Here is a 144,179-nt window from a genome sequence, read left to right as displayed (position 1 = left end):
GATCATTTTTGGTTCATGAAATAATGTCATTTATTCCCTGTCCAGAATTGAAATTCTGCTAAACTTGCACTAACAAGTTTCTGCTTTTGGCCAACTAACCTCACCACCTCTCTTGCATCTAAAGAGACTTCCATCTGGAAGTTTTGGCTACCCCAAGAGCTACCTAGGTGCCTTTGGCATTTTGTCAAACACCCTGAGTGCATGACCAGTTTCGGCATGATTTCATATTTACATTGTGAGCTTGAGCTCCTGACCTAACCAGCATGTCCTAAGGTTTTGCCCTAGCCCATAACCTATTTCTGCTAACTCTCGTTTAGTTTGGGACTCTCTAGGCTGCCATGGCATATCGTCGAGCACACCCCGGGCGTGCTCTGGGCGCGCCCAGAGCGTGCGTTTGGCACCCGCATGCACCCGAGTCGCCGCGTCCCACCCCGCACTCAAAACCCGGCCCCAGCCCGCTCGTCGTGTCCCCCTGCACCGCCACACCACCCCGACCAACCTGGCGCCCCACAGCGCCACCACCAGGATGGCCGTGGCGGCTAGCTGCCGGCCGCTAGCAGGCCCGACCGTGGTCGGTGCCGCCCAAGCCACCCCAGCTCGCCACCTGCCCCTGTGAGCAGTGCGTGCTCATCCACAGCTTCGTCCCCTAGCGCTCGTCGCCGCCACGTCGCCCTAGCTACAGCATGGCGGTCCGCCGTCGTTCTTATCTCCGGCCGCCTCGGAACCGACCTCCATCGCCTATTTAAGGAAGCCCCGAGCGTCTCCGAGCCCTCAGGTAGCCTCACGCCGTCTCACTAGCGCCCCCATCGCCACCAATTGGAGGGGAGCAGGTCTTCTTCAACCTCTCCGGTCAGTTCGGCCACCGCCGCCTCCCGGCTCCGTTCGGCGCAACCAGAGCTTCCCCCTCTCCAATCTCTTCACCAGAAGCCTTCTCTGCCTCCCCTGAACACTTCCCCCTACTCCATTTCGATCGAGAACCACCGCCGCCCCGAAACCACTTTTCCCCGAAGCTTTCCTCCGCCGAGGAGCTCGCCGCCGACAGCTCACGCCGTCCCCGCCGACCCAGCGACTACCAGTAGGATCGCCCTCGATCCGCGGATCCATCCCCGCCCTCCAGAGGCCGCGAGGAGCCGCCGCTCGCCGGCGTTGGTCGCCGGAGTTCCGCCTCCGCTCGGGACAGAGGGAGAAGGAGGAGGGCGGACTAGTCAAACCTGACTAGTGGGCCCTCTGGACCCACTGTCAGCGACCCTGCGCCTATCCACGTCGGTTAAGTGGAGGCGTAATCCCCCAGTACGCTTCCTCTGCACCGAAAGCGTATTCCCTTCCGAAACGTTTTCTTTTCTGTTTTATTTTAAAAACAGATTTGACCAAATCTTTGACTGGCTATAACTTTTTAAATATAACTCCAAATGAGTTGATTCTTTTTCCTACCTTCTCAAATTTGGTCTAGTTTATTTTAAGATTTATTTGAAAAATTTCAGAACAACTTTTGGTACTGTTTTTGAATTGTGTGTTAATTCAATTATATTTGCTAAATAGGATTTTTGAAGAGAAGGAGAAATGTTTCAAGTTTTGGAGTGCACCCTGCCTTTCCACACATTGAAGGCAAGCATTCTGAATCCCGGCATAATATTTTGGTGTGATCGTTGATGCATTTATAACACCACCGCATTTCGAAGGACTTGTTATTTCATGTGATATGATCATATGCATGGGTGCATGTTATTGATTTCCATGCTGTTGGAAATGAACACACTTGTGATGATAATCACCCTCATGTGCCTTGCATGCATACCGGCAGGAACCCGGGAAAACCTCTGCCTTGGGTAGGCATGAGTTTGTCGCCGGTCTCCGTCGGGACGGTTATGTCTGGTATGGCATGGTAAGGTGATATGAGCAGGTGACTCTGTTGGATGAAATATATTCGTTATACTAATCATGCAGGGAATACTTAAACCTCCTGAGTCGACCGTAGATCGAGTCTTGTTCCAGTAACCCCCATACTTGTTTCGTACTACCACTCGTCTCTACAGCAAGTAGAGTACGGTTCAGTAAGTTGTCAACCTCTTTCTAGCACACACCGTACAGAGAGGCCATGGTGGAAGATACCGGTTGTAGCTGGTAGGCAGGCCACCTGGTCCGGGGGCATGGGTGTTTCCGGTTGGGACCGAGAGGGGAGGCCACCCCTTAGAGCGCGCGATATAAATTTGATCCCATGCTACGCGAGGTTGTAGCCTCCCCACTTAGAGTTTGCTTAACAGGTGTCGTGGGTGATTCCAGACACGTGTGAGATAAGCTGGTGTGTGCAAGTTAGGTGTGTTTTCAACAAAAAGACCGTAGACGGAATTAGTCCCGATGGACTAAAGAAATCCGTTACTCGTGGGTAAAGAGTACACCCTCTGCAGAGAATTAAACCTATTCGAATAGCCGTGTCCATGGTTAAGGATTACAGTCTGGGATGGGTCAGGTGTCGGTCTTAGTGTCGGTCTTCGGAGGTGAAACGGTTAACCAGTAATGGAATTACTACTCGTGACTTGTGATAACTATGATTATTATTATTGTTGACTAACCCGTGATATTATTGTTATTATCGAGTATCTCTGGGATGGTTCTACCTCCGGGATATTCACTATGATTGTTTATTTTAAAGCCCTTTATGTGGTGTCGCTCAGACGCCCGACTGTGGCATTTCTTTTAAAGCCCTTTATGTGGTGTCGCTCAGACGCCCGACTGTGGCATTTCTTTTAAAGCCTTTATGTGGTGTCGCTCAGACGCCCGACTGTGGCATTTCTTTTAAAGCCCTTTATGTGGTGTCGCTCAGACGCCCGACTGTGGCATTTCTTTTAAAGCCCTTTATGTGGTGTCGCTCAGACGCCCGACTGTGGCATTTCTTTTAAAGCCCTTTATGTGGTGTCGCTCAGACGCCCGACTGTGGCATTTCTTTTAAAGCCCTTTATGTGGTGTCGCTCAGACGCCCGACTGTGGCATTTCTTTTAAAGCCCTTTATGTGGTGTCGCTCAGACGCCCGACTGTGGCATTTCTTTTAAAGCCCTTTATGTGGTGTCGCTAAGACGCCCGACTGTGGCTTGCTTGTTATTTATTTCATAAATTTTAATACTACTATGTTATTGCAATTTTATAAATAACTTGCTTGCACGCATCAGAGTTTCATTTATCTTTGTGACTGACGTCATGAGCATAAATATTTTCAGCACATCATTGTTATATTACACCTATGTTCATAATGTTTGCGAGTACATTCAAAGTACTCACTGGCTTGTCCCTGGCTATTGTCTTGGCCAGATTTTCTTGCACGGAGAGAAGCGACGCAATGCCAGCCCCGGAACCCACTCAATGGAGATAGCAGCCTCGCGAAGATAGGAATTAACCTGGTCAGCTGTTCCCGTGGGAAATGGAGTCCCAAAGGCACTGATGTTTCGCAACCCGCTTCCGCCATCAACCACTAGAAACCATTTGTTGTACTGATAGGCCAGAATGGTCTTGTACTACATATTTTGTATTTTGCTTGGAATTTCTGTATCAAGTTGGAGCCTCATCAGCTAACAGTAATCCTGGGGCTGATGAGCACGACGGTCTTTTCTGGAAATTTATTACCCGGAAAACCGGTCGTGGCAAAACCCTACATCCTGCTTGATTTATTCTTGATGATATGAGTATTACAAGAGTTGATCTACCACGAGATCGGAGAGGCTAAACCCTAGAAGCTAGCCTATGGTATGATTGTATGTTGTCCTACGGACTAAAACCCTCCGGTTTATATAGACACCGGAGGGGGCTAGGGTTACACAAGGTCGGTTACAAAGGAGGAGATACACATACCCGTATTGCCTAGCTTGCCTTCCACGCCAAGTAGAGTCCCAACCGGACACGGGACGAAGTCTTCAATCATGTATCTTCATAGTCCAACAGTCTGGCCAAAGGATATAGTCCGGCTATCCGGAGACCCCCTAATCCAGGACTCCCTCAACAAGCATAGATAATTTATTATTCTCTACATAAGCAAAATTCTTCTTAATCAGAATAGTGGGAGTATCATAAGAGACTCAAATACTATAAACTGTTTCCACATTAAAAGAGTAATGTTCAAAAAAGGGTAATCATAATCATGACAAGTTTTATAAATATAATCATCACTACTTTTTATATCATATGTATCATCACAATAATTATCACAAGTAGCAACTTTGTTCTCATCATAATCGATTGAAACCTCTTCCAAGATAGTGAAATCGTTACTAAATAAAGTCATGACCTCTCCAAATCCACTTTCATAATTATCACAATAAGATTCAACATCCTCCAAAATAGCGGGATCATTACTTCCTAAAGTTGACACTCTTCCAAACCCACTTTCATCAATATAATCATCATAAGTAGGAGGCATGCTATCATCATAATAAATTTGCATATCAGAACTTGGGAGACTACAAATATCATCTTCATTAAACATAGCTTCCCCAAGCTTGGGACTAACATTAATTGCAGCAAATATATTCTCAAAAACATCATCTTCATCAAACATAGCATCCCCAAGCTTGGGCCTTTTCATATCATAAGCATAATCACATTCATCATTAATAGTATGGATAGCACTGATAGTATAGGAATTATCATCATCACAATGAGTAATAGGTGCAACATAATTTGGGTTAAACCAACTCATGTGTGGGACTAACATTAATTGCAGCAAATATAGGTGCAACATACCCTTTTTACCTTTGCTTCTCCATCTTTTCTTTTTCTTCTTCACATCATGTGTGGGTTTAACCCTCTTTTCGGAGCTCCTTATTAATGAGATTGGTTGAATAGGAGGCTCCTCCTCGTTACCTGATTCATCATAAGAAATAATAGGAGGATATTGGGAAGTCTCTTCCCTTTCATTAGTATTCTCTTCATCCTCTATTTGTTTTCTTTTCTTTATGTAGTTGGCAATATAAGGATTTTCAATGCAATTCATCGCGCAATACATATAAATTTCCTCTAGATCAAAATGAAGAACTCTATCAAGGGAAAATTCTGGAATAACCTTAGTTATACGTTTCATTTCTTCATAACCCAAGAGCAAACTAAGTTCGTTATGATGTGCAAGGGAAATCAAGTCATCACAATTTTTGGACACGATACGATCATGAAACAATTTGCATTGGGTACTGAAATGACCATGTTCATTGCAAAGTTCACAAGTACGGCTAAGAAAATTTAAATTTTCAGCACAAACATCTAGCCTTTCTTGCAACCATTTAGTTTCTAAATGCTTATGCCTCTTGCAATATCTATCTTCCCTATTTGATGTGTACTTGCAAACCCAATGCACTCCACAAAAATGGACATGTTTATAGGAGACATTTTCATCATAACTAGTGCAATCATCATTAGTACTATGGATACTCAAGGAGTTCATACTAACAACATTGCAATAATCATGCTCATCATTCAAAGATTTAGTGCCAAACATTTTAATGCATTCTTCTTCTAACACTTTGGCACAATTTTCCTTCCCATCATACTCATGAAAGATATTAAAAAGATGAAGCGTATGAGGTAAACTCAATTCCATTTTTTTAGTTTTCTTTTATAAACTAAACTAGTGCTAAAACAAGAAACAAAAAGATTCGATTACAAGATCTAAGGATATACCTTCAAGCGCTAACCTCCCCGGCAACGGCGCCAGAAAAGAGCTTGATGTCTACTACACAACCTTCTTCTTGTAGATATTGTTGGGCCTCCAAGTGCAGAGGTTTGTAGGACAGTAGCAAATTTCCCTCAAGTGGATGACCTAAGGTTTATCAATCCGTAGGAGGCGTAGGATGAAGATGTCTCTCTCAAGCAACCCTGCAACCAAATAACAAAGAGTCTCTTGTGTCCCCAACACACCCAATACAATGGTAAATTGTATAGGTGCACTAGTTCGGAAGAGATAGTGATACAAGTGGTATATGGATGGTAGATAAAGGTTTTTGTAATATGAAAATATAAAAACAGCAAGGTAACTAATGATAAAAGTGAGCACAAACGGTATTGCAATGCGTTGAAACAAGGCCTAGGGTTCATACTTTCACTAGTGCAAGTTCTCTCAACAATAATAACATAATTGGATCACATAACTATCCCTCAACATGCAAGAAAGAGTCACTCCGAAGTCACTAATAGCGGAGAACAAACGAAGAGATTATGGTAGGGTACGAAACCACCTCAAAGTTATTCTTTCTGATCGATCTATTCAAGAGTCCGTAGTAAAATAACATTAAACTATTCTTTCCGTTCAATCTATCATAGAGTTCGTAATAGAATAACACCTTAAGACACAAATCAACCAAAACCCTAGTGTCACCTAGATACTCCAATATCACCTCAAGTATCTGTGGGTATGATTATACGATATGCATCACACAATCTCAGATTCATCTATTCAAACCAACACAAAGTACTTAAAAGAGTGCCCCAAAGATTCTACCGGAGAGTCAAGACGAAAACGTGTGCCAACCCCTATGCATAGGTTCATGGGTGGAACCTGCAAGTTGATCACCAAAACATACATCAAGTGGATCAATAGAATACCCCATTGTCACCACGGTTATCCCACACAAGACATACATCAAGTGTTCTCAAATCCTTAAAGACTCAATCCGATAAGATATCTTCAAAGGGAAAACTCAATCCATTACAAGAGAGTGGAGGGGGAGAAACATCATAAGATCCAACTATAATAGCAAAGCTCGCGATACATCAAGATCGTACCACCTCAAGAACACGAGAGAGAGAGAGAGAGAGAGAGAGATCAAACACATAGCTACTGGTACATACCCTCAGCCCCGAGGGAGAACTACTCCCTCCTCATCATGGAGAGCACCGGGATGATGAAGATGGCCACCGGAGAGGGATTCCCCCTCCGGCAGGGTGCCGGAACGGGTCTAGATTGGCTTTCGGTGGCTACGGAGGCTTCTGGCGGCGGAACTCCCGATCTATTATGCTCCACGAAGTTTTTAGGGTATATGGATATATATAGGGTATATGGATATATATATATATATATATATATATCCATATACCCTAAAAACTTCGTGGAGCACAATATATATAGGAGGAAGAAGTACGTCAAGGGAGCCACGAGGGGCCCACGAGGGTGGAGGGAGCGCCCCCCTGCCGCGTGCCTTCCTCATTGCTTCTCTTACGTACACCCCAAGTCTTCTGGATTGCTTATGTTCCAAAAATAAGTTCCGTGAAGTTTCAGGTCAATTGGACTCCGTTTGATTTTCCTTTTCTGCGATACTCTAAAACAAGGAAAAAACAAAAACTGGCACTGGGCTCTAGGTTAATAGGTTAGTCCCAAAAATAATATAAAATAGCACATAAATGCATATAAAAAATCCAAGGTTGATAAGATACTAGCATGGAACAATCAAAAATTATAGATACGTTGGAGACGTATCAAACATCACTCTCTTTTTTCCTATGAACTTCATGCAGAACTTCATGCAGCACAATAACCCCATCTAGTATATACCTTCCTCTAATAAAAGTTGATTGCACATGAGCTATAATCTTATCAGCTATAGTAATTGCTCTATTATTTAAAACTTTTGTAAAAATCTTGAAAATTACATTCAACAAACATATTGGTCTATATTGTTGTAAAGTTTGAGCGTCAGCACATTTTGGAATTAATGCAAGGACACCATAATTAAATCTAGCTAAATCTAACTTTCCTTCATAAAAATCACCAAAAAGCTCCAAAATGTCCACTCCAATTATATGCCAGTACTTCTGATAAAATTCTGTAGGAAATCCGTCAGGTCTAGGTGCTTTGTTAGGTTTCATATCAAAAACAACAATCTTAATCTCTTCTAAAGTAAATCCAATTTTTTTTTCTATCGGCATCACTCAAGTCCATAGGTAAATTAATATCAAGGGAAATATTATTCATACCTACAGCAGGGCCAAGTAATTTTTTGTAAAAGGAAGTAGCAAAAGGCAATAAATCTTTGTCCCCCTGGATCACATCATTAGCAGCAGTCTTAATAGAGGTAATTCTGTTTTTTCCTTTTTTCTACTACTAGCTTTAGATATAAAATAAGAAGTTAAAGCGTCACCCTCTAATAGTTCCTTCTCTTTAGATCTCTGCAACCACATCAACTCCTCCTCTTTATTAATCTTTGAATGTTCCTCCTCTAACTTTTTCCTTAACATATACTTTTATTTAGTCAAACCAATTAATTCACTCTCTCTATCTTTCTCATCTATAGCTCTAATCAGGAAAACCTTTTGCTTTTTGTAAAACCAAACATAGTTGAGATTCCACCCTTTGAGCATTTTTCTAACTATCCTAGCTCTATTTTGCCACTGATAACTTTTACCATAATAAGCATCACACAAAACATTATATACTAGAGTATCTAAATCTTCTCTTAGGAACCAGCAGAGTTCAAATTTAAAAGGTCTCACTACCTTAGGTAAGTTCATCCCCAAAACAAGCAAAAGAGGGGCATGGTCAGAGAGGACTCTAGGAAGAGCTTGAAGAAAGATCAGAGGAAACAAACTCTCACAAGACAGAGACATTAAAATTCTATCTAATTTCTCAAAAACGGGATTTTCTTGATTATTTGACCAAGTAAAAGCTCTACCATTTAGTTCTACTTCTTTCATCTCCCATTCTCAATAATTGCATTAAACAGAGTAGACCACTTATTTAAAGGTTTATTCCTATTAGACTCCCCCTTTTCCTTATGATATTGAAATCTCCCCCAACAATAATAGGAAAAGCGTTAGAATTACATATATGAACTAATTCAACTAGGAAGTACTCTTTATCCTTATTATGCGAAGCTCCATAAACATTTACTATATTTAACTTATCTCCATTTTTCCTATCTTGGACAAGGAATCTAATATGATGACATCCTTTTTCAGAATCTAAGATATCATAAAAATCAGTATTAATACCACTCAAAAGACCACCTGATTGTCCAACAGCAGGAACAAAGCACTAGGAGAAAGGGCAATTACCACTAACATTCTCAAGCCAAGCCAAGTTATAAGTAGTTTTTTTAGTTTCTTGGATACAAATGAATCTAAGTTGGAACTCTACCAAAGCATTTTTAATAAAGGTAATTTTCTCAGGGTCACCCAGTCCCGTGGCATTCTAGAACAAACCAGCCATCAGAAAAGTTCCGTGCCTTTTTTATTTCTATCTTCACTTCTGCTTCTAAACTTTCCAACTACTACCCCCTTATGAAATTCTCTACTATCTTTCTTCCTCTGTAAAACAGTGCCTAATCCGGCAATGTTTCTAATCATACTATCCAATTCCTCATTGTCTTGTTCTTTACCTTCATCATCAGTAAGCAAATCCTCTATTTCTTTGATACTAAAACCTTCTGCAATATTATTATTAATAATAATACTTTCCTTGTGTTTGTTAACACTAGCATTATAAACAGAAAGTCTAGAAGCCTCTAAGTCTTTCAAATGTTGGACATTATTTACTATCTCTACATCATCTCCTCCTAATTTAAAACCCAGACCAACAGCTATCTGCACTAACTTTCCATGGGCAGTATCCAAAACAGTAGGTAGACTAGAACTAGAACTTTCAGTTTCTATAGAAGAAAATTGAGTTTTCATACCTGGGGTAGTCTCCAGGTTTCTGACTTTCACCCTTCCTACAGCTTTATCCATTGTATGCATATTGCCAATATCTCTTTGAGTCCTCCTTCTTTCCTCATCTACCACCCCATCTCTGCTTTTGTTCACATCTTTAAGTTTTTCCCCTAGGACTTGCCTATTTACCTGTCTTGCATCAGCCACAATGCCCACTTTACTGGCGACTTTTTCAGGTTGGGAATCCAGAACTTCCTCCGAATAGTTGCCATACTCCTTCAACACTCTATCATGTATGACTTGTGTACTCTCCACCATGTCTTCTCCATAATCTATCTGCTCTTGAACGTAATCATCATTCCTGAAATCCATTCTCTCAGCATATGTGGTGAATTCTTGGTTAATCTCCTCCAAGCCTTTTGACTGTGCTACAATTTCCTCTTCCTCTTGTGCTTTTTTCCTCTCCAACATTTCCTCTCTGATTTTCTCTTCCCTTGCTAGTTCAGTCTTATGCATCTCCAATCTATCATGCATTATCTCATCTTCATTCCCGCCAGACCCCTGCACGACTTCATGTGTATCGTTCCTATACTTTTTTGCTCCCTTGCTGTACTGTCTATCGATCTGGTTCTCATCGTCTTCTTCTGCAATAAGCACACCATCTCTTAGAGCCCCCCCCCCCACGTTCTACAATCTCCTCCACCTCAAAAAAGATGTAATATATGTATGGTTCCATAGTTAGTTCCACCACCTCAGGTATTTTCCTTAGATCTTTCACCCCAACTTTCGCCCAGACAATATCAATATCTCTGTAAGCTTGCATATCCACATCCTAAATAGTTCCCAGGAATGAGGCAATTTCCTCAAAACCGTCTTTGTGTAGCAAAGTATCAGGGATACCAAAAATCCTCACCCAAACTGAAGATAGCTTGAATCTAGCAGCCGAGGCAGAATTCCATTTGCTTACTTTCATAGTCACTTTTGTACCTTTCGGGCCAAACTTAGGGTATTCTATCATCTCTTGCAATCTAGCAGCTGAAGGAAATTTGGCAAGATAAGCATTGTCACCGTACTCTTTGATTTTCCACTCCCCTCCCCAAGGAAACTGAGCTCCAAAAGCAACAACAAGCGCACTGCAGTTTATGTTCCCTTTCAGAATATGCACCAATCCTACATTCTGAGCACTTTTATCAAACTTTTTCTTCTTCCCTTTTTGGGAAAATCATCATTTGCAAACCATCCGCTCCACAACCAGCCATCTTTAGAACAGGGTGTGGTATATTCAGCATTACACATCTTTCAGACAGATGATTGAGTCCACAATTGATGCAGGTTAATTGTGCTTTACAGTCTCTAACCAGATGATCGGTCCCTCCACATCTAAAGCATTCATGTCCCTTTGATTCAGCTTGTTCAGTAGGTTTGGCATCACTTTTTCCTGCCCGAGTACTCCCATCCGAGCCAACACTGCTAGTTTTCTGATCTGCTTCTTGCTGAGCCAACTTCCCAGCATTCCTATCTCCCTTAAACGATCCCATATTCTGCAGCATCACTTCTCTCTATCCATTCCCTTTCTTCCTATTTTCTTCCTGCTCTGCTCTAGGGCCACTCCACTGCTGCGAGTTGGTCATGAACATACCTTGGGGAGGCGATGCCCACGGGAACTGATATGGCACAAACTACGGGTACGTGTTGAAGCCTGAAGATCCACCAGGGAAGCCTGACGGAGGCGCACCGTTCCCCAGTGGTGGTGCGAATCCTGGTGGCAGGAATCCCCCCGATGGCGGCGCATGTGGGATGTAGTTGGCCGGCGGGCCAAATTGGCTGCCCCGCTCCTCGCCCCATGCCCCGCCACGCCCCCTCCAGTTGGATCGCCCTCCATTGAAGCCACTCTGGCGCTCACGCTAGTCCCCTCTCCCCCCGCTCGCCATTTGTTGTGCTTCAGTGGTTGCCGCCGCCCTCTCCCGACTTGTTGCATCTTTCGGGATGCTTCCCACTAGTAGAAAAAAGGTCAAATGTGTGACACATTAGTCCCGGTTTGTAACAGAACCAGCACTAATGTGTCCATTAGTGCCGGTTCCAACGGCTAGGCGGGAGGAGCTCCTTAGTACCGGTTCGTGGCGAACCTTTAGCACCAGTTCGTGCCATGAACCAGTACTAAAGAAAGTGGTGGCAGGATGTTGTCAGAGCAGGGCCCCTCCAGCACCTTTAGTACCGGTTCGTGGCACGAACCGGTACTAAAGGTCGTCCTATATAAACCCTTCGTCCACCCGCACTCTGTTCTTCCCCCTTTCCCCTCTCCCTCTCCTCTATTCTTCCCTTCTTCCTCTCAAGTTCATCACAAATTTTGCCCAAAATTTGTCAAGATTTGCAGGCCACCATCCATTCAAATGATCACAAAGGTTAGCAACTTTGTCCTTTCATCTCTCATTGCTAGATTAGCTCTTGTATTGGTTTATATAGTGATTAATTGTGGGTTTTAGTAATTTGGGAGGAATTATATGTGGTAGTATTTGATTTATATGCAAATTGAGGTCAAAATAACACTTAGTTTGCATATGTAGGTGTGGTTTACTTAGTGCCTTCTAAATCTCCGTCGTAACCACCGTCGATCGCCAGCACCGTCCCGTCACCTACAGCACCTTGTGGTGAGCCTCTTGTTCATGAAATTTTATATAAAAAATTGATGTTTGTGTGATTTGGATATATAGTTACTCGTATAATTATCTTACCCGTACGTTGTTTGTTATACATAGTGCCATGGTTTTGATATCCGTCCCCGTCAGCCCTCGTCCTTGTTATGATTCGGATGTGGTATATTCTCTTTTAAAACTATTTGTTGCATTTCGTGTTTATGACAAATTATGCCCATCAAGCTGACATAGATATTTGTATGTAGGAGGTAGTTGAACCGGAAATTCCAACCGACCCTATTGTCGAGAGGTTAAATTTAGTTGAAAGAGAAAACGAGGATTTGAAAGAAAAATTGAAAAGAATTGAGGGGGAGAAGATGGAATTGGAGTTGCATGTTGCCGATGTCGTCGATGATCACAAGATTAAGATGGAGAAAATGCGCTTGAAGATTAGAAAGATTAGAAAATATGCCATTCATAGTGAGGCTTGCTATCATTATGCTGTTGGATCAATTGTTACCATAGTTGCGATCTTGATCGCATTTGTTGTTGTATTTAAATTCTTTAGCTAGAGAGTTATTTGTTTGTTGAATTTAAGTGTTGTATGAACTTTATGTATTGTATTAATTTGGTTTTTTCGGTGTTGTGTATGGAAGATGAGCCGGCAATGGATGTACGATGACCGATGCTCTCCCGAGTTCATTAATGGCATGCATACTTTTCTGCTTGCGGCTGAGGCAAACAAGCGGGCGGATGGTTTTATGCCTTGTCCATGTCTTGGTTGTAAGAATGGTCACAATTACTCTACGTCAAGAACCATTCACGTCCACCTGTTTGAGTCCGGTTTCATGCCCCACTATAATGTTTGGACCAAGCACGGAGAAAGAGGGGTTATGATGGAAGACAATGAAGAAGAAGAGGACGACGACAGCTATCCTGGCCATGGGTTCCCCGAATACGATGATACAACAATGGGGGAAGAAGCTGAGCTGGTAATGCAGGAAGAAGTTGAGCCAGCAATGCGGGAAGAAGCTGAAGAAGAGGCATCAGATGAGCCCGTTGATGATCTAGGTCGGGCCATTGCCGATGCAAAGAGAAACTTTGCAAGTGATTTCGAGAAGAAGAATTTGCAGCACGTGTTAGAGGATCACAAAAAATTGTTGTACCCGAATTGCGTAGGTGACAACAAAAGGTTGGGCACCACACTGGAATTGCTGCAATGGAAGGCAGAGAATGGTGTATCTGACAAGGGATTTGGAAAGTTGCTGGTAATGATAAAGAATATGCTTCCAAAGGACAACGAATTGCCCGAGAGTACGTACGAAGCAAAGAAGGTTGTCTGCCCTCTAGGGTTAGAGGTGCAGAAGATACATGCATGCCCTAATGATTGCATCCTCTACCACGGTGAGTACGAGGATTTGAATGCTTGCCCAGTATGCGGTGCATTGCGCTATAAGATCAGCCGCGATGACCCTGGTGATGTCGAGGGCGAGCGCCCCAGGAAGAAGATTCCTACCAAGGTGATGTGGTATGCTCCTATAATACCACAGTTGAAACGTTTGTTCCAAAACAAAGAGCATGCCAAGGTGATGCGATGGCACAGAGAAGACCGTAAGAAAGACAGAAAGTTGAGAGTACCCGCTGACGGGTCGCAGTGGAGAAAAGTCGAAATAAAGTATGGGAAGGAGTTTGCAGATGACGCAAGGAACGTATGGTTTGGTCTAAGCGCAGATGGCATTAATCCTTTTGGGGAGCAGAGCAGCAACCATAGCACCTGGCCTGTGACTCTATGTTTGTATAACCTTCCTCCTTGGTTGTGCATGAAGCGGAAGTTCATTATGATGCCAGTTGAGGGAGTCCTGGATTAGGGGGTCTCCGGACAGCCGGACTATATCCATTGGCCGGACTGTTAGACTATGAAGATACAAGATTGAAGACTTAGTCTCGTGTTCGAATGGGACTCTACTTGGCGTGGAAGGCAAGCTAGGCAATACGGATATGTATATCTCCTCCTTTGTAACCGACCTTGTGTAACCCTAACTTCTCCGGTGTCTATATAAACCGGAGGGTTTTAGTCCGTAGGACAACATACAATCATACCATAGGTTAGCTTCTAGGGTTTAGCCTCTCTGATCTCGTGGTAGATCTACTCTTGTACTACCCATATCATCAATATTAATCAAGCAGGACGTAGGGTTTTACGTCCATCAAGAGGGCCCGAACCTGGGTAAAACATTGTGTCCCCTGCCTTCTGTTACCATCTGCCTTAGACGCACAGTTCGGGACCCCCTACCCGAGATTCGCCAGTTTTGACACCGACATTGGTGCTTTCATTGAGAGTTCCTTTGTGTCATCGCTGTTAGGCTTGATGGCTCCCACTATCATCGATGGCGATGCAGTCCAGGGTGAGACTTTTCTCCCCGGACAGATCTTCGTGTTCGGCGGATTTTCCCTACGGGCCAATTCACTTGGCCATCTGGAGCAGATTGAAAGTTATGCCCCTGGCCACCAGGTCAAGTTTGGAAGCTTAAACTACACGGCCGACATCCGTGGAGACTTGATCTTCGACGGATTCGAGCCTCTGCCTTGCGCGTCACACGGTCACGATGAGCACGACTTACCTCTACCATCGGACAGTGTTCAGGAGATCGCACAGGCAGCCGCTCCGACCCTCAATTCGGAGCCAGTTGCACCGTCCATGGACGGGTGGATGGACCCCGCCACAGAGGCGTTACCCTCAGCGGCGATCGAGCCGTGTTGTTAAACTACCGAATTCTTCTCCAGCCACGAACTCCGAGCCGCCTGCGCCCATTCCTATCGAATCTGATTGGGCGCCGATCATGGAGTTTACCTCCGCGGATATCTTTCAGCACTCGCCCCTTGGCGATATACTGAACTCATTAAGGTCTCTCTCCTTGTCAGGAGGATCCTGGCCAAACTAAGTCCGACAGGACTGGGATACGGACGACGAAGAAATTCGCGGCCCACCCACCACCCACTTGGTAGCCACTATCGACGACTTAACCGACATGCTCGACTTTGACTCCGAAGATATCAACGGTATGGACGACGACGCGGGAGGCGAAGAGGAACCACTGCCCACAGGGCACTGGACGCCCACTTCACCACATGATGTATACATGGTAGACACACCAAAGGAAAACGACGACGAGGAACGGAAGGACGCAGCGAAGGGTTGTTCCCTTGAGAAGCAGTCAAAACGGCAGCGTAAGCGCAGCCCCAAATCCCGCCTTGACAGAAACAACGATCATACAGACCCAGCGTTAGAGCAGGGTAACCATTGCCGGACCACGGCAACACGGAGAATCAAGCCGAACAACCCGGCTCTGTCAAAGATCATAGTCCAGAGGACATTACACCAGACAGACACCCAGAACAACAGAATGCCCATCAAAGGCTCGTTGCCACCGCGAGGAGTCTAAAAAAGCAGAAGCAAAGGCTCAAGGCCGTGCAAGATACACTCCAAATAAAATGGAGTAAAGTACTCAACACAGCAGCGAAGTACGGCGGTAATCGCCCCACCAAGAGCTACCCGAAGCGGAAGTTGCTACCTGAATTCGATGAGGAGGCCTTTGATCCCCCACAACCAAAAATTAAAACATTCATCTGGCTAGATAGACGACCTCATGGCCAACATAGAGCGGCAAACACCACACATAAGCCAATACGCGATCCACGCGAGGGCTCGCATCAAAAGGATGGCGAACCCAGATCCATCTATGGACCACGTAAGCACGCCCCAGCATACAACGCAACACAACAAACATCCGAAGAACGTGGTACACTCGGATACAGGGGTGCCGCACATCCCCTATGTTTCATGATGAGGTGCTGGATCATGAATTTCTAAAGGGATTCAAACCCGTAAATATAGAGGCATACGACGGAACTACAGACCCTGGTTTCTGGATTGAGGATTATATCCTCCATATCCATATGGCTCGAGGAGATGACCTCCACGCCATTAAGTATTTACCCCTCAAACTCAAAGGGCCAGCTCGGCACTGGCTTAAAAGCCTCCCCGAAAGCTCCATTGGAAGCTGGGAAGAGCTCGAAGACGCCTTTTGGGGAAATTTCCAAGGGACTTATGTCCGACCTCTGGACGCGGATGATTTGAGTCATATAACTCAACAACCCAGAGAGTCAGCACGAAAGCTTTGGAACAGGTTTCTTACTAAAAAGAACCAAATAGTCGACTGTCCGGACGCCGAAGCCTTGGCAGCTTTTAAGCATAGCGTCCATGATGAATGGCTGGCCAGACACCTCGGCCAAGAGAAGCCGAGAACAATGGCAGCATTAACAAGCCTCATGACCCGCTTTTGCGCGGGTGAGGATAGTTGGCTGGCCAGATGCGGCACCAGCGATCCAAGTACATCCGAAGTTAGAGATGGAAACGGGAATTCACGGCGCAACAGCAATAACAAACGCCGGAATAAAGAAGACAGCACGAAGAGCACGGCAGTAAATGCCAGATTCAAAAGCTCTCGGCCAAATCAGCAAAAGCCACCCTCTAAGGGCGCCAGAGATGAACTATCCAGCCTAAAAAAAATTCTGGACCAAATATGTCAGATCCATAGCACCCCTGGTAAACCCGCTAATCATACCCACAGAGAATGTTGGGTCTTCAAGCAGTCCGGCAAGCTCAACGCTGTACACAAGGGGGAGGATACAGCAAGCGAATATGAGGATGAGCCTCTCAAGCAAGACACTGGGGAACAAAAGAAATTTCCACCAGAAGTCAAAACAGTAAATGTGTTACACGTGATCAAGGGGAGAAACAAAGCAGCACTCCCAGAGAAATATGCCCAAGGGCCTATCACCATGGAGCCCTGCCACTGGTCGTCTCAACCGATCACTTTCGACCATCGGGATTACTCAGCAAGTATCCAGCGTGCAGGTTGGGCTGCCTTGGTATCCCAATAATTGACGGATACCACTTCACACAAGTCCTGATGGATGGTCGTAGCAGCCTAAACCTGATATACTAGGATACACTCCGCGAAATGGGGATAGACCCAATGAAAATTGGCCATAGCAACACTACCTTTAAAGGAGTAATGCCAGGCCCAGGGGCTCACTGTACGGGCTCCCTGCTACTAAAGGTTACATTCGGCTTCCGCGATAACTTCCGTAGCGAACATTTAACCTTCCACATTGCTCCGTTCCAAAGTGGCTACCAAGCACTACATGGACGTGAAGCTTTCGCTCATTTTAACGCAATACTGCATTACGCTTCCCTCACGCTCAAGATGCCCGGTCCATGTGGCATCATTACAGTGAATGGAAACATTGAGCGATCTTTGCGCACCGAAGAGAATGCGACTGCCTTGGCAGCCGCATACTAAAAATGGCCTCACCAACAAAAGCATTTGATAGGTCGTCAAGACCATGGACACGGTTAGACAAGTCCGGCGCAGCTATATGTAATTCATACCGGATCGACGGCCACACCCCTATTACAAATACAAGGGGCTCAACGCGCGCAGACAAGTGGCAATTTTTACTCATCTTTAATTACACATGGTTTCTTTAAAAACTACCTTTTTGCACGACAAATTTTCACCTAAGTTCATCTCTTTTCCAGATGATCATCGTGCTACACCCGTCCAGGATATGGCACGATGGAGACACAGGCGCAGACGTGCACCAGGGACCCGCTCCAAGGATTCTTTTTAGATTAAGACCCTGCGTAAACCTTTTTTACTGTCTCTTGTTGATACACATCCCTCGAATCCTCAGTACAACTAAGAAGGATGCTGACGTCTTGGCATGTGACCACGTCAGAATAATGCACGTACCTGGACACAAGGGGCTTCCTACAAAGGGCACTATTCAGGCCCGGTTTATACCACAAAAGACTGAATACCTTAGGGAGTGTTCGGCGTCGCGAGTTTGGCCTTATATGCATCAGCTCCGAGTCATGTCTTTTGTCAAATGTTGGGTTTGCCCGGCTCTTGTGTTTTGGTGCCTTACGTTTCACTTTATAAGCTAAGGCAGCACCAGGAGAACTACTACGATTGTGCCGTGGTTCATCCGGATGAACACCTCAGTAGAGAAAGCCAAAAACTGACTGTCATCATATAGTGTGAGACTGGTCAACCACTCGATGACCTATCGGAATGTTAGAATTCCTCCACTTTAACGAAGGGCCATTTCCCGGCCAGGCATATACGCACCCCGAGTTCGGGAGAGTGCGGAGCCACCAGGGGCTATATAGTAGCCCCACCATCAAACTCCTATGGCTAAGTGAAAGTGTCAAAGCATCATAGTCTGGTTGCCTTGTTCGCTGCGCTATCACCTCCTTATCAGGACCAAGACGTTGGGTTAAGTGTGAACACGTGTCTTTTGCGAGCACCTCCGCATTATATGCGTGGGGGTTGAAGCCGACGACTGCAATCTTTCAGGTTATATACACATATACATAAACGGTCGCACAGGAGGCATCATATTACTTTTCGGCAAAAGTATAAACACATCATTACTACATTTCATAAAAACATTGTGTTTACAATGGGAATACATGTCACTCAAACATAATATTCTTCGAGCACTGGGCCTCTATTAAACGAACGCCCTCAAGATCTTCTTCAAAATAGTGCTTGGCAGCCACTCGGCCTATGGCCGAACCCTACGCCGCAACAGTGGTAGCATCCATCTCCGCCCAGTATGCTTTGACATGGGCAAAAGCCATCCACGAGCCTTCTATGCACGCCGACCTCTTCATCGCATTGATGCGTGGCACCGCACCAAGGAACTGCTGCACTAAGCTGAAATAGCTGTTCGGCTTCGGCTTCTCCGGCCACAGATCATCTACGACGGACCTCATGGCAAGTCCGTACAATCTATTAAGTTCAGCCCATTCGGCTAGCTGATCAGTCAAGGGAAGCGGATGCTCTAGAATGTTAAATTACGACCAGAACAGCTTGTCCACTTCATGATCAATCTGATCCTGGAAGTATTCGACCGCATCGACAGCGCTCGCTGTCAAGTCCATATACGCGTCTGCCGAACTCCACAGCCGATCCAGAGGGGCATACCGCAGATCTCCGAACTTCCTCTGCAGCAGAAAGGGCTTCCCAGCCGCAATATCCCCGGCTTCACGCAGCTCCTCCTTCTCCCTCATAGCAGAGCGGGTGTCTTTGGTCGCCATTGTGGCCTTTTCAAGGTCCGCTGCCTTCACTCGGTTCTCTTCTTCAAGGAAGTGGCAACGGTCGGCGGTGTCTTTTAATTTCACGGCCATGTTGGCCATCTTCTCTTTGCTTTCGCAATGCGCAGCCTTCTTGGCTCTTAACTCTTCGGCCGCCTTCAAAGCAGCCGCATTACTAACTCTTGCTTGTTCCTTGGCTCGGGCAAGTTCCGCCCGAAGGGTCTCCACGGCGGTAGCTCCGTCTGCAGTCATAACATATTAAAGATACTGGCATCATGCTGCTCTTATTATGTGACATTCACCAGAAAACATTCCTTACCCTATGACTCATCAAGCCGCTTGTTAACAAGCTCAATGTCGGCGTCTGCCGCATTCAGTTGCCACTTTAGTTAGGCAAACTCATTAGTCCGGCTAGCCACTGGAGCTTCCACCACCTGCACATAAAGGCGGTCTGGTTGTTTCCTAGGACTATGATCCTCTGTTCGCCTCCGTTCTTGACGACAACCAGAGTCTCAGGGGCTACTATCTACACAGGGCACACCTAACATGTGCGGTACTATCAAAACGTATATCATCTCACGTACCTCAAAGCCCGTCAGTAGACTCGTAAAGGCTTCATGTAATCCGCTTTTGGCGGATGAAATTATTTCCATCACTGTACCCATCAATGTACGGTGTTCTTCTAAGATGGCCGCTCACTCCAACAGCTCCCTTGGTACGTCCGACCGCATACCAGATGCTGTCGGACTCTTTTGTTTGGTCTCTTCGAGAGCCGGATGCTGGGGACTTCGGGTGACTATGGGATTATCTTCTGGCCTCACCGGATCCGGAGAGGCCCTCCATGATGACACTTCGAGGTCGCCCGCTTCTTGAGCGGGGGAGTCTGGGGGAGGCGTTTCGCTCTCCATCATCTCCGGAAGAAGATCGCCCGAAGACGAGCTCTGCTGAAAAGGGCTAAGATCCGAACTGCAAGATATATGCTTCGGTTATTTTTCTCAGAGGAAAGGTAATATATCTTCACTGTTAAAGTATTTTGATTACTTACGACTCGTTGGAGGGCATATCCCCGCGTGGACTTTGTGCGGCAAGAGCACCCCCCGAGACAGGACCCTCTATTGGAGACTTCTTCTCCCATTTGGAAGCCTCGGTTTCCGGACCCTCAGAGGTAGTCCTCTTCCTCCCCCGTGGCGGGAGAAGGTCGGAGTCTTCTCCTTGTATATCCCTTCATGGGCTCCAGGCAAGGTGCGAGCTCGAGCATCTTTTCCAATACCGGATTTTCCAAACCCTCGGGGAGGGGGGCCGGACACCGAATCATCTTCGCCTTTGTTAGCCAATCCTGGTCAAAGGATGATCTCTCAGAAATGACGCCATGATAAATAAAAGACGGTGTGTTCGGCTAGAGGATTACTTACTTGTTCAGCGGCGCGGTTGCTACTCAGACCCGAATCCTCGGTGGTGTCCGGACACTCTGTTTGAGGTCTGAATAATGACTTGTACATTTCCTCGTGCGTCAGGCCAAGGAAACTTTGAATAGCACGCGGTCCTTCTGGGTTGAACTCCCACAAGCGAATGGGCCGGCATTTGCAAGGCTGGACTCGATGAACCAGCATGACTTGCATTACCATAACCAAATTAAAATCTCCCTCGAAGAGATCTTGAATGCGGCTTTGCAGTGTAGGCACGTCCTTGGCCGGACCCCAGCTCAGCCATCTGCTAATCCATGACATTAGTTGTGGTGGGGGGCCCGAGCGGAAAGCGGGGGGAGCCACCCACTTGGCACTTCTGGGAGTTGTGATGTAAAACCACTCCCGTTGCCATAATCCGGACATCTCTGGAAAGGAACCCTTTGGCCACGGAGCTCCTGCAATCTTGCTTATTAAAGCGCCTCCGCACGTTGCATACTGTCCCTCGATTGTCTTCGGCTTCATATCGAAGGTCTTGAGCCACAAAACGAAGTGAGGGGTAATGCGGAGAAAAGCCTCACACACGACAATAAATGTCGAGATGTGAAGAAAGGAGTCCGGGGCTAGATCATGGAAGTCTAGTCCGTAATAGAACATCAAACCCCTTACAAAGGGATCTAGAGCGAGGCCTAGACCTCGGAGGAAGTGGGAGATGAACACAATGTCCTCGTTGGGTTCAGGAGTAGGGACGACCTGCCCTCGGGCAGGCAGCCGATGCGAAACCTCGGCGGTCAGGTATCTGGCCTCCCACAACTTCTTGATATCCTCTTCCGTAACGGAGGAGGGTATCCATCGGCCTTGAAGGCTGGGTCTGGATATGATTGAAGATCCGGAGCACCTAACCTGAGCTTTGGGTGTTAGAACTCGAGGCGGGGGAAGGATTCGATTGAGCACGGGAGGGAAAAAAGTGAAAGCCTTGGCCCTTTATAAAGAGGGTGAATATCAAGCGTCCTCTCTGTGGCCGTTTGGGACTTGCCTATAATCTAGGAGTCCTAGACGCGGTTGGGTTACCCACACCCGTATTGATGAGAATCCCGTGATAAGGGGACACGATCTCTGCTTTGACAAGACGTGTCAGAAAACTAACTCGCGTTATGTGCGGGGCTAGTTAAAAGAAACGGTTCGAATAATCACCGGGCCGTGACATAATGTCGTGTTGCCAAAACAAGTCAGTAAATTGGATTTGTGGAAATATTATTCTCTCTATAGTGGTATGTGGAACTTATTTTGCAGGGTCAGACACTATCCTTATATTCAAATTCTTCCGTGTTGTATTCGGAGGAGGAACCCGCCTTGCAATGCCGAAGACAACACTGCGCGCCGGACTCATCGTCATTGAAAGCCTGGTTCAGGGGCTACTGAGGGAGTCCTGGATTAGGGGGTCTCCGGACAACCAGACTATATCCATTGGCCGGACTGTTCGACTATGAAGATACAAGATTGAAGACTTCGTCTCGTGTCCGGATGGGACTCTACTTGGCGTGGAAGGCAAGCTAGGCAATACGGATATGTATATCTCCTCCTTTGTAACCGACCTTGTGTAACCCTAACGTCTCCGGTGTCTATATAAACCGGAGGGTTTTAGTCCGTAGGACAACATACAATCATACCATAGGCTAGCTTCTAGGGTTTAGCCTCTCTGATCTCGTGGTAGATCTACTCTTGTACTACCCATATCATCAATATTGATCAAGCAGGACGTAGGGTTTTACCTCCATTAAGAGGGCCCGAACCTGGGTAAAACATTGTGTCCCCTACCTCCTGTTACCATCCGCCTTAGACGCACAGTTCGGGACCCCCTACCCGAGATCCGCCAGTTTTGACACCGACACCAGTGCTCATCCAAGGCCCTAAGCAACCCGGCAATGACATTGATGTGTACCTAAGGCCATTAGTTGAAGAACTCTTACAACTGTGGAATGGAACATGTGTACGTGCGTGGGATGAGCACGTGGGGGAAGAATTTGACCTAAAGGCATTGCTGTTCGTGACCATCAATGATTGGCCTGCTCTCAGTAACCTTTCAGGACACACAAACAAGGGATACCGAGCATGCACGCAATGTTTGGACGATACCGACAGTATATATTTGGCTAATTGTAAGAATAATGTGTACCTGGGACATCGTCGATTTCTTCCGAGCAGGCATCCCGTAAGAAAGAAAGGCAAGCATTTCAAAGGTGAGGCGGATCACCGGACGAAGCCTCGCCACCGTACTGGTGCTGATGTACATGATATGGTCAAGGATTTGAAGGTGGTCTTTGGAAAGGGTCCTGGTGGACAACCTGTTCCGAATGACACTGACGGACACGCACCCATGTGGAAGAAGAAATATATATTTTGGGACCTGCCCTATTGGAAAGACCTAGAGGTCCGCCCCGCAATCGACGTGATGCACGTGACGAAGAATCTTTGTGTGACACTGCTTGGCTTCTTGGGCGTGTAGGGGAAGACAAAAGATACACCTGAGGCACGGGAGGACCAGCAATGTATGCATGGAAATGAAGGAAATATGCCCTAGAGGCAATAATAAAGTTATTATTTATTTCCTTATATCATGATAAAAGTTTATTATTCATGCTAGAATTGTATTAACCGGAAACATAATACATGTGTGAATACATAGACAAACAGAGTGTCACTAGTATGCCTCTACTTGACTAGCTCGTTAATCAAAGATGGTTATGTTTCCTAACCATGGACAAAGAGTTGTTATTTGATTAACGGGATCACATCATTAGTTGAATGATCTGATTGACATGACCCATTCCATTAGCTTAGCACCCGATCGTTTAGTATGTTGCTATTGCTTTCTTCATGACTTATACATGTTCCTATGACTATGAGATTATGCAACTCCCGTTTGCCAGAGGAACACTTTGTGTGCTACCAAACGTCACAACGTAACTGGGTGATTATAAAGGAGCTCTACAGGTGTCTCCAAAGGTACATGTTGGGTTGGCGTATTTCGAGATTAGGATTTGTCACTCCGATTGTCGGAGAGGTATCTCTGGGCCCTCTCGGTAATGCACATCACTTAAGCCTTGCAAGCATTGCAACTAATGAGTTAGTTGCGGGATGATGTATTACAGAACGAGTAAAGAGACTTGCCGGTAACGAGATTGAACTAGGTATAGGATACCGACGATCGAATCTCGGGCAAGTAACATACCGATGACAAAGGGAACAACGTATGTTGTTATGCGGTCTGACCGATAAAAGATCTTCGTAGAATATGTAGGAGCCAATATGAGCATCCAGGTTCCGCTATTGGTTATTGACCGGAGACATGTCTCGGTCATGTCTACATTGTTCTCGAACCCGTAGGGTCCGCACGCTTAAGGTTACGATGATAGTTATATTATGAGTTTATGCATTTTGATGTACCGAAGGTTGTTCGGAGTCCCGGATGTGATCACGGACATGACGAGGAGTCTCGAAATGGTCGAGACATAAAGATTGATATATTGGAAGCCTATGTTTGGATATCGGAAGTGTTCCGGGTGAAATCGGGATTTTACCAGAGTACCGGGAGGTTACCGGAACCCCCGGGAGGTATATGGGCCTTAGTGGGCCTTAGTGGAAGAGAGGAGAGGTGGCCAGAGATGGGCCGCGCGCCCCTCCCCCCTTGGTCCGAATTGGACAGGGAGAGGGGGCCGGCCCCCTTCCTCCTCTCTCTCCTCTTCCCCCCCCCCCCCCCCTCCATGAATCCTATTCCAACTAGGAAAGGGGGGAGTCCTACTCCCAGAAGGAGTAGGACTCCTCCTGGCGCGCCACACCTTGGCCGGCCGGCCCCCCTCCCTTGAACCTTTATATATGGAGGCAGGGGCACCCCTAGAGACACAAGTTGATCCACGTGATCATATTCTTAGCCGTGTGCGGTGCCCCCTTCCACCATAGTCCTCGATAATATTGTAGCGGTGCTTAGGCGAAGCCCTGCGACGGTAGTACATCAAGATCGTCACCACGCCGTCGTGCTGACGGAACTCTTCCCCGACACTTTGCTAGATCGGAGTCCGGGGATCGTCATCGAGCTGAACGTGTGCTAGAACTCGGAGGTGCCGTAGTTTCGGTGCTTGATCGGTCGGGCCGTGGAGACGTACGACTACATCAACCAAACGCTTCCGTTGTCGATCTACAAGGGTATGTAGATCATACTCTCCCCTCTCGTTGCTATGCATCACCATGATCTTGCGTGAGCGTAGGAAATTTTTTGAAATTACTACGAAACCCAACAGTGGCATCCGAGCCTAGGTTTTATATGTTGATGTTATATGCACGAGTAGAACACAAGTGAGTTGTGGGCGATATAAGTCATACTGCTTACCAGCATGTCATACTTTGGTTCGGCGGTATTGTTGGACGAAGCGGCCCGGACCAACATTACGCGTACACTTACGCGAGACCGGTTCTCCCGACGTGCTTTGCACATAGGTGGCTTGCGGGTGACAGTTTCTCCAACTTTAGTTGAACCGAGTGTGGCTACGCCCGGTCCTTGCGAAGGTTAAAACAGCACCAACTTGACAAACTATCGTTGTGGTTTTGATGCGTAGGTAAGATTGGTTCTTGCTTAAGCCCGTAGCAGCCACGTAAAACATGCAACAACAAAGTAGAGGACGTCTAACTTGTTTTTGCAGGGCATGTTGTGATGTGATATGGTCAAGACATGATGCTAAATTTTATTGTATGAGATGATCATGTTTTGTAACCGAGTTATCGGCAACTGGCAGGAGCCATATGGTTGTCGCTTTATTGTATGCAATGCAATCGCGTTGTAATGCTTTACTTTATCACTAAGCGGTAGCGATAGTCGTGGAAGCATAAGATTGGCGAGACGACAACGATGCCATGATGGAGATCAAGGTGTCGCGCCGGTGACGATGGTGATCATGACGGTGCTTCGGAGATGGAGATCACAAGCACAAGATGATGATGGCCATATCATATCACTTATATTGATTGCATGTGATGTTTATCTTTTATGCATCTTATCTTGCTTTGATTGACGGTAGCATTATAAGATGATCTCTCACTAAATTATAAGGAAGTGTTCTCCCTGAGTATGCACCGTTGTGAAAGTTCTTCGTGCTGAGACACCACGTGATGATCGAGTGTGATAGGCTCTACTTTCAAATACAATGGGTGCAAAACAGTTGCACACGCGGAATACTCAGGTTATACTTGACGAGCCAAGCATATACAGATATGGCCTCGGAACACGGAGACCGAAAGGTCGAGCGTGAATCATATAGTAGATATGATCAACATAGTGATGTTCACCAATGAAACTACTCCATCACACGTGATGATTGGACATGGTTTAGTTGATTTGGATCACGTAATCACTTAGATGATTAGAGGGATGTCTATCTAAGTGGGAGTTCTTTAAGTAATATGATTAACTGAACCTAAATTTATCATGAACTTAGTACCTGATAGTATCTTGCTTGTTTATGTATGATTGTAGATAAATGGCCCGTGCTGTTGTTCCGTTGAATTTTAATGCGTTCCTTGAGAAAGCAAAGTTGAAAGATGATGGTAGCAATTACACGGACTGGGTCCGTAACTTGAGGATTATCCTCATTGCTGCACAGAAGAATTACGTCCTGGAAGCACCGCTGGGTGCCAGGCCTGCTGCTGGAGCAACACCAGATGTTGTGAACGTCTGGCAGAGCAAAGCTGATGACTACTCGATAGTTCAGTGTGCCATGCTTTACGGCTTAGAACCGGGACTTCAACGACGTTTTGAACGTCATGGAGCATATGAGATGTTCCAGGAGTTGAAGTTAATATTTCAAGCAAATGCCCGGATTGAGAGATATGAAGTCTCCAATAAGTTCTATAGCTGCAAAATGGAGGAGAACAGTTCTGTCAGTGAGCATATACTCAAAATGTCTGGGTATAATAATCACTTGATTCAAATGGGAGTTAATCTTCCAGATGATTGCGTCATTGACAGAATTCTCCAATCACTGCCACCAAGCTACAAGAGCTTCGTGATGAACTATAATATGCAAGGGATGAATAAGACTATTCCCGAGCTCTTCGCAATGCTGAAAGCTGCGGAGGTAGAAATCAAAAAGGAGCATCAAGTGTTGATGGTCAACAAGACCACTAGTTTCAAGAAAAAGGGCAAAGGGAAGAAGAAGGGGAACTTCAAGAAGAACAGCAAGCAAGTTGCTGCTCAAGAGAAGAAACCCAAGTCTGGACCTAAGCCTGAAACTGAGTGCTTCTACTGCAAGCAGACTGGTCACTGGAAGCGGAACTGCCCCAAGTATTTGGCGGATAAGAAGGATGGCAAGGTGAACAAAGGTATATGTGATATACATGTTATTGATGTGTACCTTACTAATGCTCGCAGTAGCACCTGGGTATTTGATACTGGTTCTGTTGCTAATATTTGCAACTCGAAACAGGGACTACGGATTAAGCGAAGATTGGCTAAGGACGAGGTGACGATGCGCGTGGGAAACGGTTCCAAAGTCGATGTGATCGCGGCCGGCACGCTACCTCTACATCTACCTTCGGGATTAATATTAGACCTAAATAATTGTTATTTGGTGCCAGCGTTAAGCATGAACATTATATCTGGATCTTGTTTGATGCGAGACGGTTATTCATTTAAATCAGAGAATAATGGTTGTTCTATTTATATGAATAATATCTTTTATGGTCATGCACCCCTGAAGAGTGGTCTATTCTTATTGAATCTCGATAGTATTAACACACATATTCATAATGTCGAAACCAAAAGATGCAGAGTTGATAATGATAGTGCAACTTATTTGTGGCACTGCCGTTTAGGTCATATTGGTGTAAAGCGCATGAAGAAACTCCATACTGATGGACTTTTGGAACCACTTGATTATGAATCACTTGGTACTTGCGAACCGTGCCTCATGGGCAAGATGACTAAAACGTCATTCTCCGGTACTATGGAGAGAGCAACAGATTTGTTGGAAATCATACATACAGATGTATGTGGTCCGATGAATATTGAGGCTCGTGGCGGATATCGTTATTTTCTCACCTTCACAGATGATTTAAGCAGATATGGGTATATCTACTTAATGAAACATAAGTCTGAAACATTTGAAAAGTTCAAAGAATTTCAGAGTGAAGTTGAAAATCATCGTAACAAGAAAATAAAGTTTCTATGATCTAATCATGGAGGAGAATATTTGAGTTATGAGTTTGGTGTACATTTGAAACAATGCGGAATAGTTTCCAACTCACGCCACCCGGAACACCACAGCGTAATGGTGTGTCCGAACGTCGTAATCGTACTTTACTAGATATGGTGCGATCTATGATGTCTCTTACTGATTTACCGCTATCGTTTTGGGGTTATGCTTTGGAGACGGCCGCATTCACGTTAAATAGGGCACCATCAAAGACGCCTTATGAACTATGGTTTGGCAAGAAACCAAAGTTGTCGTTTCTGAAAATTTGGGGCTGCGATGCTTATGTGAAAAAGCTTCAACCTGATAAGCTCGAACCCAAATCGGAGAAATGTGTCTTCATAGGATATCCAAAGGAGACTATTGGATACACCTTCTATCACAGATCCGAAGGCAAGACTTTTGTTGCTAAGTTCGGAAACTTTCTGGAGAAGGAGTTTCTCTCGAAAGAAGTGAGTGGGAGGAAAGTAGAACTTGACGAGGTAACTGTACCTGCTCCCTTATTGGAAAGTAGTGCATCACAGAAAACTGTTTCTGTGACACCTACACCAATTAGTGAGGAAGCTAATGATAATGATCATGAAACTTCAGAACAAGATACTACTGAACCTCGTAGATCAACCAGAGTGAGATCCGCACCAGAGTGGTACGGTAATCCTGTTCTGGAAGTCATGCTACTAGATCATGATGAACCTACGAACTATGAAGAAGCGATGGTGAGCCCAGATTCCGCAAAATGGCTTGAAGCCATGAAATCTGAGATGGGATCCATGTATGAGAACAAAGTATGGACTTTGGTTGACTTGCCCAATGATCGGCAAGCAATTGAGAATAAATGGATCTTCAAGAAGAAGACTGACGCCGACGGTAATATTACTGTCTACAAAGCTCGACTTGTCGCAAAAGGGTTTCGGCAAGTTCAAGGGATTGACTACGATGAGACCTTCTCACCTGTAGCGATGCTTAAGTCTGTCCGAATCATGTTAGCAATTGCCGCATTTTATGATTATAAAATTTGGCAGATGGATGTCAAAACTGCATTCCTGAATGGATTTCTGGAAGAAGAGTTGTATATGATGCAACCGGAAGGTTTTGTCGATCCAAAGGGAGCTAACAAAGTGTGCAAGCTCCAGCGATCCATTTATGGACTGGTGCAAGCCTCTCGGAGTTGGAATAAACGCTTTGATAGTGTGATCAAAGCATTTGGTTTTATACAGACTTTTGGAGAAGCCTGTATTTACAAGAAAGTGAGTGGGAGCTCTGTAGCATTTCTGATATTATATGTGGATGACATATTACTAATTGGAAATGATATAGAATTTCTGGATAGCATAAAGGGATACTTGAATAAGAGTTTTTCAATGAAAGACCTCGGTGAAGCTGCTTACATATTAGGCATAAAGATCTATAGAGATAGATCAAGACGTTTAATTGGACTTTCACAAAGCACATACCTTGACAAGATTTTGAAGAAGTTCAAAATGGATCAAGCAAAGAAAGGGTTCTTGCCTGTGTTACAAGGTGTGAAGTTGAGTCGGACTCAATGCCCGACCACTGCAGAAGATAGAGAGAAGATGAAAGATGTTCCCTATGCTTCAGCCATAGGCTCTATCATGTATGCAATGCTGTGTACCAGACCTGATGTGTGCCTTGCTATAAGTCTAGCAGGGAGGTACCAAAGTAATCCAGGAGTGGATCACTGGACAGCGGTCAAGAACATCCTGAAGTACCTGAAAAGGACTAAGGATATGTTTCTCGTATATGGAGGTGACAAAGAGCTCATCGTAAACGGTTACGTTGATGCAAGCTTTGACACTGATCCGGACGATTCTAAATCGCAAACCGGATACGTGTTTACATTAAACGGTGGAGCTGTCAGTTGGTGCAGTTCTAAACAGAGCGTCGTGGCGGGATCTACGTGTGAAGCGGAATACATAGCTGCTTCGGAAGCAGCGAATGAAGGAGTCTGGATGAAGGAGTTCATATCCGATCTAGGTGTCATACCTAGTGCATCGGGTCCAATGAAAATCTTTTGTGACAATACTGGTGCAATTGCCTTGGCGAAGGAATCCAGATTTCACAAGAGAACCAAGCACATCAAGAGACGCTTCAATTCCATCCGGGATCTAGTCCAGGTGGGAGACATAGAGATTTGCAAGATACATACGGATCTGAATGTTGCAGACCCGTTGACTAAGCCTCTTCCACGAGCAAAACATGATCAGCACCAAGGCTCCATGGGTGTTAGAATCATTACTGTGTAATCTAGATTATTGACTCTAGTGCAAGTGGGAGACTGAAGGAAATATGCCCTAGAGGCAATAATAAAGTTATTATTTATTTCCTTATATCATGATAAAAGTTTATTATTCATGCTAGAATTGTATTAACCGGAAACATAATACATGTGTGAATACATAGACAAACAGAGTGTCACTAGTATGCCTCTACTTGACTAGCTCGTTAATCAAAGATGGTTATGTTTCCTAACCATGGACAAAGAGTTGTTATTTGATTAACGGGATCACATCATTAGTTGAATGATCTGATTGACATGACCCATTCCATTAGCTTAGCACCCGATCGTTTAGTATGTTGCTATTGCTTTCTTCATGACTTATACATGTTCCTATGACTATGAGATTATGCAACTCCCGTTTGCCAGAGGAACACTTTGTGTGCTACCAAACGTCACAACGTAACTGGGTGATTATAAAGGAGCTCTACAGGTGTCTCCAAAGGTACATGTTGGGTTGGCGTATTTCGAGATTAGGATTTGTCACTCTGATTGTCGGAGAGGTATCTCTGGGCCCTCTCGGTAATGCACATCACTTAAGCCTTGCAAGCATTGCAACTAATGAGTTAGTTGCGGGATGATGTATTACAGAACGAGTAAAGAGACTTGCCGGTAACGAGATTGAACTAGGTATAGGATACCGACGATCGAATCTCGGGCAAGTAACATACCGATGACAAAGGGAACAACGTATGTTGTTATGCGGTCTGACCGATAAAAGATCTTCGTAGAATATGTAGGAGCCAATATGAGCATCCGGGTTCCTCTATTGGTTATTGACCGGAGACATGTCTCGGTCATGTCTACATTGTTCTCGAACCCGTAGGGTCCGCATGCTTAAGGTTACGATGACAGTTATATTATGAGTTTATGCATTTTGATGTACCGAAGGTTGTTCGGAGTCCCGGATGTGATCACGGACATGACAAGGAGTCTTGAAATGGTCGAGACATAAATATTGATACATTGGAAGCCTATGTTTGGATATCGGAAGTGTTCCGGGTGAAATCGGGATTTTACCGGAGTACCGGGAGGTTACCGGAACCCCCGGGAGGTATATGGGCCTTAGTGGGCCTTAGTGGAAGAGAGGAGAGGTGGCCAGAGATGGGCCGCGCGCCCCTCCCCCCTTGGTCCGAATTGGACAAGGAGAGGGGGCCGGCCCCCCTTCCTCCTCTCTCTCCTCTTCCCCCCCCCCCCTCCACGAATCCTATTCCAACTAGAAAGGGGGGAGTCCTACTCCCAGAAGGAGTAGGACTCCTCCTGGCGCGCCACACCTTGGCCGGTCAGCCCCCCTCCCTTGAACCTTTATATACGGAGGCAGGGGCACCCCTAGAGACACAAGTTGATCCACGTGATCATATTCTTAGCCGTGTGCGGTGCCCCCTTCCACCATAGTCCTCGATAATATTGTAGCGGTGCTTAGGCGAAGCCCTGCGACGGTAGTACATCAAGATCGTCACCATGTCGTCGTGCTGACGGAACTCTTCCCCGACACTTTGCTGGATCGGAGTCCGGGGATCGTATCGAGCTGAATGTGTGCTAGAACTCGAAGGTGTCGTAGTTTCGGTGCTTGATCTGTCGGGCCGTGGAGACGTACGACTACATCAACCAAACGCTTCCGTTATCGATCTACAAGGGTACGTAGATCATACTCTCCCCTCTCGTTGCTATGCATCACCATGATCTTGCGTGAGCGTTGGAAATTTTTTGAAAATACTACGAAACCCAACAGGAAAAGATGGCATACATCAGGGTCATGCAAGCTACGCTCTTATCAAAGAAGAGAAGGAAATCTTCTTTGAATGCCTGCTCAGTATTAAGGTACCATCTGGCTTCTCGTCGAATATAAAGGGAATAATAAACATGGCAGAGAAAAAGTTCCAGAACCTAAAGTCTCATGACTGCCACGTGATTATGACACAACTGCTTCCAGTTGCATTGAGGGGGCTTCTACCGGAAAACGTTCGATTAGCCATTGTGAAGCTATGTGCATTCCTCAATGCAATCTCTCAGAAGGTAATCGATCCAGAAATCATACCAAGGTTAGAGAATGATTTGGTGCAATGTCTTGTCAGTTTCGAGTTGGTGTTCCCACCATCCTTCTTCAACATCATGACACACGTCCTAGTTCACCTATGCGAAGAGATTAACGTTTTGGGTCCTGTATTTCTACACAATATGTTCCCCTTTGAGAGGTTCATGGGAGTCTTAAAGAAATATGTTCATAACCGTGCTAGGCCAGAAGGAAGCATCTCCAAGGGCCATGAAAATGAGGAGGTCATTGAGTTTTGTATTGACTTTATTCCTGACCTTAAGCCGAATGGTGTTCCTGAATCGCGGCATAAGGGCAGACTAGATGGAAAAGGCACGCTAGGAGGGGAACAAATAATATGTATGGACGGACATTCTCTCACTGAAGCACACTACACAATTCTACAGAATTCCGCCTTGGTGGCTCCGTATATGGATGAACACAAGAATTTGCTACGCTCCAAACACCCGGAGTGGTCTGATGACTGGATTACACGTGAACAAACCAGGAGTTTCGCCAGCTGGTTGCAGACACGTACCATGCATGACGCCTCCATTGAAGATGACATGTACTTGCTGTCCCAGTTACCATCTTCGAATATAATGACTTTCAAAGGGTACGAGATAAATGGTAATACATTTTACATGATCGCCCAAGATAAGAAGAGCACCAAACAAAACGGTGGTGTCCGCTTTGATGCAGAAACCAAGACGGGAAAGGAAACATATTATGGTTATATACAGGACATATGGGAACTTGACTGTCGACGTGGTTTGAAGGTCCCTTTGTTTTGGTGCAAATGGGTCAATATGACACGAGGCGGGGTAACGGAAGACCCGCAGTACGGAATGACAACAGTGGATCTCAACAATCTTGCGTATGCAGACGAACCATTCGTCCTAGCCAATGATGTGGCACATGTTTTCTATGTGAAGGACATGTCCACCAAGCCGAGAAAAAGAAAAGATAAGGAAGCGAATGCATCGTGCGATGAGCCAAAGCGGCACATAGTTCTTTCTGTGAAGAGAAACATCGTGGGAGTGGATGACAAGACAGACATGTCAGGAGATTATGAAAAGTTTGATGAAATTGCTCCATTCATAGTGAATATTGACCCGAGCATCCCGTTAAATGATGAAGATTTTCCATGGTTACGGCGCAAAGGGACACACGCGAAGAAAAAGTTTCACACCCAAAGATCTGGGATGTGATCGGCTTCACTATCATCACTTTCTTCTGTGTTTCACACCCAGGAGGGAATCTTTGTAATAGTTAGGGTAGTTATGTGTTTTGGCATTTGAAACGCGAAGAAATTTTGTGTGCAAACAAATTCTTTCATGCCTTTACTGATTTTTTCAGCTAAAAAGGCATTTCATTTTTTAAATAACCCAAGCATTACAAAATTGAATATAATGATAAAACACACTAATATTAAACATAATAAAAAAGAATCACTGAAAATGTATTTTTAAAGTTAAGTTATTCACAAACTAGTGATTCACACAATTTTCAAATAATTCAAAATTTAAACTATTCAAATTTAAAAACTACCGGCACTAACTGAAAGTTTCTAAAAACTATCAAAAATATTCACAAAGAAACTCTAAATATAGCAAAAAACTAAAAATAAATAAAACAAAATAAATAAAGCAGAAAAGAAAAAACTAAATGAAAAAGCCCACCTACCGGGCCACAGCGGCCTGCATACGACTAGAAACCCAACCTGTTGTTGGGCCACGATGCAGGCCCACAAGTCCAATAGGCCCCACAGGGCAGAGTAGCAGAGGTAGGCCCAGAAGGCCTGCTTTAGAGAGGAGCTCGAGACAGCAGCGGCGGTGGGGCTTATAAGCAGGTGCGAGCGCCCTTCGGCTAGCGAGGTGGGACTAAACTTCTGCACCCCTCGCCTGGCAGCGCACCCCCTTTAGTACCGGGTCGTGGCATCAACCGGTACTAAAGGGGAGGGGGGGTCTTTAGTACCGGTTGGAGCCACCACCCGGTACTAAATGCCTGCCCTTCCCGCCGCTTGGCCTGGCCAAAACAGGCCTTTAGTACTGGTTGGTGGCTCCAACCGGTACTAAAGGTGCCTTCTATATATACATCACTTCGAAAAATTTCATTCTCCCTCTGCTTCTTCCTCTGTTTCCCCATTGAAGCACCGCCCGCCCCGATCGATCGACGCCGTCGCCGCCCCCGTCCCCGTCGCCGCCCCCGTCCCACGCCGCCCCCATCGCGTGCCGTTTTCGTCGCCGCCCCCATCCCCGTCGCCGCCCTCATCCCCGTCGCCGCCCCCGTCCCCGTCGCCACCCTCGTCTCCGTCGCCGCCCCGGGCCTGTCCCCGTCGCGCCGTCCTTGCGTCGCCGCCCCCGTCACACCCCGGCCCGTCGCCGCCCCCGGCCGTCACCTCGCCATCGTCGTCACCCCCGCTGTGAGCTCTCCCCCTCTAACCCCTCTCCCTCGCCCCCGGCGGCCACCATGGGCGCCGCCCTCCCCGAGCCCATACACACACACACACATTTCCTTAAGTTAATTAGTATATACGTATTTTGTATGTTTAATTAGTTTAGATTTTTTAGATTATTATTTTTTCACTAGTATATATGTATGAATGCATGTTAGATGGATATAATTGGTGTTTAATTAGTATGGAATTTTTTATATAATGTTGTTTTTCTGTTTTTTAATGGATGTATAGAAGTTGTTTTTTCTGTTTTTAGTGTTAGATGTTTAATTAGTATGAAATAGCATATAGATTTTTGACATATGCAATGGTAGCATAATTAGTGTTACATTTGCATATAGTATTTGTTGTCGACGATGCCCGGCCCGCATCCTCGCCGTCGACCCGTTCGCGACGACGTCCTGCTTCAGAGGACCCATGTCCAGGACTGGGCTCCACTGGGCTGGCACTGGGAGGTGCTACCTTCAGGGGCGCGACGCTTGGTGAGGAACCTGGCCCCGGGTCCCGTCGTCGACCCTCATCTCCTTTGGTGGCGTTCGCTTGGGCCACTTTTGGTGCGGAGGGAGCCGGCCCCGCCGGAGGTGGTACGTCGCCATGTCAGGGAGGAGGACGAGCACGTCCATCGCTACATGGCTGCTATGGATGTCAGGTTCTCCAATACCTGGCAGGTTCTTTGGGGAGATCACCCGAGCTATGATCCAGTGATGGTTCGTTCACTTTGGTTGTCCACCGCCCGCGCCTCAGGAACCGCGAGTGGCCTAGATTACTCTTTAGTATTCAATCTTTATTAGCTGCTAGATAGCTAGCTAGCTAGTGATGTATTCGATATATAATATTCGAGATGATTTATTCGAGATTATATATATTATTCGAGACGATGTATTCGATATTATATCTATTATTCGAGAAGATGTATTCGAGATTATATTCGATTATGCTTATTATGTACTATGATTGATTCAGTTTTTCCTTATTAATTGATTGCATCCATGCATTGTAATTTGAATACTAAATTGTTTTATATTTCTTTTGGATTAGTTAAATAAAAGCTATGGCGGACAATACCGGCAGAGAGGGAGAAGAGACCCTGTTCGATATCATACGCCATCCTCGCGGGCCAGATGATGATCAGAATGAAGAAGATTATGACGGCTCCAAATTTCTAAACAACACCGGGGAGGGTGATATGATATTCGATCGCGACGACCGAATTGATGAAGTCATGAACTATGATTATGATGTTGATGAAGAAAATGTTGATCTTGAAACAACAAAGACTGGCGAGGTATATATATTTATATAAGCAGGCATCTGGTGATCATCACATGTTTTAAATGACTTGAAGATATATTAACGAATCGATCTTTCTTCTTTCAGCCACCCGGACCGAGCAAATCTTCAGGCAACAGGAAACGAGGCCCGAACAAAAAAGTTGAAGGAGGGTGTAAAGTACAATATCGAGGCCATCAAACCTAATGGCGAACCATTAGCGCCTAAGAAGATTGCGAACAAGTTCATTCGTCAGTGCGGAGTTCTTGTGAAGGACCAACTCCCGATCTCCCTTCAAGCATGGAGAGAGCCAGCAAAGCCACGTCCAGATCTTACTTTTGTCGACGACAGACAAAAACTTCTGCTTTGGGAAACGCTCATGGAACATTTCACCCTGCCAGATCATTTCACAGATGCAGATGTGGAGAAAGTCAAGGACGCTGCTCTTAGGAAGATGGCGGTTGCATTCAACAACCACAAGAATCGTGTATGGGACAAGTGCGTCAAGGGAGGAAAGAAGACTCCAGTATTCAAGGGAACACTAGAGAAGAAAAGTGCTCATTGGGACGATTTCGTGAAATTCAAAGAATCAGAATTATCTAAGGAATGGTCGAGAATAAACAAGGCCAATGCCGCAAAAAAGGATAAGTTCCATAAGCTGGGGCCAGGTGGCTACGCGGTGGCAATGCCTAAGTGGGATAAGTCTGAGAAAGAGATGGAGGATGCAGGTGTCACTCCAGAAACATTGAGCTGGCCCCCCAGGTGCAAGACTTGGTTCTATGCACATGGGGGGGAGTTGGACCCGAAGACAGGCAAAGTTTCGAAGAAGGCATGTTTGGACGGAGCAGAAGATAAGCTACTTCTTGCAATAGAAGAGGCTCGACCGGGGGTGTTCGAGCCCAACAGAGAGAACGACGAGCTTATGCGTGCCCTGGGAAATCCTGAACACCCGGGAAGAACACGAGGCAAGGGCGCTATTCCGTGGTATGAGGGGTTTTCGGACTGGAACACCAACTACAGAACCCGTGCGAGAAAGAAGATTGCAGAGGAGAAGAATAGGAAGATGGAGGAAGAGCAAAGGAAGATGGACTATGAACGCCTTCAAGGCCTAGAATCAGCGCATGCGGACTTGGCAGTCAAATTCCAGTGGCAGCAGGAGCAGATCGACTCACTTAGCCAGCAAAGGGGGTCTCAGCAGCTGCAGCAGCTAGCGGATGATCCAGCATTGGATAGCACCGTCCCATCCATGCTGAGAAGCAGCATGGGTTCCGCCCCGGGTGACGCAATGCTGGATAGATACCCAGTGGATGACATCATGGAGAACACTAACTGCGAGCTACGCTTCAAAATGAAGAACATATCCATGAAGGTGGTGGACGCCGTTGCTTTTACAAATCCCCCCGAGGCAACCTTCCATTGCAACTCGATTCCAGCGGGCTATGCTTGTGTCTTGGTTGATGAGGTGGTGGACCAATATTCGGGGCTAGAGCTTGACATTCCTGGAGGTGAAGAGGAGCACACACTGGGAGAGGCCAACCATCGTATCATCCTATGGAGAAAGGATTGCATCATCTTTCGAAGGCCACCGACACCGCGTCATCCGACTCCTCATCGAAGTCCACCACCGAGTCAGCAGACTCCCGCTCCTCCAAGTCCACCGACGCGTCAGGCCACTCCTCCTCCAAGTCCGGCACAGCTTCAGGCCACTCCTCCTCCTCCAAGTCCGGCAAAGCGTCAGGCCACTCCTCCTCCAAGTCCGGCAAAACTTCAGGCCACTCCTCCTCCTCCAACTCAGCCACGTCAGCCGTCTTCGCCGCCTCAGCAATCACGGAAGAGAGCCGCCTCAGCTATGGTGCGTAGCGGTACAAGTCAAGGTAGTACTAGAGGTACAGGCGGAGGCAAGCGATTTCAATATGGTCCAAGCAGCGTTGCGCCTCTTCCGCAGAGGCCTTACGACAAGTCCGAGGAGGAAAACGCAGCCATATCGAAGGCTGAGGTGGAAGCCCATTTTGCACCGAAACCGCAACTACCGCCAAGGGAGAAAGTGCCTGAGGAAAAGATTGACCACTTCATTCGTATGGCTAGACCACCAGCTCCCAAGCCTGTTGACACAGACTATGAGCGCCACCTCAGGAAGTTAAATCGAGCACGTCTACAGAAAGAGGCGAGCTCGAGCTCGAGCAAATCAGCTGGCAAAAGGAGCGGTAAAACCGTTCTCCAGCTGGGAGAACAGGCAGCGCAATCAACCCCCCCCCCCCCCCGCTTGTTGTGCCAACAACACATGAGAGTACGCGCGCCCAATATTATGGTGGGCAAACCATTAACGTTCTCGGGCTGGGCGATGTGGTAATAACCGAGGAGCATATTGAGCAGGCTGAAAGGCTCATGATCACTGTTGGAAAACTCCTCAACATCGAGCCCATGTCTCAGCTTAGAGAGGAGGAAATAAAACGGAAATATGTCCGGGGCCAACCTTTGGTCGAGCCAGACGAGGTCAAGAAGCTCCCAACGAGAATGTATGAATTGCATCAATGGTACATGGACATTACCAAGATTTCCAATCGAGAGTCCCTCATGGGAATGTCAAGAAGGATCATTACTACCATGAGAAAGCTGTGCCCGTTGAGTATTCAGAACTATTTCAGTTATATAATCAAGACGCACTCGACAAATCTATCATCAGTTGCTATTGTCTGTAACTGATTTCTTTCTGTAATTTAAGTCTCAAGCTAGCTGTAGTGATCATTTTGATCAACCATTACCTATAATTATCCTCACTATATTCTTTTCTATGGTATTATGCAGGATGAAGGTTCATGAAATGAAAAAAGGTGGACACTATGGCATTGGGTTCATTGACCCAAATACCATTAATGAATACACAGGGAAATTAGATCCATATTATGAAAAAATTGTAGAGGAAAGCATGCTAGAGTTCTTCAAGCGCCTCAATACCAATGAAGATATACTACTTCCTTACAACTTCGAGTGAGTCACACTGTCTTGTACTACAAATTCTGTTTTTTCCTACTAGCTAGCTACATGTTTTTGCTTACATATGCCCGCTTAATTAAGACATGCAAATGTGTGTGCATGCAGATTTCACTGGATCTTGTTAATCATTAAAGTTGAGGAAGGAACAGTTGAAATACTGGACTCACTACTTAAAAAAGCAAGTGACTACACCATCTTGTTTGGGATAGTCAACAAGTAATTTCAATCATTATTAACTATATCTCGGCCTATTTAGTTCGTCATTTCCTGATATGAACTATTTAATAACCCCTTTATTCATTTTCTTTGTCGGCGGGCAGGGCTTGGGCAAAGTTCATCAGAGTCACTCTAGGCCAATGGAAACGAAAGCTGAAATGTTATTGACCTAAGGTAAGTAATTAAGTAGTACTAGCTAGCTAGCTGCCATCTCTTTAATTATCATGCTTGATTAATTATTATCTGATCAAATTCTATTCTCGTAAAGGCCCTGAAGCAGGCGCCGGGGAATAATCTATGTGCATACTACGTTTGCGAGAACATTCTCATGATGGCATCCGAAAGGAGCAGATCTCAAAGACAGGAGTGGGTACGTTTGTTAAAATACTATTCACAATTTTTACGCCATTATCGATATCTATTCACACAACTAATACACATGCATATTGATCTCCTTTTTAACAGTTCAAAGAGGTGCGGGAGCAGCTCCTAGCAGAGGAGCGCATAGAAGCAATTCAAGAGGAAATAGCGGGATTTTTGCTCGACCAGGTCATAGATCCCAAAGGAGAATACTATTACCCGCTACCGTCCCCATGAACCACTTCCAATTGTCATCGTGCTCCGAAGGCACCAATTAGGCTAATGCCACTGGCTCCGAAGGCACCAATTAGGAGAAATTGTATATAGCTAGCTAATTGTATATATATACATGTGTGTATATATGTGTGAATTAAGTAATGGTGGTTATTGTATATATATATAGGACGTCCATTTGGGACACCTAGGTGCCTGGGCACCTTCCCTAAAAAACGTTGGATTACAATGAGATGTGTGCAGGTGAAACAATGCTATAATTTATTGGTGACCTTTTTACTAGGAAAGAATAATTGCTGATTATTACCTAATATGGACACACTTTTTATTAGGAAATAATTATTGCTAGACATTTAATGCTCACATTAGAGATGATAGAGAAAATCATTTAATAATATTCAATGTTTTGAATGCCATGCACGTCCCATGGTGTGTGCACTTTTTTGGATACAGTAGAAAGTCATTTCTTGCGAGAACAGTGTACTACTAGGTATATCATAATTGTGGATATAAAGGTATGTTTCCAATTGGTATGGTTTCATGGAAAATACTCATGTATATTTTGAGCGTGTCCTTATTTAAAGTATATCATTTTTGGGTATGTCTCCAATATCGTTTACGGGTATGTGTTTAAGGCATATACTTGTATTAAAAAATAGTATAATTATTTTGGGCATGTACCAATTCAAAGTATATCATTTATGGGTATCTCTCCAAAGCATATATGTGTATTCAAAAAGAGTGTGTGAGTATGATATCTTAGGTGTATGTACGTAAAAAATATCGAGTGTGGATATCTGCATGCATCGTACATACCAAAAAACTAAAAATAATATTAGGTTGATGTTTCGTATTATTTGGTCACCTTAATTTGTAAAAGGAAATTAGTCTTGGAAAATGTGACATGTTCAGATACCTTGAAAAGTAAATCATTAGAAACTACGTAAGAACGTACATAGGGTATGCCAATGGAGTGTTATATAGGCACCTAGGGTCATGTAATTCACCGGTATCTGATACCTTGAATAAATCACTAGGTATGTATATGTAGTCAAAATTTTCTAGGGTATATATGTAGACACGATTTTTCTATAGAGGGAGTTAACAGAAGGTATAAGTGTTCAAAATGTTTTTGAACGAATCTAAAATAGCATGCAAAACTATAGAGGGAACAACAAGTAAATTTTTTTGTATATGCATTTTTTTCGGGGACTTGAGTATGCACTTACAAATATATATTGGTTACTGTCAAATTTGGCATATCTTTAAAAAAATAACCTTCTTTCGCGGGGACTTGAGTATGTCACGTTCATGGCTATATGTTTTTAACAAAAAATGGGTATGCGATTTTTGGAATGTGATATTCCTTAATTTTGTAGTTTCCAATGCCTTGGATATGACATACCCACTGTATTTAAATATATTTGTGCGTATTCAATACCTTGGAAATAGAAAAAATGATGATTGATTTTAACCTTCATACAAAAATCATACAATAATATGCCATACACATAACAATGCTCATGTATTTAATTTTATGTTGGCAGTTTACGGAGATTCAAAGTAGCCTATAAAAGAATGCGCACATGGATGATGTAACATGCATCTTCTTTAGGAAATGAATCAATTGACAATGAGCAAATGTCATGTGACGTTTATGGCAAGCAATAAATTGTCGTGGATGATCTCATGCATGCATAAAAACTTTGGAAAGTGATCTAACTAATGTGGATGGAAAAAAAATCCTACCATTCTTGAGCAAGGTGCCTGGCACCTAGGTGTGTGTGTGTGTGTGTATATATATATATATAGGACGACAGTTTGGGACACCTAGGTGCCTAAGCTCCTTGCCTGTCAACCTTCGGATTGCTTTAGGATGTGTGCCGATGTGCTAGGTATAGACAGTAACGGGTATAACCGTTTGCAAGACTTAATTGGAAAGTTATTGTGGATGTACTAATTAATTTCCTATAACTGTGTGAATCAGCGACCACTTGCTCCCATTTGGATGGAGGCATTAATTAGAATGCATGCACCAAAACATTTCCTAGAAAACGAGAATCTACCTAATTATAGCTATGCATGTGTGTGTGAAAAACTTATACTAATTAATGCATAAAAGGAAATTATTAAAAATTGCCTAATTTTTGCTGTACACACTACACAAGTATTGATAACGTGCCGTTTTAAAAAGATACATGTATGCGTAGTGGTGTCTACGTAACTAGAATTATTTCTCTTTGTATGATACCTAGCTGTGTTTAGAGTATATACCCACAAATTCTTTGAGGATAAGAGATATATTTTTGGGTATGTGACCACAGTATTATAGTATGATTCGTCGAGTATCACACCTCTGCTACATCTCTATCGGGTATCTTATATAGATGCTCATAGAACGTAAAATATTATTTCTCAAGGTAGTTGGTTTACGTACATGTATCCACTTATATTTATGGGTACATACCAATATATTTTTTACATCAAGGTACATACATACAAATAAATACTTTGAGTATGCACTGTTTTTTCACGAAAACTGAAATATTACAAATATATCGGACTACGTGTGTAGGTATCTAAAATTTAGAATAAATCATAGGGTATATTCCATTCGAGGTATGTACATACAGAGAAACACCATGAGTTGCACCGTATTTTGCGAAAACTTGAGTATGGACTTATAAATATATTGAAAACGTTTGAAGGTATCTAAAACCTAGAATAATCATAGGGTATATAGCTACCCAAGTACAAGTGCACGAGTATTTAGACTATTTTAACATGATTATAGTAGAATTATTTAAGAAAAGAGATCTTTTATGAGGGAATCAATACCATCCAGTTTTTGAAAACCAGTCAACAATCAATACCGTGAAGCTTATCAATGCATGAAAATAGAAAATGGAAAGAAAATTATATGGAAGGTACTCCTGATTATTTATATTTATTAGCAAAAAATGCATTAGCGGTTCGAGTTCGACCTAGGTGCCTGGGCACCTAGGTGCCCTAGATAATTATATATATATATATATATATATATATATATATATATATATATATATATATATATATATATATATGATCGGTTCTACTAGAAATTTTATTTATATATATGCATAACGTGTACAATATGTAGTATCGTAAAATACCAGCAAACGAAAAAAAATTAAATGGAAAACAAAAAATTAAATGAAAAAGAGATCGTAAACCCAACCCCCCCCCCAACTTTTTAATACCGTTTGGTGTCACCAACCGGTACTAAAGAATTTTTTACCCCCGGAGCTGGCTTGTGCCACGTGGTTGTCCTTCAGCACTGGTTCGTGCTGAACCAGTACTAAAGGGGGGACCTTTAGTACCCACACTTTAGTGCCGATTACTAAACCGAGACTAAAGGGCCTTACGAACCGGTGCTATTATTCGGTTCTGCACTAGTGTCCCCTAACCCTAGGCAGCCACAGCCCTTGAAGTATCGACTGTAGCGAGCCCAGTGGCTTGGGCTTGGCTTCCCTCGAGGCCCAGTGGGGAGAAATAGCACTAGGCCCAGTAGTTTTCGAAAAAAAACTCGTCCCTCGCTTCACCTGTGACGTCATCAATGGCGGAATCCCGCTGCAGAAACCCCTGCAAAATAAAGCCCGCAAGTGTTGGCGGATTAGGAATTGATGGTTCTCTGTAGCGCGCCCCTGATCTGAATGGTTGTGGACGCGGCCGTGGTGACGAGGTCACCGCCCCTGGCGCCCATCGCTTGACCCGATGGCGCCATCGCACCTCCGTGATGGGAACCGGCCGCACAAAAGGCAGTCTCACCCTCACCGAAGCGCCGCGCCTCTTCTCCAGAATCTCTACCGAACCCTTCCTCAATCCCCCCTCTTCCTCATCCGATTCCTCACTCTGTCCCTCCCAAAACCTCCCCGCCACCGGAAATCTCCTCCGCGGTCTCCGCGTAGCCGATCCCTCATCGGCGTCGATCGGCAGCGGATCTCGCGCAGGGACCTCGGTGGCCGAGGAGATGAGGGCCTCTCCGCCGGTGGCGCTCGACCGCCGCGCCCGCTCCGCCGTCGCCGGGAGACGAGCTCATCCTCTCGTTCATGGATGCGCTCCTAGACGAGCTCCTGAGAGAATAGCTGGGAGCGAGTTCGTGTGTGTAGAATGGCAGAAGCATCTTATCTCTGGCCGGCATAACTTTCTTATGTAATCTCTCAATTCGAGTAAAGCATTCCTCCGGGATTAGCTAATCGCTTGTCATGCTGAGTTTCCCTGTGTGCTCGTTCCCTGAATCCCATAGTCAGGCCTGTCACAGAGGCGTGCTTCTAGCGACAGGCGAAGGCGTGCTACTGTTTTTTCTGTTTCTTTTTTATTGACAACTGGGCAGGATGTCCACACATCCCACCATGGGACCTCCTCACGCGTGGACGCCTACGTATACATGATGAGGCGAGTGGATCAAGGCCTTGTTTCGTTTTTGACAATGTCTTCAACCGATCGATCGCTGCTTGGTGCCACGTCCATCTGGGTTCTGAAGCTGTGTGTGTGAAGCATCCCACACTATTCGATTCACAGCAGAACAAGGGGTGACATTTTTTTTTCTTGCTCTAGTGCGTTCAGAAGGCAGGGTGTCCTTTCCCGCAAAAAAAAAAAAAACAAAACAGGGTGACTTCTTCACCCTCCTGAAGTTACAATTACAACTCTGCTGAACCAGAGACCGGCCAACACCACCACTATAGAGAGTAGAGAGAACCTGGAGTCTACCCTTGCCAAAACGTCGTCCTTTCGTCTTCTTCCTAGGAGTCATGCGCCGCTCCATAGATTTCCCTTCCACTGGAACCCTGTTAACACCTTACTTCCTTCCGATTACACTCTCAGGTAGTAGCAATTTCAGGTACAGGGCGAGAATCACAGGAGACAGAGCCCAGGGACAAAGGTAGGAGAAGAATAGAGAAAGGGGATCGGGGTGTGGCCGCCGCCAATCAAGTGATCCTCAAATTGAGATCTAAAAAAAACAATGCACATCATAACAAGCGTCTCCCTTTCTGCATTTAGGCTTGCCTATGCTTGGTGATATGGCTGATGGCTCACGCTTCTCGCAACTCAGAGCAGTTGAGATCATGGAGGCATGTATGTTAGACAGACATGTACACATCGCTGTTTGTTTGGCTCATGACAATGGTAATAGAAAAGCTGTACATGAAAAAGACGATTCAAAATTTGGTGCAATTTTTACAAGACTGCCCTGAACAATATTTTACATAATAATCATGCTTTCCTCAAAATAATCACCTAAGAAAAGAGCATATTTATGTATGTATGTTCCTATTCCAGTCCATTTTACATGACACAGATAACTGTGTTTGTTGGTTTCAGAAACATCTTCCTGATAAGCACCAAATTTGATGGCATCCGAAAGCAACAAAGGGGCCAACGGGACAAAAAATAATTCAAAATAACTTCAATTTCTTTTATCAAGCAATGGGAAATAGCTGTCCCATTAACGAGGATGCATGCACAAAAGGGGGGGGGGGACCATATCACAATTTAAATATTCCACATAACACAACAACCTGTAAATTATGGGAGCCGCTACGCGTCGGCCGGCGAAAACATCCGTCGCATGAAGCTCCGTTGGATCAGCGTCCCGATAGCCGTCGGATCTAACCACCGTGCGCGCATGACCACCTCCTTACGTCCTGCAACAACACCTCGGTTTCGGAAACAGATTACCCGGTCTGCGGGGCGAACTAGTCCTTCGGCGCAAAATCCACCGTCTCGTGAGCCATCCGATGAACCTTGTATTTCTGCAACAAGACTCTTGTTGCAAAATCTCCACTTATATAATTTTCTGTAACGAGACACTTGTTGCAAAAACTTCTCTCTAATTTCTTGCGACAAGACCCATGTTGGAAAACCCTTTCTTCCCTAATTTCTGCAACATGATCCTTGTTACAAAAATTGCAACAACATCTACCGCCGCGGCTAATTTTCTGCAACAAGACTCATGTTTAAAAAATTGCAACATCTCTTAGTGCGTTCCGCACTGCACAATCGTCATTCGTCATTGTTCCGCAACAACGCGGTTGTTGCAGAAACTTGTCAAAGGACAGCGGCGAGATTGATGTTGCAAGAGGCACAACTACCGTCTCGTCCTCGGCGCTCCGGCCACCGGTGCCCGTGTGAGCCGCGAGGCCATCCCAGGACTGGGTGTCGCTGCTGCTAGAAGCTGACTTGGGAAGAGAGAGAGGGAGCTTGATTTTGGGAAGGAATATGTGTGAGGAGGAGAACGACGCTGGAAAAGATAAGGTTGGTTATTTTAATTGATCCAACGGCGCATCAAGCGGCGGATGCAGCGCCTTGATCAGTCGGTTGATGCTAATCTTTTCGCTTAATATTAGGTAAAGATAAAGATAAAGATAATGGCAACTCTGGGACTTTCCGGTCTCTTCCCATGTTTGAAAGAAAAAAAGTATTTTTTTTGAGGGGTTTGAACGAAAAAAAGTAGTGCGATTGGAGGTGCGTCCGGATCTCTTGGGCCGTCCCGGGCTGAGCGTGAGTCGAGAGTATAATAGGTACCCTCACCCGGGCGGGCGTTCGGATAAAACCTAGACGGCGGCTCCCCTCAACCACCTCAACAAAAAGAGAAAATCTAGGCGGCGGCGGCGAGTTTCCCTGCCTGTTTAGCCTCAGACCCCATCTCAACCCGAGAACGACGGCCGGTTGCAAGGAGACGGAGATGGAATTCGGGGAGATAGAGAGGGCATCCGGCAAGGAGAAGGGGAAGGGATCCGGCAAGGAGAAGGTGAGGGAGATGATTCTGGTCGGGGAACTCCGGAAGATAGAGAGAGTATACGAGAAGGAGATGAAGTTGAAGATGGAATCCGGAAAGGAGATGGATTGGGTTCGGAAATTTCGGAAGCTGGATGGGGACTTCGGGGAAGAGATAGTGAATTCGGGAGATATGAATTTGGTTCGGAGATTTCGGACGATGGAGAGGAAATATAGGGAGGAGATGGAGATCCGGTCGAAGAAGGATATGGGGCGGACCACGTACGTTGTCCGCAATAAGAGGGAGGACACGTTCCGCAGCAGTACCAAAACTGAGATCAAAAGGAGGGAGGCCACGTTCCATAGCATAGATAATGAAAGCCTTGCCGACGCTCTTTGTCGCCATATTATTATCCAGAGGAGGGAGATCACCGCCCTGGAGAGACAGGTCGAATCACGAGGGTTGGAGACGATCGCCGGAAAGAAGGCTTATCTAGAGAGGCAAAGGAAAAAAGGAGGGATTTACGCTCCACAGCAGTTGCCACCCGAGATGATAGAGATGTCCAAGTTGTCTGTCCAGAACATTGACTCAGATGCAATCAACTTGCTCGGGGTAAGTTTGCCCTATCTTGTTCTCAGCCAGAAGGAAGCACTTCATTTTCTTTTGCATGAGTGTCACGAATATGCATATCGGATACAATCTTTTGCATCTATACTGAGGAAATCCAGTATCCCCATCAGGTTGGACAAGCTCAAGAAGCTCCGTATTTTATCCGAAACATTTGTGGCTATCTCGGATTATATAAAGCGTTCATGTGAACCCTTACAGAAAGAGATTGTAGATGATCCAATTGTTGCTAAGCGAGTGAATTTGGATGATCTTAGTTCTTACCATGCCGCCTGGAAATCTATATGGGGCAGTCAGATAGCAGGATGTGGTTCGTTTGATGACATAAGTAAGTTTCTTTCTTCTAGCTAGCTGTGCTTCCCTTAGGTAGCTCAATTGACTACACATATCTCAATCAGTGCAATCAGAACATTCCCAGCTTTTCCTTGTATAATCAAATATTTTACTTGACTTAGTTTAGTAATTCATTTGACTTAATTTGGTTCTGCAGCCACGTTGAGCCCTATGCAATTTACGCACTCCACGCCTGGTATCTTTCCACACGCTGCTGTTGCCGGTCCAGCCCTGCAGATCTTCTCCATCAAAATTGTGAATGTGCATGCCAACTTGCGCTGGCCGCTCCGTGTGTACGGGGTGGTTGCTGCACGAGACATCGTGGACCGCAACCGCAACCTTCTCTTCTCCCGGTCAAGGGCAAACTGCCAAGAAGTCACCGAAGCGGTATGCATTAATAACACTAAGGCCCTGTTTGGATACAAAGTATTTTTTGAGTTTTTCTGAGAATACCATGGTTTCTGAAAAAACTATAGTTTTAAATACTTTGAGATCTTGGGATCCAAGGAAAACCATAGTTAAACAAACAGGAGTATTCCCGAAACTGTGGTAATTTGAAGTATTAATAAATCTACCTCTGTCCTCTTCTTTTTAAACAGAGAATTGAGAAGGCTTGCTGTTTGTTCATACGTGGCATATATCTGTAGTGAGACTTTTCGATCAACTGATCAGTAGTGAGTTACAGCATGTGGTGCAGCCATCGCCTGGTTGTTTTTCCATGATGAATCTGTTTCTTCGTGCCTTCTACTTCTTGTTTACACAAACCTGTCAGTCTAGCAACCTCTATCTATAATACACATCAAAGTTTACATAACTCATCATCCCAGATTGATACGTCTAGCAGCTAGCCTTGACATGTAAATTTGAATCTGCTAGTATCTTCATCCTCCTTTGCTTTCTCGTCATGCATGTTATCTTGTTGATTAGTCTGTTTTGATTAAGTAGAGTAATGATAATGATAATGATGATAACAATGCTTGCAGGATCCTTTTTTGCTCTTGACTGGCCCTTCTCGTGCAATTGTGGCTGCGGACACGGTTAAATTTGAAGTTGAGCTTAGAATTATGTATGCTGGAGCAGATACCAAAGATACAGTATTGTTCTCTTCTACCTATAATTACTATTCCATGCAGCAGTATGCCAACCCCAGGATCAGCAGCTGCTGTGGTATGTTAGAGTTAAGTGTTGGGCGCCTTACTAGAGCGGTCCAGGCCACTATCGTGGGTGTCCGTGTTGTTGAAGGGGAGTGGCCTTTTCAATATGGATGCCGGGTTTCTTGCTACTTATCTCCTGATGAAGATCTTGTTCCGACTACACCTACGGAAGTCGTGTTAGTTAACTGTAAGGTTGAGGAAATGGAGAAACAGTCTGATGGTTACGTAAATCTGTCAAGAAATGTTGTTTCAGTGCAACTAGAGCAAACGCTGAAAGTGGTCATTCAAGCCTACTCAGAATCTGGCCTTGAATATCTACATAATGTTGAGGTTGACTTCCCTGTGAAGCAATGCCAAACAACCAAGTGTTTATGTACAGTTGGTAACTCGACGGTTCAGATCGTTGTTGCTTGGTCCCTTCTTGCCATGGATAAGCTGGATCTTGTGCTGGAGGGGTATGTTACCCCAGTGTAGAGGGCTATTAACTTATATAGTGTAAGTGTTTGTGCATCCATCAGTTATCTAAGATGCCCAACTGTTTCTTCTGTTATCCAACTATTACCCTGTGTCTAGACTATAATTTATGGGCGTAGCGTCCACCGGGAGATAATATAAAAAGATCCGCTGTCTTCCTGACCATTGGATGGAGCTGTGTATGCCGTCCGATCTACCTACGTGACAAGTCATCTTTGCAACAAGTGCGTTGTTGCGGTATTTTCTGCAGCTGAGGTCTTGTTACAGATTTTTTTTTTGCAAGAGAGGTCTTGTTTCAGTATTTTTTCACAACAAAGGTCTTGTTGTAGAATCATCTTTATGAGTTTTTCTGCAACAAAGGTCTTGTTGTAGGAAATTTTCACAATAAAGGTCTTGTTGAAGAATCATTTTTACGAGTTTTTCTGCGAACAAAGGGCTCGTTGTATAAATTTTTTCGCAACAAAGGTCTTGTTGCAGAAAAGCTCATTTTTACGATTTTTTCTACAAGGGTCTCGTTGTAGAACATTTTTGCGACAAAGGTCTTGTTACAGAACCATTTTTATGTGTTTTTTATGCTGCAATAGGGCCCTTTTGCAAAAGAGCTTTGTTGAAGAAACAAATATCTTCTACCTTCTCCTTCCGTCATGGCTAGAGCTTGGATTGTGGATAATCTGGGAAGCAAATTGACACCACCGTTCACCACCGCTGGAGCTTGGCCCGTGGATGATTTGAGAAACAGATCAACACCACCGTTCGCTATGATTGAAGCTTGGGCCGTGGATGATTTGGGAAGCAAATTGACATCCCCATCCGCCATGGTTGGAGCTTGGGTCGTGGATTATTTTAGAAGCGGGTTGAAGGGAGGAAGTGCTAGAGTATCGTGGGGAGAGAGACGAGATCGAGGGGATAAAAGGCAAGAAAACGAGTGAGTAGGTGCTAGATTCGTCGAGGGGGTCGAACGATTGATTTCTGATTCTGCAACATCGTTACCTCGCACATGTGGTCGTACCTGCTTGTGTCGCCGCCGGCCACTGCCGATGCCTGCGCCCTCCCAGATCCCAACGTCGTCGCCCTCCCAGCCACGGAGTCGTCCTAGCCACACGAGTCAACTGAGCTGCAGGGGCGTTATCCAGTTGCATGAGTGTGTTCTGAAACAATAGGTAAGTTTCAGAAAACTACTGCGTGTGACACGGAGGCGGGGGACGCTCTCATCCGTCTGATCAATAGACGATCCGACAGATGTGGAGCCGACGGACGCGCAAGCGTTATCGGTCGGTTGAAGGTAAGCCTTTTCCAATATTAAAGGGAGGATTGTTTCTCTACTTTTTTTTGTTTACGCTGTGACCCAGATAATTTTCGTAAATCACAGTACCACAAAGCCGCAATGGGCCGACCCATTAGCGTACGAACAGCCCGCAAGAAAAAAATCCAAGAAAAAATAGTGCTGCGCAAGGAATTGAAGCCAGCCGCTCACGCTAGAGTGATCAGACTGCTAGCCACTAGAACAAACCAGCCTTGCTGTTTAATATGCAGCGCAAAATTTTAAAATAAGCTCACGATCGCGTCAGATACTAAGAGAAACAGTTACTTTTTTGAAAAAGTGAATATATTTTAGAACGCAATTTTTTTGTAAAGTTGTTAATAAAAAATTTAAACACGGACATATTTTAAGAACAATATTTCTCTTTTTATTTTTTTGAAACCTGAGTATTTTTTAAAACAGAAATAATTTATTAAAACTAGGAGGTACTGTTGTGATTATTTTTCGAATTTGCAAACATTTTCAAAACATAAATATTTTTTGAACTTTAAATTTGAAAAGGTAAACATTTTTTTGAAACATTTTTTTAAAATTGGGAGGTACTATAGCTAAATTGTTTTAATCTATATCTATTAATAAAACTTGGCGAATTTTTGAAATATGCCCACCTGATGCATTGTTTTAGTTCAACTTATTAAACTAGGTATATGGAACGAATCTTTTTCTCTGTCGCGTCTTCACATACGTCCAGTCTCACTCGGCCCAGTGACTCTCGTCAAAATGCATGAAGAGTCCAAATAAGATTTCATGGTCTATCTGACACAAACGACTCAATTAACGTGATGGCACAGACATGTACAATGTGCAGTGTTTTTCTCTATTATATTAGCTAGATGGTAAAAAGAACACTTTGTTCAACGCTCAATCTTTGCTGGACACAAAGGCAGCTCAACAATCCAGCATTGGACCTGGCCAACCTTGGTTGGTGACAACTGGTACTACTATCACCGGCGACGAGGACAACAAGCGAAAACATGTGTCTGGTGTTATATTAAAATGGAGGATGTGGACCTGAAGATAAGGTATTAGTCATGCTTAGTATGTTATGGGCATGAGGGTGAGGTCTTTAGCCACGGTCAATGGGTAATGGCGTGTGAGGGCCGTTTTCTCCCATTGCAACCCAGGGGCATATTTGCTAGTAACTTACAAAAGTTTTAGTACAACACTGCATGGAGGACCACAAAATAAAATTACAACCAAGTCCTCCCGTTTTACATACAAGACACCAGAAAAAGAAACAAAAATGCAACCGGGTCATGCAACATCCGGCGACCTCGCCGGAGATGCATTAGCCACCATCTTCGGCCACTGCCTTGCCAGCAAAGGGCAAGAGAAGAAGGCCTCCCAACTAGAGGTTGAAAACAAGGGTGTTGGAAAGTGCCGGCTAAAGGAAATATGACCTAGAGGCAATAATAAAGTTATTATTTATTTTCTTATATCATGATAAATGTTTATTATTCATGCTAGAATTATATTAACCGGAAACTTAGTACATGTGTGAATACATAGACAAACAGAGCGTCACTAGTATGCCTCTACTTGACTAGCTCGTTGAATCAAAGGTGGTTATGTTTCCTAACCATAGACATGAGTTGTCATTTGATTAACAGGATCTCATCATTAGAGAATGATGTGATTGACTTGACCCATTCCGTTAGCTTAGCATTTGATCGTTTAGTTTTTTGCTATTGCTTTCTTCATAATTTATACATGTTCCTATGACTATGAGATTATGCAACTCCCGAATACCGGAGGAACACTTTGTGTGCTACCAAACGTCACAATGTAACTGGATGATTATAAAGGTTCTCTACAGGTGTCTCCAATGGTACTTGTTGAGTTGGCATAAATCAAGATTATGATTTGTCACTCCGATTGTCGGAGAGGTATCTCTGGGCCCTCTCGGTAATGCACATCACTATAAGCCTTGCAAGCATTGTGACTAATGAGTTAGTTGCGGGATGATGCATTACGGAACGAGTAAAGAGACTTGCCGGTAACGAGATTGAGCTAGGTACTAAGATGCCGACGATCGAATCCCGGGCAAGTAACATACCGATGACATAGGGAACAACGTATGTTGTTATGCGGTTTGACCGATAAAGATCTTCGTAGAATATGTAGGAACCAATATGAGCATCCAGGTTCCGCTATTGGTTATTGATCGGAGGCATGTCTCGGTCATGTCTACATAGTTCTCGAACCCGTAGGGTCCGCACGCTTAATGTTCGGTGACGATCGGTATTATGAGTTTAAGTGATTTGATGTACCGAAGGTAGTTTGGAGTCCTGTATAAGATCGGGGACATGACGAGGAGTCTCGAAATGGCTGAGATGTAAAGATCGATATATTGGACGACTATATTCAGACATCGGAAAGGTTCTGAGTGATTCGGGTATTTTTCAGAGTACCGGAGAATTACCGGAATACGAGGGAGAAGTATTGGGCCTAATGGGCCAAGTGGTGGAAGAGAGGAGGCAGGGCGCGCGGCCCCTAGCCCAAACCGAATTGGACTAGGGGGGCCGACCCCCTTTCCTCCTTTCCTCCCTCTCCTTCCTTCTCCCCTTCCCCCTTCCTTTCCTCCTCCTAGTAGGAGTAGGAAAGGGGAGTCCTACTCCTACTAGGAGCACTCCTCCTCCTCCTCCTGGTGCGCCCAACAGGGGCCGGCCGGCCTCCCCCCTTGCTCCTTTATATACGGGGGCAGGGGGCACCCTAGAACACACAAGTTGATCATTGATCCGTTAGGCGTGTGCGGTGCCCCCTCCACCATAATCCACCTCGATCATATCGTAGCGGTGCTTAGGCGAAGCCCTACGTCGGTAGCAACATCATCACCGTCATCACGCTGTCGTGCTGATGGAACTCTCCCTTGAAGCTTTGCTGGATCGGAGTTCATAGGACGTCATCGAGTTGAACATGTGCTGAACTTGGAGGTGCCGTGCGTTCGGTACTTGGATCGGTGGGATCGTGAAGACGTACGACTACATCAACCACGTTGTGCTAACGCTTCCGCTTTCGGCCTACGAGGGTACGTGGACACACTCTCCCCTCTCGTTGCTATGCATCACCATGATCCTGAGTGTGCGTAGGATTTTTTTTGAAACTACCACGTTCCCCAACAGTGGCATCCGAGCCAGGTTTATGCGTAGATGTTATATGCACGAGTAGAACACAAATGAGTTGTGGGCGATACAAGTCATACTGCTTACCAGCATGCCATACTTTGGTTGGACGGTATTGTTGGATGAAGTGGCCCGGACCGACATTACGCGTACGCTTACGCGAGACTGGTTCTACCGACGTGCTTTGCACACAGGTGGCTGGCGGGTGTCAGTTTCTCCAACTTTAGTTGAACCGAGTGTGGCTACGTCCGGTCCTTGTGAAGGTTAAAACATCACTAGCTTGACAAAATATCGTTGTGGTTTTGATGCGTAGGTAAGAACGGTTCTTGCTCAGCCCATAGCAGCCACGTAAAACTTGCAACAACAAAGTAGAGGATGTCTAACATGTTTTTGCAGGGCATGTTGTGATGTGATATGGTCAAGACGTGATGAGATATAAATTATTGTATGAGATGATCATGTTTTGTTAAAGTTATCAGGAACTGGCAGGAGCCTGATGGTTGTCTCTTTATTGCATAAGATGCAAGTACCATGTAATTGCTTTACTTTATCGCTATGCGATAGCAATAGTTGCAAAAGAAATAGCTGGTGAGACGACCATGTGACGACACACTGATAAAAGATCAAGATAATGGAGATCATGGTGTCATGCCGGTAACAATGAAGATCATGACAGTACTTTGGAGATGGAGATCAAAAGCACAAAATGATGATGGCCATATCATGTCACATATTTTAATTGCATGTGATGTTTATCTTTTATACATCTTATTTTGCTTAGTTCGACGGTAGCTTTATAAGATGATCTCTCACTAAATATCAAGGTAAAAGTGTTCTCCCTGAGTATGCACCGTTGCCAAAGTTCGTCGTGCCGAGACACCACATGATGATCGGGTGTGATAAGCTCAACGTTCATCTACAACGGGTGCAAGACAGTTTTGCACACGCAGAAATACTCGGGTTAAACTTGATGAGCCTAGCATATGCAGATATGGCCTCGGAACACTGGAGACCGAAAGGTCGAGCGTGAATCATATAGTAGATATGATCAACATAGTGATGTTCACCATTGAAAACTACTCCATCCCACGTGATGATCGGACATGGTTTAGTTGATTTGGATCACGTGGTCATTTAGATGATTAGAGGGATGTCTATCTAAGTGGGATTTCTTAAGTAATATGATTAATTGAACTTTAATTTATCATGAACTTAGTCCTGATAGTATTTGCATAACTATGTTGTAGATCAATAGCTCGCGATGTTGCTCCCCGTTTATTTTTGATGCACTGTGTAACACCCTCGATGCGACTATAGCTCCCACGTGTCGAGGCACGACTTAGAGATATAATCACATTGAAGGCATATGTCGCAAGTTAGGCAATCTTCACAACATCCCATGTAAATGATAATAAAAGGGAGATACCATAGTTGGTTTACACTCGCCACGTCAATCAAGTACATAAATAACATTACATCATCCAAACACTCATGGCCCGACTATGGCGCCAAAATAAAAGAGAAGCCAACATGCGACAACGGTCCCATTCACCCCCAACTGAGCACCACTACTGATCATCGGGAAAGGAAACATAGTAACGTTGAGAGTCTTCGTCGAACTCCCACTTGAGCTCATACGCGTCTCCTGGAGCAGAATCATCAGGCCCTGCATCTGGTGATATAGTAATCTGTGAGCCACAGGGACTCAGCAATCTCGCACCCTCGCGATCAAGACTATTTGAGCTTATAGGAATGGCAAGGTAAAATATGAGTGGAGCTGCAGCAAGCGACTAGCAAGTATGGTGGCTAACTTATTCGCAAAAGAGAGCGAGAAGAGGAGGCAAAGCACGAGCGAGAAGCTAGAGAACAACCTGCGCAAACATTACTCCAACACCGTGTCCACTTCCCGGACTCCGCCGAGAAGAGGCCATCACGGTAACACACTCAGTTGATTCATTTTAATTTAATTAAGGTTCAAGTTATCTACAACCGGACATTAACAAATTCCCATCTGCCCATAACCGCGGGCACGGCTTTTGAAAGTTCAAACCCTGCAGGGGAGTCCCAACTTAGCCCATGACAAGCTCTCACGGTCAACGAAGGAATAGACCTCCTCCCAAGATGTTCCGATCAGACTCGGTATCTCGGTAACTCAAGACACTTCGACAGGTTAAAACAAGACCAGCAACACCGCACGAATGTGCCGACAAATCCCGATAGGAGATGCACATATCTCAAGGCACACTCAGATTGTCCTAGGTACGGGTAGGCCAGCCTAGAGTTGCCCCTGGTGGCCACCAGTAGCTGACAGGTGGACCAACACTCAGAGGAGCACTGGCCCGGGGGGGGGGGGTTAAAATAAGATGACCCTTGAGTCTGCAGAACCCAAGGGAAAGAAAAGGGCTAGGTGGCAAATGGTAAAACCAAGGTTGGGCATTGCTGGACAAGCTTTAATCAAGGCAAAATATCAAGGGGTTCCCATTATAACCCAACAGCGTAAGGAACGCAAAATCCGAGAACACAACACCGATATGACGGAAACTAGGGCAGCAAGAGTGGAACAAAACACTAGGCGAGAGGCCGAGCCTTCCATCCTTTACCAAGTATATAGATGCATTAAGATAACATAGCAATATAGTGATATCCCAACAAGTAAATAAAAGATGTTCCAACAAGAAACGACCTCCAATCTTCACCTGCAACTAGCAACGCTATAAGAGGGGCTGATCAAAGCGGTAACATAGCCAATCAACGGTTTGCTAGGACAAGGTGGGTTAGAGGTTTGACATGGCAATTTGGGAGGCTTTCAAGAAAGTGGTAGGCATCGTAGCATTGGCATAGCAAAAGAGCGAGCAAACTAGCATAGCAAAGATAGTAGTGATTTCGAGGGTATGATCATCTTGCCTGCACAGTTGTCAGAGTTGACTGGATCCTCGAAAGCAAACTCAATGGGCTGCTCGTTAGCGAACTCGTCTCCCGGCTCTACCCAAACAAGACAAACAAGCAACAAGGATACAATCAACCATGTGCAAACTCAAACAACATGATGCAAAGATGATATGCTATGCGGGATGCGATGCGGGATGCAAAATGCAAGATATGACAGGAAATGCATGAACCTGGCCTCAACTTGGAATTCCAAGTGTGCCACTGGAAAGATGAGATGAAATCGCTTGAAAACGATATAAAGAACGTCGAAATCGGAGTTACGGTTTGGAAATGGCAAGCGATTCAAAAATGACACCGGTCTGCGATTTACAGCAAGTAGGCATCTAAATGCAATGAGATGAACATGCTACAACACTCAAACAAGACAACAAAATACATGGCAGGGATGCACACAAGATGCTTAACAAAAGTCTAGCACTGAGCTACGGCCAAATCATCCATAAACAGGTTCAAACAAGCATGGCAAAAATGCAAATGGTAAAACAGATCTCAGACTTAGTGAAATTAACACTTGTCTGGAATTTCAGATCATATAGCCCTCTTCGAAGCAACAAAACAACATGCTACAGGACCTGAACATGACAAAGAAAGACATGGCATGGAGCTACTCAACAAGCTTAACAAAAGTCCCTTAGTGACCTTGAGCCAAAAGGGATCACAAAATATACTAACAAGCACACGAACATAGCAAAAATATAATCAGTTTTCAGACTTAGTGAAAACTGGGACATGCTGAAACATAACTCACGAAGGCGTGTTTACGAGCTCGATGCACTCACCACGGTGCAAGTCATGGCAAGACAAGCATATATCCTTAAAGAAGGCACAAAATACAAGCTAGAAATGGCAAGAACAATGGCATAGCATGCACGGATCAACTACAATAACATCGGCAAAATCGCAAACAAGTTGACGATCTGCCCAGATTCGCAACGAAGCAAAAGTAGAGCTCGATTTACTCAAGCTAGGGTGCTCCATAATTGCAAACAAAGAAATGGATGGATATAGCACTACAAGATTAACAAAACTCCCTTACTGATCATCCTCAAAAGAGGCACGGATCACTAGGAAACAACATGAACATATGGCATCATGAACTAAACAATCCCAGGACTTAGTGAAATCACTAAGTCCCTGAAAACAGAATTAGCAAGTGCACCACTTTGCAAGCTTGCACAAGTCACCACACACATCCTAAAAATACATGGGTTGCACCTCTGGATAGATGACAAAACCTTTAACAAAATATATGAAGAACTCACGGGCATATCATACACACATTAATCATGGCAAAAATGACAAAAGTGCTAAACGGAGTAACAGATCTGACAATTAACTCAAGTAGCCCTCTTCTAACAGCATTTCGGTCATCAAGATGAACTCAAATGAAAATGATGCAATGAAATGAAATGATGAACTCTCTGAGATGAACATTTTGATATGCTATATGCATGAATCGGTGCTACGGATGCAAAGTTACGGAGCCGCGAACAGAGCAACTTGGATCAAGAATTCTGGGACTTGAATTATACCTCCGCGAAAAGTCAACGCGGGACGGAGGGATCTGGGACGGCGCGGTGCAGATCCGAGACGGGTGTTTGGTTCGGGGAGTGGTGGATCTGATCCACCTTCTTCTCCGGCGAGGCATGAAACTCCGGCGAGGACGAGGAGGTCCGGCGAAGACGGCGATGACCGGACTCCGACGAGGCGAGATCGAGGCGAGGGCCGGACGGCTATGGGACCGGCGAAGGGCGGCGGTGCGCGGCCGGTGCGCGATGGCGGCGCGGCGGCGAGATGGAGAGGCGCGGGAGGCGGCGGCGAAGCTGCGTGGTGGGGCGGCGGCCGGCGGCGAGAGCAGCGGTGCTTAGGCGGCGGCGGCAGTTCCGAGGCGACGGGGCACGGGATCCGGCGCGGGCGGCTGGCCGGAGGGAGGCGCGGAGGCGGCGGAGCAAGGGCGGCGAGGTGCGAGGCGACGGCACGAAGGGCGGGCCCGACGCGGCCCGGTTCGGCCCCGGGGCGGGCCAGATGTGGGCCCCGGGCGGCGGCGGTGATGTGGGGTGCTGGCGGCGGTGACGTGGCACCCCGCGGTTGGCTTGGGCGGGCGGCGATGCTGATGTGGCGAGCTCCTATAGGCCGGAATGAGGTGGCGGCGGCGTGGTGGACACGTCCGGCGCGCGGAGCTGCAGTTTTTAGGGTTTCGGGGAGGAAGAAGATCCGAAAACGGAGGGGTGTATATATAGGCATAGAGGGAGCTAGGAGAGTCCAAATGAGGTGCGGTTTTCAGCTACGTGATCATGATCGAACGCTCTAGGACATGGAGCAGAGTTTGGTGGGTTTTGGGCCAAATTGGAGGGGTGTTGGGCTGCAACACACACGAGGCCTTTTCGGTCCCTCGGTTAACCGTTGGGGTACCAAACGAAGTCCAAATGGTACGAAACTTGACAGGCGGTCTACCGGTAGTAAACCAAGGCCGCTTGGCAAGTCTCGGTCCAATCCGGAAATGTTTAATCCCCACACACGAAAGAAAGCTAGAAATGACCACCGGAGGAGAACGAAGCGCCGGAATGCAAAACGGACAACGGGGAAAATGCTCGAATGCAAGAGACGAACACGTATGCAAATGCAATGCACATGATGACATGATATGAGATGCATGACAACGACAACAACACACGGAGACAAAAACCCGAACCCAAGGAAAAAAATATAACTTAACGCCGGAAACGGCAAGAGTTGGAGTACAAATTGGGAAAGTTACATCTGGGGTGTTACAACACTCCACCACTATGAAAGGATCTCATCCCGAGATCTAGGACTGAAAGAACGCCGGGTACTCTGAACGGAGGTGATCCTCGCATTCCCATGTAGCTTCACGGTCGGAATGGTGTGACCACTTGACTTTGAGAAATTTGATTGACTTGTTGCAAGTCTTGCGTTCAGTCTCTTCAAGAATAGCAACTGGGTGCTCACGATAAGAGAGATCTTCTTGGAGCTCAATGTCCTCGAAGTTGACGGTGCGGTCAGGAGTCTTGAAGCACTTTCGAAGCTGAGAGACATGGAACACGTCATGAACATTTGCAAAGTTTGAAGGGAGCTCGAGTTGATATGCGAGGTCGCCTCTCTTGCTGACAATCTTGAAAGGTCCCACGTATCTAGGGGCAAGCTTCCCTTTGATACCGAAGCGACAAGTACCTTTCATAGGAGAGACACGGAGGTAAACATGATCTCCGATCTCGAAAGCCAAATCACGGTGCTTACTATCATAATAGCTCTTCTGGCGGGATTGGGCTGCTTTGAGGTTATCTCGAATGACTTTGCACATTTATTCTTCTTCTGTGATTAAGTCATTACCCAAAAGCTGACGTTCACCGGTTTCAGACCCGTTGAGAGGGGTACGACACTTCCTGCCATACAGAATTTCAGAAGGGGCCTTGCTCGAACTTGCTTGAAAACTGTTGTTATAGGAGAATTCAGCATAAGGAAGACAATCCTCCCACTTCATGCCGAAGGAGATCACACAAGCCCTGAGCATATCTTCAAGAATCTGGTTGACACGCTCGACTTGACCGCTTGTTTGGGGATGGAAAGCTGTGCTGAAGCGGATGTTGGTATCCATGGCCTTCTGAAAAGAATCCCAAAACTTCGAGGTAAAGATGCTGCCACGGTCTGAAGAGATCACTTGTGGAATACCGTGCAGAGAGACAATTCGAGAGGTATAGAGTTCCGCCAATTGAGCTGTAGTGATCGACTCTTTGATAGGCAGAAAATGAGCCACTTTGGTGAGTTTGTCGATGACAACGAATATAGCATCATTGCCATGCTTGGACTTTGGAAACCCAGTTACGAAGTCCATTTCAATGTGGTCAAACTTCCATTCTGGAATGGCAAGAGGTTGGAGGAGACCTGCTGGCCTTTGGTGTTCTGCCTTCACTCTTCTGCAGACATCACATTCATTCACGAATTGAGCGATCTCGCGCTTCATTTGAGTCCACCAATAAGCTTGCTTAAGGTACTAATACATCTTCGTGCTCCCAGGGTGGATGGAGAGGAGAGAATTGTGAGCCTCATTCATGATCACTTTACGGAGGTCACCTTTGGGCACAACAATACGATCCCCGAAGAAGAGAGTGTCCTTGTCATCAAGGCGGTAGCACTTGTACTTGGACTGACTCTTGGCAATCCCAATCTTCACCTTTTTCACCATAGCATCAAGAAGCTGGGCTTGGCGAATCTGGTCTTCTAAGGTAGGAGAGACTTGAAGGTTGGCGAGGAAACCTTGAGGAACAACTTGCAGATTAAGTTTGCGGAAAGCTTCACAAAGCTCGGGTTGATAGGGCTTGAGAATCAGACTGTTGCAGTAGGCCTTTCTGCTTAAAGCGTCAGCAATCACATTGGCCTTGCCTGGAGTATACTCGATACTCGGATTATACTCTTGAATCATTTAGACCCAACGAGTTTGCCTGAGGTTGAGATTAGGCTGAGTGAAGATGTACTTGAGACTCTTGTGATCAGTGAAAATGTCCACTTTTCTTCCCAATAGAAGATGTCTCCAAGTCAAAAGAGCATGCACAACTGCCGCCAACTCGAGATCATGAGTGGGGTAGTTCTTCTCATTAGGCTTCAACTGGCGAGATGTATAAGCAACAACTTTCTTCTCTTGCATCAATACTGCGCCAAGACCTTGGAGAGATGCATCACAAAAGACCTCATACGGCTTGGATTCATCAGGCGGAGTCAGAACTGGAGCAGTGATCAATTTCTCTTTCAAAGTGTTGAAAGCAATATCACACTCCGGAGACCAAACGTACTTGACGTGCTTCTGAAGAAGATTAGAGAGAGGCTTCGCGATCTTAGAAAAGTTTTCAACGAATCTTTAGCAATAGCTTGCGAGACCGAGAAAACTGCGGAGTTGCTTCACGTTCTGAGGAGGTTCCCAATTCACAATTGCAGACACCTTCTCAGGATTCACGGCAATGCCCTTGGCAGAGATGATATGACCAAGATAAAGAACCTCATCAAGCCAAAATTCACACTTGGAGAACTTGGCGTAGAACAGATGTTCCCTGAGCTTATCGAGAACCAAACGCAAGTGCTTGGCTTGATCTTCCTTGTTCTTGGAGAAAACCAGAATGTCGTCGAGATAGACCAAAACGAAGTCATTGGTGTAGGCGTTGAAGATGAAGTTCATCATGCGAGAGAACGTCGGAGGAGCGTTGGCGAGGCCAAAAGACATGACAGTGTATTCATATGAACCAAAGCTTGTTCTGAATGCTGTCTTGGGAATATCTTCTTCACGAATGCGAATCTGGTGATAACCCATACGGAGATCAAGCTTGGAGAATACTTGAGCACCTTTGAGTTGTTCGAACAGCTCATTGATGTTGGGAAGTGGGTATTTGTTCTTGATGGTCTTCTTGTTCACTGGACGGTAATCAACACAAAGTCGGTCCGTTGCATCCTTCTTCTTCACAAAAAGAACACCACCACCCCACGGAGAAGAACTAGGCCGGATGAGACCCATTCTTTCTTGCTCATCGAGTTGCTTCTTCAGCTCCTTCAACTCTTCAGGTCTGAGCTTGTAAGGACGTTTGCACACAGGTTCCGTGCCAAGCTCAAGTTCAATAATGAATTCAAATGGCCGGTGCGGAGGCATTCCTGGGAGCTTTTCTGGAAAGACGTCTTGGTATTAGCAAACGACTGGAATTTGAGAGATGGCATCCAATTCACCCTTCTCATTGAGAGAAAACAGACGAATGGTATCATCACAAACGGCAAAGACAATTACATCCTCAGACGAACGAGTCAATTGAATCTGCCTGGCTGCACAATCAAGCTGAGCCTTGTGCTTAGAAAGCCAATCCATTCCGAGAATAAGATCAATATCCAAGTCACCGAGAACCATAGGAGAAGCCAAGAACTTGTAGTCACCCAAAGTGATAGAAACATCCGGAACGATGGAGTTAGCCTGCATGCGCTTACCGGGAGAGACAACTGCTAAAGGACTAGGAAAAACTTGCGAAACCAATTCATGCCTATTTGTAAACGGTCTCGAGATGAAGCAATGCGATGCACCAGTGTCAAAAAGAACTTTTGCAGGAATATCATTAACAGGAAGGTTACTCATGATCACATCTGACGAGTCCTCTGCCTGAGCTGCATTCATCAAATTGACCTTGGCATGCTTGGGGTTATGCTTGACCACAGCTGTACTTGCCGATCTCACAGGAGGAGGAGGAGGAAGACGCCTCTGATTGAGACACTTGTTGTCATAGTGACCCTTCTGTTGGCACTTGTTGCACGTGACCTCTGAAAGCGGACGGTGATACGAAGCACTCGATCTTGGAGCTTGAGACGAAGTCTTGTTCTGAAAGCCAGGGTTGGGTGGGTGGGAAGAACCACTGCCACCTTTACTCTTCTGCTGATACGGCTGACGGAACGAAGGAGGAGGAAGCCAAAACTTCTGCTGCTTGGCCACTTGAGTAGAGGAAGAAGGAGTAACATCTCTGACTCGCTTCTTGGAAGCATCACACCTCAACTGAGCAGCCTCTTGCTTCAGTGCCATGTTGTAGAACTCATCGTATCTCAAGGGCTCAAAGAGAACAAGAGCTAGCTGAATTTCTTCTCTGAGACCACCCCTGAACTGATATATCATGCTCTTCTCATCAGGGACGTCCTGCTTGGCAAAGCGGGCAAGCTTCTGGAACATCTTGTTGTAGTCATAGACAGACAAAGAGCCTTGCTTCACATTGCGGAATTCCTCACGCTTACTTTCAACCACGCTCTGGGGAATATGATGAGCTCGGAAATCTCGACGGAAATCATCCCAAGTGATAACACGTCCACCTCTGGAGTCCTTGTACTGCGGGAACCATTCTGCAGCTTGATCTTTGAGTTGGAAGGAAGCGAACTTGACAAAGTCCTCAGGCCTGACGTTACTGCACTCGAAATGCTTACACAAATCCACAAGCCAATCGTCAGCATCGGTTGCCTCAACACAATTGCTGAAAGTCTTTGGCCCGTTAGCAAGGAACTGGTTGAGTGTAGCAAAGTGACTCTGATTGCTGCCTTGATTCCCTTGATTGCCTTGATTGCGCTCTTGAAGAATTTGCATGATCAGCTCTGTGTTTGCATTGGTTGCGGCCATCACAGCTTGCCATGCCTCTGGAGGAGGTGGAGGTGGTGGCGGATCAGGATTCGGAGTCATGCGCGTTGGAGGAGCCATCCTGAAGAGGTTGACCACCATTAGCACATTGACAGATAAATATTGAAGCTGAATCCAACAGAATGAAAATTGCAACATATAGTCTTCACATCCGAACAAAATGAACGAATGCATTCCTCTTGAAATGGTCACATATCCATAAATTGAGAAGCCACGTAGAATTAAGGTAGAGAAATAAATCAACAAGGTACGGATCAAGAACGAATAATCGGTAAGAAATCCCAATCTCAAACCAATATCCGTGGAAGAAGAACTAGAGCTACTAGAATTCCCACCTATGAAACTCCCGAACCTTTCCGGTTATGCAATCAGGTGTTGGGGATACAGGGGAAGCATAATATCTCACCCAAACTAGCAAATCCTACATCCAGCTGTATCCATCCTTCAACACATAACCAAGAAACCTTCGGAAACCATCTACCTCAACCTTCGAAAAGCATCCGTTATACAAGTTATGGCGATACTCCCGAACTCCCGCCCCAGTACTGGGTGGCGTCGAGGTTATCTCACCAACGAACTGCATAAAAGAGATTTTCGATGTCGGCGTACTAAACTCAGGTATTCCAGAACTGCAACGATAAAATTATGATGACAACACCTCAGAGCTCAACTCCCCGGGACACTTCCACTAAACCCCTGACAGGAGGCACCAAGACAATGTTCTCATCATAAAACCATCGGAACGATTCCAAGATACCCGCGTGATCCTAAAAAAAATTAGTGAAATTTGAGAAGAGAAGAGTCAAAACTCTACGTCAGGATGCCTTACCAGAGCGATGAGGAGACTGGGAAGTAAAAAGAATTCCTAAACTCTCCGATATATAATTCCTAAATGACTCAAAACATTTTTCTAGACACAACTCAGCCACTAAAAACGATCAAGCAATGGGGCTCCTAAGGTCGGGGAAGGCTCTGATTACCAACTTGTAACACCCTCGATGCGACTATAGCTCCCACGTGTCGAGGCACGACTTAGAGATATAATCGCATTGAAGGCAGATGTCGCAAGTTAGGCAATCATCACAACATCCCATGTAAATGATAATAAAAGGGAGATAACATAGTTGGCTTACACTCGCCACGTCAATCAAGTACATAAATAACATTACATCATCCAAACACTCATGGCCCGACTATGGCGCCAAAATAAAAGAGAACCCAACATGCGACAACGGTCCCGTTCACCCCCAACTGAGCACCACTACTGATCATCGGGAAAGGAAACATAGTAACATTGAGAGTCTTCGTCGAACTCCCACTTGAGCTCATACGCGTCTCCTGGAGTGGAATCATCAGGCCCTGCATCTGGTGATATAGTAATCTGTGAGCCACAGGGACTCAACAATCTCGCACCCTCGCGATCAAGACTATTTGAGCTTATAGGAATGGCAAGGTAAAATATGAGTGGAGCTGCAGCAAGCGACTAGCAAGTATGGTGGCTAACTTATTCGCAAAAGAGAGCGAGAAGAGGAGGCAAAGCACGAGCGAGAAGCTAGAGAACAACCTGCGCAAACATTACTCCAACACCGTGTCCACTTCCCGGACTCCACCGAGAAGAGGCCATCACGGTAACACACTCAGTTGATTCATTTTAATTTAATTAAGGTTCAAGTTATCTACAACCGGACATTAACAAATTCCCATCTGCCCATAACCGCGGGCACGGCTTTCGAAAGTTCAAATCCCTGCAGGGGAGTCCCAACTTAGCCCATGACAAGCTCTCACGGTCAACGAAGGAATAGACCTCCTCCCAAGACGTTCCGATCAGACTCGGTATCTCGGTAACTCAAGACACTTCGACAGGTTAAAACAAGACTAGCAACACCGCCCGAATGTGCCAACAAATCCCGATAGGAGATGCACATATCTCTTTCTCAGGGCACACTCAGATTGTCCTAGGTACGGGTAGGCCAGCCCAGAGTTGCCCCTGGTGGCCACCAGTAGCTGACAGGTGGACCAACACTCAGAGGAGCACTGGCCCGGGGGGGTTAAAATAAGATGACCCTTAAGTCTGCAGAACCCAAGGGAAAGAAAAGGGCTAGGTGGCAAATGGTAAAACCAAGGTTGGGCATTGCTGGACAAGCTTTAATCAAGGCGAAATATCAAGGGGTTCCCATTATAACCCAACCGCGTAAGGAACGCAAAATCCGGGAACACAACACCTATATGACGGAAACTAGGGCGGCAAGAGTGGAACAAAACACTAGGCGAGAGGCCGAGCCTTCCACCCTTTACCAAGTATATAGATGCATTAAGATAACATAGCAATATAGTGATATCCCAACAAGTAAATAAAAGATGTTCCAACAAGGAACGGCCTCCAATCTTCACCTGCAACTAGCAACGCTATAAGAGGGGCTGATCAAAGCGGTAACATAGCCAATCAACGGTTTGCTAGGACAAGGTGGGTTAGAGGTTTGACATGGCAATTTGGGAGGCTTTCAAGCAAGTGGTAGGCATCGTAGCATTGGCATAGCAAATGAGCGAGCAAACTAGCATAGCAAAGATAGTAGTGATTTCGAGGGTATGATCATCTTGCCTGCACAGTTGTCAAAGTTGACTGGATCCTCGAAAGCAAACTCAATGGGCTGCTCGTTAGCGAACTCGTCTCCCGGCTCTACCCAAACAAGACAAACAAGCAACAAGGATACAATCAACCATGTGCAAACTCAAACAACACGATGCAAAGATGATATGCTATGCGGGATGCGATGCGGGATGCAAAATGCAAGATATGACAGGAAATGCGTGAACCTGGCCTCAACTTGGAATTCCAAGTGTGCCACTGGAAAGATGAGATGAAATCGCTTGAAAACGATATAAAGAACGTCGAAATCGGAGTTACGGTTTGGAAATGGCAAGCGATTCAAAAATGACACCGGTCTACGATTTACAGCAAGTAGGCATCTAAATGCAATGAGATGAACATGCTACAACACTCAAACAAGACAACAAAATACATGGCAGGGATGCACACAAGATGCTTAACAAAAGTCTAGTACTGAGCTACGGCCAAATCATCCATAAACAGGTTCAAACAAGCATGGCAAAAATGCAAATGGTAAAATAGATCTCAGACTTAGTGAAATTAACACTTGTCTGGAATTTCAGATCATATAGCCCTCTTCGGAGCAACAAAATAACATGCTAAAGGACCTGACCATGACAAAGAAATACATGGCATGGAGCTACTCAACAAGCTTAACAAAAGTCCCTTAGTGACCTTGAGCCAAAAGGGATAATAAAATATACTAACAAGCACACGAACATAGCAAAAACATAATCAGTTTTCAGACTGAAGTGAAAACTGGGACATGCTGAAACATAACTCACGAAGGCGTGTTTACGAGCTCGATGCACTCACCACGGTGCAAGTCATGGCAAGAAAAGCATACATCCTTAAAGAAGGCACAAAATACAAACTAGAAATGGCAAGAATAATGGCATAGCATGCACGGATCAACTACAATAACATCGGCAAAATCGCAAACAAGTTGACGATCTGCCCAGATTCGTAACGAAGAAAAAGTAGAGCTCGATTGACTCAATCTAGGATGCTCCATAATTGCAAACAAAGACATGGATGGATAGAGTACTACAAGATTAACAAAACTCCCTTACTGATCATCCTCAAAAGAGGCACGGATCACTAGGAAACAACATGAACATATGGCATCATGAACTAAACAATCCCAGGACTTAGTGAAATCACTAAGTCCCTGAAAACAGAATTAGCAAGTGCACCACTTTGCAAGCTTGCACAAGTCACCACACACATCCTAAAAATACATGGGTTGCACCTCTGGATAGATGACAAAACCCTTAACAAAACATATGAAGAACTCATGGGCATATCATGCACACATTAATCATGGCAAAAATGACAAAAGTGCTAAACGGAGTAACAGATCTGACAATTAACTCAAGTAGCCCTCTTCTAACAGCATTTCGGGCATCAAGATGAACTCAAATGAAAATGATGCAATGGAATGATATGATGTACTCTCTGAGATGAACATTTTTATATGCTATATGCATGAATCGGTGCTACGGATGCAAAGTTACGGAGCCGCAAATAGAGAAACTTGGATCAAGAATTCTGGGACTTGGTAGAATTATACCTCCGCGAAAAGTCAACGCGGGACGGAGGGATCCGGGACGGCGCGGTGCAGATCCGAGACGGGTGTTTGGTTCAGGGAGTGGTGGATCTGATCCACCTTCTCCGACGAGGCACGAAACTCCGGCGAGGACGAGGAGGTCCGGCGAAGACGGCGATGACCGGACTCCGGCGAGGCGAGATCGAGGCGAGGGCCGGACGGTGATGGGACCGGCGAAGGGCGGCGGCGCGCGGCCGGTGCGCGATGGCGGCGCGGCGACAAGATGGAGAGGCGCGGGCGGCGGCGGCGGCAAAGCTTCGTGGTGGGGCGGCGGCCGGCGGCTAGAGCAGCGGCGCTCGGGTGGCGGTGGCAGTTCCGAGGCGGCGGGGCACAGGATCCGGCGTGGGCGGCTGGCCGGAGGGAGGCGCGGAGGCGGCGGAGCAAGGGCGGCGAGGTGCGAGGCGACGACACGGAGGGCGGGCCCGACGCGGCCCGGTTCGGCCCCGGGGCGGGCCAGATCTGGGCCTCGGGCGGCGGCGGTGATGTGGGGTGCTGGCGGCGGTGACGTGGCACCCCGCGGTTGGCTCGGGCGGCAGCGATGCTGATGTGGCGAGCTCCTATAGGCAGGAGTGAGGTGGCGGCGGCGTGGCGGACACGTCCGGCGCGGACGGACAATGTCCGGCGCGCGGAGCTGCAGTTTTTTGGGTTTCGGGGAGGAAGAAGAACCGAAAACGGAGGGGTGTATATATAGGCATAGAGGGAGCTAGGAGAGTCCAAATGAGGTGCGGTTTTCGGCCACGCGATCATGATCGAACGCTCTAGGACATGGAGCAGAGTTTGGTGGGTTTTGGGCCAAATTGGAGGGGTGTTGGGCTGCAACACACACGTGGCCTTTTCGGTCCCTCGGTTAACCGTTGGGGTACCAAACGAAGTCCAAATGGTACGAAACTTGACAGGCGGTCTACCGGTAGTAAACCAAGGCCGCTTGGCAAGTCTCGGTCCAATCTGGAAATGTTTAATCCCCACACACGAAAGAAAGCTAGAAATGACCACCGGAGGAGAACGAAGCGCCGGAATGCAAAACGGACAACGGGGAAAATGCTCGAATGCAAGAGACGAACACGTATGCAAATGCAATGCACATGATGACATGATATGAGATGCATGACAACGACAACAACACACGGAGACAAAAACCCGAACCCGAGGGAAAAAATATAACTTTACGCCGGAAAAGGCAAGAGTTGGAGTACAAATTGGGAAAGTTACATCCGGGGTGTTACACACCGCTAGGTGACAGACCTATTGCAGGAGCAGATGCAGATGTTATGAACGTTTGACAAAGCTGGGTATGATGACTACTTGGTAGTTTAGTGCAGCATGCTTTACGGCTTAGACCCGGGACTTCAAAAACATGTTGAACGCCATGGAGCATATGAGATGTCTTCAAAAACGGGATTCCAAGAGTTAAAATTGGTATTTCAGACTCATGCCCATGTCTATAGGTATGAGACCTCTGACAAGTACTTTGCCTACAAGATGGAGGAGAATAGCTCAGGTAGTGAGCATGTGCTCAGAATGTCTGGGTACTACTGTCTCTTGAATCAAGTGGGAGTTAATCTTCTAGATAAGATAGTGATTGACAAAGTTCCCTAGTCACTATCACCAAGTTACTAGAACTTCGTGATGAACTATAATATGTAATGGATAACGGAAATGATTCCCAAGCTCTTCGTGATGCTGAAATCAACGAAGGTAGAAATCAAGACTAGCATCAAGTGTTGATGGTTGACAAGACCACTAGTTTCAAGTAAAAGGGCAAGGGAAAGAAAGGGAACTTCAAGAATAATGGCAAGAAAGTAGCCACTCCCATGAAGAAGCCCAAAGCTAGACCCAAGCCTGAAACTGAGTGCTTCTACTGGTAAGGAAATGGTCACTGGAAGTGGAACTGCCCTAGATACTTGGCGGATAAGAAGGATGGCAAAGTGAAAGAGGTATATTTGATATACATGTTATTGATGTGTACCTTACTAGTGTTTATAGCAAACCCCTCAGTATTTGATACTGGTTCAGTTGCTAAAAGTAGTAACTCGAAACGGGAGTTGAAAAATAAACAAAGACTAGTTGAGGGTGAGGTGACGATGTGTATTGGAAGTAATTCCAAGGTTGATAAGATCACCATCGCACACTCCCTTTACCTTCGGGATTAGTGTTGAACCTAAAATAAATGTTATTTGGTGTTTGCATTGAGCATAATATGATTGGATCATGTTTATTGCAATACAGTTATTCATTTAAGTCAAAGAATAATTGTTATTCTGTTTACATGAATAAAACCTTCTGTGGTCATACACCCAAGGTGAATGGTTTGTTGAATCTCGATCATAGTGATACACATATTTATAATACTGAAGCCAAAAGATGCAAAGTTAATAATGATAGTGCAACTTATTTGTGGCATTGCCGTTTAGGTTATATTGTTGTAAAGCGCATGAAGAAACTCCATGCCGATGGGCTTTTGGAATCACTTGATTATGAATCACTTGATGCTTGCGAACCATGCCTCATGGGAAAGATGACTAAGACTCCGTTCTCCGGAACAATGGAGCGAGCGACTGACTTATTGGAAATAATACATACTGATGCATGCGATCCGATGAGTGTTGAGGCTCACGGCGGGTATCGTTATTTTCTGACCTTCACAGATGGTTTGAGAAGATATGGGTATATCTACTTGATGAAACATAAAGTCTGAAACATTTGAAAAGTTCAAAGAATTTCAGAGTGAAGTGAAAAATCATCGTAACAAGAAAATAAAGTTTCTACGATTTGACCGCGGAGATGAATATTTGAGTTACGAGTTTGGTCTTCAACCAAAACAATGTGGAATAGTTTCACAAATACATGCCACCTGGAACACCACAGCATAATGGTGTGCCCAAACGTCATAACCGTACTTTATTGGATATAGTATAATCTATGATGTCTCTTACCGATTTGCCACTATTGTTTTGGGGTTATGCATTAGAGACATCTACATTCACATTAAATAAGACACCATCTAATCCGTTAAGACGACACCGTATGAACTATGGTTTGGCAAGAAACCTAAGCTGCCGTTTCTTAAAGTTTGGGGTTGTGATGCTTATGTGAAAATGTTTCAACCTGGTAAGCTCAAACCCAAATCAAAAAATGTGTCTTCATAGGATACCCAAAGGAGACAGTTGGGTACACCTTGTATCACAGATACGAAGGCAAGATATTTTGTTGCTAAGAATGGATCCTTTCTAGAGAAGGAGTTTCTCTAGGAGGAAAGTAGAACTTGATAAGGTAATTGTACCTTCTCACAAATTGGAAATTAGTTCACCATAGAAAACGGTTCTAGTGATCTCTACACCAATTAGTGAGGAAGCTAATGATGATGATCATGAAACTTCAGATCAAGTTACTACCGAACCTCGTAGGACAACCAGAGTATGGTCTGCACCAGAGTAGTACGGTAATCCTTTCTGGAAGTCATGTTACTAGACCATGACGAACCTACGAACTATGAGGGAGCGATGATGAGCCTAGATTCCGCGAAATGGCTTGAGGCCATGAAATCTGAGATGGGATCCATGTATGAGAACAAAGTATGGACTTTGATTGAATTGCCCGATGATCGGTGAATCATTAAGAATAAATGGATCTTCAAGAGGAAGACGGACGCTGATAGTAGTGTTACTATCTACAAAGCTCGAATTGTTGCAAAATGTTTTCGACAAGTTCAAGGTGTTGACTACGATGAGATTTTCTCACTCGTATCGATGCTTAAAATTTTGTCCGAATCATGTTAGCAGTTGCCGCATTTTATGAAATCTGGCAAATGGATGTCAAAACTACATTCCTTAATGGATTTCTTAAATAAGAGTTGTATATGATGCAACCAGAAGGTTTTGTCGATCCTAAAGGTGCTAACAAAGTGTGCAAGCTCCAGCGATCCATCTATGGACTGGTGCAAACATCTCGGAGTTGGAATATATACTTTGATAAAGTGATCAAAGCATATGGTTTTATACAGACTTGCGGTGAAGCCTGTATTTAGAAGAAAGTGAGTGGGAGCACTACAACATTTTTGATAAGTATATGTGATTGACATATTGTTGATCGGAAATAATGTAGAATTTTTTGGAAAGCATAAAGGAGTGTTTGAAAAGAGTTTTTCAAAGAAAGACCTCGATGAAGCTGCTTACACATTGAGCATCAAGATCTATAGAGATAGATCAAGACGCTTGATAAGTTTTTTCAATGAGTACATACCTTGACAAGATTTTGATGTAGTTCAAAATGGAACAGTCAAAGAAGGACTTCTTGCCTGTGTTGCAAGGTGTGAAGTTGAGTAAAGACTCAAAACCCGACCACAATAGAAAATAGAAAGAGAATGAAAAGTCATTCCCTATGCCCCAGTCATAGGTTCTATAAAGTATGCTATGCTATTTACAGTCCTATTGTATACCTTAGCATGATTCTGGCAAGGGAGTACAATAGTCATCTAGGAATAGATCACTGGACAACAGTCAAAATTATCCTTAGAGGACTAAGGAAATATTTCTCGGTTATGGAGGTGATAAAAAGAGTTCTTCGTAAAGAGTTACGTCGATGCAAGATTTTTAGATCGATCTAGATGACTCTAAGTCTTGATCTGGATACATATTGAAAGTGGGAGAAATTAGGTAGAGTAGCTCCGTGCAGAGCATTGTAGACATAGAAATTTGCGAAATACATACAGATCTGAATGTTGCAGACCCAGACTAAAATTCTCTCACAAGAAAAACATGATCACTCTTTGGGTGTTAATCACATAGCAATGTGAACTAGATTATTGACTCTAGTAAACCCTTTGGGTATTAGTCACATGGAGATGTGAACTAATCACATAAAGATGTGAACTAGATTATTGACTCTAGTGCAAGTGGGAGATTGAAGGAAATATGCCCTAGAGGCAATAATAAAGTTATTATTTATTTCCTTATATCATGATAAATGTTTATTATTCATGCTAGAATTGTATTAACCGGAAACTTAGTATATGCACTACTAGGAAAAGGCCTACTAGTGGTGCACCAGTTTTGCCTACTATTGGCGCACTACTGGTGCGCCACTAGTACCATGCCAGTAGTATTTTTTACTAATGGCGCACTAGTGGTGCGCCATTAGTATCTGGTATACTAATGGCGCACCACTGGTGCGCCATTAGTATAGGCCACGGTGCGCCATTAGTATAGGCCACTGGTGCGCCATTAGTATAGACCATGGTGCGCCATTAGTATTTTTGAATTTTGAAGGCGGGAAAATAGTAGTGGCGCACCATCTAACCCCCACCCTGCGCCATTGCTATTTTTGAATTTTGAATTTGGATCTGGATCACGATTTTTTGCCCATTTTTTGCTCTTTTTTTGCTCGCTTTTTTGCACGATATTATTTCAAATTTTGTTCCCGTTTTTGGATCTTGTACGTTCTTTTGCCGGAGAGGAGTTCTCCGGAGAGGAGGAGGAGGAGGTGACCGGAGAGGCGCTCGCCTACATCGCCGGAGAGGAGGAGGAGGTCACCAGAGCATCGGAGAGGAGGAAGGAGAAACCATGAGGGGATGGGAGGAGAGGAGGGAGGAGGAGCTCACCGGAGATGAGGGAGGAGGAGCTCACCGGAGAGGAGGGAGGAGGAGCTCACCGAAGAGGAGGGAGGAGAAACCATGAGGGGAGGGGAGGGGAGGAGAGGAGGGAGGAGAAGGTCGCCGGAGAGGAGGAGGAGGAGGTCGCCGGAGAGGAGGAGGAGGAGGTCGCCAGAGAGGAGGAGGGTAGTATGGTGGAGGAGAGAAGGGAAGATGGAGTGGAGGAGAGGAGGAGATGGAGTGGAGAAGAGGTGGAGTGGAGGAGAAGAATGAAGAGGTAAGGAGGAGAGGACACGCCCAGCCATATATACGGCATAGTAATGGCGCACCGTGGGCAGGTGCGCCATTACTAATTTTTATTATTTTTTTATTTTTTTTGAATTTTGAAGGCGGGAAGATACTAATGGCGCACCATGGGCAGGTGCGCCATTAGTAACTTTTTTTATTTTATTGATTTGTTTTGAATTTTGAAAGCGGGAAGATAGTAATGGCGCACCATGGGCAGGTGCGCCATTAGTAAGTTTGAATTTTTTGCCTCTCCAGATCTTAAAATCCCCGTATCTTTTTTTCTGTTAGGTTTTTGAGGATTTTGAAAATGTTTAACGGGGTTCCCGTTAAATTTGGATGTAGCTTTTCGAGTAGATGATTTTTCATATAAAAAACTTTTTCATCCGAGTTCGTATGCAAAAGTTATGCCCATTTTTACAAATTCTCGAGAGATTTTGCAAAAAAGTCGAAAATTCATGTTTGTAAATTTTGCTAACAACTAGACCGCATATCACATGGGAATCTTATTTTCTTTTATTTTTTGACATTTCTATCATTTTCTTTTTTTTTGAAACTGAAAAGGCGGTCCAAGGGGGGGGGGGTGCATTCGGGGGAATGTTTGGGCCAAATTACTAATGGCACACCGTGGGATGGTGCGCCATGACTAACTCCATGGGATGGTGCACCATTACTAACTAGTAATGGCGCACCACTCCCACGGTGCGCCATTAGTAGTTTAAAAAATAAAAATAAAAAAATTTGATTTTTTTGAAACATAATTACTAATGGCGCACCGTGGGAGTGGTGCGCCATTAGTAGTTTGGCGCACCGTGGATGTGGTGCGCCATTAGTATTTGCACACTAATGGCGCACCAACACATGGTGCGCCATTAGTATTTAGTAATGGCGCACCACATGTACAGTGCGCCATTAGTGTCCATATTGGCTATAGCTGTTTTTGTAGTAGTGATGTGTGAATACATAGACAAACAGAGCATCACTAGTATGCCTCTACTTGACTAGCACGTTGAATCAAAGATGGTTATGTTTCCTAACCATAGACATGAGTTGTCATTTGATTAACGGGATCACATCATTAGAGAATGATGTGATTGACTTGACCCATTCCATTAGCTTAGCATTTGATCGTTTAGTTTGTTGCTATTGCTTTCTTCATAACTTATACATGTTCCTATGACTATGAGATTATGCAACTCCTGAATATCGGAGGAACACTTTGTGTGATACCAAACGTCACAACATAACTGGGTGATTATAAAGGTGCTCTACAGGTGTCTCCAAAGGTACTTGTTGAGTTGTCATAGATCAAGATTAGGATTTATCACTCCGATTGTCAGAGAGGTATCTCTAGACCCTCTCGGTAATGCACATCACTATAAGCCTTGCAAGCAATGTCACTAATGAGTTAGTTGCGGGATGATGCATTACAGAACGAGTAAAGAGACTTGCCGATAACGAGATTGAGCTAGGTATTAAGATACCGACGATCAAATCTCGGGCAAGTAACATACCGATGACAAAGGGAACAACGTATGTTGTTATGCGGTTAGACTGATAAAGATCTTCGTAGAATATGTAGGAACCAATATGAGCATCCAGGTTATGCTATTGGTTATTGATCGGAGGCATGTCTCGGTCATGTCTACATAGTTCTCGAACCCGTAGGGTCCGCACCCTTAACGTTCGGTGACGATCGGTATTATGAGTTTAAGTGATTTGATGTACCAAAGGTAGTTCGGAGTCCCGGATAAGATCGGGGACATGACGAGGAGTCTCAAAATGGCTGAGACATAAAGATAGATATATTGGATGACTATATTCGGACATCGGAAAGGTTCCGAGTGATTCGGGTATTTTTCAGAGTACCGGAGAATTACGGGAATACGAGGGAGAAGTATTGGGCCTAATGGGCCTAGTGGTGGAAGAGAGGACGTAGGGCGCGCGCCCCCCTAGCCCAAACCGAATTGGACTATGGGGGCAGGCCCCCTTTCCCCCTTTCCTCCCTCTCCTTCCTTCTACCCTTCCCCCTTCCTTTCCTCCTCCTAGGAGTAGGAAAGGGGTGTCCTACTCCTACTAGGAGGAGGACTCCTCCTCCTGGCGCGCCCTATAGGGGCCGGCCGGCCTCCCCCCTTGCTCCTTTATATACGGGGGTAGGGGGGCACCCTAGAACAAACAAGTTGATCATTGATCCCTTAGCCGTGTGCGGTGCCCCCCTCCACCATAATCCACCTCGATCATATCGTAGCGATGTTGAGGCGAAGCCCTACGTCGGTAGCAACATCATCACCGTCATCACGCCGTCGTGATGACGGAACTGTACCGTGAAGCTCTGCTGGATCGGAGTTCGTGGGACGTCATCGAGCTGAACGTGTGCTGAACTCAGAGGTGCCGTGCGTTTGATACTTGGATCGGTCAGATCATGAAGACATACGACTACATCAACCGCGTTGTGCTAACGCTTCCGCTTTCGGTCTACGAGGGTACATGGACACACTCTCCCCTCTCGTTGCTATGCATCACCATGATCCTGAGTGTGCGTAGGATTTTTTTGAAATTACTACGTTCCCCAACACCGGCTAATCCACCTGAGGCCAGCGTAGCATCTGAGCCACCCACGACGCTCGTCCCAGACATATCTTTAGTTGATCCTAAGCTCTGACGGCGGAGGTCGACACATAGATAGAAGGTGGCGATGGAGCACCAATGCCAGAAGAAGATCCCAGGGGACGCCAGATCCGACGAGCCTAGAGCTAGATCCGCCGACCTCACCCTTTGAAGGAAATATGCCCTAGAGGCAATAATAAAGTTGTTATTTTATATTTCCTTATTCATGATAAATGTTTATTATCCCTTCTAGAATTGTATTTACCAGAAACATGATACATGTGTGGATACATAGACAAAACACCGTCTCCCTAGTAAGCCTCTACTAGACTGGCTCGTTAATCAAAGCTGGTTAAGTTTCCTAACCATAGACATGTGTTGTCATTTGATGAACGGAATCACATCATTAGGAGAATGATGTGATGGAGAAGACCCATCCGTTAGCTTAGCATAATGATCGATAAGTTTTATTGCTATTGCTTTCTTCATGACTTATACAAATTCCTTTGACTATGAGATTATGCAACTCCCGAATATCGGAGGAATACCTTGTGTGCTATCAAACATCACAACGTAACTAGGTGATTATAAAGATGCTCTACAGGCATATCTGAAGGTGTTTGTTGGGTTGGCATAGATCGAGATTAGGATTTGTCAATCCGAGTATTGAAGAGGTATCTCTGGGCCCTCTCGGTAATACACATCGTGATAAGCCTTGCAAGCAATGTGACTAATGAGTTAGTTGCGGGATGATGTATTACGGAACGAGTAAAGAGACTTGCCGGTAACGAGATTGAACTGGGTATGAAGATACCGACGATCGAATCTCGGGCAAGTAACATACCGATGACAAAGGGAATGACGTATGTTGTCATTGCGGTTTGACCGATAAAGATCTTCGTAGAATATGCAGGAACCAATATGAGCATCTAGGTTCTGCTGTTGGTAATTGATTGGAGATGTGTCTCGGTCATGCCGACATAGTTCTCGAACCCGTAGGGTCCGCACGCTTAACGTTCGATGATGATTTATACCGAAGATTGTTCGGAGTCCCGGATGAGATCACAGACATGATGAGGAGTCTTGAAATGGTCGAGAGGTAAATCTTGATATATTGGACGATAGTATTCGGACACCAGAATGGTTCCGGAGTGTTTCGGGTATGTATGAGAGTACTGGGGGGTTACCGAAACCCCTCGGGGGGGAAGTAATGGGCCAAAGGGGAGAGGGAAGGCAGCTCACAAAGGGGTGTTGGAAATATGCCCTAGAGGCAATAATAAATTGGTTATTATTATATTTCCTTGTTCATGATAATTTTCTATTGTTCATGCTATAATTGTATTAACCGGAAATCGTAATACATGTGTGAATACATAGATCGTAATATGTCCCTAGTAAGCCTCTAGTTGACTAGCTCGTTGATCAATAAATGGTCATGGTTTCCTGACCATGGACATTGTATGTCGTTGATAACGGGATCACATCATTGGGAGAATGATGTGATGGACAAGACCCAATTCTAAGCATAGCACAAGATCGTGTAGTTCGTTTGCTAAAGCTTTTTCTAGTGTCAAGTATCATTTCCTTAGACCATGAGATTGTGCAACAACCGGATATCGTAGGAATGCTTTGGGTATACCAAACGTCACAACGTAACTGGGTGGCTATAAAGGTGCACTATAGGTATCTCCTAAAGTGTCTGTTGGGTTGGCACGAATCGAGACTAGGATTTGTCATTCCGTATGACAAAGAGGTATCTCTGGGCCCACTCGGTAATGCATGATCATAATGAGCTCAATGTGACTAAGGACTTGGTCATGGGATCATGCGTTACGGAACGAGTAAAGAGACTTGCCGGTAACGAGATTGAGCGAGGTATGGGGATACCGACGATCGAATCTCGGACAAGTAACATACCGATAGACAAAGGGAATTGCATACGGGATTGATTGAATCCTCGACATCGTGGTTCATCCGATGAGATCATCGTGGAACATGTGGGAGCCAACATGGGTATCCAGATCCCGCTATTGGTTATTGGCTGGAGAGATGTCTCGGTCATGTCTGCATGGTTCCCGAACCCGTAGGGTCTACACACTTAAGGTTCGGTGATGCTAGAGTTGTTATGGGAAATAGTATGTGGTTAACGAAGGTTGTTCGGAGTCCCCGATGCGACCCCGGACGTCACGAGGAGTTCTGGAATGGTCCGGAGGCGAAGAATTATATATGGTAAGTCATGTTTCAGTCACCGAAATAATTTCGGGGTTATCGGTATTGTACCAGGACCACCGAAAGGTGTCCGGGGGTCCACTGGGTGAAGAATTAGTACCGACCCTTTAGTCCCGGTTCAGGAACCGGGACTAAAGGCCCTCCACGTGGCCGGTCCACCTTTAGTCCCGGTTGGTAACACCAACCGGTACTAAAGGAAATTTTCTGATTTTTTTTGAATTTTTTTTTGAATTTTTTGAATTTTTTTGAAATTTTTTTATTTTCAAATTTCTGAATTATTTTAACCTCTAATCTCTAATCACCCCTCATCACTGCTCAATTTAATCACCGAAATAATTTCGGGGTTATCGGTATTGTACCAGGACCACCGAAAGGTGTCCGGGGGTCCACTAGGTGAAGAATTAGTACCGACCCTTTAGTCCCGGTTCAGGAACCGGGACTAAAGGCCCTCCACGTGGCCGGTCCACCTTTAGTCCCGGTTGGTAACACCAACCGGTACTAAAGGAAATTTTCTGATTTTTTTGAATTTTTTTTTGATTTTTTTGAATTTTTTTTGAAATTTTTTTATTTTCAAATTTCTGAATTATTTTAACCTCTAATCTCTAATCACCCCTCATCACTGCTCAATTTAATCTCTAATCACCCCTCATCATTCCAAATCATCTAACTTCCCGGACGGTCACCCATCCTCCCACTCTCCCAACCTGAGCACGCTTAACTTCCGGGTTCTATTCTCCCTCATTTCCAAGTCTGCACTCGTTGTTTTCCTGACAATAGTAAGATGTCAATCCTATTAACCCTGAGGAGTTTAGCTTGAGCATGAAGTCACACATTTCACTGTTTGAGTTTGAAACTATTGTTCTAAAAAACAATAATTTTTTCGTAACACTAATATTTCTTGAATAAGTAGTTTGACCATTGTTTGACCATAGTTTGACCATAGTTTGACCAGATTTGACCAAAATTCAAAAAAACTAAAACAATTATTTAATAACACTAATATTCTTGAATAATTATTTCGTAACACTAATACTTCTTGAATAAGTAGTTTGACCATTGTTTGACCATAGTTTGACCATATTTGACCAAAATTCAAAAAAACTGAAATAATTATTTAATAACACTAATATTCTTGAATAATTATTTAGTAACACTAATACTTCTTGAATAAGTAGTTTGACCATAGTTTGACCACAGTTTGACCATAGTTTGACCAGATTTGACCAAAATTCAAAAAAATTGAAATAATTATTTAATAACACTAATATTCTTGCATAATTATTTAGTAACACTAATACTTCTTGAATAAGTAGTTTGACCATAGTTTGACCACAGTTTGACCATAGTTTGACCTGATTTGACCAAAATTCAAAAAAACTAAAATAATTATTTAATAACACTAATATTCTTGAATAATTATTTAGTAACACTAATACTTCTTGAATAATTAGTTTGACCATAGTTTGACCAGATTTAATGAAAATTTTAAAAAAACTGAAATTTGAGCATAACTTTTTTTCCTTTTGGAATTTGAGGATTCTACAAATTTGCAAACAGGCCATAGGCCGTCTCCATCGGATGTAACTTGTCGAGTAGATGATTTTCCATATAAAAAACTTTTTAATCCGAGTTCATATTCAAAAGTTATGCCCATTTTACAAATTCTAGAGAGATTTTGTAAATAAAGTCGAAATTCATATTTGTAAATTTTCCCAACAACTAGACCACATATCACATGGGAAACTTATTTTATTTTATTTTTTTGACATTTCCATCATTTTCTTTTGCTTTTTCTAAAACTGAAAAGGCGGTCCACAGGGGGGGGGGGAGTTTGAAAATGGGACCTTTAGTACCGGTTCGTGCCATGAAGCGGTACTAATGCCTCAAAGCCCATTAGTCCCGGTTGGTGGCACCAACCGGGACTAAAGGTCTAACCTTTAGTACCGGTTGGTGCCACCAACCGGGACTAATGGCCATCGCACCCTTTAGTCTCGGTTCGTGGCACGAACCGGGACTAAAGGGCCCAGGTGAACCGGGACTAATGCCTTAGCCACACGAACCGGGATAAATGCACCCATTGGTCCCGGTTCTAGACTGAACCGGGACTAATGGGCTTACCCGGCCTGGACCAAAGCCCCCTTTTCTACTAGTGGTGGGCCAAGTGGGCTGAACAAGGGAGGGAACCAGCCCCTGGTGGGCTGGTGCGCCCCCAAGGGACCAAGGCGCCTTCGGTTGAAAACCCTAGGGGGTGGGGGCGCCTTCCACCTAACTTGGGGGGCAAGTCCCCCCTTGGCCGCCCCCTCTAGATGCATGGGGGGTCGTCCCCCTCTCCATTCACCCTATAAATAGAGGGGGTGGTGGGGGTGGGAGGGCTGCAATAACCTTCCCCTGGCGCAGCCCTCCTCCTCTGTACTGCTTGGCGAAGCCCTACCGGAGAACCACGAGCTCCATCACCACCACGCCGTCGTGCTGTCGTAGTTCCCCCTCAACTTCTCCTCTCCCCTTGCTGGATCAAGAATGAGGAGACGTCCCCGGGCTGTACATGTGTTGAACATGGAGGCGCCGTCCGTTCGGCGCTAGATCGGATCTTCCATGATTTGAATTGCCGCGAGTACGACTCTTAACGCTTCCGCTTAGCGATCTTTAAGGGTATGAAGATGCACTCCCTCTCTCTCGTTTCCAATATCCCCTAGATTGATCTTGGTGACACGTAGGAACTTTTTTGAATTATTACTATGTTCCCTAACAGTGGCAGCATGAGCTAGGTATATGCGTAGATTCTATGCACGAGTAGAGCACAAAGTAGTTGTGAGTGATGATTTGTTCAATTTGATTACCATTACTAGTCTTATCTTGATTCAGTGGCATTGTGGGATGAAGCAGTCTAGACCGATCTTACACGTACGCTTACGTGAGACTGGTTCCACCGACTGACATGCACTTGATGCGTAAGGTGGCTAGCGGGTGTCTGTCTCTCCCACTTTAGTCGGATTGGATTCGATGAAAAGGGTCCTTATGAAGGGTAAATAGCAATTGGCATATCACCGTTGTAGCTTTTGCGTAGGTAAGAAACGTTCTTGCTAGAAACCCATAGCAGCCACTTAAAACATGCAAACAACAATTAGAGGACATCTAACTTGTTTTTGCAGGGTATGCTATGTGATGTGATATGGCCAAAAGGATGTGATGAATGATATATGTGATATATGAGATTGATCATGTTCTTGTAATAGGAATCACGACTTGCATGTCGACGAGTATGACAACCGGCAGGAGCCATAGGAGTTGTCTTAATTTACTGTATGACCAGCGAGTCAATGTAAACACCATGTAATTACTTTACTTCATTGCTAACCGTTAGCCATGGTAGTAGAAGTAATAGTTGGTGAGACAACTCCAAGAAGACACGATGATGGAGATCATGATGGTGGAGATCATGGTGTCATGCTGGTGATGAAGGTGATCATGTCGCGCCTCGAAGATGGAGATCAAAAGGCGCAAGATGATATTGGCCATATCATGTCACTTTATGATTTGCATGTGATGTTTGTCATGTTTACATCTTATTTGCTTAGAACGACGGTAGCATAAATAAGATGATCCCTCACAAAAATTTCAAGAAAATTGTTCCCCCTAACTGTGCACCATTGCGAAGGTTCGTTGTTTCGAAGCACCACATGATGATTGGGTGTGATAGACTCTAACGTTCGCATACAACGGGTGTAAGCCAGATTTACACATGCGAAACACTTAGATTGACTTGACGAGCCTAGCATGTGCAGACATGGCCTCGGAACACGAGAGACAGAAAGGTCCAACATGAGTCGTATAGTAGATACGATCAACATGGAGATGTTCACCGTTGATGACTAGTCCATCTCACGTGATGATCGGACACGGCCTAGTTGATTCGGATCATGTATCACTTAGATGACTAGAGGGATGTCTATCTGAGTGGGAGTTCATTAAATAATTTGATTAGATGAACTTAATAATCATGAACTTAGTCTAAAATATCTTTACAATATGTCTTGTAGATCAAATGTCCCATGCTAATGTTGCCCTCAACTTCAATGCGTCCCTAGAGAAAACCAAGCTGAAAGACGATGGTAGCAACTATACGGATTGGGTCCGTAACTTGAGGATCATCCTCATAGCTGCCAAGAAAGCATATGTCCTTGAAGCACCACTAGGTGAAGCACCCATTTTCCCAACAACTCAAGATGTTATGAACGCCTGGCAGTCGCGTAGTGATGATTACTCCCTAGTTCAGCGCGGCATGCTTTACAGCTTAGAACCGAGGCTCCAAAAGCACTTTGAGCAGCACGGAGCATATGAGATGTTCCAAGAGCTGAAAATGGTTTTCCAAGCTCATGCTCGGGTCGAGAGATATGAAGTCTCCGACAAGTTCTATAGTTGTAAGATGGAGGAAAACAGTTCTGTCAGTGAGCATATACTCAAAATGTCTGGGCTGCACAACCGCTTGTCTCATCTGGGAGTTAATCTTCCAGATGACTCGGTTATTGACAAGATCCTCCAGTTGCTTCCACCTAGCTACAAGAGCTTTGTGATGAAGTACAATATGCAAGGGATGGAGAAGTCCATTCCTGAGTTATATTCAAAGCTGAAATCAACGAAGGTGGAGATAAAAAAGGAACATCAAGTGTTGATGGTGAATAAGACCACTAGTTTTAAGAAGGGCAAGGGTAAGAAGAACTTGAAGAAGGACGAAAAGGGAGTTGCCGCGCCCGGTAAATCAGTTGCTGGGAAGAAGCCAAAGAATGGACCCAAGCCCGAGACTCAGTGCTTTTATTGCAAAGGAAATGGTCACTGGAAGCGGAACTTCCCCAAGTACTTAGCAGATAAAAAGGCCGGCAACGCCAAAGGTATATGTGATATACATGTTATTGATGTGTACCTTACCAGCGCTCGTAGTAGCTCCTGGGTATTTGATACCGGTGCAGTTGCTCATATTTGTAACTCAAAACAGGAGCTGCGGAATAAGCGTAGACTGGCGAAGGACGAGGTGACGATGCGCGTCGGGAATGGTTCCAAGGTCGATATGATCACCGTCAGCATGCTACCACTACATTTACCCACGGGATTAGTTTTAAACCTCAATAATTGTTATTTAGTGCCAGCTTTGAGCATGAACATTGTATCTAGATCTCATTTAATGCGAGATGGCTACTCATTTAAATTCGAGAATAATGGTTGTTCCATTTATATGAGAGATATGTTTTATGGTCGTGCCCCGCTGGTCAATGGTTTATTTTTGTTTAATCTCGAACGTGATGTTACACATATTCATAGTGTGAATGCCAAAAGATGTAAGGTTGATAATGATAGTTCCACATACTTGTGGCACTGCTGCCTTGGTCACATTAGTGTCAAACGCATGAATAAACTCCATGTAGATGGACTTTTCGAGTATCTTGATTATGAATCATTTGACATGTGTGAACCATGCCTAATGGGCAAAATGACCAAGACTCCGTTCTCCGGAACAATGGAGCGAGAAACCAACATATTGGAAATCATACATACTGATGTGTGCGGTCCAATGAGCGTTGAGGCTTGCGGTGGCTATCGTTATGTTTTCACCCTCATTGATGACTTAAGTAGATATGGATATGTCTACTTAATAAAACACAAGTCTGAGACCTTTGAAAAGTTCAAGGAATTTCAGTGTGAGGTAGAGAATCAACATGACAGGAAAATAAAGTTCTTGTGATCAGATCGTGGAGGAGAATACTTGAGTCACGAGTTTGGCACATACTTAAGGAAATGTGGAATTGTTTCACAACTCACGCCACTTAGAACACCTCAGTGAAATGGTGTGTGTCGGTGTCAGAACCGGCGGATCTCGGGTAGGGGGTCCCGAACTGTGCGTCTAAGGCGGATGGTAACAGGAGGCAGGGGACACGATGTTTTACCTAGGTTCGAGCCCTCTTGATTTATTCTTGATGATATGAGTATTACAAGAGTTGATCTACCACGAGATCGGAGAGGCTAAACCCTAGAAGCTAGCCTATGGTATGATTGTATGTTGTCGTACGGACTAAAACCCTCCAGTTTATATAGACACCGGAGGGGCTAGGGTTACACAAGGTCAGTTACAAAAGAGGAGATATACATATCCGTATTGCCTAGCTTGTCTTCCACGCCAAATAGAGTCCCATCCGGACACGGAACGAAGTCTTCAATCTGGTATCTTCATAGTCCAACAGTCCGGCCAAAGGATATAGTCCGGCTGTCTGGATACCCCCTAATCCAGGACTCCCTCAGTAGCCCCTAAACCAGGCTTTAATGACGATGAGTCCGACGCACAGTGTTGCACTACAAAAAAAATACACTTCTGTGATTATACGTGTTTGTCACAGTAGGTCGCTTTTTTTGTCATGCATGCACATCCATGACAAATTTATGACAGAATCAAGATAGTCATACCTGTGCTGTCGTAGAAGTGTTCCATGACATCTTATATCTTATATCTTATATTTACTAATTGGAGGCACCTTTCAAGTCTTCTCATTAATCCACATCATTAACATTATTTACACCGTTGGATTGTAGAATTTACCATCGGGATTATAAAGGAAAATATACGTAACATAGATGGTCCGGACATGCCATAAAAAAGGCATATGACACATCCAATGTTTGTGCAACAAAAGAAAAAAAAGCATCCAGCCATGTTCTGAAAAGAAAAGGCAAGTCTCCAACCATAAAGAGTCTAATCCGATCCTAACAAAAGAGTCCAGCCCAACGTAAAAGGGAGGAAAACCTCACCATGCAGCTGAGTCCCCGCAAAAGCCACGCCCAAAATAAAATATTCTGCCGATTAAACTCTATGTGGACTCCTATACGTGATCGCTGCCTCCTGCCTCTTTCAATCGTGCTCTCTATGGCTGGTGGCGCTGATTTTTCTCTTTCAAGTCAAGTGTGCTTGGTTCTCCTAATATATTTTTCTTTTTATCCCAGAATTCAATCTAACATACACCTAATATATTTTTCTATATGCTAGCTCAAAAAATAAATCTATTATGTTTTGTAGATACAATATATTTTTTGAAAGGAGGTTGACGCCGAAGTTTGTCAACTATAGATGTGGATGTGGTCAAAATTGACAGCTAGATGAGACGCGCCGCAAGGAAAGACTTGGGTCGAGTCAAGACCCAAGACTAATGGATATAGTCGTGGAGATGATGAACCTAGGAAATCAGATCAGCTGTTGGTTGAATTTTTCTGAGAAATAAATCGATTTTGAGGAACCAGATTACAGTTTTGATTTCCTAAGCTGGCGACATTGGGCCACTTAAATTGTAATTCAGTTTTCTTGGCGAGTTTTGTTGGTGCAGAGAGCATAGGGGAAGCCGGCCAATGTACCCAATAATGAGTAGTTCATCACATCATTTTTCCCATATAGTGCATACGACCAAACACTATTATTGGGTGTCCTACAAAAAATAAACGTAAGCATTCTGAATATTCAATGTTTTCATGATATTGAAAAGCAAAGGACATCCGTGTGATCTCGGAAATTTCAGATATATCCCGCATCTCCACAAGTACTTTGTCGAATTTAAATACAGTCAAAATTTATACTGCTTTGCTTGCTGCTCCTAATAAACGATATAAACAAGAGAGCATGCCATTCTTCTACAAGGAAACGCATGGAGCTCGGTCTCCAAAATGCCATACTCAGAAAATTGTAGCTATTAAAATATCTTCAAAAGAACACCTAATTACTAGAGTAACAATACAAAATCTGGATTTGTCATTCACCACAAATATCTCATGTAAACACATGATTATATAAGTGACATTAATGGATAGTAAGTATAAAAAAGGACAATCATAAAACAAATTCTTTAAGAATGCTTTGGTACAAACAACATAAGTCCAAATAATCTATTACAAAGTTCCCAGCCACGTTAATAATAAAAGTAATTCTGTAATAATGTATTGGTTAAAAAACAACATCAAATCTGAATAATCTATGGCTCTTAAGGAATGATAATTTTCCCCAAAAAAGGCATGAGAAAATAGTTAATTCTCCGCTCCCCATACGTTCCCAAGAGAGGACTTTCGCTTAAATGTCATGCACATATAGGATCTAATATACGAAGTGTTTTAAGATCAAATTCTAACATGCTTCTGTAGCAAAGAGGAAGATGTATGGTTTTCCAGTACGTGAAAGAAAGGAAGATGTATGTAACATGTTTTGAATTGTAACCATGTTGTTCACCGAAATAATAATAATCCATAACAATATATTTATATTACTATTGAATATTTTTAATTCGTAACAAATTTCTGACATATTTAATATGAAAAGTGCTAGCCCGTGCAGTTGCACAGGTTGACGACTAGTTACCAAAATTATCGTCACGGAAGTGTCCACTTCCATGACAATAAATCGCGCGTCACAGAAGTGCTTTCGTCAAGGGTGACCGACACGTGGCATCCACCGTAACGGAACACCGTTAAGCTATCGGGTCGGGTTTTGGATCCGATAACCCGTTAACAGCCCCAACCAATGGGGATTTTCCACGTGTAAAATCATCATTGGCTAGAGAAAACACGTGTTGGCTCATCGTTGGGACAGATGTCATCCACTCACTGGACAGAAGGCGCCTATGATACGTCGACACGTGGCACGGCCCAACAGTGGCCCATTCCTGTGAAAAGGCCGGCCCATTTGACTTGGTCAAAAGCTGGCGGGCCGGCCCATGGAAAGCCTGTTAACGGCCTGTTCGCATATAGCCCATTTACAGCCCGCTAACCCAAGGTCCGTTACGCCCTATCCGAATTAGGCCCAGTAGCGTCATCTGGGCCGTCCAATATGATTCCAGCCCGTTTTCACTTCTGGCCCATGTATAGCCCATGATGTCTTTCGGCCCATATGAGGCCCTTTGTAACTCTTGGCCCGGCCCGTGCTGAAACTGGCCCGTAATGAACAGTGTATTACTTTACACCCATTAACGGCCCGTGGTGAAACTAGCCCGTAATGAATAGTGTATCACTTATACCCATTAACGGCCCGTTATTCCGTTGGGCCGTTTCCACCCCAAGTTAACTTTCGGCCTTCTGAGGGCCCATTTATTCTTGGGCTCATTTGCAGCATTCGGTTACTTACGACCCGTTACTGTCATTTTCTGTTTGTGGGCCAAATTCAGCCCATCGTTACAGTCGGCTCGTTTGTGGACCGTTAGTCTGTTGGGCCATTTTCATAGCATCACCAAATACGGCCTATTAACGGCCCATTATGGTCAGCCCATAAAACGTATGATTTCCATTAAAGGCCCGTCTATGGCCCATTAAAGGCCCGTACAAGACCCATAAATGAGCCGGCGGCCCATGGATCCTACGAGACGTACAAGGCCCATGGATCCTACGAGACATAGAAGGCAATTGGATCCTACGAGATGTAGGAGGCCCATGGATCCGACGGCCCATGAAGGCCCATGGTCGGGCGAATTGGCCCCCGTTTGAACGATATAGCATATTCAAAGAATTATCCTACTCAATACTATCACATCTAAAAAGCCTACACTATTACAACAAAGAGATCAAGGCATAGAAAGGTAGAATAATCCTACGCTATACAATAAAGAAATTACAGCTGATTATACCCACTGGGCATTATGGTTCGGCACAGGTGATAATAAAGCATACACAAACAACAAATTACACACACTGGGCAAATACAGCTCATACATCATGGACGTGCATCAACTTAACTCCATTTGAACTATAATCTCTTCAGAAAATAGGATTGGATGGATTCAGATAGCACAAATTTTAGTCTGCAAAATCTCCAATTCCTTCATGGTTACCTCAGTGTCTTGTTTAATTTTTTGACTCCTGCATCTAATACCTGCATGTCCAGTCTCAACTTGTTGATTATACGTTGACAATCATGTACACATTGTCTTGCCACCTCTAGTTGATGCTCGAGAACATTAGCACATTCCAATTCCAATCCATAATCATTCGGTAATGGCCATGCCGCACTGCTCGCAGATCTTTGTGTTGATGTCACTTCATCCTGAAATGTTTCTATAAGTACACATGACTAGGGCAAAATATAGTTACAACAGTGAAGCGAACAAGACACTATTTTGTACTACATGGCAAAATAGGACTAACAATAATGTTACACATCACTTTCAAAAAAAATGTTACACGTCATGAAGCATAAGCAGGTGATATTTTAAAAATTATAAGAAAGATAGTATGTGCAGCCTGCATACAGAAATCCCTCTTAGCTCACACAGGAGCATGATGTTGGGGCCCAATTGAAAACACAAACAAGTTACAAATTTAGACATCACGTTGCATATAAGTAAGCAAGCAGTTGGCCATTCTGTGCCTTAATTAAAGTCTTAGGGAGCATAATGAACAGTAGAGGGTTTCATACAAACATACTACAGCAGGCAAATCTATGCAATCATTAGAGTAGTATAAACTAGATTGTGAGCCTCATGCAATAATAGTTGGTTAATAGACTTCAAAGCTTCAGGCACACTTCGGCAGAGTAATTAAATGGTAAGGCCTTTAATTATGTCAACTAATAGTGATACAAGTACCGAACATCAGGCATGATTATTTGGGCATCTCATTAACTAAGGACAAATAAAGCAATTGAAAAGAGAAAATTAACTATGCCTGAAACAAACAAGGAATTGAACTGTTGAGTTGCATACAATGACTTACCTTAGCAGGTTGAAGAGGCTCAGCGCAGCTCCTACTTCTCTTGCAAGGCTCCTTCTCAACATCTTGTACATGGAAATCCTCAATCTTATCTTCATTGCACCCCCTCTGCAAGGTGACACAAACTAGTTACTCGTCTCCTTAGAAGATAAATATGCATACTTTCCAGTCTGTGAACACAAAAGGATGAGATTATAACAAAACAACACCACATAATTATGTCAACTAGTTACTCGTCTCATTGGAAGATAAATATGCATACTTTCCGAACATACTTGCCTATTGTAGTGTACAACCAAACCTTTATGTCACGTATGAGTTAGACAAGGCCCCACTACAACAGCCCTTAGTGTTTAAATCGTTGACAAGCTCTGTTACAGTGTTAGGTCAAGAACATCAAGTAATCAAAGCAAACAGTCCTAGTATGGCTGGCTGATGCAAACAAGCAATTGAACAGATGTGTGAGCAAATCTTATATATCAAGAAAAGAAGCAAAGAAGGAGGCTTAAAGACCATCACTTGACTGACCAGATTTAAGGGGCATTTAAACATCATGTGCAACGTATGAACTAACATAAACATTGCATATTCCAGATTCTACAATGGAATGCACATGTATTAGGTTATGCCATGTATGATGATGCCTAAATGTACAGATAGCAGGCAGGAGTGATTCATCATTGCACTCACAATTGAATTGCAGGTTAAGGGCCAGTTCGATTCCGCCTTTTCAGGACATATTGTCAAAATAAGCCATAAAAGATGTAAAGAAGTCATTTTTGAGTTATGGGCTTGGGCTTAACTAATTTCGCTTTGGAGGGGGGTGTTTCGGGTAGAACCTCACTAAAAATTGAAGGGAAGGGGAATAGTGAAATGACTCTGTTGTCTGCCTATATTACACTCAAAATGCAACTGCTGACGCCCGTGTCACACCTGACCCTCAAGTAAAAACAATCACGCAAGCATTCATTGCCCTGCCTGCTTGCATATCCTCTCCCCTTTCCCTCTACCTCGATCCCCTGCCTGCAGCACTAGGGTTCCTCTAGTGAGCCGTCGCCACTAGTGCACTACATCTTGTACTTTTTCATTGTGTAACCCTATCTGCAAGTTGACACGGCTAATTTCAGACATCTCCACATGATACTACATTGCATATCCCTTGCGCATATTTAAACCACCGATTAACGATTGTGTGCGTACCATAAACTAGCCATGACTCTGTATGCTGGACTAGCAGGCACTCTAAGGGAGCGTAATGTAGTGCACTGGAATTCCTACATGCCACCTACGATTTTGTGTAATGTACTGCCCCTGTTCCTAAATATATGTCTTTGTAGAGATTCCAGTATGGACCACATACAGATGTATATAGATGCATTTTCGAGTGTAGATTCACTAATTTTGCTCCGTATGTAGCCTATAGTGGAATCTCTAGAAAGACTTATATTTAGGAACGGAGGTATGAGGTAGTATCATGTATGACATCTACATATCTAATTTAGCAGCCAGTAGTAGAAATCATTGTCTGCACAAAGGGATTACTGGTCGAAAATCCTAGCAAAGCACGCAAGCAGGCACAGAACAATACAAGAGAGAGAGACACGCTTACAAGATCATAGCAATGCCTCAGTCCAGGATCTTGGTTGGCCAAGCTGTTAGATCCAGAAGAAACATCGTCCTTGTAGTTTTTGCCAGCTGCATAACAGGTAACAGCGACCGTTTAGTATATTTGAAGTACATCGGGCAGGTGATGCTGGACAGGTTTAAAGGTGACAAGTACCTAGTCCGTGGCGGGTGCTTGGCATCTCTCCAGACTGTGGGAATCAGGTTAGAAACGTCGAGGGTGATGACGCTGTGCTGGCTGTCGGGGTCCGGTAAGGAGATCTAGAACCGTCGAGTAGGGTGATTGTGGAGCGGCTCCGGTAGGGTGGACTACAGTGTGGGCGAAGCGGATCTATGGCCGTGGACGAGGGCGTAGGTGAAGCTGCTCCGATGGTTGGGTTAAGGATGGTGTCGATGATGCGGATCTGTGACCGTGGACGGGGTGTCAGAAGCTGCTCTGGTGGTTGGGTTAAGGGTGGTGTCGACGATGCGGATCTGCGGCCGTGGATGGGGCGTCAGAAGCTGCTCCGGTAGGTTGGATGAGGGTGCAAGGAAGTGGATCTGAGGCCGTGGACTTGTGAGTTGGCAAAGCGGCCCCGGTAGGGTTGAGAATGGTATAGGAGAAGCTACTCCGGCAGGGTTGAGGAAGGAGTCGGCGAAGCGGCTCCGGTAGGGTTGAGGAAGGTGTCGGCGAAGAGGATCAGAGGCCGTCGACGGGGGTGTCGGTGGGGCGGCTCCGGGGGTTGTGGAGGAAGCGTCTCCGGTGGGGAGTACGAATGAGCCGCTGCAGATGCGCGGCGATTGACGAGAGCACCGGCGAAGCAGATCCGGCGCCGTGGACAAGGCCGACACTGAATGGGCTGTGGTATAGTGGTGGATGAGCAGTCTACTTGTTTCTAGAGGTGGGAGGGGTAGATGCGGTCGCAGAAGCAGATCCGGCGAGGTGGACGCCACTGGCAGTGAATGGGCTATGGTACGCCGGTGGATGAGCAGTCTAGGGTTTCAAGAGGGGAGGGGAGAAAGGGCGAAGAAGTACGGACGATGTGATGTAAGATGCTCTGGTGCTGTGGAGTTAGTCGTTTTTGCGGGAGGGGGAGAGGAAATGGGGGTGCCATGTAGTGGGGGAACCGGAGGTTACCAAAGCAGCCCCGACCTATCATGTAGATGAGGGCGGTATTGTAACAGTTGGTCTCCGTGCACCAAGGACAAAAGGGGGATTTCGCATGCTAAAGACTAAGGTGGCAGAAATTTTAGAAGGAGGCGGGAGATTTTGCCGCCCGCGGGATCGTTTTCATATCCAGTTTCTACTAATTTTGGACCGTGCTAGCGGGAAGGTCATGCTAGATTGTGTACACGGGGCACGCGTCAGCAGTTAATAACTGGTGTGAAGTCCACCCCATAAAAAAGACAATAACTCGGGATGATGCGCCGATAACTTGGACGTTCACACGGGCGCGGCCAATCGTACGGGTGTAGTGGCGCGTTCACAAAAAAAGGGATCAAACGCTCAGCCTATGTATTTCTCGTGTAAATAGATAATTTAGTGCCATTGGTTATTTACTTTAAACATAATGCATTGACGTGTTAGTGTAGAGGCGCACAAAAAGAAATGGATATTGTAGTCAGCTACTTAAAAGTGTTACCTCATATGATTACATAGCCTCCATTTCATAAACTGCGTACCCGTTGAATTCATATATGAATATTACATATATTATTTCAAAATAGAAACATAAATCATCCAAGACTAATGAATTTGAATGTAAGAGTAACAATGGTGCATGTTCATGATAGCTACATTGGTTGTTTGAAGAAACATCACTGTAACTTTGGGATGCACAACTAAAAAGGCTTATTTAAATAGAAAAAATGTGATATGTGAGTGTCCAATCTTTATAGCGTTGAATTGATATTGTACCTTTGGCCATGATACGAAGTAGATATTGACTTATGTTCAAGCGATGCACGTCCACGATCGCTAGATAGTGATACATGAAAGAATTGTGCAATCTCTCTCACACGCATACATATCTCATTTCCCTGTGGGCAATGGAATCACACACGCGCACTTCATGTATTTCTCTCCCTTCGTCAGGGATAAATTCGTCTTTCTACCCCGTCCTACAAGTCTCTCACACAGAAACACACACACTCTCTATGTCTAACACACCCACCCCTTTAATTCCGCCCACCCACAGCCACTAATGTCTCTCACACATATGCTATCTACCTATCCCTTAATATAGCTAGATATGTGTCACACAAACTCCTTCTCCCTACTAGCAAGATGCCCATGCGTTACACGGAACATCAAGATGCATTTGTATGAGAAGTTTATCTTGTGGGAGAAAAGGATGAACGAGGGAATGCCTTATTTGCAAATGCAGAGAGGGGTGTGGGTATCTTTTTGCAAAATTGCCATAATTTCCTTCCTGTCTGTCGGATATAAATTGGATGGCCTATATTGCAGGATGGCAGGAAAACCATCATCACCAACTCTGTTTTTTATAAGAGTAGAGATATGTGAGTGCCACTGCCCCCCACACACCCACACTTCCCAACACCGAAGGAGTAGGGTGACACCTCGATCTTGATACTAATCTATCGAATGGCTTCTCTCTCAAAGATACACACACACTACCCGGCACCGAAGGAGTAGGGTGGCACATCGATCTTGATAATAATCTATGTACTCCTCTTTCAAACACACACACACACTCGCTAGTTGTGCCTCTGTGCCTACCGCGCACACTCTCAATACGTCTTTCTCTCCCTCCCCCCCAACAATGACAGCAGAAGGGTGACAACTCGATCTGATCATAATCTGTCAATTGGTTTCTCTCTCAAACATTGTGTCTCGGTGCCTCGCTCGGTAGCCCCCTCGATATGTAGACTTCTCGCGCGCGCATAGTTGTAGTGACGATGACGCTGAACCCAGTGTGCCTTGTTTTTACCGGCCTCATGTGATAGTTTTCACCCTGTTTTCTGTTAATTAACAAGGCAACCTTTTCTTTGTTACTACTAGTGAATCTGAAATCATTCGGGGCAGACATAAAATATATCACTTCAACCCAATTATCGCAACAACTATTTTAAAAGAAATAAGCTAGCTGCCCGTGCGTTGCATGGAACATCAAGATGCATTTGTATGAGTAGTTTATCTTGTGAGAGAAAAGGTTGAACGAGGGAAGGCCTTATTTGCGAACGTGTAGAGACGTGTGGGTATATTTTTGCAAAGTTGCCATAGTTTCTTTCCTATCTGTTAGATATAAGTCTAACGGCCTATATTGCAGGATGGCACGCACACCATCATCACCAACTCTGTTTTCTACTCCCTCCATCCGAAAATACTTGTCATCAAAATGGATAAAAAGAGATGTATCTAAAACTAAAATACGTCTAGATACATTTCCTTTTATCCATTTTCATGACAAGTATTTCCGGACGGAGGGAGTATTTGTCTTTTTAGAGATTTCAGGAAGTGACTACGACCGGACCTTACCAACATACTCAAAAAAGTAGTCCATAATTTTGATGTTACCCTCCTTTCTTGGCGATGCAGTGCCATCTGGATACCTCATAAATAAATAAAGTACTACATGATACTAATATATGATACATGGCGCAGGAGTACTAAGTATTATTAATACAGTTTTGCTAGAACTCATCTAGATGAGATATAATTTGGTCTCATTCATCTTTTATAGCCATTGGATGTGATGCTATATAAGATGCGTGTGTGCTGACGTGGGTTTTATTTGTTCCTGTGCAACGAACTGACCACTGCATGTCATGTTTGATAGTCTCAAGTCATTAAAAGCATACAAGCCCCACATCTCTTCTTGGTTGATTCCTCTATTTATGTCAAAAAATAAGAAACAACGTGAGAGCTAATGCACCACGCCTATGTGTTTACTATTTGGTTTTCTTAAGATGACTTAATACTCACCAAGACAGAGGGAGTATTCGATTTGACATCGGGCGGCGCAGTTCCCGATATGGCTTTAATGTAGACGAGGGAGGGAGTAGCAGTTCCTGATATGTTGAATGGCCAATGCATCCTCCTTCAATTAATGCGTGAGGGAAGTAATGGGAGGAGGTCCGGGAAAAGAGGCTGCACGATGTGAATGCAACGCAGTTTGCCCTCATTGCCCTCATATAAAGGCGCCCCTCCATTCCAATGCATCTACCACAACGTACGCACCTAAGCATTTGCCTAAGCACCTACACTAAGCGCAAAAGAGCTCACTCCAGACCCATGGCGGCGATGCTCATGAGCGGCCAGCGGCTGCGCCAGATGGTCCACGACGCCGGCCTGCGGCATGGCGCCGAGGATCGTCTCCAGACGGTGTTGGAGACTGGCTGGTGGATGGCCGCCTTCGACGCCAACTACGACTCTCAGTTGGACCAGATGATCGTTGCCACCAGCAACAAGTTCACCGTCCTCAAGAAGCTCGCGAACGACATCGCCGTACTCCTCCAGCCCGCGCGCCCGGGCTCCTCATTGCCTGCCACCCTAATCGGCCTCCATGGCCGGAACCTCTTTCAAGCACTGGTGGCCCTGCGACTGCCCGCCGACGCCACGAAGAATGTCCACCTGGAGGTCGCGCTCGCCGCGAGGCGCCTCACCCTGCAAGAATTCGTCGACCTACACATCCACATGTACGAAGAAATCGTGTACATAGGTATCTACAAGGCCAGTGAGGATGCTACGACATTGGCCTTCCTCAACCGGCTGTGGTACAGTGGTGGATGAGCAGTCTACTTGTTTCTAGGGGAGGTGGGAGGGGTAAATGCGGCCGCAAAAGCAGATCCGGCGAGGTGGATGCCGCTGGCAGTGAATGGGCTATGGTACGCTGGTGGATGAGCAGTCTAGGGTTTCGAGATGGGAGGGGAGAAAGGGCAATGAAGTACGGACGGCGTGATGTAAGATGCCCTGGTGCTGTGGAGTTAGTCGTTTTTGCGGGAGGGGGAGAGGAAATGGGGGTGCCGTGTAGTGGGGGAACCGGAAGTTACCAAAGCAGCCCCGACCTATCATGTAGATGAGGGCTTTATTGTAACTGTTGGTCTCCGTGCACCAAGGACAAAATGGGGATTTCGCATGCTAAAGACTAAGGTGGCGGAAATTTTAGAAGGAGGCGGGAGATTTTGCCGCCCGCGGGATCGTTCGTATCCAGTTTCAACTAATTTTGGACCGTGCTAGCGGGAAGGTCATGCTAGACTATGTACACGGGGCACACGTCAGCAGTTAATAACTGGTGTGAAGTCCACCCCAGAAAAAGACAATAACTCGGTATGATGCGCCAATAACTTGGACGTTCACACGGGCGCGGCCAATCGTACGAGTGTAGTGGCGCGTTAACAAAAAAAGGATCAAACGCCCAGCCTATGTATTTCTCGTGTAAATAGATAATTTAGTGCCATTGGTTATTTACTTTAAACATAATGCATTAACGTGTTAGTGTAGAGGCACACAAAAAGAAATGGATATTGTAGTCAACTACTTTAAAGTGTTACCTCATATGATTACATAGCCTCCATTTCATAAATTGCATACCCGTTGAATTCATATATGAATATTACATATATTACTTCAAAATAGAAACTTAAATCATCCAAGACTAATGAATTTGAATGCAAGAGTGACAATGGTGCATGTACATGATAGCTACATTGGTTGTTTGAAGGAACATCACTGTAACTTTGGCATGCAGAACTGAAAAGGTTTATTTAAATAGAAAAATGTGATATGTGAGTGTCCAATCTTTATAGCGTTGAATCGATATCGTACCTTTGGCCACGAGACGAAGTAGATATTGACTTATGTTCAAGCGATGCACGTCCACGATCGCTAGATAGTGATACGTGAATGAATTGTGCAATCTCTCTCACACGCATACATATCTCATTTCCTTGTGGGCATCGGAATCACACACGCGCACTTCGTGTATTTCTCTCCCTCCGTCAGGGTTAAATTCATCTTTCTACCCCGTCCTACAAGTCTCTCACACAGAAACACACACACTCTCTATGTCTAACACGCCCATCCCTTTAATTCCGCCCACCCACAACCACTAATGTCTCAAAGTATAATAATGTCTCTCACACATATGCTATCTACCTATCCCTTAATATAGCTAGATATGTATCACACAAACTCCTTCTCCCTACTAGCAAGATGCCCATGCGTTGCACGGAACATCAAGATGCATTTGTATGAGAAGTTTATCTTGTGGGAGAAAAGGATGAACAAGGGAATGACTTATTTGCAAATGCGGAGAGGGGTGTGGGTATCTTTTTGCAAAATTGCCATAGTTTCCTTCCTGTCCGTAGGATATAAATCGGATGGCCTATATTGCAGGATGGCAGGAACAACATCATCACCAACTCTGTTTTTTATAAGAGTAGAGATATGTGAGTGTCACTACCCCCCACCCACACACCCACACTTCCCAACACCGAAGGAGTAGGGTGACACCTCGATCTTGATACTAATCTATCGACTGGCTTCTCTCTCAAAGATACACACACACACACACACTACCCGGCACCGAAGGAGTAGGGTGGCACATCGATCTTGATAATAATCTATCTACTCCTCTTTCAAACACACACACACACACACACTCGCTAGTTGTGCCTGTGTTCCTACCGTGCACACTCTCGATACGTCTTTCTCCCCCTCCCCCCAACAATGATAGCAGAAGGGTGATACTCGATCTGATCATAATCTGTCAATTGGTTTCTCTCTCAAACATTGTGTCTCCATGCCTAGCTCGGTAGCCCCCTCGATATGTAGACTTCTCGCGCGCGCATATCTGTAGTGACGATGACGCTGAACCCAGTGTGCCTTGTTTTTACCGGCCTCATGTGATAGTTTTCACCCTGTTTTCTGTTAATTAACAAGGCAACATTTTCTTTGTTACTACTAGTGAATCTGAAATCATTCGGGGCAGACATAAAATATATCACTTCAACCCAATTATCCCAGCAACTATTTTAAAACAAATTAGCTAGCTACCCGTGCGTCGCACGGAACATCAAGATGGATTTGTATGAGTATTTTATCTTGTGAGAGAAAAGGTTGAATGAGGGAAGGCCTTATTTGCGAACATGGAGAGATGTGTTGGTATATTTTTGCAAAATTGCCATAGTTTCTTTCCTGTCCGTTAGATATAAATCCGACGGCCTATATTGCAGGATGGCACACACACCATCATCACCAACTCTGTTTTCTACTCCCTCCGTCCGAAAATACTTGTCATCAAAATGGATAAAAAGAGATGTATCTAAAACTAAAATACGTCTAGATACATTTCCTTTTATCCATTTTGATGACAAGTATTTCCGGACGGAGGGAGTATTTGTGTTTTTAGAGATTTCAACAAGTAACTATGACCGGACCTTACCAGCATACTCAAAAAATTAGTCCATAATTTTGATCTTACCCTCTTTTCTTGGCGGTGCATTGCCATCTAGATACCTCATAAATAAATCAAGGACAAATCCGACCCCTTCTTGAAAAGACATACGGAGCAAAATGAGTGAATCTACACTCTAAAATATGTCTACATACACATCCGTATGTGTTAGTCCATTTGAAATCTGAAAAAGATAAATATTTAGGAACGAATGGAGTATATATAAGAGTAGACATGGAGATATATCTCCAGCATGGTCTACAACAAAAATGTGCTGGGCTGGTTAGCGCCGGATGCTCGCAACACGATGACATGAGTTCGAATTCTGTCTTTTAACTTAATTTTTTTATATTATATATTACTCTACTTATTTAATATATACTTCTTTCGCTACTGTACTGATAGTGGAAACCACAGAGTAATTAGAATATACAAGATTAAGGATGGACTTGTTTCTTTTTAACTTTTTGTACGAAGGTGTAGCCACCCTGCAAGTCACGTGTACACTGTACACGCAATTAACTTTTTATAGAGGGACAATCATACATGCCTTTAAATCAAATGGATTGGATATCACTCTATTATTTCCAGCATAAAGAGCATCTCCAACGGCAGTCGACAAATTTCCAGCGGAGGATGACATCAAATGCCAGTGGCATACATTTTTACAACTCTAACCAACCAGATGAAATTCGTGCAAACACGGACTGATTTCATATAACCATGAAGGATTTCGTATAAAAAAGCCAAATCTTCATATAAACATGATGGATTTCATTACATTTACATGAACTAAGAGGTGCCAATCCGGCTCTCTTGTATAATTAATACTCTCTCCGTTCGGAAATACTTGTCCTAGAAATGGATGTATCTAGACTTATTTTAGTTCTAAATGGCCGCCCGCGAATCCCTTTGTCTTCCTCATGTCCATCAGACACTTGCGGGGTTGATGAAGGTCCTCCGAAGAGACGAAGCAGCAAAGAAACCACCTGAATCCGCGGTCGTCGCCTCGACGGTGGCCTTCTTAGGTCCCACGTGGCGGCGGCCTCCCGTGTTCTCCTTCTCCTCGATGATGGCGGCGGACACGGAAAAGCTGGCCACCGACCCGTTGCTCTCCACACACCCGGCTTCTGTCTCTGCCTGCATGGCACTGCCGCAGGCACGGGAGGCACGCCCACAGACACGGGAGGCACGACCACCGCAGACACTGGTGGCGCGGTACGACGCGACAGCGACGGCGCCCGTACCGGCGTGCTCGCCGCCGTGCCGGCGTGGAGCAACTTGCCACTCCTCATCGAGCTGAATTGGAGCGGCGAGTTGCTGAACCACGCGCCTGCTTGGGGCGGCAACTGGCTCTGTCAAGCCAAGCGAGGTTGGTGAAGCACCGAGCGGCCTCGCCCGTATCCGGAGGGCTCGGCGGGCCACCCAGCCGGGTAATATGCCGGAGAACGGCTCATCGGAAGAGTGGATAAAATGGTGAAGGAGGAGATGGGGGAGCGGCGGAGTGGTGTGATTCTTGCCCGCTGTCTGTCTGGCCTCGTGTAAATAGAGGGCGGACAGTAGGAGCTTGGCCGACGTCTGGCCTCGTTTAAACTGAGGGCGGACGGGAGGAGCTCGGCCAGTGTTGCGTTTAATTCCGGCCCGCTCATGAACGGACGTATGGCCGAAGTAGGATTCTCGGTTTGCATGCGGGTTTAATGGAGGGGTTTAATGGAGGAGCCGGGCGTGCAGTGGGCGGCGCAGTACTATTCGATTTGACAACAGTAATGAGCCGTCAAATCACAAAGGCCCTCGCCTCTCGGGAAACTGACCGAGCTAGACTGCCCCGCCCTCTAGCCTTTTAAAAAATGTATATACTCCACTTTTGTACAGTAGTAGTATCGATGGATTGCGCCATGGAGCAAAACTTGAAATTAAAAAAAAGGTGGTACATATAGAGAGGGAGTATTCGATTTGACAGCGGGCGACGCAGTTCCCGATACGGCTTTAATGCAGACGAGGGAGGGAGTAGGAGGGAGTAGCGGTTCCCGATATGTTGAACGACCAATGCATCCTCCTTCAATTAATGCATGAGGGAAGTAATGGGAGGAGGTCCGGGAAAAGAGGCTGCATGATGTGAATGCAACGCAGTTTGCCCTCATTGCCCTCATATAAAGGCGCCCCTCCATTCCAATGCATCTACCACATCGTATGCACCTAAGCATTTGCCTAAGCACCTACACTAAGCACAAAAGAGATCACTCCAGACCCATGGTGGCGACGCGCATGAGCGGCCAGCGGCTGCGCCAGATGGTCGACGACGCCGGCCTGCGGCATGGCACCGAGGATCGTCTTCATATGGTGTTGGAGACCGGCTGGTGGATGGCCGCCGTCGACGCCAACTACGACTCTCAGTTGGACCAGATGATTGTTGCCACCAGCAACAAGTTCACCGTCCTCAAGAAGCTCGCGGACGACATCGCCATACTCCTCCAGCCCACGCACCCGGGCTTCTCATTGCCTGCCACCCTAATCGGCCTCCATGGCCGGAACCTCTTTCAAGCACTGGTGGCCCTGCGACTGCCCACTGACGCCACGAAGAATGTCCACCTGGAGGTCGCGCTCGCTGCGAGGCGCCTCGCCCTGCAAGAATTCGTCGACCTACACATCCATGTGTACTCGGAAATCGTGTACATAGGTATCTACAAGGCCAGTGAGGACGCTACGACGTTGGCCTTCCTCAACCGGCTGGAAGCCTTGGATGCCTTTGCCGAGAAGCACCTCGACCTCGCCACAAAAGCCGCCGCTCCTTAGCCACCGGTCGGTGGCCCGGTGCACTAAGTTGAGGAGGAGGAGGTCGTACGTTCGTGGATCCATCTTTCTTCTTGCCTTCTGTAACCACCACTGTGATCGCATCATTGTGGCCTTAATTCTTATTGTGCTGTTGCATTCTCGTTCCAGTCAATACCGACATGTGCGATCCCTTTGCTTAATTATATGCATCACTGTAACTAGTACTCCATCCGTCAATTTATAAGTTGTGCTTACCTTTTCCATCAACTTCGTGCAACGCGTGGGCATCTTGCTAGAAACACTAGAATATGTCTATATAATCCGTATGTGATAGTCCATTTAAAATCTCAAAAAAGACAAATATTTAGGTATGGAGGGAGTAATATATTAGGAGTATATCAAAACAATAGTGATTTCTTTCAAGTTTGTGAACAAATACTACTATTCTACTACTTTGGATCCATCGCAACGCACGGGCACATTGCTGGTAAAAGGAAAAGGCATGCCGCGTTCGCGTCGCACCCCCACACGCCCGGGAATCGGGAGTACAACACGGCCTGTCCGGCACGACACATAGCTCAGGGAGGGCGTGTTGCCTAGCATTTTCACTTTCATGTGGGACCGCCGTTGAGCAAACCGACACCCCGCCCGCCGCCGGGTTAGAAAACAGAAACGAGGGGAAGATCTAGCTGTAGCACGGACGCCAAGAAATTTGGTGTCAGACGGGGCTCGTTGATAGAGTAGGAGCATTCCGTACTAGTACTACTCCTACTAGTACCAAGTTTGTACTCCTAATACTACTATATTACTAGTACTACCACTATACAACTAGTAGGTATGTGCACGTCACAACATCGTAGGAACAAAAAATGGGAAGATCTTGTTTTGGGTGATTTATCTTTTTTTCAATCAATGTAGTATGAATAATATGATGTGGGGGGCACCCATGAAGCTTATGTGGCTTGGTTGCATGGCTACGGAAGGTTAGAGAAAAATAAATAGATAATGTGTTTAGAGTGCACTCCACTAAATAGATATATATACTTTGCTTCCATTGCAATGGATCGGCACATCTATATCTATACCCCCTATATAGTGTGTGAAAAACTTTGAAAGTTGGTCATTGGATGAAGCCAATCTGACGGTACAAAGATGGCAAATCCGAGCACTACTGGCCGTTGGATATCATCCACCAGATTCTGCCACATGTATAATCTAGAAGACTCCATGGTTGAACTTAATTCATGACTAAGGGCCTCTTTGATTCATAGGATTGCAGAAACACAAGAATATGAAAAAGTAGGATTGGAATGGCATGTTCATAGGATCCCTATAGGATTTGAGTTTGTTTGATTGTGTCACATGAAAAACAAAGGATTTCTTTCAAGAGGTTGGAGTGCATGTTAGAATTCCTGTGAAACGTAGTACAAATGAATCCTTAGGAAAATATTCTACATGATTCCATCCTACGAATCAAACGACCAACGTAGGAAAAATTTGTAACATCCCAAATTTTCAATTTGGAATGTTATACATTAGATCATCATGCATGTCAGATTTTCTTGCATTTTGCCCGATCCTAGAAATTTCACGCAACTCAAGGACCCTCGGAGAGAGTTGGAGATTTCGTTATTTTCATATTTGAGTTTTCTCAAATTTTGAAAAGAGGATGATTTGATTTATTTTATTTCATCTTCAATAATTTTTCCGGTGTCAAAATATATGAGAGGGAATAATATGACTTTCCCAAATTTAGGAAAAATGAAGATTTAATAAATAGATCAATTTTGGTTTTGCCGGAGTTTTGTTTGCTTTTTATTTGGATAGGGAAAAATGCGCGTTTTCAAAAATTGCATTTTAGGTCTGGAGTAAAGTTCATTTTGTTCGACTCATTTTTAGGAGTCGGGGAAAATTTACTTTAGAATTTTTGGAGCCCGTTTAGATTTTCTTTTCTGTGTTTTACTGCGCGCGAAACCGTTTAAAAAAAAGGAGCCTCCCGCCAGGCCAGCCGGGCCAAGGCCCAGCCAGCCACCGCCCCCAGCCTCCATGTGCGCTGCGCGCCAGGCGCAGGCAGCCAGGCCGCCGCCTTGCCTCTAGCTGAGTCCGGCTTGGACTCTAGGCCGGCGCCCCTTGCCTCTTTTCTTTGTTTTGTTTTCCTATTCCTAGTCTATTTCTTGTCCCCTACCCCAAGTCTCCTCTCCCCTCACCTATATAAATACCCTCACACCCCCCCTCCAAAACATCAAATCAAACCCCAAGCCCCACACCACCCCGCGCCTCCCCAAGCCGCGCCCCATCCCGCGCCCCTCACCACCGCCACCGCCGCCCCGCGCCCAACACCGCCGCCGCCCAACGCCGTCGTTCACCGGAGCCCCTCGCCGGAACCTCGCCGAGGTAGCCGCGCCGCGTCTCTCCTTTTTTTCCCTCGGTTCGGTTTTTCTTATAAACCGTTCCGATTCTTTTCTTCTCTTCCGATTCGTTTTCTTTCCGGTTCTTTTCTAAACCGTTCCGGTTTCTAGATCGGTTTTTTGTTTCACTCTTTTTCTCCGAAAACCCTAGATCGGTTTTCGTTCTTCTTTCGGACCGTTCGTGTCAACAAACGTGATCAACGATTATTCCCCGGTTAACGACGCCCGTTCGTTTAACCAATTGTCTCTTTCTTTTCGTCGGATTTATTCCGCGATCGTGATCACAGATCCGATCTTCGTTCTAGTCTTTCTTCTCGCTCGTTTATCAGAATCAGGTGTTTCAAGCGCCTGGAGTTTCGTTGCGAAACCGCCGTTCCGTCTAATCAACTTAAACAAGTTTTGCCCCGGTAAAATTTGACCTAGTTTCAACTTGCTAGAACCGAGTTGTTTTCTTCCACCTTTTGTTTTCCGTTTCTTTGTTCGGTTCGTTCTTTCTTTGCAACCGGAGTTCTTAAGTTGAACTTCCTGGTTCGTTCTCTTGTTCGAGTTTTACCTGTGCATTAGATGAGTACTTATTGTGTGCTTGTTGTTTGTCTGCGATAGATCACCCGGATTGCGCCGCTTGTTACTTCGAAACCCTAGGTCTCGCGGATCATCAGCAAGGCAAGTAACACTTTGATCATACCTTTTCTACAATCCATGTTTTATTGCATTAGATCAATCCTCTCACATTGCATGATTAGGATCTAATTAAATTGTGGGATGGGAAGTAGATGAGGTAGTACCTATTACCTGTATTATTATGAAACCTTTGGGAGTTACTTCTACGTTTGCTTATTATGCCATGCTATGCTAGTACACGTGGATTGGGTGAGTTATATCCATGACAGATGTGAGTTGATAATTTTAATGGTTTATCTAAGGTGGCAACTTAAACACACATCTGGGTGGATTGAGGCACCTGATGTCTATCAAGACTTGCCTGTTTTTTTTTGGACCGCCACCCAGGCTCAAAGGGATCATAAGATCTTTCATACTAGAAACTTACGTGTGCAGCCACAAGCCATTATGGGCTCTGGCATAGTTGACTAAGTCGTGCGAACTCTTACGGGTAGACTAGCAGATGTAGGGGAAGTAGGTGTACCGGTCTACCCACATGTAAGGTGCTAGTGCTTCTGAAAGACTGTGTCTCAGTCATCCGTCTTCTCAAACACCATGTAGTGCGAGAAACCAAACGGAGGCGATCGAGTCTTGTGGGGAAAAGTGCGCAAACCTCTACAGAGTGTACACACTAATCATGATTAGCCGTGTCCCCGGTTATGGACAACTTGAGTATCTAGTACTTGAATATCATGTGAATCTCAACATGTTACTTCTAATTAATGTTGTTGGGTTTTTAATTACCTTTAATTGGGATTGAGAATGCTGTCAACCATTCTCAATGTTTCACAACCACCATGATAGTTAAATAAATTTATTCCTTTGTAGTAGGGAAAAATTGGCTTTACGCAAAACTGTAACCATAGAGCTTTCCACCAGCCATATATGCATATAGTATAGCTGTTTCTTTCCATTACTCTCTATGTGTTACATTGCCAGCATATTCCATGTGCTGACCCGTTTTCGGGCTGCAACTTTCATGTTGCAGACTTTTCAGACGACGAGTAAGGTGCTTTTAGGTCGTGGCCCTATACTCGGTGATGCCGTTGGAGTTGATGGACCCATTTACCTTCCAAGTCTTCCGCTGTTTTCGACACTAGATGGCCTTAAGCCATATTTATTGTAATAAGTTCTCTTTGAGACAACGATGTAATAAGTGTGTGATTGCCACTCTGCTATAAATCCTTCGATGTACTGTGTGGTGTCAGCATTACTGATCCAGGGATGACACCTGAGCACAGAGCACTTGATCCATTCGGGTCAGATCGCTACAAAATTCCTAAGGATTCTAATCCTTCAAAGATCATATGAAAATCCTTTGAATCAAACAGAACCTAACTTTGCCACAACTAAGCTTAGGCAAAGTTATTAGTTCTTCAAAATGAGAGAAACAAGTTGGCAAGCCTAAGGGAATCTTGCCACATTTTTTGTGTGTATGTCATGTGGGGCCTTAGTGTGGCTTGCCTAAGGTGTGGCTTGAATCAAACGCTCGCCTAAGTTAATCAAACTTGCCTAACCTTACATTCCACCAGATTTTGCCACATCTTAGAATCTAGAAAGCTCCACAAGTAGAAGCATAATGCACAAAGCACCAGAATCTCATGCGTGCAATGCACGTGTACCTTACTAGTACTAGTTGGTAGTAATAAGAAACAAATTCCAGTTTTGGCATGAGCTCGTACTGCGGGAGCACCACAAGGCCTGTCGCAGGAGTTACATTTCCCTCTTGGGGCCCACGGGACCGAACTTCAGTGGCTTAGTGGTAGAAACAAGAAACGTGATGGTCACCGTGGTTCAACTTTCATGGACAAGCTGTCATGTCTGCTGACACATGTATATCAAAACTAGAGTGTTTATATTTCAAGCACGTGAACAAGTATTATTCTACTACTTTGGATCCATTGCAACGCACGGGCCAACACATTGGTAGTAGTAGTGTCCATCTCTATCTCTAGAGGCCTTCCCTCGTCCATCCTTTTCTCTCACAAGATAAACTACTCATACAAATGCATCTTGATGTTCCGTGGAACGCACGAGGATGTTTCCTTGGGGGTCTCTCCAGCGCGGCGTGGCCGTAGTTGCAAGTTGACGCCCCTTGCGATGCCGACATTGAGGGGCACACAGATTTCCTCCGATGAGCAGGTAAGATGAGTTTTATCACATAGGAAATGCATTCTAAAGACTACTTCCGTGTCCATTTCCTAATTCTCCCCTACCCACTGTTTCACAGGTTAGGCTTGGTGCGAGTGGAGATTGGCTTGCATATGTACGGGAGGGTACCAACATCAATTTGCACAACATTTACAACGGTGATACCGTTCCCGTAGAACCTTTGTCCAACATTGGGATCAGCCATGCAACGGGCCACCACATGAATTGGTACAATGGAACGACAGTGAGATTGAATAAGATAGCATGAACCTTGCACATGGCGGTCAAAGGCGGACCATGTTGTCTGCGGCCGATTTGTTGCCGTACGAGTAGGAAGACGCTGTGCTCCTTTCTAACCGCATCTTCGCGGTGACAAACTAGGGGACTTATTTTGTATGGGACACATCCTACGATATACTCCCTCTCTCCTAGTTTATTTGTTTTGAATCTTTTCGTTTTATAAGTTTCAAATTCAAATTTAGAGCTCCCCATCACATATTGAGATTACAATGCCCATTAAATCATTGCGTGCATGTATAATAAAGAAACAAATCTCGAGTATGGCATGAGTTCGTGCTGCGGGAGCACCACAAGCCCTGGCGCAGGAGTTACATTTCCCTCTTAGGGCCGTCGGGACTGAGGGGCAGTGGGGCCAAGAGGGGTGAGCCGCAGGTCGGGGGACGTGTGGTTTCATGGGTTCGAGCGGCGTCGTGGGAATCACGGGTAGCTGTGGTAGAAACTTGATGCTCGCCGCATTTTAGGTGGCCCACATGTCATGCACACAAAGGCAGAGGGGCAGTGCGGCTGAGTGGGGTGAGGCGCACGTCGGGGGGCGTGGTGCTGTGGGTTGGAGAGGCGTCGTGGGAATCGCGAGATGAAACGTGATGGTCGCCGTAGTTGAACTTCCACGGACAAGCTGTCATGTCTACGGACACATGCACTACATACCGATCACTGGAAGGAGTAGCAGAGAAAGCTATATATGCGGATAAATAGTTCCTTATAGTCAAGCGGACCCATGCTACTACTCTGTTCCAAAGACATGCACACCATCGAAATAGTCCATCTATATCAATATACACCGAGAGGGAATAATTTTTTTACAAGAGAGGAAATAGTTCATCCATCCATAATGCCCTCCTGCTGGTGCAACCTTTTCTTCTTCTTCTTATTCTTGTTCTTCTTCTTCTTCTTCTTCTTCTTCTTCTTCTTCTTCTTCTTCTTCGTCTTCTCATTCTCTGTGGGAGACGGCTTCGCAACAAGCTCTTTGGACCTTGAAGCTATCTCGAAAGTCACATGGGCATTGAGGGCAGCATATTTCATCCGCTTGTACATCAAGGGATAATTCTCCCATCCAGACGACCTTAATGCCACCGTCTCGTCACCCTTCTGAAGATTTGTACCGAGCACAAAATTTGCTACGTCGAATAGGGATGGTGTCTGTTTATCACAAACTTCTACAGGAATTTTGATTCTGGTTTGTAGATCAACGATGCTATTCAAATTAAGGTTGTACGGCTCCAGCTTCTGTTTGTCCCTTCGATGGCTGCCCCACAGAAGTATACGTCCTCCTGAGACAAGAAATCGTGAAGCTCACCTGGTATGGAGGGCGAGTGTATGATGTGGTACACCAAAACTTCATCTTCGAGGCACAGCTAAAGGATGGCGGCGCGCTGGATCTTCCCAGGTGCACGCTCCGTGTACTCTGCGTCAAGACCGATGACCCTCATCTCTACCTTTTCAAGGGAGTTGGATGCATTGTTGATCCACTGCCGAACAACCCTTGGGTGGACGGTGATGGTGGCAACTATGCGCATCGAGCCTTCGACGAGGACATGTTGGACGCTAAAAACCTGCATCTCGATCTCTATCGCCATTTGGAACCGCTGGAATGGGGGGCTATGGTTTGGAGAATTAGGATTAGATGGCTAGTCTAACTGAAGTAGTAGATGATTATTTAAAGAGGTTAAAACAATGTGAACGCAGTGGGGTTTGGATGCAAATGAAGACGAAGGGGAGGTGAAGAAGCCGAGGAGAATCGGTTCCCGATGGAGAAGTAAATGGGAGAAGTGGCGTGTAGGCAGTTGATTAGACGGCTAGGTAGACTAAACGAAAAGGCTATGCGGGTAGACTGATGAGTCGTACCTGTTCGTGTACGTGCCCATCCTTCCTGATAGGTGGGACCTATGCAAACAGATAAAAAAATGTGTCGTAGTTTTTTTTGAGCGCGTGAGTGGGAGACACAACATTCTCTGGTCAAGGAATACTCCCTCCGTTTAGGTGAGTATAAGTCACCTTAAGAAAATCAGGTTTTCCCAAAACCTTTAGGCGTGGAGCATTAACTTCCTGCTCGATCCCCTCCCAGCCTCGTTAGCCAGCGTTCTCTTCATCTGCTGCCGCGTTCTACCTTTCCATTTTTCCTCTTCTCAAGTGTGGAACGATCTGCATGCCGTCCTTGATGCACCAGAACGACCACTGCATGCATTGCGGCAGAGCGTTGATTGGGCATGCACGAGAATTTGGTTCTGCTCGCAATATGGATGATACCTGAACGATGAAGTGAACAGGCATGCTAGCACGGGAGACCTATTTATGCTATACAATACTGGAGTACTCATGTACCTACTACTAGTAGTAGTAGTATTACAACTGTGGTACACTTGATGGTCAAAATACTATTCATCCGGTCCTCACAGTGAAGTGACAACACCCTGCGCCTGACACTAGTCCAGGCGGCGTGTTCGGGTTACCAAAGTCAGCCTCACCCTGTGCACAGTGCAGTCTGTCACCGCCGCTGTACAGCACATTAGCGCCTCGCCTCGTCTCCCTCTCCGCTCCCATAGCAGCACTCCATCTCCATCTCCATCTCATTGTGCCCCTGTGTACCTTCGCCTCACTCGCCTCCCCCAGTACGACTATTCCCTCGCTAGCCGCTCCAGCACCGACATCCTTCTCCCCCGTAAATCAAGCCCCCTTCCAAACTCCACCATGGCCGAACGCGAACCGCGCATCATCCATATGAGCCGCGATTGGAGCAATCTCCCCAGTGTCATCCTCGACCTCTGTTGTTCGTGTATGGATATGTTGAGCGCCCTGCGGCTGGCTGCATGCTCGAGGGACATGCACACGACCATCGTCGAAGCGAGGCCTAAGCTTTTCAAGACACCCTGCTTGCTGCTATCTGGTCTTGCGAGATTGGCTCACCATGATACGGAGGCGTGCATGATGCCCCTCGACTTCAATCCGATCTCCATTAGCCGAAACTTCTTTGCAGGTATGTAGTGGGTCACCGTACATCATTTCCCTCGACATCGATCCGATCACCATCGCCCGAAACATCTTAGCAGGTATGTACTGGGTCGGCATGAACTCCCACTGGATGGCTGCCTTCAGAGAAGACGGTAAAAAGTTGGTGCTCGTGAACTTCCAGACCTCCCATGAGATTATCCTTCCTCAGTTGGACGGACCTTGTTTTGCAGAAGATTGTAATCTGCCAAGTGCCCACACGACATGCGAATTACGCAGACTTCAAGCTAATTGCCTTGTTCGACCACGGACTCGCCCATGTTTACGCCGGTGACTTCTTTAGCTCGAGACAACTCGGCTCGCAGTGGATCATCGTCAAAGCTGATACACACTTCTGTGATGCTATTGAACACAATGGCATCATCTACGCGATCGACAAAGCAGATGGCACCACGTATTGCTAGGACGACGCGTGTAAGTTGTTTCCTCTCATGTTAATGATGACGCCATGACACTGTTTGAACTTTTTGTGATGATTGGCATATCTCTGTTTGAGCAGAATTTGAGTAGAACTATGGCAATGTATTAGAGACGCCGTAAATCAACTATATTTGGAATGAGTTAATTCATGCGATTGTGACCATGTCATTACAGCCAATTTGTACCCTGAATAATCAAACGGTTAGGAATATATGGATATTATCCTTATTTTACAGTAATCTATATACTACTACTAAATATGAGTGTGTATCAATGGCCATGTTAGTTTCCTCATTTTCATGATGTAGAAACATGCACCACACTGTTGGTTTCATCTAACCATACATTAGGGAAGTAAATGTGCATATGGAGAACTCTATATTTGGAAGTAGTGAAATCCTGCAATGCTTACCATGTGTACATACCTATATTCGCCCTTCAGCAATCAATGGCTAGAATAATATCCTCACAAAATTTTTGCCCACAGAACACGAGTATATAACAATGCATGGTCTGTTAGTTACCTTGAAGAATTTGTTTGTGAGGACAGAACATGATTACATAACATGCATGACATGGTAGTTTCCTGTGAAGAATCGATTGCGAGATAACATGAGTATAACCATGCATGGCACTTCTATATTTTCGAACCCAGTATACATTTCCCTGTATTTTCCTCCCAGTTCCAACAGGGACATATCAATGCTGTTTCTTGCATTATCCTACTCATACTCTAAACAATGCTGATCTTACATTAACAATGCCTGTCCTTTTTGATATGATGCAGTGTCCCTACAGTTACTGCCCTTTGTAATCACACCACCTTTGCCAAAAACAGGGAAGCACAACTGGTTCCTCGCTCGATCAGACGACGGCAAAAGACTGATGATCATTCGGACACATGAGCCGGAAAAGTTATATTGCAAAAACCCCACTGTATACAAGCACCGTGTAATACGTGAGTATCCGGACAGTGGTTGTTACGTCTATGAGCAGGATACCAGCTTGTTGGGGCCTTTAGGATTTTTTAGTTGGAGGCGGGTAAACAGCCTTGGTTCACACTCTCTGTTTCTCGGACTCAATTATCCGATTAACCAGGAGATCACCGTTGGCAAGGACCTTGATGGCAGAGAGGCTCTGTTTGCTATGGAAAACTGTGTCTACACGGCGAGCCCTAGGAGTTCGGGAGCAAACTCCCCTGATTGTCAATGATACAGCCTGCAGCCAAAAGAAGGTGAGAATGACAAAGGCATCCGGATTAACTTTGATCCTTGGATGTCTCAATTACGACAGGCAGTGATGTGGTTCGAGCCTTCAGGTTGATAGGTAATTGGGCTGTTGCATCGAAAGGGTGGAGTACTGGTGTCTCCGGATCACTGGTCGCTGAAGCGGGGCTGCAAATTATGATGGTGTTGGATCATCTCGTCGAATGACTTTGTTGTCTTTGCTGCTGGTTCTGGATGGGTAGTTCTTTCTTTTGTTATGCATATTCCTTGTCATTTGGTCATCCTCGTCTATGTCACTCTTACTATGTAATAGTTGCTTCTGTTTAGAATGTCATTCTCGTCTGGATCACGAGAGTCTGAGCGCTGCAGATGGGTGCATTTTGGTGGTGTAGCAAGACTTCTTATGAACTATTATGTCTTGCTGTTTATGTCAGTAGTAGTCACTAGTCAGTGTTTGAATGTTGTATATATGTTGTTTCGAACTGTTTATTGTGTCGAACTACTGGTGGGCTAAATGAGGGCATCACCATTCTCCAGTGTTCAGAGTATATCTACTTTTTTCAAGTTATATAATTTGAGCTCAGTGTCTTTTCGATGATGTACACTTGTTTGGGCCAGTGAGGTGTCGTTGAATATGGGCCGAGTAGTAATACAATGCCAAACAGGTCAATTATGACTCTCAGGCCGGGCTCTCAAAAGATCCTGAAAAAAGGCCGGGCTCTCCAAAAAGAATGAATAAGGACTCTTAGGCCGACATGTGGGCGCCACCGGTGTTTTCGTGCGCTTGCGCGCCGAGAGCATATTGGCGCGTGCTCGAAATTCATGCTACCTTTTCATCCGCAGTCTCCCGCCCCTCCCCCACCTCTGGAATCTCGATTCCTACTCCAGTTCCCCCAAATCCCCCTCCTGTACTCCCTGTACTCAAGCGCACTATCATGTCGCCGGTCAACGCGGATCTCCGAGCCGGAGATCCTGAGGTCCGTCCTGCCTTCGGTCGCTGCGTGCTGTCGCTCAACAGTGGCATGGCGGCGCTTGACGACCAGTTTGCCGGCAAAGTGCTGATGGTAACCATCAACGGCGACCGGCCTCCCGTCTCGCCGGATGACCTTGTCAAAGCTCTTGGCATTGCGCACGGCATCCAAATAAGTGACTTGCTCGTCGAAGTCTGTCCGCCACCGGCTGATTTCTTCGTCAGGTTCCGGACAACTTTCGACTGCAGTCGTGTGTTCGAATCTTCCCGGCGTTTGTTCTGCGATGGCGCGCTGGTGAGCTTTGATCGGTGGCACCCAGGATGGGGCTCGGTGCCCTCTGAGCTTGAGTTTTTAACAAAGCTTACCTTCCACGGCATGCCTCGACGTGCTTGGAACAGCGAGTCCATGAACGAGCGTATCAACGACCTTGGAGGTGAGCTCGTAAGTATGTTTGTTCCTCCAGACAGCTGGGCTCTGACGGTTATGGCATGGATGAAGAAGTTGTCCACCATACCGAAGGTGATTGGTGTTGAGATACCGGTGTAGGAACCGGGGTTGTACTATTCGTCGCCACCAAGGCCGCCGCGGACCACGTTAGAGATGTACCTGTATCGAGTGTTCATGCATGTCGATGGCCAATCCATCAATCAAAGTCCTACCGCCGCCACTGGTGCCAGGGTCCATTGACGACGTCCATTATAGGAGTCAATGTTAGACTTCCCCGTGTTGCTCGGAATGATGGATGGCACAAGGCCTACTCCATCGTGCGGCGGAGGCCACTGCTTCCTTGGGAGAAGAGGCAGGGATGGCTGCCTGGATGTGCTCTAATTTGAGGTATCAACTGAATCTTGTCAGATACTAGTTAAATCCGAGCTATGGGTGTAAAGCATTGATATGCCAGTACATTTGATTGTGACATGTTCTAATTTTGTACCTAAACTTTTTTTAGAAAGGGCTATACGTCAAGTTAATGTGCTAGGAGAACTTATTGTGTTGTCTGTCTATTTTCCTTGCACAACATTCAAGATATTTCCCCGTCATTGATAAAGACGATGAACCGTTATGTACGACTTCGTTGGTTTCAATATAGCCCTTCCCGTAGCGATCCACTGCTTCCATCCTGATTGTGCCGCCTGCGTGAAATTTTTGTATGCAAGTTCAGTGTGCTATGATGTTCTATATGATTGTGTCAACTATATAAGTTTTTACTGAGCATCAGCAATGCATATGGCTGAAAGATGTATTGACGAGCATCGGCCGATGGGTCTCTCTCTATCTCTCTCTCTCTCTCACACACACACACACGCACACGCATAAGTGGGACCCGTTGAATTATTTATTTGCTCGTGACAACTTTTAATTAGGTTCCACTGTAATCTAACTTTTTTCTTAAGTTATTAATTGAGCTTAGTGACTTCAAAAAGTTGTACAGAAGCCTTGTTTGGGCCTTTCCGGCGTCGCTGAATGTGGGCTGAGTAACCTTGTTAGGTTGTACTGTACTACACAGGCTTTTTTCGCTTTTTTGAAATAATACATTTTTATTAATTTTCATAAATGTTATGCTGGGTAAATTTTTTTCAAAAATAATACACCGTCCGCCCGCTGCAGGCCTACTGGGCCTAGTCGGCCCACAGCAGGCCGATTGGATTGCAGTCGGCCTACAGCTGGCCGACTGGCCCCTGTCGGCCCACTGTGGGCCAACTGGAGCTAATTGGCTCGCTGTGGGCTAATTGTTTTTGCAAAAGTGTTAATCATGTATTTAAAAAATATGTGTATTGTGACCTCCTCCGCTCGCTGTGGGCCCACTGTTGACTAAAAAATATGTTTTAAAAAGTGTTAATCATGTATTTAAAAATTGTTAAATGTGTGTATAAAAAATGTTCCTTATCTATACAAATTTTTTAAATGTGTGTATAAAAAATAGCTTTTTTTCAACATCAGCAATGCAACTGGGCCGACAGTTGTACACAATATCCGGGTCAACTTGTTATTCTCCGCCCCGCTGGGCTGCAAACTTTCCTAGGAGGTATGCATTAGGCTTAACAAGAAAATGGACTTTAAGAAAATAATAAATGAGATGTAATTATAATAACTGGACAGTTACTATGCACCAAACACGTAATTAGTTTGAAAAATATATTATTTTTGGAATTTGAAAATTTTAATTTCATTACTTGTTGCGCGCGCAATATTTTGTTGGATTTTAACGTAATACAACTTTATTTTGAAATTATATTTAACCTGACTAGAAATTTCGGATAAAAATATTTCGGATCCCATCAAAATGTGGGAATTTTTTTGAATTCTGTTTTGAGCGGTTGTTTGAAACTATTAATCGTTGTCCTAGCTAGAAGTTGGGCTGTACTTTTAACAAACTGTAAATGGGCTGTAGTAAATTCCATTAGAATTAAAAAATGGGTTGTACATTCTTACAAATCACAAATGGGCTATATGTTCTCTGCCAAATCCGAGCTGTGGGCCTACCAAGTTGACACGTACTAAGGGCTTTGTCAACTTAGTCAATATAAACGATTCTAGCTGCAGTGATCGTACGATGTCCATCCAACGGCCGTAGTGCTTCTTCAACCTCTGATCTTCTTGCTCCAGCCGCCCAAAGCAGCGCCGGTCGTGTCGCTTGCTCCTGCCTCCCGTGGCCGGTTGTGATGCCGCGGAGGCCTCACCGCCCCGTACTACTCCCACCGCTGGCCAGGCCATCCCTCTACTCACCCACACCCCCTGTTATTCTGCGGCGACGGCAGCCTCACACCGCAGCCGAACCAGTGGACCCTCGTACTCCTCTCCGCGCGGGCTTCCACTGCTGCGTCTTCCCCGGCTCCGCATCGTCCCCTTCCTAGGCCTCGCCGTCGTCCAGACCATCGCCCTGGTGCTCTCGGCGCGGCGTGGTCAACATGGTCAACGACCGACTTCCATTGGAAGAGTACTGTATGTGGAGAGGCTGATAGCTGGGTCCACGACAGCCGCAAGGAAGTGCCTCCTTATTATGCGCAAAATAATTATTCCTCCACCTGACAGCGGGGACCCACCGGACGTGCCACCGCATTTCGCGAAAAAAATGATTCGCCCCGTGACTGTCGGGACCCATGAGCTACATCTTCGCACGCAAGGAAGTGCGTCCGAAAAAAAAACGATTCGCCCCCTGACTGCTGGGACCCACCAGGCCCCCGCTGGGACACACCAGCTACACCTTCGCACGCAAGGAAGTGCGTCCGAAAAAAAAACGATTCGCCCCCTGACTGCTGGGACCCACCAGCTACATCTTCGCATGCAAGGAAGTGCCTGACAGTAGGGACCCACCTGGTCGAAGCGTACGTAGCGTTGTCATTCTGGTCGCAAACGTGTACGTACATACTGGTCGATGTAGAGGCGCGCACGTGTCATAGTAGAGGCGTGCACGTAGCATGTACACGCACGTACAGCGGCCAGGGTGCAAGAAACAAAATATGGCCACATATGTGTACATACGGGCGGGGTCTTGAACGCCTACTCGCACATACGTACGGCCAGGGCTCGTGTACATGGCTGGGTCGGAACAGAGAAACATCGTCGTCGTCATGTTCATGGGGAGGCAACGGAATGCGTCGTGTTCATCGGGAGGGCTTGGACGGAACAGGTGATGGAAACGAGGCCTGGCGTACCGCAGAACGGAGGAAACGGCCTTGTGTTCGACCGGCCACGTTCGAAACGGGATCCTGTTCATCGGGAGGGGTGTGGCGTACCGCAAAACAGAGGAAACAGACCTCCTACGGTCGAAACGGGGGTCCTGTTGATCGGGAGGGGTGTGGCATACCGCAAAATGGAGGAAGCGGACCTCCTACGATCGAAATGGGGGTCCTGTTGATCGGGAGGGGTGTGGCGTACCGCAAAACAGAGGAAACGAACTTGTGTTGGAGCGCTACGGTCGAAACGGGGGTCCTGTTCATCGGGAGGGGTGTGGCGTACCGCAAAACGGGACTTCACAGGATACTGATCATCTCCACCGTCGACCTCCTCCAGCCTCCACGGGCTCCTGTTCATCCAGCCTCCACCGCGTGCTACTCCATCGGCTACTGTTCAACCACCCCTCCACCGTCTACTGTTCATCCAGCCCTCCACACCACGAGGTCATGTTCAACCACCCCTCCACGGGCACCCCTCCACCGTCTATTGTTCATCCAGCCCTCCACACCACGGGGTCCTGTTCAACCACCCCTCCACCATCTACTGTTCATCCAGCCCTCCACACCACGGGGTCCTGTTCATCCACCCCTCCACAGGCACCCCTCCACCATCTACTGTTCATCCAGCCCTCCACCACACCACGGGGTCCTGTTCATCCAGAGGCAACGCCACCGCTCACTGTTCATCCAAACCCCCCCCCGCAACGCTCACTGTTCATCCCATCGATCGGCTTCAGTTAGCAGCAGTAGCGAAGGAATCACTCGATCGGGTTCAGTTAACAGCCATCGATTGATCGCTCGGGTTCAGTAACGTGTAGCCTACAGTGCAATCGCTCGGGTTCAGTTAGAGCCCAACGCCCCACTCGGGTTCAGTTAGAGCCACCACCTCGCACACACGCGCGTACGTGTACGAGAGAAATGTGCATCGCTCGGCCCCCGACCTCCCACCGTAATCGGGAACTCCCTGAAATTTTCCTCCCCCTCGCTTCTACCACGGGTTTTTCCATCATGGATGGCCCAAAGAATGTCATGCAGCTGCGTCTCCAGCCCGCCCAAGACGAAAAGCCCATTTTCTGTCATAGAAGTAGGAGCCCACCACATCTATGATGATACCGGGTCTTGTCACAATTATCATCATAGAAGTGTCATATGTATGACAGAAAAAAATTTCGTTCGGCCCAAAATGTCACGGATGTGTATTTTTTTGTAGTGTTATCTTCGGTATTGCAAGGCGGGTTTCTCATTTGAATACATCACAGAAGAGTTTGAATACAAGAATAGTGTCCGACCCTGCAAAAATAAATTCCACATACCACCGTAGAGAGAATAATATTTCCACAAATCCAATCTGCTGACACGTTTTGGCAGCATGACATTATGCCATGGCCTGGTAATTATTTGAACCATTTTTCCTTAACCAGCTCCGCACATAACGCGAGGCGGTTTCTTGACACGTCTTGTCAAAGCAAAGATCGTGTTCCCCTTATAACGGGATTCTCATCAATACGGACATGGGTAACCCAACCGTGCCTAGGACTCCTAGATTTTAGGCAAGTCCCAAACGGCCACGAGGAGGACGCTTGATATTCACCCTGTTTATAAAGGGGCAAGGCTTTTACTTTTTCCCTCTCATGCTCAATCGAATCCTTCCCTGCCTCGAGTACTAACACCCAAAGCCCAGGTCAGGTGCTTCGGATCTTCAGTCATGTCCGGCTCCAGGCTTCAAGGCCGGTGGATGCCTTCCTCTATCACGGAGGAGGACATCAAGAAGTTGAGGGAAGCCAGATATCTGACCGCCGAAATATCGCATAGGCTGCCCGCCCGAGGGCAGGTCGTCCCTACTCCCGAACCCAACGGGAGTGTTGTGTTCATCTCCCACTTCCTCCGAGGACTAGGCCTCGCTCTGGATCCCTTCGTTAGGGGTCTTATGTTCTATTACGGGCTGGATATTCACGATCTAGCCCCAGACTCCCTTCTTCACATCTCGTCATTTATCGTCGTTTGTGAGGCCTTCCTCCACATTACCCCTCACTTCGGCTTGTGGCTCAAGACCTTCGATGTGAAGCCGGAGATGGTCGAGGGACAGTATGTAGCGTGCGAAGGCACTTTAATAAGCAAAATTGCTGCTGCTCCATGGCCAAAGGGTTCCTTTCCAGAGGTGTCTGGATTATGGCAACGGGAGTGGTCTACATCACAGCTCCCCAAAGTGCCATATGCCACCCACCGCCCTCCAAACTATCCCCATCACTTGGCCCTTCGCGGTCTGGGGGCTTGACATGGTTGGACCCCTTAAAGGTGGAACCCACAAGCAAAAATACTTACTGGTCATGGTGGATAAGTTCACCCAATGGATAGAAGCCAAGCATGTTAAGATGGCCGAATCCGGACCTGTGATAGACTTTATATCCGGGGTTGTACACCGTTACGGCATCCCCCACAGCATCATCACTGATAACAGCACGAACTTTACGGCCGACGAGGTAAAATTCTGGTGCAAAAACATGGGCATCAAGCTCGATTATGCTTCCGTCTATCATCCACAAACTAACGGCCAGGTCAAACGTGCAAATGGTCTTATCATGAGCGCCATTAAACCCAGATTAGTGCGGTCCCTCAAGGAATCTAACACGCACTGGGTAGAGGAGCTCGACTCCGTACTCTGGGGGCTGCGGACCATGCTGAATCGCACCACCGGATACACACCATTCTTTATGGTGTACGGCGCAGAGGCAGTTTTGCCTTGCGACATAATTCATGACTCACCTCGAGTGCGCATGTACGAATAAAGAGAAGCCGAGCTCGATCGGCAGGATAGTTTGGACGCATTGGAGGAGGAGCATGACGTGGCAAAAGCCCGTTCCGCATTCTATCAACAGCAGGCTCGAAGATACCAAAGTAGAGAAGTACGGGCCAAAAATTACAATATTGACGAATTAGTTCTATGCCTGCCGGACAAGAAAAAGGACAAACTCAAGCCCAAGTGGGAAGGTCCCTTCATAATTGACCAAGTCCTGACTGGTGGAGCATACCGCCTGCGAAATGCATCGAATAACCGACTCGAGCCGAACCCATGGAACGCAGCCCGTCTCCGAAGATTCTATGCCTAGTGCCGGATCCTGTGTTCGTCTCCTTACTCTGTCCATTTTTTATATACTTTCTGTCTTACATTTCTCTTCTTCTTCTCCCTCTCTCTCTCTCTTATAGCCTTTAAAGGCTCATAAAGTGACGCACTATCCGCGCTTATTGAACCTGGGGGCTTCTTTAAACAGAAGCTTATTCATACGGGCTTCATGCCCAACTCATGTGTCACACTTCTGCATGTACCTTTTATTCACCATTATATGCATCGATATGAATTAAGTTTTGGCCAAGCTGGGTTACCTGGCTCCTGTGCTTACCCCTACGTTCTCGATTGTTCGGCTAGGTGGTAAAGGGAGCACCTCTGTGATTGTTACTGCCGGGTCAGCCGCACGTGTACCTCAGACTGGGTGAAGCCGAAAGCTAGCGTTCTTAAGGGAATATTCGGTCGGTGAACTAAAGATGATCTTTTTTATTTTTATCTATACGCCCCCAGATGTTTTTCCTGCGTTTCTTTTCGCAGCATGGACATGCACCTTAGGGCATGCCTCCCAGGGAAAGGAACCCCTAACGGAACTATTCTCCCTGGAAGATGTTTCTTACTAACCATGTAATATAACATAACTAGTTGGGCACTTGTCTGTTCACGCACTAATGACCCCTACGCCTGGTCTCCATGCATTCCTCGATTCCTATATAACCGCATGGGAATTCGGACACACTCCGGACCGTCAGGTCCCGAGGCTAAAGCGAAAAGGTCGGCCATGACAAATGATCTACAATCCGGCTAGAAGGCATTATAAATGTCAATTAAATTACATAGTCATTTAACTGATTGTATTCCTCTTCAATACCATCTAACAGGCTGTCTAATTTACAGTCCTGCTGGGAATACTTCGCGGCCAACTCTACTTGGCTGTATACTAAGCTTATAGGGATCTCCTTCCCATCGGGCCCTACAGGACCGACCTCGGCCATGTGGTTGGGGTCAGCCTTTGCGTACCGCGTCTTCACCATGGCCCAAGCCTCCCTAGCGCCTTGACGGCAGGCCGATATCTTCCAAAATCGGAAGCGCCGCTGTGCTCCCTTTAGCTTCTCCGCAAGCTCTCCCAGACCTTCGGGCATGGAGACGGATGGCCACAGGGCCTGAGCGACGCCTTGCATCGCCTGTCGAACTCGATCGAGCAGTTGCGAGAGCTCGGGAAGAAGGTCGCCCGTAGAACCGGGCATCTCCTCTGCAGGACGACCTGTTAGCACACCTACAGACATTGCTCTGTTAGTCGACTTCCCCGCTGAACTTTCTTTCAAAGGTTCGTTCAAGCACTTACTAAATATGCCGCGCCGAAGCCGTTGATTCTCCTTCATGGAGTCTGACAGTTGGGCACGAACATCTTTCAGCTTGACGCCCAGCTTGGTGTTGGCATCTTGGAGATCGTTCTTCTCCCGCCTCACCTTTGTCAGCACCTACTCGGCAGCCTTTAGCTGGCGTAAGAGATGTTGCCTTTCCGGATTCAATCCGGCGCCATCTGCAATTTCATTTGTCTGATTCGCACCCATGTCGTGCTTCGCAATATACTTATCTTTCAAAGTGTATATTACCAGAGGGGGTCTCCTTGGGCTCCCCTGCCGCGGCTAGTGCGGCCTCAAGTTGGGCTTTGCACTCTTCCAGCTCCTTGGACAGTAGGGAATTCTTTTCTGTAAGAGCCTGCATAACAAATGATCCTTAAATCAGTTATTCTAACTGTTTCAAGTCTCGAGGGCTACTGGTATATATATATAATTACCAAAATTTTCTTACCCGTATGTCTTTTACATATTGCTCCGTGGCTCTGGCTAGACCATTTTGAGCGGCACGGAGGTACGCATCTCCCGAATTGAAGGCATCTAACGCCCTTTGGGAAAAACAAGCGTCGCGTAGAATTGTCCGGCGACACCTGTGGTTGATGGCACTCTCCACCTCAAAGTTGGTGGCAGACAACCCGTCCACATCCTCCGTCGGAGGAGCGTCTGGCGCACGCCTTGCGTTCGCCTCCGCCTCCGGACTAGGCTTTGGAGCCTGGCTGGTGGAGGCGCGATTAGCAGCCTCTCCGGATATAGTCTGGCGAGGTCTCTTTGTCCTGAAGAGAGCATGAGTGTCAATGTGCCTCTAAGGTATAACACCTGGGATAAGGGGGCGCGCCATACCTTTGCGCTGACGCCTCGGTCCGGACTGCACTTCTTTTCTGCCCACGGGGCCCTGCGGCCCCTCGTTGGCTTGTCGCCGCAGGCTCGGCCTTCCGCCTTAAAAACCTCCCCTGCAAAATTCGGTTGTAATCAGGAAACTGAAAGCACGAGAGGGCGGACACCTATTCGGGGTACTGGGACTTCGATCTCAGTTACCTGGGAGGCCGGGATTAGCCCTGGGTAATCAACCGTAATGGCCACCAAGGCGTTGTCCTTGCTCAATTGATGGAACACCCCATCAATCAGCTCCACAAATATGTCCCAATCCTCTTGAGAGGCCGGGTCGAGGGTCCGTCCTGGGTCTTCGGGTTGAGGAGGAGGGTTGCTTATTTCCTTAACAGCCTGGCGCAGTTCTTGCGTTGAAGTTGTTAGACTGAATATTTAACAATGGGAATACAAAACAGATGGGCAAGTAAATGCAACCACTTACCCAGCTTGGGGGATTGTGCATAGAGAATCCGCCTTGTGGGTTGATGTGGAGAAATTCCTCTTCTCCCTTATACAAAGTGGACAAGATCTTTAGTAGAGCGGCAGCTGAATCCGGCCCCTTATGGCTGTAGCGGGTGGCGTTGACCTCCCCGTTGAAGTCCCACATGGGGTGGCTTCTATACTGAAGCGGCTGCGCCCCCCGCATGATGCATTCGGCCACAACCCCGATCATGGTTAGTCCGGAATGGGCTAGCAATCTTATTCAGCCCATCTGGTAAATGATGTCCCTGTCACTTTCCCTCTGAGGGCTCCATGGACACCAGCTTAGGCGCTTCTTTAAGGGAGCACTGTCGAATTCAGGGAGGTCGATCCGGACAAGATCTGGCAGCGGGACGTCCTCTATATAGAACCATTCCGAGGGCCAGTCTTCGGACGCCTTCTTTGGGGTTCCGGACAGATATTCGGTCCCGGCGATGTGCCACACTTCGGCTCCTCCCACTTGATACATTGACCCCTCCTTAGAGCGGGGCACAAGGCAGAATAACCTTTTCGATAGCCCGAAATGAGACTCGACGCCAAAAAATAGCTCGCAGAGGGCTATGTAGCCCGCGATATGCAATACGGAGGCTGGCGTGAGATTGTGTAGCTGGAGGCCGTAGAACTCCAGCAGCCCCCGGAGAAATTGATGGATTGGAAATCCGAGCCCCCTTATTAAATAAGGGACGAGGCACACCTGCTCTCCTTTGGAGGAATTAGGGGCACTCTCCTCTTGCTCTCCACCATTATAGATGGCAAGGCCGGCTCGAACCGGGACCATATAGGCTGGGGAGAGAAATCCCTTGGTCTGGAGCGTCACTAGCTCGCTATGTGGGATGGAGCATCTCTCCCAATATCCAGGCTGAGGGTTGGAAGGGCGAGTGGAGGAGTCGCGGCGGCTGGCCATGGTGGAATGGACCTTTGTCGGATGCGCTCTAATGAACACTTGCGAAGGGGGGAAGATGTGGTTTGGATCTAAATCCATGTCCCCTTAAATAGGTCAGCTCATTTACACGGCTAGGGGTGTGAATGTAAAAACACTCAGTCTTTTCATATTCGTTTGACACGTGGGAAGCGGCCATTATTGGGCGTAGAAGCCAAGGAGCGCAACATCTACAAGAAACCGGACTTTATTCAACAGGTACACGGAATTTGGAGGAGAACCCGCCTTGCAATGTCGAAGACAATCTGCGTGCCGGACTTATCGTCATTGAAGCCTGGTTCGGGGGCTATTGAGGGAGTCCTGGATTAGGGGGTGTCCGGATGGCCGGACTATACCTTTGGCCGGACTCCTGGACTATGAAGATACAAGATTGAAGACTCCGTCTCGTGTCCGGAAGGGACTTTCCTTGGCGTGGAAGGCAAGCTTGGCGATACGGATATGCAGATCTCCTACCATTGTAACCGACTTTGTGTAACCCTAACCCTCTCCGGTGTCTATATAAACCGGAGGGTTTTAGTCCGTAGGACAACATACACAACAACAATCATACCATAGGCTAGCTTCTAGGGTTTAGCCTCTTCGATCTCGTGGTAGATCTACTCTTGTACTACCCATATCATCAATATTAATCAAGCAGGACATAGGGTTTTACCTCCTTCGAGAGGGCCCGAACCTGGGTAAAACTTCGTGTCCCTTGCCTCCTGATACCATCCGGCCTAGATGCACAGTTCGGGACCCCCTACCCAAGATCCGCCGGTTTTGACACCGACACCCACCTTTCGCTCGGGCCCTCCACCACAACTGATGTCATGGATCAGCAGGGGACTGAGCTGGGGTCTAGCCAAGGACGTGCCCATATTGTAGAGCCGCATCCGAGATCTCTTCGAGGGAGATTTCAGTTTGGTTATGGTAATGCAAGTCATGCTGGTTCGTCGAGTCCATCCTTGCAAATGCTGGCCCCTCCGCCTATGGGAATTCAACCCAGAAGGACCGCGCGCCATTCAGAATTTCCTCGGCCTGACACATGAGGAGATGTACAAATCATTCTTCGGACCTCAAATAGAATGTCTAGACACTACCGAGGACGTGGGCCTGAGCAGCAACCGCACCGCGGCCCATGTAGGTAATCCAATGGCCGAACACACTGTCCTTTTTATTTATCATGACATCATTCTGAAGAATCACTCTTTGACCAGGATTGGATAACAAAGGCGAAGATGATCCGGTGTTCGGCCCCCCTTCCTGAAGGCTTGGACAATCCGGTGCTGGAAAAGATGCTTGAGCTAGCACCTTGCCTGGTGCCCACAAAGGAAGCTGAAGGGGGGAATAAAGAGGGCGAAAGCGAGCCTCCACGGCTACCTATTCCAACCGAGGGAATGAGCGCCTCCGTGAAGGAGGATAACCCAGGGGAAGAATCTGACATTCGCTCGCCCCGGGGAAGGAAGAGGACTACCTCCGAAGATCCGGAAACCAAGGTTTCCAAGCGGGAGAGGAAATCTCCACCAGAGGGCCCCGCCTCGGATGGTGCTTTAGCCATACAAGGCCTGCGCGGGGATCAGCCCTCTAACAAGCTATAAGTAATCAAAAAGTACTTGATAGTGAGGATATCCTACCTTACTTCTGAGGTAAATAACCGAAGTATTTATCTTGCGGTTCGGATCTTAGCCCTTCTTAGCTGAGCTCGTCTTCATGGGATCTTCTTCCGGAGATGATGGAGAGCGAAACGCCTCCCCCGGACTCCCCAGCTCAAGAAGCGGGCGACCTTCAAGTGTCGTCACGGAAAATTTCTCCTGATCTAGTAAGGCCAGAAGGTAATCCTATGGCCACCCAAAATCCCCCGTATCCGGCTCTTGAAGAGAGCAATCAAAAGAGTCCGGCACCATCTGGTATGTGGTCGGATGTTGGAGGGATCTGCTGGAGAGGGCGGTTATCTCAGAAGAGCACCGCACCTTGATGCGTACAGTGATTGAAAGGATTTCGTCCGCCGAAAGCATGCTGCATGAAGCCTTTATGAGTCTACTGACGGGTTTTGAGGTACATGGAATGATGTATATTTTTTTGAAAGTACCGCACATTTTTAGATGAGCCATGTGTAGATAGTAGCCCCTGAGACTCTGGTTGTCGCTGAAAACAGCGGCAAACAGAGGATCATAGTCCCAGTCATAACCAGACTGCCTTTACGTGTAGGTGGTGGAGGCGCCGGTGGCTAGCCGGACTGATAGGGTTGCCGAACTAAAGCAACAACTGGATGCGGCCGATGCCAACATCGTGCTTGTTCACAAGCGGCTTGACGAGGTGCAGGGTAGGTGAATTTTCTGGTGAAGTCTCATAGTAAGAGCAGCATGATGCTAGTATCTTTAATATGTTGTGACTGCAGATGGGGCTACCGCCATGGAGACCCTTTGGGCGGAGCTTGCCCTGGCCAAGGAGCAAGCGAGGAGTAGTAATGCGGCTGCTTTAAAGGCAGCCGAAGAGTTAAGAGCCGAAAAGGCCACACATTGCGAGAGCAAAGAGAAAATTGCCGAGATGGCTGTAAAGTTAAAAGACACTGCCGACCGTTGCCAGCTTCTTGAAAAGGAAAACCTGGCAAAGGAGAGGGACCTGGAAAAGGCCGCCACGGCGACCAAAGACACCCGCTCCGCCATGAGAGCGAAGAAGGAGGAGCTGCGTCAAGCCGGGGATATTGCGGCTGGGAAACCCTTCCTATTGCGGAGAAAGTTTGGAGATCCTTAGTATGCCCCTCTGGATCGGCTGTGGAGTTCGGCGGACGCATATATGGACTTGGCGGCGAGTGTTGTCGATGCGGCCGAATACTTCGGAGATCAAACAGATCGTGAAGTGGACAAGCTATTCTGGTCACAATTTAATCTTCTAGAGCGTCCTCTTCCATTGGCTGATCGGCTTGCCGAATGGGATGAACTGAATAGATTGTCCGGACTCGCCATGAGGTCTGTTGTGGATCACCTGTGGCCCGAAAGGCCAAACCCGAACAACTATTTTAGTTTAGTGCAGCAGTTACTTGGTACGGTGCCGCACATTAATGCGATGAAGAGGTCGGCGTGCATAGAAGGCTCGCGGATGGCCCTTGCCCGTGTCAAAACATATTGGGCGGAGATGGATGCCACCGCTATCGCGGCGCAGGGTTCGGCCATAGGCCGAGTGGCTGCCGAGCACTATTTTGACAAAGTTCTTGAAGGCGCTTGTTCGATAGAGGCCCAATGCTTGAAGAATATTATGTTTGAATGACATGTATTCCCATTGTAAAAACAATGCTTTATTAAGTTTATCAAGGCTGTATTTATACTTTTGCCCGAAAGTATTATGATGCCTCCTGTGTGGCTGTTTACGTATATATGTCTATAACCTGAAAGATTGGAGTCGTCGGCTTCAGCCCCCACACATATAATGCGGGGGTGTTCGCAGAAGACGCATTTTCACACTTAACCCAACATCTTGGTCCATTAAGGAGGTGATAGCGCAGCGGACGAGGCAACCGGACTATAATGCTTTAACACTTTCACTTAGCCAGAGGAGTTTGACAGTGGGGCTACTATATAGCCCCTGGTGGCTCCGCACTCATCCGAATTTGGGGTGCGTACATGCCTGGCCAGGAAACGACCCTTCGTTATGGCGGAGGAATCTCGAAGATTCTGATAGGTCATCGAGTGGTTGACCAGTCTCACACTATATCATGACAGTTAGTTTTCGGCTTTCTCTACTAAGGTGCTCGTCCGGATGAACTAGGTCACAATCGCAGTAGTTCTCCTGGTTCCACCTTAGCCGATAGAGCGGAACGTAAGGAAGCAAAACACAGGAGCCGGGTAAACCCAACATTTGACCAAAGACATGATTCGGAGCTGATGCATATAAGGCCAAACTCGCGACGCCGAACACTCCCTAAGGTATTCGGTCTTTATGGTGTAAATCGGGCCTAAACAGTGCCCTTTGTAATAAGCCCCTGGTGTCCAGGTACGTGCATTATTCTGACGTGGCCATACGCCAAGACGCCAGCATCCTTCTCAATTGTACTGAGATTCCGAGGGATGTGTATCAACAAGAGACAGTAAAAAAGGTTTACACAAGGTCTTAATCTAGAAAGAATCCTTGGAACGGGTCCCTGCTGCACGTCTGCGCCTGTGTCTCCGTTGTGCCGTATTCTGGACGGGTGTAGCACGATGATCATCTGTAAAAGAGAGGAACTTTAATTGGAAAGTTGCCGTGCAAAAGGTAAATTATACTAAATAAACAGTATATAGTCCAGAATGAGTAAGATTGAGCCGAATTGCCACTTGTTTGCGCACGTTGAGCCCCTTGTATTGTACTAGGGGTATGGCCATCAAACCTGTATTAATTACATATAGCTGCGCCAGACTCGTCTAACCGTGTCCGTGTTCTTAACGACCTGCCAAATGCTTTAGATGGTGTGGCCGTTTAGTGTGCGGCTGCCAAGGCGGCCGCGCTGCCTTGGGCGCGCAAGGAGCACTCAATATTTCCATTGACTGTAATGATGCCGCGTGGACCGGGCATCTTAAGCATGAGGGAAGCGTAATGCGGTATTGCGTTAAAGCGGTCGTAAGCTTCGCATCCGAGTAGTGCTTGATAGCCACATTGGAACGTAGCGATTTGGAAGGTTAAGTTTTCACTATGGAAGTTATCGGGGAAGCCGAATATAACCTCTAGTAACAGGGAGCCCGTGCAATGAGCCTCTGGGCCTGGCATTACTCCTTTAAAGGAAGTATTGCTATGGCTAATTTTTGCCGTGTCTATCCCCATGTTGCGTATTGTGTCCTGATATATCAAGTTTAAACTGCTGCCACCATCCATCAGAAGTCGTGTGAAGTGGTGTCTGTCAATTATTGGGTCTAATACCAAGGCAGCCCATCCTGCCCGCCAGACACTTGCTGAGTAATCCCGATGATCAAAAGTGATCGGTTGGGACGACCAGTGGCAGAACTCCGCGGTGATAGGCCCTGGGGCATATGTATCTAGGGGTGCCGTTTTGTTTCTCCCCTTTATCACGTGTAACACGTTTACTATTTTGACTTCTGGTGGGAATTTCTTCTGTTCCCTGGTGCTTTACTTGCGAGGCTCATCCTTGTCTTCGCTTGGTGACTCCTGACCCTTGTGTTCGGCGTTGAGCTTGTCGGATTGCTTGAAGACCCAACATTCTCTGTGGTTATGATTGGTAGGTTTACCGGGGGTGTTATGGATCTGACATGTTTGATCCAGATTTTTGTTTAGGCTGGACAGTTCGTCTTTGTTGCCTTTGGAGGGCGACTTTTGCTGACCCGGCCGAGAGCTTCTGAATCCGGCGTTTACCGTCATGCTCTTCGGGTTGTCTTCTTTATTCCGGCGCCTATTTTTGCTGGGTCGCGATTTCCCGTTTCCATCCCTGACTTCGGATGTACTTGGGTCGCTGGTGCTGCATCAGGCTAACCAGTTGTCCACGCCCGCGCAAAAGCGGGTCATGAGGCTTGTTAGTGCTGCCATTGTTCTCAGCTTTTCTTGGCCGAGGTGTCTGGCAAGCCATTCGTCGCGAACGCTATGCTTGAAAGCTGCTAAGGCTTCGGCGTCCGGACGGTCGACTATTTGGTTCTTTTTAGTAAGAAACCTGTTCTAAAGCTTTTGGGCTGACTCTCCGGGCTGTTGAGTTATATGACTCAAATCATCTGCATCGGGTGGTCGGACATAAGTCCCTTGAAATTTTTCCCGAAAAGCGTCTTCAAGCTCTTCCCACTGAGAGTACGGCCTCCATGGCGGGGTCTACCCACCCATCCATGGATGGCGCGATTGGCTCCGAATTGAGGGCCGAAGCGGTTGCTGGTGCGTTATCCTGAGCACTGTCCGTCGGCAGAGCTAAATCATGCTCATCGAGACCGTGCAATGCACTTGGCAGGGGCTCGAATCCGTCGAAGATCAAGTCTCCGCGGATATCGGCCGTGTAGTTTAAACTTCCAAACCTGACCTGGTGGCCAGGGGCGTAACTTTCGATCTGCTCCAGATGGCCAAGTGAGTTGGCCTGCAGTGCGAAGCCGCCGAATACGAAGATCTGTCCGGGGATAAAAGCCTCACCCTGGACCACATCACTACCGATGGTTAAGGGAGCCATCAAGCCTAATGGCGACGACACAGAGGAACTCTCAATGAAAGCACCAATGTCGGTGTCAAAATCGGCGGATCTCGGGTAGGGGGTCCCGAACTGTGCGTCTAAGGCGGATGGTAATAGGAGGCAGGGGACATGATGTTTTACCCAGGTTTGGGCCCTCTTGATGGAGGTAAAACCCTACGTCCTGCTTGATTTATTCTTGATGATATGAGTATTACAAGAGTTGATCTACCATGAGATCGGAGAGGCTAAACCCTAGAAGCTAGCCTATGGTATGATTGTATGTTGTCCTACAAACTAAAACCCTCCGGTTTATATAGACACCGGAGGGGGCTAGGGTTACACAAGGTCGGTTACAAAGGAGGAGATATACATATCCGTATTGCCTAGCTTGCCTTCCACGCCAAGTAGAGTCCCATCCAGACACGGGACGAAGTCTTCAATCTGGTATCTTCATAGTCCAACAGTCCGGCCAAAGGATATAGTTCGGTTGTCCGGATACCCCCTAATCCAGGACTCCCTCAGTGTGTCTGAACGTCATAGTCACACTCTATTGGATATGGTGTGATCTATGATGTCTCTTATCGATCTACCGCTATCATTTTGGGGTTATGCTTTAGAGACTGCCGCATTCAGTTTAAATAGGGTTCCGTTGAAATGCGTCGAGACGACACCGTATGAATTATGGTTTTGAAAGAAACCTAAGTTGTCGTTTCTGAAAGTTTGGGGATGCGATGCTTATGTCAAGAAACTTCAACCTAAAAAGCTCGAACCCAAGTTGGAAAAATGCGTCTTCATAGGATACCCTAAGGAAACTATTGGGTATACCTTCTACCTCAGATCCGAAGGCAAGATCTTTGTTGCCAAGAATGGATCATTTCTAGAGAAAGAGTTTCTATCGAAAGAAGTAAGTGGGAGGAAAGTAGAACTTGATGAGATACCGCCTCTTAAACCAGAGAGTAGCATAGCTCTGGAAGATGTTTCTGTGGTGCCTGCACCGACTAGAGAGGAAGTTAATGATGCTGATCATGATACTTCAGATCAACCTACTGAACTTCGTAGGCCCACGAGGACACGTTCCACACCAGAGTGGTATGGCAACCATGTCCTGGAAATCATGTTGTTAGACAATGGTGAACCTTCGAACTATGAAGAAGCGATGGCGGGCCCGGATTCCAACAAATGGCTTGGGGCCATGAAATCTGAGATAGGATCCATGTATCAAAACGAAGTATGGACTTTGAAAGACTTGCCCGATGATCAGAAAGCCATAGAGAATAAATGGATCTTTAAGAAGAAGACAAACGCGGATGCTAATGTGACCATCTATAAGTCTCGGCTTGTCGCTAAGGGTTATCGACAAGTTCAAGAGGTTGACTATGATGAGACCTTCTCACCCGTGGCGAAGCTGAAGTCCATCTGAATCATGTTAGCTATTGCCGCATTTTACAATTATGAGATATGGCAAATGGACATCAAAACAACATTCCTTAATGGTTTCCTTAAGGAAGAATTGTATATGATGCAGCCGGAAGGTTTTGTCGATCCTAAGAATGCTGACAAGGTATGCAAGCTCCATCGCTCAATCCATGGGCTGGTGCAAGCATCTCGGAGTTGGAACATTCGCTTTGATGAGATGATCAAAGAGTTTGGGTTTACATAGACTTATGGAGAAGCCTGTGTTTACAAGAAAGTGAGTGGGAGCTCTGTAGCATTTCTCATATTATATGTGGATGACATACTGTTGATGGGAAATGATATATAACTCTTGGAAAGCATAAAGGCCTACTTGAATAAGTGTTTTTCAATGAAGGACCTTGGAGAAGCTGCTTACATATCAGGCATCAAGATCTATAGAGATAGATCGAGACACCTCATTGGTCTTTCACAAAGCACATACCTTGACAAGATATTGAAGAAGTTCAATATGGATCAGTCCAAGAAGGGGTTCTTGCCTGTATTGTAAGGTGTGAGATTGAGCACGGCTCAAGTCCCGACCTCGGTAGAAGATAGAGAAAAGATGAGTGGCATCCCCTATGCCTCAGTCATAGGGTCTATTATGTATGCCATGATGTGTACCAGACCTGATGTAAACCTTGCCGTAAGTTTGGTAGGAAGGTACCAAAGTAATCTTGGCATGGAACACTGGACAACGGTCAAGAATATCCTGAAGTACCTAAAAAGGACTAAGGATATGTTTCTCGTTTATGGAGGTGACGAAGAGCTCGTCGTAAAGGGTTACATCGATGCTAGCTTCGACACAGATCTGGATGACTCCAAGTCACAAACCGGATACGTGTACATATTGAATGGAGGGGCAGTCAGCTGGTGCAGTTGCAAGCAAAGCGTCGTGGCGGGATCTACATGTGAAGCGGAGTATATAGCAGCCTTGGAGGCAGCACAGGAAGCACTCTGGATGAAGGAGTTCATCACCGACCTAGAAGTTATTCCCAATGCGCCAGGCCCAATGACTCTCTTTTGTGACAACACTGGAGCTATTGCCCTTGCCAAGGAGCCCAGGTTTCACAAGAAGACCAGGCATATCAAGCGTCGCTTCAACTTCATTCGTGAATATATTCAAGATGGAGACATAGATATTTGTAACGTGCATATGGATCTGAATGTCACAGATCCGTTGACTAAACCTCTTCCATGAGGAAAACATGATCACTAGAACTCTCTGGGTCTTCGATTCATCACAATGTAACTAGATTATTGACTCTAGTGCAAGTGGGAGACTGTTGGAAATATGCCCTAGAGGCAATAATAAATTGGTTATTATTATATTTCCTTGTTCATGATAATTGTCTATTGTTCATGCTATAATTGTATTAACCGGAAACTGTAATACATGTGTGGATACATAGATCGTAATATGTCCCTAGTAAGCCTCTAGTTGACTAGCTCGTTGATCAATAGATGGTCATGGTTTCCTGACCATGGACATTGGCTGTCGTTGATAACAGGATCACATCATTGGGAGAATCATGGTATGGACAAGACCCAGTCCTAAGCATAGCACAAGATCGTGTAGTTCATTTGCTAAAGCTTTTCTAATGTCAAGTATCATTTCCTTAGACCATGAGATTGTACAACTCCCGGATACCGTAGGAATGCTTTGGGTGTACCAAATGTCACAACGTAACTGGGTGGCTATAAAGGTGCACTACAGGTATCTCCGAAAGTGTCTGTTGGGTTGGCACGAATCGAGACTGGGATTTGTCACTCTGTATGATGGAGAGGTATCTCTGGTCCCACTCGGTAATGCATCATCATAATGAGCTCAGTGTGACTAAGGAGTTGGTCACAGGATCATGCGTTAGATAATGAGTAAAGAGACTTGCCGGTAATGAGATTGAACGAGGTATAGGGATACTGATGATCGAATCTCGGGCAAGTAACATACCAATAGACAAAGGGAATTGCATACGGGATTGATTGAATCCTCGATATCGTGGTTCATCCGATGAGATCATCGTGGAACATGTGGGAGCCAACATGGGTATCCAGATCCCGCTATTGGTTATTGGCCAGAGAGACGTCCCGGTCATGTCTGCATGGTTCCCGAACCCATAGGGTCTACACACTTAAGGTTCGGTGACGCTAGAGTTGTTATGAGAAATAGTATGTGGTTACCGAAGGTTGTTAGGAGTCCTGGCTGCGATCTCGGACGTCACGAGGAGTTTCGGAATGGTCAGGAGGTGAAGAATTATATACGGGAAGTCATGTTTCAGTCGCCGGAATAATTTTGGGGTTATCAGTATTGTACTGGGACCACTGAAAGGTGTCCGGGGGTCCACCGGGTGGGGCCACCTACCCCGGTGGGCCAAGTGGGCTGAACAAGGGAGGGAACCAGCCCCTGGTAGGCTGGTGCGCCCCCAAGGGCCCAAGGCGCCTAGGGTTGAAAACCCTAGGGGGTGGGGACGCCTCCCACCTAACTTGGGGGCAAGTCCCCCCCTTGGCCGCTGCCCCCCTCTAGATGCATCTAGGAGGGCCGGCCCCCTCTCCCTTCACCCTATAGAGGGGGTGGGAGGGCTGTAATACCCTTCCCCTGGTGTAGCCCTCCCCTCTCCAACACCTCCTCCTCCTCCGTAGTGCTTGGCGAAGCCCTGCCGGAGAACCATGAGCTCCATCACCACCACGCCGTCGTGTGATACATCTCCGTCGTATCTACTTTTCCAAACACTTTTGCCCTTGTTTTGGACTCTAACTTGCATGATTTGTATGGAACTAACACGGACTGACGTTGTTTTCAGCAGAATTGCCATGGTGTTATTTTTGTGCAGAAATAAAAGTTCTCGGAATGACCTGAAAATCAACGAAGAATTATTTTGGAATATATAATAAATACTGGAAGGAAGATCCATGTCAGGGGGGCCTCCACCTGTCCACGAGGGTGGGGGGCGCGCCCCCGGCCTCGTGGGCTCCCTGACGCTCCACCGACCTCCACCTTGACTCCATATATTCACTTTCGGGGAGAAAAAACCCAAAGAGAAGGATTCATCGCATTTTACGATATGGAGCCACCGCCAAGCCCTAAACTCTCTCGGGAGGGCTGATCTGGAGTCCGTTCGGGGCTTCGGTGAGGGGAATCCGTCGCCATTGTCATCATCAACCTTCCTCCATCATCAATTTCATGATGCTCACCGCCGTGCGTGAGTAATTCCATCGTAGGCTTGCTGGACGGTGATGGGTTGGATGAGATTTATCATGTAATCAAGTTAGTTTTGTTAGGGTTTGATCCCTAGTATCCACTATGTTCTGAGATTGATGTTGCTATGACTTTGCTATGCTTAATGCTTGTCACTAGGGCCCGAGTGCCATGATTTCAGATCTGAACCTATTATGTTTTCATCAATATATGAGAGTTGTTGATCCTATCTTGCAAGTCTGTAGTCACCTACTATGTGTTATGATCCGGCAACCCCGAAGTGACAATAATCGGGACCACTCCTAGTGATGACCGTAGTTTGAGGAGTTCATGTATTCACTATGTGTTAATGCTTTGTTCTGGTACTCTATTAAAAGGAGGCCTTAATATCCCTTAGTTTCCAATAGGACCCCGCTGCCACGGGAGGGTAGGACAAAATATGTCATGCAAGTTCTTTTCCATAAGCACGTATGACTATATTCGGAATACATGCCTACATTACATTGATGAATTGGAGCTAGTTCTGTGTCACCCTAGGTAATGACTGTTACATGATGAACTGCATCCGTCATAATTCTCCATCACCGATCCATAGCCTACGAGCTTTCCATATATTGTTCTTCGCTTATTTACTTTTCCGTTGCTATTGTTATCATCACTACAAAACACCAAAAATATTACTTTTGCTACTGTTACCTTTTACCACCGTTACCACTACTATCATACTACTTTGCTACTAAACACTTTGCTGTAGATATTAAGTTTCCAGGTGTGGTTGAATTGACAACTCAGCTGCTAATACTTGAGAATATTCTTTGGCTCCCCTTGTGTTGAATCAATAAATTTGGGTTGAATACTCTACCCTCGAAAACTGTTGCGATCCCCTATACTTGTGGGTTATCAAGACTATTTTCTGGCGCCGTTGCCGGGGAGCATAGCTCTATTCTTTGAGTCACTTGGGATTTATATCTGCTTATCATTATGAAGAACTTGAAAGATCCAAGAACCAAGATTTATCCCTCAACTACGACGGGAGGTAAGGAACTGCCATCTAGCACTGCAATTGATTCACCTTCTGTTTTGAGTAAGCTTGCGACACCTAGACCTGTTTCTGCTATTAATTCTGATATGTCGCATGATATTGATGATGCCACTTCTTCTATGCATGATACTTATGATGAAACTACTTCTATGCTTGATACTATTGTGCCACTTGGTGAATTTCTTGATGAACAACTTGCTAGGGCTAGAGAGAATGAAATTATTGAAACTGATAATATAGATGAAAGTGATGATGAAGATTCTCCCCCTAAATATGAATTGCCTGTTGTGCCTGAGGGTTATGTTTTGGATGAAGAAAATGCTAGAGACTTTCTTGCTTGCAATGATAGGAGTGATCTTAAGAAATTATTAGCTAAGCTGAAACAAAAAACTTTGAATGCTAGAATGAAATATGATCCTGCTTATGCTACTTCACCTATCTTTGTTACTGATAAGGATTATGAATTCTCTATTGATCCTAAGATAATTACTTTAGTTGAATCTGATCCTTTCTATGGCTATGAATCTGAAACTGTTGTGGCACATCTGACTAAATTAAATGATATAGCCACCCTGTTCACTAATGATGGGAAAACTCGGTATTATTATATCCTTAAATTATTTCTGTTCTCATTAAAGGGTGATGCTAAGACATGGTTCAATTCTCTTGATCCTGGTTGTGTGCGTAGTCCCCAGGATATTATTACTTCTCTGCTAAATATTTCCCTACTCATAAGAAACAAGCTGCTTTAAGGGAAATATATAATTTTGTGCAAATTGAAGAAGAGAGTCTCCCACAAGCTTGAGGGAGGCTTCTCCAATTACTTAATTCTTTGCCTGATCATCCTCTTAAGAAAAATGAAATACTTGATATCTATAGCTACTATTAAAGGGAATAGGTATTCTTGGTTTGGTTCGGTCCTTTTCGTTGATTTCGTTTTGTTTGAACACATGCTAATCACAAGATAAGCAATTTGGGACAAGTACTTGTACGTTGATGGCCCTTCTATGGGCTTATATAGAGACCACGAAAAGTTATTGTGTCAAAATAAATCAACATTGTGGGAATTAAACAGAGGACCTCCTGTCTGGATCTATGGTGTAACAACCAATGAGCTATGCATCTTTCATGTTTTCTAATCCCACCTCGCTCTTTTACAATGATTCCCACCGGTAAATATATGAGCGGCCCCAGGAATCAACCGACAAACGGTTAAAACAAAGGAGAGCGTTCCTCATGTTTAGGACGAGCTAATTAAGTGAATGAGCTAATTAAAGGAAGGATTGTGGGATTAAATAGAATGTTTAAATGAATGTGGCTAATTAAAGAAAGGATTATGGGTAAAACCCATGGAATAATTAAAAGAAATATTATAGGCTTAATAAATAGAATATTCAAATACATGGGGCTAATTAAAGGAAGGATTTGAGGTAAAAAGGTAGGATAATTAAAAGTAAGGATCCATAGGCTTCAATGTGGTGGGGCTACTAAATTAGAACATGAAGGATTTGATTCCCAATTAAAATGGGTGAGCACGTCATGGAAATTAATGGAAGGATTATACATAAATGAAATTAGTGGGAGATTATGCCCGACAAAGAAAATATGGATGCGGATAAATTGCTTACTATTTTTATGTTCATTTTGTAGAAGGATGTTGAGTTGCAACATGTTCTTCATAGCGAATTATCCGGTGTTGTGGGACATTATGCTTCCACAAAACATCAAATTTTCCCTTTGCAACGCACAGGCATATGTGCTAGTCTTTTATAATGGACTAACCGATGGTTCCAGAGACCACCTGGATAGTTGTGCTGGTTGTGTTTTCAGGGAAAGAACACCAGATGGAGCTGAAATTTTATTGAATAATATGTTGACTAATGAAAATAATTGGACACTTCCTGATCCAATTCCTGAACCAACTCCTGAACCAACTCCTAAGCCAACTCTGAAGAAAAGGGGTATTCTATTTCTCAGTCCTGAAGATATGAAAGAGGCAAAGAAATCTATGAAGGAAAAAGGTATAAAAGCTGAAGATGTTAAGAATTTACCTCCTATTGAAGAAATACATGGTCTTAATTTACCGCCTGTTGAAGAAACACATGGTCTTGATAACCCAACACAAGTAGTAAAGGTAAATTCTCTCTATAGATATGATAAAGCTGAAATCCCTCCTACTAAGTTTGGTAGCCAATGCTTAGATGAGTTTGATGACTTTATGGTTAAGCAAGAAGATTTTAATGCTTATGTTGGTAGACAATTGAAACATAATGCTTATATGATTGAACACTTGAGTGATTATATGGCTAATGTTAAAGGTGAACTAAAACTTATTAGTAAACATGCTTCTATGGTTACCACTCAAGTAGAACAAGTACTTAAATCTCAGAATGATTTGCTCAATGAGTTAAATAGTAAGAAAAATGATAATGCTGTTAGAGTTATGACTAGAGGTGGTAAAATGACTCAGGAACCTTTGTATCCTGAGGGCCATCCTAAGAGAATTGAGCAAGATTCTCAGAGAAATAATATTGATGCACCTAATCCTTCTAAAAGGAAGAGAAAGAAAAATGATAGGACTTTGCATGCTTCTAGTGAACCTGTTATTGACACACCTGAGAATCCCAATGATATTTCTATTTCTGATGCTGAAACACAATCTGGTAATGAGCATGAACCTAGTGATAATGTTAATAATGATGTTCATGTTGATGCTCAACCTAGTAATGACAATGAAGTAGAAACTGAACCTGCTGTTGATCTTGATAACCCACAATCAAAGAATCAATGTTATGATAAGAGAGACTTTGTTGCTAGGAGGCACGGTAAAGAAAGAGAACCATGGGTTCAGAAACCCATGCCTTTTCCTCCTAAACCATCCAAGAAAATGGATGATGAGGATTTTGAGCGCTTTGCTGAAATGATTAGACCTATCTTTTTGCGTATGAGTTTGACTGATATGCTTAAAATGACTGATATGCTTAACATGAATCCTTATGCTAAATATATGAAAGATATTGTTACTAATAAGAGAAAGATACCGGAAGCTGAAATTTCCACCATGCTTGCTAATTACACTTTTAAGGGTGGAATACCTAAGAAACTAGGAGATCCCGGAGTACCAACTATACCATGCTCCATTAAAAGAAACTATGCTAAAACTGCTTTATGTGATCTTGGAGCCGGTGTTAGTGTTATGCCTCTCTCTTTATATCGTAGACTTGATTTGAATAAGTTGACACCTACTGAAATATCTTTGCAAATGGCCGATAAATCAACTGCTATACCTATCGGTATTTGTGAGGATGTGCCTGTTGTGGTTGCAAATGCTACTATTTTAATGGACTTTTGTTATTCTTCATATTCCCGAGGATGATAGTATGTCTATTATTCTTGGAAGACTCTTTTTGAATACTGAAGGGGCTATTATTGATTGCACCAAAGGCAATGTCATTTTTCATGTTAATGGCAATGAGCATACGGTACACTTTCCGAGGAAACAACGTCAAGTTCATAGTATAAACTCTATTGGAAAAATTTCAACTATTACTATTGGAGGTTTTGAATTTCCTCTTCCTACTGTCAAGAAGAAATATGATATACTAATTGTTGGGGACATGCATATCCCCGTTGAGGTAACCTAGTGTTATTCAAAAATTCTCTTGGTCCATGCAATTCGGAATGAGTTTGTTAACAAGACTTGATCAACCTTGTTAGTGGATTCCTTTTGATGAGCATGAGATGGATGAATTGAGAAAACACAACTCTTTGTACCCTCTTTTTTACTTTCTATTATTTATATTAAATAAAGCAAAAATAGTATTTTCCTGTCAGTTTTCTGAATTATCCATGCAATAAAAAATACCCCGAAAATAAAAGTTCTCCAAATGCCCTGAAAATTAAATATGATTTTTCTAGAATATTTGAGAATATCTGGCACTTAGAACACAGCAGGGGGAGCAAGCACCTGGCCACGAGGGTCCAGGGCGCGCCCACCCCCTAGGCACGCCACCTGCCTCGTGGGCCCATGGTGGCTCCCCTCCACTTATTCCAGCTACCACACATTCCTTCTTCCTCCCACAAACATCACTAACCAGCTCAAACCTGAGTCCAAGCTCATTTTGCTGCCATTTTCGATCTCCTTTCTCAAAGCTCCATTCACAAAACTGCTTTGGGGGATTGTTCCTTGGTATGTGACTCCTCCAATGGTCCAATTAGTTTTTGTTCTAGTGCTTTATTCATTGCATATTTTTGCAGCTTAGGTGACCCTGTTCTTGAGCTTGCATGTCAAATTTATATGGTCAAAAGTAGTTTTGATGCATGATATTGCCTCTAGGCACTTGTAGGAGTAGTTGCTATCCATTTTGTTGAGTTTGGTTCACTTTTCTTTTGAAGTTACTAAAATTTCAGAAAATTTTCATAGGAAGAAATATGTTTAGGAAAATGTACCAAGGTCGTCCTTCAACGAAGCAAGGACCCATACTCGCAATACGTGATGCCGACGATGAACCACCGAGGGAAGCTCAAGTGCGGGCTTGTGAATGGCCTTCAGAGGACTTTATGGATCAAGCAGGAATCAAGGAAGAATTTAACACATATGTGCGTAATGCTGATCTTGAGAGCTTCGAGGCAGATAAGTGCCGCCAGTACCACTATCTCACTGATTCCTTCGTGAGAAGGTTTGAATTTTCATCATCACGCAATTCTCAAACTGTCCTATTTGATATTTACGAAAATTCTTATACTATGGACAAGATTTTACCACTGCTTGCGAACTTCCGCAATGGGGCAGCACTAGTGAGCCTCGCAAATATGTGTTTAGAGATTTTCTTGCTAGTATAACTGTGGGGGAATCTAGAGATATAACACAAGTTACCATAGGGAGCATGCATTTTACTGCTATACATTATTTTGCTCTCTTCATAGGTAGATGCATTAATGGTAAAGATGAAGCATGTCACATGTGTGTGCTTGATCTTAGCGTTCTCATAAGCGCTGTTTTAGGAGATAAACAATACAACTTGGGGGCTATCGTTGCACGTAGGTTGCATAATAATCATATTCATGGAGATTTATTTGGTGGAATTTATGCAACCCGTCTAGCTAATTTTCTTGAGATACCCATACGTGGGTAGGATATTGAGTTGCCTCCTATTTATTTAGATTATGAGGCTATGGTTCATCGTCAGCTTGTTGAGAGGAACGATCAGTTTCTCTAGTATCGACTAATCTTTGACAGACGACGCACCTATCACATCGCTCTTCCTGCTCCTACTTTCTTTGACTTCCAGGCAAAAGGGAGATATGTCATAACTAGGGAAGAAGCGAACGAGTATGAGAGGAGGACTAAGACGGCCCGTCTCCAAGTTGTAGCTCATCAGGCAATTGCCACTGCATCTCAGTACAATCCCAACTACAACTTTGGATATCCGCTACGCCAGCCATGGCTGTAGACCAACTTAGGCCAAAAGCCTAAGCTTGGCGGAGTACGTATTTCTCACCGACATTACATTCATGTTCACACACTCATTGCTAGTTGTTGGTGCTCATACTTTTTCATTGTAATATCCATGCTAGTTTATTTTCCTTTTTATGCTTTCTTCTTGTGTGTTTAATAGACCTTAAGAAAAACAAAAAAAATTAGTTGTAGCTTTTAGCTAGTTTACTTTCCATTCTCGTTGTAGTAGTAACTAAAAAGAAAACCCAAAAAGATTTCTCGTTCTTCTTTTGCTTGTTGGGAGCTTTCCCGTGTAAATAGTTTTATTTCTTTTCTTGTTCTCTGGGGGTCGAGAGGAGAAGACCATAATTAAAATGTTAAGGTGGCTCTTACATGCATTATCGTTGATCTGACAAAGAGCCCATATTACCTTGTCTTCTCTCTTGAATTGAATGCTTGCAGATTCCAACTTAGTCCAATGCACGTGCACTATTATTATTTTCCACACTATTCGGTCGTGCAAGTGAAAGGCAATAATGATGATTATATGATGAACTTATTGAGATGAGAAAAACTGGTATGAACTCGACCTCTCTTGTTTTTGTAAATATGATTAGTTCATCGTTCCTGATTCTGCCTATTATGAAAGAAACATATTTGCAATGACAATTAGAGATTATAGTTGCTTATGCCATGCTTAATTAGCTAGGAGTTTATAATGGTTTACCTTGCGTGCCAACATGCTATTAAAATGGTTGTGATGTGGTATGATAGGGTGGTATCCTCTTTTGAACGATTCGAGTGGCTTGACATGGCACATGTTCACGCATGTAGTTGAAATAAAATCAACATAGCCTCTACTATATTTATGTTCATGGTGCATTATATCCTACTCATGCTTGCATTCGGTGTTGATTAATTTTAATGCATGTTCATGACTATTGTCGCTCTCTAACTGGTCGCTTCCTAGTCTTTTGCTAGCCTTCACCTGTACTAAGCGGGAATACTGCTTGTGCACCCAATTCCATAAACCCCAAAGTTATTCCATATGAGTCCACCATACCTACCTATATACGGTATCTACCTGCCGTTCCAAGTAAATTTGTATGTGCCAAACTCTAAACCTTCAAATAAACATTCTGTTTTGTATGCTCGAATAGCTCATGTATCAACTAGGGCTGTCTGTATCTTCCATGTTAGGCGGGTTATTCTCAAGAGGAGTGGACTCCGCTCCTCACTCATGAGAAAATGGCTGGTCACCGGTGATACGTCTCCAACGTATCTATAATTTTTTATTGCTCCATGCTATTATATTATCTATTTTGGATGTTAATGGGATTTATTTTACACTTTTATATCATTTTTGGGACTAACCTACTAACCGGAGGCCCAGTCCAAATTGCTATTTTTTTTGCCTATTTTAGAGTTTCACCGAAAAGGAATATCAAACGGAGTCCAAACAGAATGAAACCTTCGGGAACATGATTTTCTCAACAAACGTGATCCAGGAGACTTGGAGTGGGCGTCAAGAAACGATCGAGGAAGGCACGAGGCAGGGGGGCGCGCCTACCCCCTGGGTGCGCCCTCCACCCTCGTGGGCCCCTCGTTGCTCCACCGACGTACTTCTTCCTCCTATATATATCCACGTACCCCCAAACATTCAGGAGCACCACGAAAACCTAATTCCACCGCCGCAACCTTCTTTACCCGAGAGATCCCATCTTGGGGCCTTTTTCGGAGCTCCGCCGGATGGGACATTGATCACGGAGGGCCTCTACATCAACTCCATGGCCTCTCCGGTGATGTGTGAGTAGTTTATTTCAGACCTACGAGTCCATAGTTATTAGCTAGATGGCTTCTTCTCTCTCTTTGGATCTCAATACAAAGTTCTCCTTGATCTTCTTGGAGATCTATTCGATGTAATCTTCTTTTGCGGTGTGTTTGTCGAGATCCGATGAATTGTGGATTTATGATCCAGATTATCTATGAACAATATTTGATTCTCCTTTGAATTCTTTTATGTATGATTGGTTTATCTTTGCAAGTCTCTTTGAATTATCAGTTTGGTTTGGCCTACTAGATTGATCTTTCTTGCAATGGGAGAAGTGCTTAGCTTTGGGTTCAATCTTGTGGTGCTCGATCCCAGTGACAGAAAGGGAACCAACACGTATTGTATTGTTGCCATCGAGGATAAAAAGATGGGGTTTATATCATATTGCATGAGTTTATCCCTCTACATCATGTCATCTTACTTAAGGCATTACTCTGTTCTTATGAACTTAATACTCTAGATGCATGCTGGATAGCGGTCGATGTGTGGAGTAATAGTAGTAGATGCAGAATCATTTCGGTCTACTTGTCACGGACGTGATGCCTATATACATGATCATGCCTAGATATTCTCATAATTATTCACTTTTCTATCAATTGCTCGACAGTAATTCGTTTACCCACCATAATACGTATGCTCTTGAACATCCAATTCGCTTTGCCCATGCCCATGAAGATAGAGATCATCTCTTCTTCACATGCCAATTCAGCACAAGGGTATGGAATTACTTGAACATCCAATGGTTAGCTGGTTTAACAACAGCTCAATGCTTATTTGCTGCAAGGAAAAGCTTTGGCAAACCTTTTTTCAGGGAGGTTGTTTATCTAGCAGCTTGGAATATTTGGCTCCTCAGAAATGGCAGAATTTTCAGACATGAAAGGCCATCTTTTGCTGCTTGGAAGAGAAACTTCATTCATGATGCTACTCTGCACTCTCACAAATTCAAGTCTAGTCTTAGACCTCTGTTATTAGCTTGGGTTAATTCTTTGCCCTAATTGGTTGTATGTATCCATGTATATATTTGTGTATATGTTGTAAATAGCTCAATAGGTAAGTAGGCCTCTACCTCTATAGTTACACGTTCTTTTCAGAACCTCTTTGTTATTTTGGTGGTTGGGTTTTAATAAAGTGCTGTTGGGCTGTTGCCTCACAGTTTCCAGTAAAAAAATACTTATGCTCTTGAGATAACCCACTAGTGAAACCTATGGCCCCCGGGTCTATCTTCTATCATATTAATCTTCCAACACTTACTTATTTCTATTGCCGTTTATTTTACTTTGCATCTTTATTTATCTTTATCATAAAAATACCAAAAATATTATCTTATCATATCTATCAGATCTCACTCTCGTAAGTGACCATGAAGGGATTGACAACCCCTTTATCGCGTTGGTTGCGAGGTTCTTATTTGTTTGTATAGGTGCGTGCACTACGGGAATCAGGCATTTTGCTGTCAGGCTCCTACAGACGGCAAAGGCAAGATTGCAGATGGCAAAGATTTTGCCATCAGCCCATGACGGCAAACCTTTTCGGCAAAGACAAAGTCGGCAAAGGGGGATTTTGCCGTCAGCATTTTATCGGGCAGACGGCAAAGAATTTGCTGTCAGTCAACCGATTTTGCCATCATCGAAAATTGCCAGACGGCAAAGAATTTGCTGTCAGTCAACCGATTTTGCCATCATCGAAAATTGCCCGACGGCAAAAAAAGCGTTTAATAGAACGACCCGACTGACGGACGGTGTCAGTGCCTTTGCCGTCAGCCAGAATCCATTTTTGCTGTCAACCTCAAATATCATAGACGGCGAAGATTTTTTCAATAAAAAAGTATATCTAAATCTGTCCAGAGGGGAAGGGGGTAATGAACTGACGAAGAACACCACAATATCCATACACACTGCTGTTTCAAGAATCAATATCCATACACAATATCCATAACTAATCATCGTCACTTGCTGTTTAACAAGATGAGAAAATTTCACACGAACGAATTACACTCGAGGGTACATCGTTCGATCCGGAGTACACCGACGCGCCACTGACGCCTGAGGAGCTCAAGCCGTCCGCGACCGCGTCGGAGCTCGCCAACCTCGTCTGGGCGCTGGATCCATTGGACCCTGCCAACTCCATCGATGCCAAGCCCCGCCGCCTGCAGGGGAGAATAGAGGAGGCGGAATCCCACGGCACGGGAAGGTCGCAGCGCATGAGAGCAACGGAGGCGGAGGCGGGCGCCTGCTGGTGGTCGACGGCGAGCGAAGACAGGCGTCGCGCTGCGGACGCCGGTGGCTTCTCGGGTCGACGACGGCCGAGGCGAATAGGGGGAAGGT

General features: G+C 45.4%; 1 protein-coding gene across 2 annotated transcripts; it reads left to right on the top strand.

Moving 5' to 3' along the window:
* Positions 1–46,209: 46,209 nt before the first annotated feature.
* LOC123186378 (uncharacterized) lies at positions 46,210–49,432 on the top strand. 2 transcript variants are annotated; one of them, XM_044598156.1, is made up of 4 exons: positions 47,093–47,291; positions 47,420–47,634; positions 47,797–48,026; positions 48,623–49,432. In XM_044598156.1, the coding sequence occupies exons 1-4, from the start codon at positions 47,272–47,274 to the stop codon at positions 49,265–49,267; spliced, it is 1,110 nt and encodes a 369-aa protein (XP_044454091.1). In that variant the 5' UTR covers positions 47,093–47,271; the 3' UTR covers positions 49,268–49,432. The 2 variants fall into 2 exon arrangements, with proteins under 2 accessions (XP_044454090.1, XP_044454091.1); XM_044598155.1 differs by having other exon boundaries at positions 46,210–47,634.
* The last annotated feature ends 94,747 nt before the right edge of the window (positions 49,433–144,179 follow it).

This window comes from Triticum aestivum, chromosome 2A, assembly GCF_018294505.1.
Source record: "Triticum aestivum cultivar Chinese Spring chromosome 2A, IWGSC CS RefSeq v2.1, whole genome shotgun sequence".
Classification (NCBI taxonomy): Eukaryota; Viridiplantae; Streptophyta; class Magnoliopsida; order Poales; family Poaceae; genus Triticum; species Triticum aestivum.
This window is presented reverse-complemented; position numbering and strand designations above follow the sequence as displayed.

Bases quoted from the DNA above. Each gene is read 5' to 3' on its own strand.
- LOC123186378 (XM_044598155.1), top strand. From the start codon at position 46,647: ATGGAATTCGGGGAGATAGAGAGGGCATCCGGCAAGGAGAAGGGGAAG. The intron at 47,635-47,796 runs GTAAGTTTCTTT...TTGGTTCTGCAG, and splicing joins TGGTTCGTTTGATGACATAA to CCACGTTGAGCCCTATGCAA. The intron at 48,027-48,622 runs GTATGCATTAAT...CAATGCTTGCAG, and splicing joins GCCAAGAAGTCACCGAAGCG to GATCCTTTTTTGCTCTTGAC.